General features: G+C 34.5%; 2 protein-coding genes across 2 annotated transcripts; one reads left to right on the plus strand and one right to left on the minus strand.

Annotated features, from left to right (window-relative positions):
• Window positions 1-7,524: 7,524 nt before the first annotated feature.
• Window positions 7,525-102,096, minus strand: LOC100933665. The gene is made up of 17 exons (XM_031968585.1): window positions 101,726-102,096; window positions 97,432-97,542; window positions 86,740-86,927; window positions 62,160-62,274; window positions 52,518-53,826; window positions 45,968-46,094; window positions 37,508-37,673; window positions 35,627-35,842; window positions 34,671-34,793; window positions 32,363-32,521; window positions 30,259-30,370; window positions 29,872-29,984; window positions 24,233-24,337; window positions 20,432-20,572; window positions 16,392-16,476; window positions 11,544-11,661; window positions 7,525-8,821 (listed from the first exon to the last, which is right to left on the minus strand). Exons 1-17 carry the CDS (start codon window positions 102,074-102,076, stop codon window positions 8,632-8,634), a joined length of 3,729 nt encoding a protein of 1,242 aa, XP_031824445.1. The 5' UTR covers window positions 102,077-102,096; the 3' UTR covers window positions 7,525-8,631.
• GPR31 (G protein-coupled receptor 31) lies at window positions 86,098-89,332 on the plus strand. Its single transcript, XM_023503336.2, has one exon. It carries the CDS (start codon window positions 86,307-86,309, stop codon window positions 87,237-87,239), a length of 933 nt encoding a protein of 310 aa, XP_023359104.1. The 5' UTR covers window positions 86,098-86,306; the 3' UTR covers window positions 87,240-89,332.
• Window positions 102,097-119,480: the final 17,384 nt, after the last annotated feature.

Genomic DNA, 119,480 nt, shown 5'->3' on the forward strand with positions numbered 1-119,480 from the left:
AAAAAGGACACCAAAAGATTCTCTAACCCCAATCTTATCACAGATTAAAAAAAAGACAAGTCATTTTCCATTATATTCTATTACATCTCATTTGGGAATAAATAGCATTTATATACTGAAGACTACCTGTATTGCTTAAACAGTTTGTAAGTTTTTATGCATTAATTTATTCAACTTTTAAGACCTATCATTAGTAGCCCTGTGATGGGTCTTGTTGGGGATACAAAGAGGAATAACTCATGCTTTCTCACCTTCTATAATGGACATTCTAGTATGGGATATAACACACATAGAATGGGCATTCTTTTCCAAAATGGACATTTCCATATGGGATATAATACAAATACAAAAAGCTACCAGTCATAGAAGTGGAATAAGAGAAAACTTATCATAGAATGATGGAGTTAGAGGTAGAAGATGACCTGGTCCAATCTTTTCATTTTTCATATGAAGAAATCAAAGTCCAGAGAGGAGACATGGCTTACCCAAAGTGACATAAATAAATGGAAAAGGCAGAATTTGTTCCAAAGTCGTCTGATTCCAATTCCAGGGTTTTGTTTGTTTTGTTTTTTTACCAAACTATCAACCTAATTCAAGAAAAGATAACACATCCTGACCAGGGATGCAAGGATATACTTATTAGAAATACCATTGAAGGATAAGCAAGAATTGGATAAATGAATCTATAGAACAGGAAAGGGATACAGAGAGAGGGAATGTGAGTTCATGAATCAAAATTGGGATATCATGGGGAATGCTCTGGGACAAGGATGTAGTTGAGGTGGTCACAGAATTGGGTATGGAGATGAGAGCTGGACATGTAAATCAGGGTCATATCTTAGGAAATATGTTTGCTCATTTTGTTCAATAAGAAATGATCTATTGAAAAGGATTTATGTAAAGATGATGTGATTGTAACTATTTTATAGGAAGATAAATGAAACAGCATCAGGTGAAATGGATTTCAGATGGAAGGCGATTGTAGTAATCCTAATGAGAGGTAATAGACTGAAGTGGAATGGTGGCACCTAGAATAGGAAGGATGAGATTGTTGTTTGTTCTTAAAAAGGACAAATGAATCAGGAGGGTAATTTCTCAACTGGCAAGTTAATTGGACTTAAGTGAGGCAGAGCTGTGCAAAGTCATCAACCCCATTTTCCTCCAGGGTCATTGGCATCCAATAACAAGACTCAGGTTAAAGATGACTCCAGCTGCAGTGGGAAATTTTGACATTTTTAAGCTAAGGTCTTTCCTAAGTCTTAATTTGTCTAAAGCAACATCGATTTATTAACTGAAGACTGGATAAGAACTGAGGCAAAAGAAAGCTTTTGCAAAAGAACCTATCTGGGAGGGGAATACCCCAAGTTTCTCCCCAGGTAGGTCATAACAGGGAAGGATGAGATAATTTTACTGAAGGTTCAACTGTCAGGATTGATTGAATTTAGGTGGAGTGAAAGAAAGGTCAATAAAAGCAGTTTGTTAGAAATTGGGGCTTTTTTTATTATTTAAACTTAAAGTCATGAAAAAAAATGAACAATGATTATACTTAAAAGTGTGTCTGATCAACATACATTTTGCTGGTGGTTAAACTTTTACCAGAACAGCTTAATTGGGCCTAATAAAACTCTAGTATCATTAGTGGTTAAAACTTATTGGGCTATGACTTTACTTCTACTTAGATATAGCTTCCCCTGAATATCATCATATGATTGAGGCAATTTTATACTTGACATGGGAGTATGAAGATTCACGAAATATGTTATACTTGTTTCTGGTCTAACATAAATTTTCCACCATTGTTGAGAAAATGATCCATGTCAATGAATGTTATAAAACTGAATGTCAATTGATGTTATAAAATTGATCTAAGTTTGATTTAACTTATTTATGGTTCTATCATATGAAAGGCATTATGCTAAACACCGAGGGAGAGCAAAAGTGAATAAAATGTGGTCTCTCTCTTGCAAGGACTTCTAGTCTATTAGATGAAATAGAACAGGATAGCTTTCACTAATTTATTATAATGGCTCATCTTGCTGAGGAAATGGTTTTAGGATTTTCTAATGCTTTTCCAATGGAAGACAAGCTTTCATAAATTCTATCATGTTGAAAAGTATTCAAGTATGACCCTACTGGGAATCTGTATATGCTCTTGGGAGACTGACTTAACCAACTCTTCAGAGGCATAACACCAGCCGATTAAATAGAAATACTGAAGGATTGCAATGAAATAATAAAAAATGAAATATGAGAAATTTTTTCTCTTGAAAAATACTGTTCAATTAAAATAGGACACGGTGGTAAATGACTACTTTTGTGGAGATCAAAAAGAAGGTTTCTGGGCATTTGAGAGCTTTCACAATTCTGGATCTAAGAACTAATTTTATTAAAATATGCCTTTTCTTTCTCTTGATATAGGCATATCACTAAAAACTATTTTATGTGTATTAGCCATGAATAAAAGTGATTTGGGGCTCAAAATGGAACGGGAGAGAGACAGACATACTGAGAAACACACACACACACACACACAGAGAGGGAAAGGGAAATGAAAATGGAGAGAAAGAAAAAAAGAGAGAGAAAGGAGATTGTCCTTAGTGAGAAACAATAATCTAATTATAGTCTTTCAAATTCTAAGTTGGTGAGGAAACTGCAAAGCCTTGGAAGTAAAATGAGCAGCAATGAAAACAAAAAGACTTTTAATAGGCAAACAACAAGCCCAAAAGTTGTGAAGAAACAGAAGGTAGCATCTTTTCAAATGTTAGAAAGTGACATGTTGCAGAGTGTATAAAGGAAACATTTGAAGAATATTGTATTTTGTCACAAAGCAGATCACAATCCTTCTGGTACTTAGTACATGATCTGTGACAGTTGCAGTGTTCAAAAATCAAAATGACTTTGAAGTTACACTATTGAGCGACCTCTCAAAATTTATTTGGAAGCCATAGACATGCAGTCTCTGCCTGGGCACATTTGCAAAGCATTTGCAATCTACTGTAGAATCAGCCAGACTTTGCTTTTCTCTAGCATAGCCTTCAAAACCACTGGGTTACCTCCATAATGCAATGAGCCATAAGAGTAGCACTTGAATGGTGATTTAAATTATGGCTGATATACACAGAGGAAAACTGAGAAGTGGAACTGGACCAACTGTAAAGGCAACATTTTTTTCATTCTCTAAGGAATGGTGATCTGTATTGACAGGTTCCATAGATAAGGGGGATGTGTGTGTGGGGGGGCGGGAGGGAAGGAAAGAAAGTATCATATAACAATAACAGTTAAGATTTTAAGAAAAGACTTGTGTGTCAATAAGTAGGACAGGTTTTTAAGGTTATTTTAAAAGTTTATTATCCTATAGGAATTCAAGTTTTTTTGATGCTAAATTCTTTTGAATTTGATAGTTTTGAAATTAAAGGTATATCATCAGACAGACTAGAAAGAGTGGAAAACTAGTGTCATGACTTTTTAGCTGAGAGAATTTCCCCTACTTCTGGTGAGAAAGTAGGTGTTTTTAATAGTGATACCTGGTTTATCACATTCAATGCCTAATCATCCCTATGTCTTATGAGTTTTTCTTTAAACTTTAAACTATAGGCAAAAACATCTTAAGAACAGTCCTCCCATGTGTATAGTATTCCAAGACCATCAGTCATGCACTACTCTTTTTAGGTTCACCCTGAAGAAAGTAATCATTGTTACTTGGTTACTACAATTTTCTAATATGAATATTCAACAAATATTAATAAAATGTCTATCTTATATTTCACTGAATTATTTAAATATATTTTTATGCTCTTTCGTCTAAGACTCTTTTTACATGTAAAATGATTTCTTTAAAAGCATCTACTCTCTAAATTACTGAAAAATATCTAGAGCCTACCTAAGTATTTTTGTTATGACAACTCAAAATGGCTTGCCCCTTGGAACTTACTATGTGAATTCTAATTAAAAGTATTCCTACTTTGCCACACAGAATCAAGGAGTATGATGGAAAGAGTTCTCGGAGGATATCAATTCTAGCCCCCCCTCTTTTTGCAGATGGAAAAAAAATAAGGCACAGGAATATTCAGGGAATTGCCTAGGATCACACAGCTAAAACTACACTGAATCTAGGTCTTAACTTATTCAAGAAACTTGATGAGTTTTCTTTAGGTTATAAATCTCACTATGAAAATCTTTGTAGGTACATAGAAATGTCGTGAGATTGAGACACATATCCCCTTTAGATGTCACATAGCTACTTTTAGTTAGGGGGAATACCTGACCACCTACTCATATGATTTTATGCATGCCAGGAGAACATCAATTATGTTTGATGTTTGAAAGTCCACCATCAGAACTTCTTTCAATTAAAATATTTATATCTCAAAATGTCATTAATATCAAAATCTGTTATCAGTTATTTATACCTTAACAGGAATGAAAACAATGGTAGTTTGTGATTGTGGAACATGAGTCTAGATTGCCAAGGAAGGGGAAAAGAATATTATACAAGTCAGAGAAATGGGTAGAAGCTTTGTCTGCTTCTTGCCTCAGGACAATTCTGGTTATAAATTTTCTTTGAATCTATTTATTCACTCACTCATCCACTGATTTAAAAAAAAATTTGCTGAGTCTCCTAATATAATATAGGGTGTATGGAAGGGTACAAAGATGAAAGACAAATATAGTTAATGTCTTCACAGTGCCTACAATCTAGTGGAAGAGATAAGGTTCATGCTTAAACAGCTGCAATATATTCTGGCAATGATTCGGTGACTAGCAAAGGCCAACTATTATTTTGGTTGATGAGGAGGAAATAAAGGGGGAGTAGGGTGAGAGAGAAGAATTTCATTGAGAGAGTAGCAATTAAGCTGACTCTTTAGAAGAATGGTTAGGATTGGATGAAGAAATTAAAGTCATCTATAGTTATATGAAAAAATGCTCTAAATCACTATTGATCAGAGAAATGCAAATTAAAACAATCTGAGGTACCACTCACATTTATCAGATGAATAAAGTGACAGGAAAAGATAATGATAAATGTTGGAAGGGATGTGGGAAAACTAAGACACTGATGCATTGTTGGTGGAGTTGTGAACTGATCTAGTAATTTTGAACAGTAATTTGGAATTATGTGCATGCCCTTTGATTCAGCAGTGTCTCTACGGAGTCTGTATCCCAAAGAGATCATAAAAAAGGGAAAAGGATCCATATGTGCAATAATGTTTATAGCAGCTCTTCTTATAATTGGCAAGGAATTAGAAATTGAGTAGATGCTCATCAATTAGGGAGTGGTTGAATAAATTATGGTATATGAATGTAATGGAATGTTTTTCTATAAGAAATGATAAACATGCTGATTTCAGAAGTGCCTGAAAAGACTAACTAAACTGATGTTGGATAAAGTGAGCAGAGCCAGAACAACACTCTATATAGTTATAGCAAGATTATGTGATGATTATGATAGACTTGGCTCTTGCAGTAATATAACTTTGGATGGAATTTGCCATCCTCATTCAGAGAGAGAACTATGGAGACTGAATACAGATCAAAGCATAGTGTTTTCATCATTTTTTTGTTTGCTTTTTCTTTTTTGTGGTTTTTTCCCTTTTGTTCTGATTTTTCTTTCACAGTATGACCAATATGGAAATATATTTAAAATGATTGCACGTGTGTAATCTACTGCCTTGCTGCCTTGGAGAAGGGGTAGATAAGGAAGGATGGAGAAAAAATTTGGAATGCAGAGTCTTACAAAATGAATGTTGAAAATTATTTTACATATAATAAAAATACTTGAAAAGTTTTAAAAAAAGAAAAGAAAGAAAAAGTTTAAAATTGTGACAGGTGAAAGTTGGGTATGCCAGGCAAAAGTGAAAAATTATAGGAATATTCAATATGTGGGAATATAATACTCTGCACAGTGTAAAGAATAGTAATGGAATGTAACACCAGAGGGAATAAGTTGGAACTAGTTCAGGATGAGATTGGAGATCTTCCATTTGAGGAAGGAAGAACATCTTTATCCTTCTCTGTGTTGCTGTACAGACTCTGAACTTCTATTGCAAGAAAGTGCTAACAGTGTCAATCTACCTATTCTCAAGTTGTGACATTGCTTACTCCTTTTTGTTGTGCAGACTATTCCTCATATTTGGAATTAATGTTCTTCAGTTCCACAGCTTGGAGCTGATGTTTTATTTTGTTTTGTTTTCTCAATTCAAGCCTTAGCTTAAGTACCACTTCTTACAAAATATCTTCCCTGACTCAAATTATTTTTTGCTTGCTCAAATACTTTGCATTTATTTGGTATATGTATATTTTGATTTTGTTTATCTTTAATGTGCCCTTCCTGTAGAATATCAATTCCTTGAGGACAGGGACTTCTTCAATTTTGTCTTTGCTTCCCCACAGACTAGAGCAGGCAGATTAGATAGACAGACAGACAGACAGATAGATAGACACATACATAGGTAGATAAGAGGTAGATGTTAGATAGATCACAGCTAGATAGATGAATGCATGGATGGATGAGTGGATATATATAGAGACAAACAAATAGTAATTTCTTAATAAATGTTTATGAATTGGGCTGAATTAAAACAGGTGGTAAACTTGTTTGCAATGGAAGATTTGCTTCTTGATATTGTGTGGTCCCTAATGCCCTCTTTCTAGACTGGCAAGTTTTGCTGCAGTAAGTGCCATGTCAAAAATATGGACAAGGGGAAGCTACTCGTTTTCTTTCATAGAAACTACTCATTAGGTCGACTGCAATGTTCTCATTTTTTAGGACTAAATAAAATAAATTAGATAATAAATTAGATAACCAAATCAAATGTGATTCTTCTCTTCAAAAAGTATTCACTAAGCTGCCATTCATCATCCTTCTATCCCTATGAAATAAGTGTGACCTCAATCTTTTAAAAATAGGCAAAGTGAGATATGGAGCAAGTAAGAAATTTGCCAAGGATTGTACAGCTAGCTGGGTCTGACCAAGATGAAACTCTTATCAAGGTTCCTTCTAAGTCCACTGATCCTTCCTCCTAGATTATCAATATCTATCTATTGGTGAATACATAACATTGTCTCCATATACCGGGATAATTTTTATCTATAATTAATGCAGTGGCTCTCTTTTGACAACTCAAAATCTTATGAGATACAGTTCATCAACATATATGCACAAAAGCCCATTCCAAGGTCATTTTTACATACATAAGCCAAGTGTTTAGCATGGCACTAAACAAATGGAAGATTTACAATTTTTTAAAGATTTCTAGCCACATCACATTTAAAAACAGACTTTTTCTATTAGATCCTTTTCATCTCCAAAAGAAGTTTTACACATTCAGCAGGGTTGGGAAGATTATAGTTGATGAGCGCTGTCACTCAGCCAAATCCCATGGGGCTTGAATACAGTTTTCTGTTTAAACTAACTACATTTGGATTTTCAACTCTTAACATTCCACAAAACAATTAGAAATCAATTGATTCACTAGCATCCACTATGCCTTTTTGAAGGGTAATTTGAAAAAATGAACAAATTTCTAACCAAAGTATTCTCTCAGTCCAACTTCCAAAAGTTTTTTGGAATCATTTGTACCTGATATTTCTGAAAAATTCTCAGCATCCACCTATAAGGACATGGCAATAACCCTGCATTAATAAAAACAGAATTCTATTTCTCATAACAACATGGAATGCTGATTTTTAGTTTCTTCAAACAACAATATAAGAGCATCTTAAAGAACAAAGCAGTATGTGCACAATATATACCTGGGCCAAGATAATCATCAGCACGAAAATACATTATCACATCTGGTTTCATAAAAAACATACAAGAGTGCACATTTAGCAAATCACATCTGGCCACATCCTGTCCTATGTGATAACATTTGCAAGAAGTTATTCATTTCCTACATTTTCTGGGCTCTAATTGTTTCAGAAAAAAAGTTTATTTCTGCATTCTATGAGCTGTTTAAAATGGAAATGAAGTTGTAAGGTTAGTAAAAATCATGTAATCACTTTCATACTTGGGATTATGAATGAAGTTGGTAGGAGGGTAAATGACTGCCAGATACTCAGAGAGGTGGTTGAGTCTGCTGCTCATGACAGGTGTTGCTACAAGACTATTTAAAACTCCTTCAGTTCATTCACTGTTTTTGGAACCAAGTACAAAAACCTAGCTCTGGAAAAAAGATGGGTATTGTTACTTGGGCAATCTCTGCTGAGGCAGGATTGCAAAAAGGCTAAATTCACCTGCCTTGGGATGAATGAACAGTAAAAATAAATGAAGAGTCCAACAAACACATGGCATCAGAAGGGAGCTCAGCAAGGTGTTCCAACAGCAGACACATATGGTCACCAAAGAATAAATGGTCTTGAATGGACCAGGGGCAATTACCTTGGGAACAAAAAGTTGGCTCAAGAGTGTTATTTTAACCATTTTTTCCCCTTCCAAATTGAGAACTAAGGGAATCATTTTTCTTCTAAGATTTCTACATAATTAATTGAGTTTGAACTCTCTCCTGCATCTCTCCTGATAGGTCCTTACCTATGTCTTGCTTCTGGTCAGATAACTAAAAAAGATAAAAGAAAATCTGAATGAAAAGTAATCTGAATCGCACACATAATTTTACATACAGAAGGGATGAATCACTTCTTGTCAAGGATGATCTTTCCTGCTTCATCTTTGATTCGAACCCTGCCTGAAGTATACTTTGTTTCCCGATGGCCAGTATTATACACAGTCTTGATGGTACCATCAAGAAATTCCTTCCTCTTGAACTGTGAAGTGTGGATCTCTTTCTGCCCATCACTGAATATAATGGTTTTATCTCCATTCCTAATAGGAGAGAATTAGTCTTATGAAATGCATAATTTGGTAGACAGTACTAAAGCTATACAGGACTAGGTAAAAAATATCACTGCTACCTAGGTCTGTTTTCCTCATCTAGTATTTTATCAAAAATTATCAATTCTTTCACTGTATAGTATAAAAAATCATATGTATTATGGGTATAATTATATATTTTATTATATATTATATATATTATTATATATTATAATTATATAATTTATATCAATGGGACAGCTAGGTGGTACAGTGCTTGACCTAACATCAGGAACACTAGTTCAAATCAGGTCTCACTGGGCAGGTCACTTCATACCATTTGCCTCAGTTTCTTCACCTGGCAAACCGTTCCAGTATCTTTGTCAAGAAAACCCCAAATGGGATCAGAGTCAAGCACAATCAAAAAATGAATCACAAATTTATATAATTAATCTTTTGTGATCATTTTAGCCATAATTGATCATAGATTTTCACAGATATGCTTCTGGTAAATAACTGTTTAAAATCCGGCTTTACTTTTCGTTTTAGAAACTTGCAACATCACAGTTGACAATAAAATAAATATTAAGTAATATTTATTTAACTCCCATTTTCTAAATGGACACTGAGTGATCCAGACAAGGTTCAGAACAGCACGTGAATGACAAACTAAGAGGAAGCCTCCAGAATTGCTGTTATCTTTTCTCTACCTTTGCTCTACAGCCATATAACAGGGACTGGCCAATGATAGCCTCATTTTGATCCCTTGCATAGTGAGCACTCCTGGCAAAGAAAGGTAATTGGCCACCAATAGGTCCTAGACTAAATCCCATTTGTTTGGGGGTTGTTTGGTTCCTCATTGAAAGTAAAATACCAGTCATTTCTGCTTTGGTCAGAAACCCAGAGGTCCCCCCTCTCAAATTCATTCATTCCTTTACTTATTCATTTGGATATTTTGTACTAGGTGAAAGAGAGGATTTTTTGCTTCAATTGCCACCTAGCCTTCATAAATGGGTGCAGCTCCAGTCAAACTGAGACCTGTGGAAGAGCTTAACTTAAAAAGGCCAGAGTCTGCCATTTCATCCAGAGTCATCTCTAATCATTCTGATCTGTATCTGGCCACTGGACCCAGATGACTCTGGAGGCAGGTGAACTATTCCAGCTGGCCCTCACTTAAATCCAATTTACTTGCATGTCATGGAGTCACTCCCTGATATCATGATCCATTTTGGGAATGGAAGACAATAAAATTGAAGATCACCTGAAAACCTCTCCACCTTGGCTTTTTAGTTTTCCTGGTTTTCTTCAAATCTCAGTTCAAATTCCATCTTCTATAGGAAAACTTTCCCCATTCATACTCCCATTCCAACTCCTCCTCACTCATACCCCCTCAGTCTTTCACCCCTCTATAAATATCTTTTTCTTGTTTAGTCACTCAGTCCTGTCTGACTTCATGACCCTGTCAATCAATTTGACCAGTGATTTTTCTTGGCAAGGATATTAGAATGGTTTGTTATTTCTTTCTCCAGTTTATATCTCATCCTTAGCAATCTTTAGATTGCTGTCTCCCTCTTTAGAATGTATGCTACCTCAAAGCAGGGACTATTAACCTTTTTATGTATCCCTATTCTTTAGTACAATGCCTGGCACATAGTAAGCATTTGATAATTACTTTTGAATGATTGATAATTTGAATTTTTTGCCATTACCTAAGAGAATTAAGAAAAAAAAGTAGAAGTGATGAGGTCTTCAGTGTTAGGTGTGGTTAGGAATTAATAAAAATTGATCCCTGAGGCAGGCAGGGAGAAGGGTCTGATCGAGAACAGTTTAGCTCCATGATCCCACCCTCTGGGAAGGTTCACCAGTCTGAAACCCAAGTTATGTCAAACCCCTGAGGTCTCCAGCAATCTCATCTTGCCATGACCTGTCAGAAATCCCAGTCATGTCTCTAAGGTTAAATTTTCTCTATAAAATCTACTTTGGGGCCATCCCATGGGCTGCTGTCATCCTTTGGGTCAGTCTTCCAAGTTACTCTGCCTCATGGTGTCTTTCCCCTTTCCCTTCTCCTATCCAGTAGTCCTCAAGGTGTAGTCCAAAGAATTGTTGCGGTCTCTGAAATCCTTTCAGAGGGTCTACAAATTCAAAATTATTTTTTATTTCTAATATAGTAAATAGCTATAAATATAACCCATGTGAACAAAAACTCTTTGAACGGATCCTCGATGGTTTTTTAACAACATAAAAATACTGAAAACAAAAATTTGAGAGCCACTGTTATGCCATGTGGTATCTCTCCATAGCATCCACTATGCTTCCCAATCCCACTTCTCCTCCTTGCTGCTAATTAACTCTTTTAGGGTGCTAAATTCTTTTCAGGATTTAGCCTGCCACTTAAGGACATGTTCCATGGAGTGCTCTCTTTCCACTAATTGTGAGTTCCACTGAGGAGTGTATTTTCATGTGCTCTCCCACTTTATTTCATATGTACCATTCCTGATGTCTATTGTATCACTTCCTTTTGTCTATAACCTCTAAATAAATCTACTTTTTGCCAAAGAGAATGGCCATTGTGAATTCTTTACATGACTGAATCCCAACTTTTGGTGTCTATCATTATCTGGTGTCTATATCACCCCACATCATTTTGGTGCTTAAGTTATATCATTAGGAAAACACAAAAAGAAAAACAAAAGAAACAGGATGCCTTAGATTTTCCTAAGTTCACAATGTTTACCTTTCTACTTTCACCAATGTTCCATCAGGGAATAAAGTCTCCTCATACCCAACACCGAAGTATTTCACTGTGCCATCTGGAAACACAATTTCCTTAGTGCCATTAGGATGGTGTTTTTCTACAAGAAGCAATTTTTTTAAAAGTGTAAGTATAATACATTGAGTCTATTTAGAAACAATCATTTTTTTTCCTTAAGCAATTTTATGAATTGTGCTTTTATAGGAGATTGTCAGGAACAGAGGGATTGATTTATATTTTAGTTGCCTCTAAGAGAATGTTGAAGAGCATATATCTTGAAAAGTAATTCACAATTAAATTCACATTTTTTTAAAAAAATGAATTTTTTATAGTGATGTAATCTAATTAACCGAGAAATCCTACATATGGCATGTCCTCTTGTGAAGTCCCTCCAACTTAAAAATCTCCAATCAATTCCCAAGCCTTATATATTACAATCCAAATTTTTAAATGTGGCTTCAAATTCCTCCAAAACACAGATCCAATTTGTTTGTTTGTTTTTGATCTCCACTTCCACTTCATCTGTCCTTATCTCTAAGGATTAAGTCCCACAAAATTACCGTATTTTCCCATCTAAAACATACTTCAAACTCCCCTGGATTATTAGAAACCAAAGTGAGACATCATCTATTTCAACCCCTTCATGTGACAAGTGAGAAAACTAAAATTCCAAAAAATTAAATGACTCCCCTCAAATAATACAGATAGCACAGCTAGTATTCCACTTCCAGGTCCAACATTTTTTTCATAATCCATGCCTGCTTTTTCTGCTTATATTTTATATGTATCTGAAATATCCTACCCCCTTCTCCTTAACATTCTGATTTCCTACTTCTCCTTTAAGACTCAGTTCAATTCAATTTCCTCCTTAAACCCTTCATTGCCTATCCTGGACAGTTTTTTCTCTCAACCTCTATGCTACTTACTGGCAATGAATGTGAGAAGATGGGCACTGCTCCAAAACTCAGGAGATCAGAAGTTTGAACAAGTCCTAAGCAGCCAACTTTTGCCTGCATCTTCTTGGCTTCCAACCTATGAAATTGTGATTATCCCTCAACTGAGTTTCAACTTGCCATTGGGCACAGTTACTACCCTCTCCATTTCTTGCTCTGGGAATTGTAATCAAATCAAGACTCATATTGGCTCTGGGAACACCTTGTCAATTGATTGCCATTATCCACTCTGCTATCTCCCATGTCAAACTTCACTTCGGGCAAATGATCAAATTTAGTTTTGAAGAAGACTTGAGAGAAATAAGTACAGGGAGACAGCACAGTACAGGGTTTTGGAGTTTGGCAATCTGTCTCTTACATCTTATTGACATGAAAAGAGTTGCTTAATATCTCTGAATCCCAGTATTATTATTTTTTTTTTTTTTGCAAAATGACAGGGATGAGCTAGATTTCCTCTGAGGTGTCTTCTGGTTCTAAATCCATAATCCTACGACCACTCTCAATCAGGGGAAGAAAGAAAGGTAGTGTGACATAGTAGTGGAGAACTGATCTTACAATCAGGAAGCCCTCAATTCAAGATTTTTGACACATAATGGAAGTGTTACCAAAGTCAAATAATTTAATCTATCAGTGCCTCCTAGGTGATTCTCTAAAACTTTAAGTGAAAAACAAATGATTTAGTCTAGAAATTTTCCACTTTGGAAATTCCTTTATATCTATGAAATTCCAGGTACAAGATGCTCTTCCATTTCAGCCAGTTTCTAATCTGCCTTTGGATATGTATACCATTCCCTTTACCTTTTACCCTGAGACCTATAATCAGATCAGCATTGCCTCTGCTTTTAGCAAGGGCATATCAACTGACTAACCTATTTTTCTATTCACCATCCCCCAGATTTCCCCTCCTAAAATTCACCATAGAACAATAACACTACTTACAATTCCAATGGAATAACTGGGTGTCAGTTTTACAGCTGGACAAGCTAAGACTTAGACAGTTTAAAAGGTTCAGTGACAGAAAGAAAATCCGGGTCTATAAAGTACTTTTCATTTTCAAAAGAACTGAATTAACATTAATCAATCATTCTACAAGGCAGCTGTGAGTCAGCAAATCTAATCCTTCATTTTCAGTGATTTGCTTTAAGGTCACTGAAAGTAGTCCTTTGCCTGGTTTCTGAGGGAGACGGAGACATTTCTCATGCCTTCTTCTGAGTTTGACCCACCCCATATGTGACAATCTACTAGAGTTAAAATGCTAATAAGGCACATAACCACATAGGCTAAAAGTTAAGGACAGGAAGGAGAAAAAAAAAAATGACAGGAAGGACAGAAACAAAGAAAATAGATTCATGGTTCTTGTTTTGAAGAAGACAATGAGAAGATTTTTTTATTCCTGCACTGGATTTGCCAATGTCAGAAAAAATATATAGGCAGATTATTTACAACAAGAATGAATTGAACAACTTTATATAAAGTATAACAGTTAGGAAAGATTTACCATAAAATCTGGAGCTACAGAGCTTTCTCTTGTTGCTTTTTCTAGCATTCATATGCAACAAGCAAAGCAATATACATTTGGCAGTTAGTATGGGATGGGTTTTTTTGTTGTTGTTGTTGTTTTTTCTTTTTGGGGGAATTGGGGTTTGCACAGAGAAAATAAACAACCTTCAAAAACTTAAGAAAGCAGAAGGAAGAATTAAATATGGGTTGTGAACTCTGGTGATTCAAATGCAAAGAAATATGCTTAGGCTAAGGGCCATTGAGATTTATACAATGGATGTGTCACACAAAGAAAAGGTCTTATAGTATGAGTTTATGCAAGCCATATATGTGTGTGTGTGTGTGTATGTATGCATGCATTGTGAGTGTGTATACATATAATAATGTATGTATGTTTGTGTATAGGTGTACATATGTGTACATGCATATGTATATAAGTATATTTTTGTGTGTATGTATATATGCATGTGTGTCCATATGTCTCCGTATATAGGTTTATGTATATAACATACATGTGTATATATGTATACATGTATATGTTATATTATATATTTTAATATATATTATATATGTATTTTTTTTTACTTCTAACACTTCAAGGTTCTTTAATTTTGTTGACACAGGCACTCTTCCTACCAACACAGATCATAACCCAATGATGATCCTAGCTGGGCCATCTTGACTAAAAACAAACAAAACAAAACAAAACAAAATCACTCAGAAGCCAACCTGTTCAAACTTATCTAGGCTGATCTTCACACAACAGACATGTAATTCAAGGGGGGGCCAGCGCTAAATTTTTTTCCAGTGTAGCAGAACTTGCCAGAGAGTTTGAACCCCACTAACAAAGCCTTCAAGACCCCCAGAGTCACCTCCATATCATAGGGAGGCATCAGGTTAGGATTTTCATGAAGGAGAAGAGTCTTTGTTCAAATCTAAGTTTTCCCACTTGAAGAATGGGATGACCAAAACCAATATACATCAAATGAATAAAGAATAATCAAACTGATGCATGTGGCAAGCACAAAATTCTATCTTCAATATTGTACTTGGGGAGGAAGGAGATACATTCTTGAGTAAATATAACAAATTTTACATATTTAAATAAATTGCTAACTTGGAGGTGGAAGGGACCTGAGTAATTATCCAGTCCTACTTAGTATTTATCCAGTTTTACAAGTATAGTGGACAGAGAGTTTAAAGCCTCAAATATCTAGATCACTAGCTATGTAACTAACAGTAGGCGTCATTCAAACTGTTTATATTAGTTTCCTCATCTGTAAAAAGGGAATAATCATAATATTAATCTTCTAGGGCTATTGTGAGGATAAAATGAGGTAATAGTAGACAGTTTTTAAATGTTAGCTACTATTTTGATCATGGTTATAATTTTTACTTTAAAAAATGGGAAATTCAAGAGACAGGTGGGGGTGGATGAATATTTTGTACTGATTATCCTTATTATACTACTTCAATGAATAGCCCTTTCTAAAAAGTAAATAATTTTGCCAGATATCTGATATCAAATAATAATCACAAAGAGGGAAATACATTGATCAGAATTCATGAACCTTTCTTAGAAAATCATATACCTAACCCTTGAGTGATATCCTTAGAACTCTGAAGGGAAAAATAGCAACTATGTTCCAGGGATTAGCCAGATGGCCAGTGCATATAGGGTTTGGGAGAATAAGCTCCAGGGCCTGTGCTACAGATGGCTTTGAATTTTTAAGCCATAAAGAAAGATGGCTTTAAAGGTCACTGTTGCAGAGGTACAGTAAATTACATTATTTGAGAATCCTGGCAGCATGTACCATTTCCTTAGTGAACTCTGCACATGATGCATCTAAATTGGGCCCACTGGTGAAGAGCCCATGTACTGTGCCATATGAGAGCTGATGCCAGGATGAGACCATCGCCTCCAGTACCATTTTCATTTTTCTACCTCTGTACACACAAAATAAAACAGAGGGCTGAGAAGTCATTTAGGAAATTTGAAGCCAATTAGAATAACTGAAGCCCTCAAACTTATTTTTCCCTTCAATTATCTCAGTTCATAAAGGTTAAATTTATTTGCATCATTATAATTTTGTAGACCTGGCCTAAATACCTCTAATTGCTGTTGCCCATATGCTCAGCCAGCCCTATCATAACCACATATACTATTCATATATCTTTCACCAGCTGGCTTTTTTGTTGTTGTTGTTGTTAAATGAATTTTTTCCATCACAAAAAAAAAACACATGGCAATTTTTCTCTCTTTCTGTAAACATTCTGTAAGGGATATTTTCAGGATAAACCAACAAAAAAAAAACAATCTAAGAAAAAATTATGTTGATAAAATAACTCTGACCTCAAGGATCAGTCTATCACTTACCAATTTGTTTATTAGGAAATTGTAGCACTTCCAGGCCATTGGGATAAGTGGTATGAATTGTTTGAGCATCTGCATAATAATAAAGCTGAAAATACAACACTGATGTTACAGGAAGGTTTTGAGAGGGTTTGTTTTAAATCTGGGCTTCATCCATTCAAAGGGACAAATGCTTTCCCCTGCAGGTGTCTCTCACAACCAGCATGTAGGCAATCAGGTCTACAGAAAGGAAGCAGCATCCTATAATAAACTGGAAGTCACAAGACTTGAATCATAGTCCTGGCTCCTCCAGTAACAAGCTGTGTGACCATGGACAAATTGCTGTAGCTTTCTAGACCTAAGTTTCCTCATCTATGAAATCTGAAGAAAGGACTAGATGATACCTCAACTGGTGTGATGAATAGAAAACTAGACATGAAGTTTAGAAAGTAATAAAATCGAATCCTGGTCACATATTTACAATTTATTTGGCCCTGCTCAAATGACTTAAGTTCCATCAGCTTGTTTCCTTATCTGTAAAATGAATGGGTTGGACTCAATGGCTTCCAAGGTTCCTTCCAGCTCTCTCTCCATGTTCTTAACACCCCTAAGGTTTGACAATCACTCCCTAGAAATGTGTATAATAGGATAGGAGGCTCCCATGACACTTGAATGACCAACTCAGACCTTGCCAGTCAAGTCCATGAAGCTATAGAAATTCATGAACTGTGGTTCTAATAATGAATGAAAGAGATCTCTACAGTGAATGAAAAGGAAATGTTGTCATGGGGTGTTATAAAACAAGAATAAGAAAACTTTTTCTTCTTTTTCTTTTAAATATCTCTAGGGGCACTGATTCTCAGAAAAATTCTAAAAGCAAACACCAAGAAGGAACTATGATTTCATTAGCGCAATTTTACACAGCTAGAAAATGTTAGAAGGACAGGTTTGATTGTTAGACAGAAATGTTTGATTCCCCCTTCTAACATTTGCTATAGTCAACTTAATTTAGTTTTTTGTTTGTTTTAAGAGACAGAATTGTTAACATTCCATTCGTCTTCTTTTAAAATTAAGAACAAATATGAACTCTACCAAACAAATGCATCAAATGAAAATCACTTTAATGTCAATAATCTGACCCATTGGAAGAAGCAGCATAGCAAAGAGTAAAGAAGACAGCTCCACCTCTGACACTTTCTGTATGACTGGTAAATTCAGTTAACCTTAGGGCCGTAGAGAATTTTATTAAGTTAATAAATTTCTAAGAAGGTGTTAATTTGCTTTGGGAGTGGAAATTACAAGGATTTTCCTATGACAATGAACTGATAGGTTTAGTCATTTGGACCTAATAAAAGAGAAAAGACATAAGGGGGAAAAGAGAAAGAATGAGAAAGGAAAATGGAAGAAGAGAAACATTAGGGAGAGAGAGAAAAAAAGAGAGGGAGAGAGGGGGAGAAAGAGGGAGAGGGAGAAAGAGAGTGCTCATTTCCATAATTCACCTACATGGGTAAGGATTATACTATAAATATAGGGCTAGATTTTTCTCATGGCTTGGAGACTTTCCATTAAGATAAAGATGAAACCATATCTAAGATGATAGATTGACTATGCAGAATGAAACAATATAAAATTTTGTTTTACTTGGATAATAATTAAATGCTATTGAATGGATGGATAGCGCTTTTAAAGGTTTTTTTTTTTAATTTGGAAGTGGTTAGAGAAAATAAATAATAGCGTTTGAAAAATTAAATAAAACGGGAAAAACAAACTGGATCAACAACCAAGAATGTTCAGTGTTCTCAACCATATTAGAATTATAAGAAGACAAGATATAACCTCTATTTGTAGGTAATTCTCTTAAGAATTGCTCTTGGTTTCGCCCCTAATTTCTTATCCATTATGGCAAGTGGGGGGAAGGGAAGGAAGGGATGTGAGAGAGAGAGAGAAAGAAGAAGAAGAAGAAGGAGGAGGAGGAGGAGGATGAGGAGAAGGAGAAGGAAAAGGAGAAGGAGGAGAAGGAGGAGGAGGAGGAGGAACAGGAAGAAAGGGAAAAGGAGAATACTCATTTCCATAATTCTAAGTTTCTTAAAAAAAAAAAAGTATGCATTGTCCAGAATTGCCACAGTGAGAAATCCACTCAGTTAAGGAAAAAATGGAGAGTGGGAAGGATAGAGAGAAACCAACTTGCTACTATCTTTATGTAAGTGAATTATTAAAATCTTGATCTTAAATAGTTATGTGCCACCAAGTTCTATGAACTTGGCTTTTGAGTGAGCTGACATTGAAAAGAATTTAACAAGCATTCAAAGAATAAAATAGGAATTGTCTAGGACAATAAGAATAAAGAAATACAAATGTATAACATCTTCTGATTCATAAACCAAATAAAAATTAAATACAGTTCAACTAGCCTGAAAACCCCACTTGGGTTAGGGAGAAATGGTTCTTTTTCTTATTAAGTCACTGACAACAGGATTCTAATTGCATTGTAATTAAATAACACCTGCACAGGGATTGAAATGATCATTGTAGAGATAAAAAGAGAATCTCACACATTTGAATTTCTAACTAAGGTAGTTTATGCCCATTTCCATATGATGAAAAGTGCTATAAATGTCAGAGAGAAGTTATTAGCACTAAAAAGTCTCACTGTATGTTACTCGTAGCTCCTTTTTGGTCGTTTCCATTTTTTCATTGCTAGGGCTCATGATTGACTTCAACTAATGACAAAATTCCATCTTCAAAAGATACCAAGTGAGGAAAGCAGTATGAATCGATCACATCAAAAAGGCAAAAGGCAGTTTCAAGTTCATGTGGGCAACAGATATTATTAAGCATGAAAGGAACCTTGGAGGTATTTCATAGTCCAACTTTCTCATTTTAAGATGAAACAACTTAAGTATGTAAGAGAGGAAATATCTTGATGACTTGTTCAAGATGCATAATAAACAAAGAAACTAACAAATAAATAAGAGGATAATTTTAAGTCCTCCTGAAATAAAAATAGCATTTTGGGCTTCCAGTCTCATTGATCTTTCTTCCTAACATTTCCCTTCATTCTTCTGTCTTGTGGCATGAATGCAAAACCAAATAGCAAGAGCTTAGATTTCAGAAGGCATAATTTAATGCTTCACCTTGACATGATTTACATGATTATTTCATTTGATTCTCATAATAATCTAGGGATATATGTAGTATAAGTTTTAATACCTTCTTGTACAGAATTCAAAGTAAAGTGGAACTCACAAGGGTGACCAACCCAAGACTGCAAAGGGAGCAAACAGTCAAGTCAACACTTGCAATTACCTCTTCGGATTCCAAATCTGGAGCATGTTGCCCTACAACACTGTACATCTTCCCATAATTTAGTATCAGGTACATTTTGCATTTAACCCCCCCTGCTAAAAAAGGAAGATTTCAGCCAATTAGCTGAATGATAGATCAAGTAGAAATGAAAAAATCTGAGACTGGAAAATGGGAACCTCCTACTAGAAAAAAAAAAAAAAGAAAATACATATTCAAAAAGAGAATTGGAAATCAAACAAGTTTGAGAAAAGGGCTGTTTTATCTCTCTCTCTCTCTCTCTCTCTCTCTCTCTCTCTCTCTCTCTCTATATATATATATATATATATATATATAGGCAATTGGGGTTAAGTGACTTGTCCAGGGTCACAAAGCTAGGAAGTATTAAGTGTCTAAAGCTGGATTTGAATCCAGGTCCTCCTGACTTCAGGACTGGTGCTCTATCATAGAAACTGTCTCTTGGACTATATATTTCTTGTTGTTTATTTTCAGTTATGTTTGATTCTTCATGACCCTATTTGGGGTTTTCTTAACAAAGATACTGGAGTGATTTGCCATTTCCTTCTACAATTCATTTTATAAATGAGGAAATGGAAGTAAATAGGGTCAAGTCATTTGCCCAGAGTCACACAGCTAATGTTTGAAGCTGTATTTGAACTCAAGATGAGTCTTTCTGACTTCAGATCTGGAACTCTTATTTACTGTGTTATCCCCAGGTTGTGAAAAAAAATTATTAAAAATAAAACAAAACATTTACGTACCACTCTCTGATCTGGCATGAACTTCTGCACATCTCCATTTGTAAATGTGACAATTGTTGTTTTCTTGTCAGCACTGATTTCCTTCTTAGTGCCACTGGGAAAAGTGATTGTTTTACATCCATCTGAAAACTTACATTCCACCTTTCCAGAAAAAGAAAGTTGACACATGGAAACCAATGCAGGAAGAGGCTTTTATGATTTGACTCCTACATTTATTTATTCAACAAACATTTATTAACTGGCTACCATATGCATACTACTGTCAAAACCAAGTAACTGTGATAGCAGCATGAAAATATAACACTACGGACATGTTTATTAAATTCATTAATTTAAAATATGCATCACTAAATGTGTAACTGTCAACCTCCTTTTGTCACTTCTATGGCAGTGAAAAGAGAACCCATTTGATGACATCAGAGGTTCTTGGAGTATTAAGGATGTGTACATGTACATATATATATGTACATATGGAAGTGTACATGTATATACAAGGGAGCCATCTGAATTTCTCCTGATGCCATGAGAGCAGATAAGGTTCCAAAGGCAGAGAGTAAGAGCCATCAGCATATCCATGCTTTGTGAAAAGGAGAAGGAAGATGAAATAATGATGGATCTGGAAAAAGGAATGATCGGATCATCAGGCTACCAAGTGAAAAGGGTTTACACAAAGAGTTAAGGATAGAGCTGACATGCAAAATGTTTCAGCAAAATCAAGGGAAAGAGGATTTACACTTAGTTTGCTCATCTATAAAATTAAGGAGTTGGACTGGATGACCCTTCAAGGTCCCTTCCTGTACTAAACCCTTGATCTAATGACTGAGAAAAAGCTATTAATTTGAAAATTAAGGATTGACTGATAACCTTGGAGAAAGAAGCTTCATTACACTGGAGAGTACAGGAGGCAGACAGCCAGGGATGGGGGAGGTGCTAGTTCAAAAGGCCCTAAGAGAAGTCATTGGGACTTACTGGAAAGAACACTGCACTTGGAGGCAGAAAATCTGGTTTAGTAGTAAAAAAAAAAAAAAAAAAAAAAAAAAAGGAGGAGGAGGAATCTTGAGCAATAACTCACAGGAAAGCAAGGTCAAGAGAAGGTTTCTTAAGAATATGGGAGTCGGTAATAGGTGGTGAGAAAGAAATGAAGGAAAGGGAGGGAGAGAAAAGTAGGGGGAGGAAGAGGAGGTGGAGAGAATGAAGGAATAGGAAGAGAAAGCAAGGGAGGAGGGAAAGACAGAGAGATAGACAGACAGACAGAGACAGAGACAGGGGGAGAGACAGAAAGAAAGAGACACAAAAAGAAATGGAGTGAGAAACGGGGAAAAAAGATGAATGATGGAGGGAGGTCCTGGAGGAAATTGAGGCAATAGTATCAAGGGGAGAGAATAGAATAGGCAAGAAGGGTAGGATGGGTTAAGAGAGAGCTGGTTTTGGACATATTAAAGATAAAGTGGGGAAGAAAGTACATCATAGAAAGACAAAAACCGATAGAATGATTGTGCAAGATTTAAGGCCTTCAAAAGTACACATCATCTTGGATGTCAAAGAGTGGATTTGAATTTAGAGCTTCTTGCTTCCAAGGTCAGCATTCTAGCAACTACACCAAGTCACTTTACAAGGTGATAAGATGACAATCAGAAAGGGGGATTTCAGGGTTCATGATCTTAGAACTGTGGCAGCTTCAGCTTAAGCAAATGTTTAATAAATGATCAATGATATTTGTGGGTCATTGAAGTAGAATCAAAATGGAAATCACAGGCAAGTAAAAAATTGAGAAGTCAAGTTGTTGGAAGGTCCACCACCATAGAATTCCCTGAACATCTTTTTTGTTTTCTTTTCTGTATTTTTTTGTTACTGGGTTATTTTCAATTAAGTCAATTTTTGGTCCAGAGTTGAACTAGTCACAATAAACAAATGCAAACATTACTCTGGACCTTCAATGGCAGTTAGAGTTACATTAGGAATTTACACTAGGCAATGGTCGCAGAACTTGACCCAGCAATCATGACAAATTGCCTATTGTAGGAATTTACTTAAGGATATCTTTGCATATAAAGGAGAAATTTAGACAGTTTTTTTTTAAGAATATAATCATAGAACCAATGCACAAGTCCATGTCACCTCAAATTTTAGGAGAGCAATAACTCACTTTGATATATTATTTTGAAATTCAACAAAATGTTTTCTCCACAACAGTTCAATGGGGGGTCGGTAAATAAAAGTGCTAATATTCCTATTCCACATATGAGGAAACTGAAACTCATGGAGATTAAAACCCCTGATCAATCATCATTCCCAGATTAGACCTAAAAGAAATGAGGAAATGAGAGAATAAAAATCTTGATTAAAAAACTGATTCAAACCACTGCTAATAAATGTCCTCAGGGTACTGATATTCCCTACTTTTAATGGTCTCTGGAGACCTCAGACTAGGATCCACTGAGTTAATGCCAATTTTGTATACTGGTCCAGAGTTGCCAGCTCATATATGAAATGTTTATGGTAATTGAATTACACTGTATATAATATGATGCTCTAAACTATAATTTAGCAATTTAAAAGTTAATTCTGGTACAAATTGGGAAAATGCATAGAGCATCAAAAAATTAAAAACAAAAAAACAAACAAAAACCTGGATTGCACCAAAAGTCAGCTGCCAGTTCTTGAACAAAAGTTGCCCACTTGCTCCACCTGCTGGCCAAACCAATGATCACCTTAGGACCCAAAGCAATTTTTCCTCCTTCCTCACTCCTCTCTGTTCCCACCCCTTCAACCCAAACAGATTGCCAAATACATTAAACAACATTTAGCTTAGTTCTGTTTTAAAGGAGCTGATCTTTAATTATCAGTATTCATCTACATTAAATGGGCTCAAGCATAAAGGCAAGATGCCGATGACCCATTTCTCAGATTCTCTAATACAAGTAAACTGTTCAATCCATCTTCTACCAAACGATGAAAAAGTGGGGGCAGGGTTGAGGAGTGAAGAAAAGAGATGTAGGAGACATAAGGCAGTGGGAAAGGGGGAGACCCACAGGCAGTAAGTTGTAATAGGTGAGGAAAGCAGGTAAGGTCACTCAGAGGAACTGCAGAGGGTAGATGGAAAAGGATTAGGAAGTAAGTGCAGAGGGAGTGACCTAGAGAAAATTTAAGATCCCCTTATAGTGGAAGTTCTTAACCATTTTTGTGTCCTTTTAACAATCTGATGATTTCAAAAGATCCCCTTTTCAGAATAATGTCTTTAAAGCATAAAATGAATTATATAAGATTACAATGAATTGCGGTCATCTATATATATATATATATATATATATATATATATATATATAGTGAGTGATGGGGAGAGAGAGAGAGAGAGAGAGAGAGAGAGAGAGAGAGAGAGAGAGAGAGAGAGAGTGGAGGGAGGGAAGGAGGGAGGGAGAGAGGGAGGGAGGGAGGGAGGGAGAGAGAGAGATTTCAGTGTCCAAGAGTATTAAATTAGACTTTATTTCAAGTACTAAAATCATTTTTTAAATGATCAGAGGAGAATGTGATGGCAATGAGAAGGGTGCAAAGGTAGATTAGAGTCACCTAATATAGAGCAAGGCAAGTTCAAAAAGAAAAGAAAAATGTTTTCCTGTTGAAAAAAAAAGGATTATAGATTTTTTTGGTAACTGAAAATCAGGCAAACAGTGACTCTGGAACCCTTCATTTTTTTTTTCTGCTAGAAGAAATTCTGCCTGAATTTCTGTCCTAATGACAATCCAAAGTAGATTAGAATGACAACACATACACACACATGAAATGATGAGTCCAGTTTCCTACCTTTCCATCTGAATGTTTTATTTCTTTTTGTATTTTCTTTTCTCTTTTCTTATTCTTCATAGATGTTAATAGCTTTCTGGATGTTGCTAATTTGGAAGAAAAATCCTATGAAAAAAATTACAATCATTTGCTATAGCTCGATGGGTCTTGATGACAGTCATTATATGATAATGCAGACAAACTCCCATTACATTTTAATATTTGACAAGCATTCATTTCAACAGGCACAGATAGTGGTAAAAGAAGCAAAATCCATTATAGGTCAAAACCATCATAGGTCTTTTGTTGTTTTCTCATGGATGGTAGAGGAATTGAATGGTAACTAATATTCATTTATATTTACTTTATTGTAGACCATCTCAAGTAGGGAACATCAGTATCCTGAGGATGTATATTAGCAATAGTTTGAATCAATTTTTTTTAATAAAGATTTTTATTCTCTCATTTCCTCATTTCTTTTGGTCTAATCTGGGAAGAATTCCACAACAGTATTAACACACTCCAAATATAAGAGAAATGATCATCTGCTAACTATTTAGGAATCAATGTATAATCTGAGGAACAGCTAGCTAGCACAATGAATCTGAGTTCAAGTGTGGCTTCAGATGCTAAGTAGGCATTGATTCTGAACAAGGCATTTAACCTTAAAAACTCAGCTTCTTCATCTTTAAAATGAGCTGGAGAAGGAAACGATAGACCAGTCTAGTACAAACTATTTTCTTCCAATAATTTTAATTGTCCAGTTTAGGGGACTTCCATCCCCCATAATACTGAATTAATTTTCAGGTGTGATCTCTGAGTTGTTGGTACTCTTTGAATAATGAGAAGAGAAACATACTGGAAAAAATAGAAATGAGTAGACAAATGCTGCTCCAATATTCAGAAGGCAAGGGACAGGAGGAAGTAAATTCTATAAATTATAGACAAGTGACATCCATGTTGATTTTTGTGAAATACTAGACTATATCATGAAATTGTTGGTTCCACATATTAGTCACATCCTCTTAGAACTGGAAGAGAGCTTGGAGATCACTTAGTCAAAAGCCTTCTTTTTATTAATGATAAAACTGAGACCCAAAGATGCTAAGGAACTTGTCCCAATTAATTCATCTAGGGAAAATCAGAAGCAGGAGAAAGCCTCACATTTCCTAATTCCTACCCAATCAATTAGTGAACAAGAATTCATTAAGTGCTAACTCTGTGGCTCTCCCATTTTTCATTCATTCTCCTCCCACTTTTCCAAACTTTTTTTCTTGTTTTGTCACTTTGTATAGTAATGGAGAGATATAGCTCAAGTGTTCTAAGAGGAAAATAATTCTCTGTAATAGGAAGTGGTAGATTCCCCGTGGTAGGGAATAAATAAATGAAATCTTCAGATGCCTGTTTAGAGAAACTTAAAAAGGATATTGGGTAGCAAGAGGAAGCAATCTATTCTGTTAATAAATAATGGAAAATGTTGGACTAATTTTATTTCTTTCTTAATAGGACCACTAGAAAGTTGGTGTGTCATAGTGAATAAAAGGACAACTTTGAAACCAGGAAGGTCTCTGTTTAAGTTCTGACTGACATATACTGGCTATGTGACCGGAGGCAAATCATTTAATTTCTAAATGTGCTAGGCAACTTTCCAAGACTACATGTTGCAGAGAAGATACCAACCTGCCTTGGCAGATGGACTTTCCTCACGAGGGAATTCCCTGTAATTGCAAAATCACAAATCCAAAGCCTTTCCCTATCGGATGGTGGATCAGGAAAGTGTTATTTGTCAACATAATCCTGAAAAGAAAGAACCTACCCTTGTGAACAAAACAGAGAACAGAAGAATAAGTTCTTTTGTACAGTGAAAGAAATTCATATCACCTTGAAAAACTACACAAATCAATGCCAGCACCTGGATTCTGATCAACTTAGAAAGAAGTTTCTATTAGCTCGCTGCAGGAAGCAGAACTGTCGAGCAGTTATTTTGATTTTGTTTTCTCTACTACATAAAATAATCTTTGGAATGGTAAGTGGGGAAAAAAATGATCCATAGGATCAGAGATGAAGTGTCAGGATCACTTTGCAGATGAGGAACTGAGAAAGATTAACAGCTGCCCAGCATTACATACAAAGCAAATGTCTGAGAAGCTTAATGAACTCAGGTTTTCCTGACTTCAGCCCTAGGAACTCTGACCCCTGAAATAACTAAAAATCAAGATAATGAGGACTATAGTAAGGAGAACCTTATGATCTATTATTAATCTATCAATTTATTATTATTATTAATCTATTATTAATTAATTCAAATTACCCAGTCTTGGCAAACTACATCCCAGAAAGATTACTAAAATACTGTCATTTTTAAAATGAACAAAAGAGATATTTCAAGATTGAAGATGAGGACATATTGTTCCAATTTAAAAAAATAGAGCAGGATTCTAGAAATTAGGGGCCAATGAGCTTAACTTCAATTACTGGCAAAATGCTAGAACATATTAGTAAAGGGATGATTTGGAAATAGAAGCAGTGATCACAAAGAACCTCATTAAGAATATTTAATGCTTGATTAACCTTATTTTTCTAAAAAATTTTAAAGAAATAGAAAAATTTAAAAGAAAATTTAATTTAAATTAAATTTAAATTTAAAAAAATTTAAATTAAAATTTTAAAGACTGATATATAAGAGGAAATGGCATAAGAAGAAGGATCTTATTTTAGTAAACAACTTCACATAGTTGCTGTTAGTACTTTGCTTTAGAAGATAGGAAAATGTTGGCTAAGTGATAATATCACACAGATACGTTAGGTAGGTTTGGTGCAATTGGAACAGGTTGAAGGACTAAAGCAGAAGCAGTAAGAATAAGTCAGTATTGGTTTAGAGAAAAGCTTCCAGGGGATATTTGCTCCAGGGTCCTGTTCTGATCATCATTTTTATCAGTGGCTTTTATGCAAGTACATATGGCATGATTATCAGATATGCAGATGGTACAAAATTGTCAGATGACAAAGGCAGCATTTTAAAAAAAAATTTATATGCTATGATAATGGATGGAAGCTAATAAATGAAACTTAATAGGAAAAATGTCAAGTTCTATGCTTGAGCTCAAAAAATATCTTCACAAACCCAAGTTGGGGAAACATAGATCATTAACAATTAGAATGAAGAAAGATCTGACAGTTTTATAGGATTGCAAACTCAGTTTGAATAAACATGAGATCTTGGGATGGATTAATAAGAGCATCATATCCAGAATGAGGGAGTTGATAATCCCCATGTACTCAATTCCAATCAGATAACATGTGAAAATACTATGGATGCTAGATACAACAGGAAAAACACAAACAAACTAGAGTGCATCCAGAGGAAGAACCACCAATATTTTCAAGAGGATTAGAACCTATACTATATAAGGATAACAAACTGTGAATATTTGGCCTGAGAAGAGAAGACTCATTTGAAACATTATACAATCAGTTGAGGGGTATTAGAGGTAGAAACAAGTTTGTTGGGAGTTGCAGAAATTCAAATTTTAACTATAAGGAAACATTTCTTAATGATTAGAGCTATTCAAAAATTCAAAGGGTCACCAGGTATTAGTGGATGCCCTGTCCATGGACCTCTGTAAATCATGGCCAGGTGACCTCTTCTTAGAGATGTTGTAGAAGTGATTCCTGTGTAAATATGGGTTGGACTCAGTCAATTCTGAAATTCTTTTCCCAAGACTATCCTTGATCCTGCTTTTCATAGCGTTTTTATTAATGACTTTGATAAAGGCATAGAAGGCATATTTATTAAGTTTGTAGGTGACATAAAGTTGGAGGGATAGAAGAATCCATATCCAAAAGATATCAACAGAATGGAATGATGGGTTAAATCTAGCAAGACAAAATTCCATATGAAAAGTAAAGAAAAATGAGGGGAGGAAGTAAAGGAAGTTTTCTGCCTGGATTCAAAAATTCAACAAGCACAAGAGGGGGAGAGGCTCAACTTAGAAATTGGCATGGGGGGAAAAAACCCACAGTCTGTTGTTGGAATTGTTTTTTTTTTACACTATTAACTCAATTTGATGCAACTGTGTGATATAGCTACCAAAGATGCTAATGAAGTTTCAAGATGTTTTGACAGAAGAATGAAATAATAGAAATGATAGAATCATTGTAAACTCAAACTACAGCTAGAATGTTGTCTGGTTATCAAACTTTAAAAGAACCACTTGAAAACTAGATCCAGCCACATTATGGTGATCAGAATTGTGAAGAATCTTCAAACTATATAACTGGAAAAACAACTGACAAATCTGAGAATATACCCAATTTATTTGCTCATTTCTCTATTTAGAACATTTTGGGTTGGTTTTATTTTATTTTATAATTGCATAAAAGGTTACTATAAAAATCACTGACCAAAAACTATTTTAATATGTGATTGATAGCACTGTCAGAAGTATGTTAAATATATAGGAAAATGATTTTAGTGCTATAGGGAAATCCCATACGAGGAACATCCCTCTACTGAGGTAGGCTGGTACTTTATAAGTTATCATCTTAGCAAGGCACTTAGAGTATTGAGAGGATAAATCACTTGATCAGATCACTTAGCCATATGGATCAGAAACAAGATTTGACCCCAGATCTTCCTGGCCAGTTTTCTATTCACTAAGCTAATGCTACTTCCCAAGTTAATTTATTTAAATGTAATTACTTTCTAAATAGTGACAAGTATTTGCAATAATGTTTAATGTTCTTTCTAATAAAACATATAATCAAAAAGAAAAGATCTGAAAACAGGAGTTATAACCCAGTCTTCAAATAGTTAAAAGGCTATCATGCTGAAGGACAATTAAATTTAACCTGATTATTTTCAGAGCTCAGAGCTCAGAGCTCAGAGCTAAGTCTTAGTTACATGGAGGCAGATTTTATTTCAATATACAGAAATATTTTCTAATAATTACAATCTTCCTGAAATGAGTGTGCAGCCTCATGGAGTAATGGGTTCATTCTCCTCAGAAGTATGGGAGCAAATGCCAGAACCACTTGCCAGAAATCTTGTTGACTAGTTTCTTTCACTGCTTAAGGATTTGGACTAGATTAATTCTAAAGTTCCTTCTGCCTCTCTGATTCTGTGAAAGGACTTGGAAATCCTCCTATTAGATAGATTTCATTGTTGAATCTGACCTGAAATCATAAATTGAAAACTTTACTCATAGTAACAAACTTAAGGGAAAAAATGAAAAATATCTTAGAATTTTAATATTTTTAAACATTTTAAATTTAGAAAAATTTTAATTTAATTTTTAAAAATTTAAATTTTTAAATAATGTTAATATTAAAAATGAAAATTTTAAAAACTTTTTCCTGCTTCTCAAACTATTAAGAAATGGGGAAATAATTAAATCAATCCATTTCTGTAATATTTGATTGAGCCCAATAGGTAACAGGAACATTTACCCAGTGGCCTTTAGATTAACTTGATTTTTTTTTGATTGAGGTTTTCCAAAGGACATAGAAACAATGATAATGGCCTTTCACCCCTAGAAAATTTACTGATTCTGGGAATATTTATATAGAGCTTAAATCTTAGAGGTGTTCTAGCCCAAGAGCAAACCTCTACATTGACATGATATGATTGTGATTGCTTCGAATTATGGGCTGAGGCTGACCTTAACTTTCTGAGTATCTTCATTCTGATGGATGACAGAGGACTTATGATCATTATTCCATACCGGAAGGAGGAGTGCATCTTCATAATTCCCAGAGATCAGTGGTGATTTGTCTAGAAGGAAAATAATATTGATTACAAAAGTAGAGTCATGTTATCTTGCACAATATCACAATCACAAAGTTATGACAAAGTCCTTTTAAAAAAAAAAAAAAAAAAAAACAAATGATGACTACCAGGGGAAGGAAGTATTTTTCCTAAAATGGTCATAATAAATAAGTCAAGATGACCATATACATGGGATAGATATACTCAATAAAACAAAAACTAAACAAATTTCTAGGAAGTTAATTCAAATTCAACAGAGAATCTTTCTGACAGCTCTTACCATTTTCATAAGCTGCCAAGCTGTCTTCATTATACAGGACAAGCGGAGAAATTGGCACAGGTGATTTTCTCAAACATGTTTCTTGCAGATTTTTTGGAGATCTATAGATGACCTGAAGATGCAGCAATACCCAGTGAACTGGAAACTATTACAAGGACAGCTTTAAAAGTTATACATTGAATGCATTATATCCACAGTGTAAGGTGATTATAAAGCAATGGATTTCATAGACAATGCACTTTTCTGTTCCAATCTTGTAGGTAGAAATGCTTTTTTTATTGGTATTTGTTAAGTTTAAAATAAAAATGTTTTATTTGAAAAGAACTTGATATGTTTACTGTATCAGATATAGATATGCTTCTGTCTTAAGACAACAATAAATAAGACTTCAATTTCTTTTAAAAAGTTAGTCAACTAACATTTCACAAGCACCTACTATAATTCAGATGCAATGGGAATATAAAATTATTTTTTTTAATTCATCAGAAAACTATTATTTTTTATTATAGTAATCCATATTAGTTCATGAATTACCATGATACAGGACCTATACTGTAATGAGTATTGTTATAGGCAACAAGAGGATAACATGAAAATGTGACAATAATTTAAATATAAAAATGATAACTTTTAAATATTTGTCCCAAGAGCTCAAGTAAAGACTAATCAATAAATCAATAGGCACTTATTAAATGTTTAATATGTAGTTGGCAGTGGCCTAAGTGCAGGATATCTAAAGAGAAACATGAATCGGTCACCATCCTTGGGAAGCTTATATTCCATTAAGGGGAACAACATGTATATATGTAAATGCATATAAAATGTATGTGAATTAAATACCAAGTATTTTGGAGGAGGAGGAGGAGGAACAGCTTCAGCTGGAAGAATCAAGAATGGACTCAAGGAGGAAATGGCATTTGAGCTTTGAATGGAACTATGTGATATAAGAAATGTATAGGAGAAGAGAATTTCAGACATGAGGGAAAGTCTACAAGGAATACCAAGACAATCAATTTGCTTGCAACATGTGCAACATAGGCACAGTTATTATATAATAAGACTGCATAAGGAAAATGAAGTCCGGTTGCAAAGGACTTTAAATGCTAGAGGAATTTATATTTGATCTTATGAGGTAATAGCCATCTAAGTTGATTGAGTGTGGGCAAAATTTGAACTTCAGGAAAATGTCTATTGTGGCTGTTCAGAGATGACTAGGAGTAATAATAATAAAAAAGCATTTTGAAGTTTGAAAAACTCTCATTTTATTGTGTTTATCTTAATTACCTCATTTTATCCCCCACAACAACCTTGGAAGGGAAGTTATATTATTCTTATTGCTTTATAATGTGTCTTAGGCTGAATTTGAACTTGATCTTGACTTTGGGTTCAGCACTAGAGATTGGGAGATCAATTAGTAGACAATAACAATAGTTGAGCCTGATGAGAAGTTATATGAGAGAAGAGGACCAAATACAGAGTTTTGGGGATATGTCAACATTTTTTCAGGTCAGCAAAGGAGACAGCAAAAGTGCAAGGTGGATATTTAAGTGGAAGACCAAAAGGGACTAGTCTTATAGAAACCTAAAGAAAAGAGAGGATCCAACAAGAAAGGATATTCAACAATGGTAAATGCTGTAGAGAGGTCAAGAAGAATGCGGACTAAAACAGTTACTGGACAAAGAGGTGGTCAACAGTAATCCAAGAACTAATATTTCTTAGTGTCTACTGTGAAGTCAATATTGTGCTAGGTACTGGGGTGTGGATGTAGAGGTGAATAATATGAAAATGCAGCAATAATTATTTTAAATGAATGGGAGTTGAACACAAAAGAGCAGATTAAAACAATAAATAAAAATGTTACATGTAATTAGTTACTTGTTTAGCACTCGAAAACTAGGTCAAGATTAAAATCAAACCATAGAAAGGACAGAGAAAAATGACTATTTTAAGTGAACTATGATTCTTCTCCAAAACAATAAATTGATAGTGATCTTGTTAAGACCTTTATTCAATATTAAACTTAAAATATATCATATCTGATTCTAAGTGCCTGTTTTTTGTTTTGGTTTTGGTTCTTGGGTAACTGTTTTTGTTGGTTTTTTACCATTTCTGGATCAAAGGGTGGGATTCTTCTTTCCAGGTCAGATCTCTTTCTAATAGGTGGTGGACTTCTGACACGGAGACTTCTGGAAACAGCTTTTTCTCTTTGTTCTCTTGGGGTTGATTTCTTAGATTCCATTCTTTCTATTTTATTACTTACTGGCTAAAAACAAATAATTGTGTATTATTACATTAATGATAACCATATGTTTTATTTTTTTATTTTTTTATTTAATAGCCTTTTATTTACAGGATATATGCATGGGTAACTTTACAGCATTAACAATTGCCAAACCTCTTGTTCCAATTGATAACCATATGTTTTAAAGATAATCATGTTCTTCCACCTTTCAGAATATTGATAAGTGAATTATGCTAGACAACTAAAATAATACAGATCTCTCGTTGGATCCTGACCCCAAGGTAGATCTTCTTTTCTCTAAAACGTATTTAAAAAAATAAAAATCCTGAAGTCAGGAGGACCTGAGTTCAAATCTGTCTCAGACATTTAACACTGCCTAGTTGTGTGACCCTGGGCAAGTCACTTAACTCCAATTGCCCCCAGCAAAATAAATAAATAAATAAAATTAAATAAAATCTAGTGATCATCTTTGAAATTAGGGACACTGATATCCACTTTGAAGAAAATCAATCAATTAATAAGCATTTATCAAGTCCTTATTATGTGCTAGGTACGGTTGAATTTATACTATACTGAAGACAGAGACGCTAAGATACAGAGCTAAGGAATGAGTGTATTCCAAACACTGGGGCAGCCAGTGCTATAAAAAAGATGGAATATCAGGATTGAGAAACACCAAGTTACCCCATGGAATACATGGAGAAGAATAAAATGTAAAAACATTTGAAATGCTAGAAGGGACTAGGCTGTGAATGGCTTCAAATTCCAAACAAAGCACCTGAGAAAATTCAACCTTGGGAATATTAAGAATTTATTGATTAAAAAAAGGTATTATTTTGGCATCTTGTGATGGTTTAGGACTTCAGGGAAATTATATTGTTAATTTTTGTGTTTCCAATAAACGGATGGTTTAGAAATTGTAAAAATTCCATAAGCCCAGAATCTGGGGGTTCACAGTTACAAATGAATACATAGTATATGTGTGTGTGTGTGTGTACATATATGTATATATATATATATATACATATATAAATTCATTCTACAATTTGAGAAGACTTCCCAGACTATAATAGTTCTGAGGGACCTTAGGAAGTAGTCTAGTCTTTCCATGTAACCTCAGATTATGGACTGTATCCCAACCCAGAAACACAAACAATATATACTACTGGATTAAATAATATAGTAAAGTGCTTTGCAAACTTTAAAGCCAACTGTTGGCTTAATTTAAGCAAATCTTTATGAATGGTTACAGTATTTTTCCCTATAACCCATGCCAAGAGCCATGGTATAATCATAATAACAATGAATGAATGAAAAATCATTTAATAAATGCTTACTATGTGTCAAGGGCACTGCTATTATTATAATAGCTAACTTTTACATAGCATTGTAAGGGTTGCATAGCATTTTACATTCATCATCTCCTCAAAAAAACTTGTGACATGGATGCTATTATTATCTCCATTTTATAAATGAGAAATTGGGGTGAGAGAGATTGTGATTTGCCTAGGATCAAACAATTAATAAGGGTGTGAAGCAGTATTTGATCTCAAATCTTTCAGATCCTATGACACATCTTTTATCTAGTCTACCAAAGTTTCCCTCTAGAAAAGTGGCTAAAGAGATGCACCTTAACTCAGTCTTAAATTCAAATCCTGCCTCTGGCAAAAACTAGCTATGTGATCCTGAGCATCACACTAAACCACTCAGTGAGCCAGGCAACTCTTTGAGACTACAAGGTAAACTCAGATGCCAGTCTGCAATGGTAAATAGAGTCTCCTCATTGAGAAGTCCCTAAAACTATGAAATTACAGGCCTGATCCAGGAAAAAACAACATATTCCAACAATAATCTACTTTTTAACCCATATCATTAGATTCAGTGGATCAATACTAATTAAATGTCAAAGTTTAGGGGCATTTTCTGAGATTTTTTGTTGTTGTTTGGGCTATTTGGATGGGTAAGAGTGGATATGTGTGTGTGTGTGTGTGTGTGTGTGTGTGTGTGTGTGTGTGTGTTTTAAAAGAGTATCCCTCAATAGAGAGTTAAGGAAGGATATTTAATTAACACAAGGAAGAAGGGAAAGACTAAAAAAACTATGGATAAAAATATATATGTTTACATATCTGGCACATGGATTTCCTTTTTAAGACATAAAAATAGCAATTACCTCTAGAAAAGTACATTTTTCAGATGATAACCTCTGGCCTATGAAGTTGATTGGACGAGCTTGCTTTGGTGTTCTCTCATTTTTTGACAAGCTTGAAGGTCCTCTAAAAATCAGTTCAGATGCCTAAATAATAGTTAATCAAAAACAAAATGTCAGGAGAAAGATTTCACATGAGCACAAGCACAGTAATAAATAAATAAATTCTGTTTTTCAGCTATATAGTCGTGATTAGAATTTTCCATATAAAATCCAAAGCTTTCTCTTACCATCTATACTATCCCACTCCATTACCTCTTCTTTTTCCACTATACTAAAAAGATAAATAAGAACAGATTTCCTTAGAGGTAAGCCCATCTGGAAACTGCATGAATTAACTCTTTTTGACCACAAAGGGTCACTTGTGTTTGCTATACTGACTGTAGGTGTACTGGTTATATAATTGATTTAGTAGAATAGCCAATTCTAGGAAAAATGGCTATGTTTTTCACCCTTTTTTAATATATCATTTGTATATCTCCTAACGTAAATGGAGATACATATGGTTGAAGTGTTTTAAGGGGATAGCTTTTTTAAAACCATGATTACTGTCCCACATTAAAATAACATTCTACTGCCATTGTATTTATAATAAAATTGTTCATATTTCACTTATATGTGGCCTTTCCATAGATTATGTCAAATAACAAATTAAAGAAGTGTGAGCTAGAAAAGACATTGTACTTTTTGATGAAACTACTTGAGAGGTCTTAACCTTGACTCTTTTGTGGATTTATTATTAATCCAGAAGACATGGACTTGATTTAAACAAGGTTAAGTCCTTTTGCTATGTTTGAAGTTTAGAAAACTTCTCCAATAGGATAACAGGAGATGCCCTAGGCACTACATGAAAATAAAAAGGCCTCCCCTTAATAAATGATGGTCATTTATTATGAATATAAAAATACATATTTGGGTACCAGCGATTCCGATTTCCTTCTTGCAGAATGTAAAGCCAATGATTTGTTGCTGATTTCCAGTCGCTGATGTTCCGAAGCTCGAAGTTCATCCTGGAGCTCCAGGTTCTGTTTAATTAAGATTTCTATCTGGTTCTGGAGTTTGATATGAGCTAAAGACCATCGGAATTCATTCATCTTGAATTGCTCTTGTAGCCCATTGATCTGCTGTTTTAAAATCTGTTTGTTATTCAAGAAAGAAACAACAAATTATCTTTCTGCCAAACTTGGCACTATGTGATTCAGCTGAAGGATGAGGAAGAGTGTACTAGGAACCATGAGAACCAGGTTCAATTATTAGTGTCTTCATTTGACCTTGAAAGGAGAAGAAAACCTTCTGATTCCACATTTATTTAATGATGAAACAGGAATAAAGTTGCTAATGTCCCATTTGCCTCTGATACTATGTGGTCCTTATTGCCTTGTTTTTAAGGCCCTTTTTTAAAGGAGGAAGAAAAAAGACATTGACTTTAGTATGTGATAAAAAATGAATAATGTATGTAAGCAGTACACTATATACATTAATGGAGAACTTAAATTTCTATTGTGATTTATTTCTTATAATTGCATCAAATTAAAATGGCTAATTGACACTGAGCCATTTTATGAGGAAAGTCAAAAAGCCTAATATAGGGAAAAAAAAACCTTAATTATCCTGATGTCCCAATTTGTCCATCTAGTCATAAGACATTGGTCAAAGATGGTGGGAAGATTGATTTGGGTTTGTAATCTCTAAATAACTGTCTTCATACTTTAATATAACAAAATAAAAAGTAAATCTTCAAGGAGCCAAATAAAATGCAGATCCCCAAAGTCTAAGAATTAGTAAAAGTGAATGTGTCAAAGCAAAATATAGTATATTTTAAAATGGAGGACAGTGCTGGGAATCATAGATGTAGCTTTCTCTGGAGACTTCCCTAAAATATTTCTGTCCTGATGGTGCTATGGGGTAAAGGAGGTATGAGATGTATTTACAATGATTGAAAATTTACTTCTCCACTCATTCAACTATACTTAGCCAAGATATGTGAAGGAGTCAGACATCAGAAAAAGAGCTGAGCCATCACCAATCAAATTGACATATTGGAATAGACAGTGAACAAGTAGTGAGCAGAAAGGTAGAGAGACAAGTCTCAAAAGCAGGAAGTGTAGCATGGTAGTTATGTGAGATATTGAAAGTTCAAGTTTCTTCCTTTATCTGTTGTGGGGAATGTACTATCTATGGATTGATTCATTGGAGAAGACTAGGGATGCTCAAGGACAGGAAGAATTCATCAATAAGCTATGTTTCAAAAGCAGCCCAGAGAGCATCTTATCTGACTATACTGGCTGGGTGTGATCACTCCTTTCCCTGCTCAGCTGGTATTAGAATGGTGAAAGGTAGGAAAGGCAGAAAATAATTCACTAATGATAGTGATGAGGAATGGGAGATGGGGAAATGAAAAGATAAAAAGAAAACTAAGTATTATAAGATATAACTAATACCTGTTCAAAATTTCAACAAATAAAATGATGGAAGAGGTTCATGTTTATATCAATTCAATCTGTTATAACATTCAAAGGATGCCAAATACAGGAAATTTAAACAACTCAAGAACTTATCTACCATTGCATCAAGGGAGTAAATAAATTAAATATTGAACCCAGTATTAAAGTGTCACTAAGATATTTTTCAAGATACAAATAACACAAAAAGGAAAAATGGAGTGAGACTTGATTCAGAAGAATCTTAGTAATATGCGAGACAATGTTAAGAAAAGAATAAAGAAAATAGAAATTGTACTAATATTATGCATAAGTGATAAATGAAGATTGTAAAAGAGAATATTACGGAGCTTAACTCACCAACATCTCCTTTGTATCATCAGTCTTCTTAAAGATTCTAGGTGTCTTTGTCCATTTTTCCAGGTTTGCCTTTGTAAGCTGCATTTGAGAATTTTCTTCTTTCCAGTGTTCATCTGAAAAGTTCACCTCTTTGGCCTTTTCTGCCTTGAAATTACTTATTTGTGCTCTAATCAAGGGAAAAGTTCAGGATCACACACACATAGATTTCTTTATATTTATATCTATATGAAAAATATTCTAGGATTTTGGTGGTTTTTTTAAGTTCCTGAAAGTTAAATGGCTACTACAGTTCTCATTAAATGGCTCTTGTAAATTCTCAGATAATTACAGAATCTTAGAGCTTGAAGAAATACCAAGAAATCATCTGATCTGTTTTGCAGGTGAGGAAACAGATGCCTTATAGAAACTCTGACTTGCTCAAGGTCACCTGGTTATCAGATTGCAGAAAAAAACATCAGTTCTCCTTACACTTCATCCAATGCTCTTATCCACTAAATTTTCTCTCATTGATATTTTTCACTTACTCATCCTTACTCTAGGGACAAAAACTCATTTTTCAATGCCACCCCATCTAAGAGAGAAAGTGACATTTGAGAGTGTTTGCTATTGGGCTGGATGGTGAGAAAGATGCACCTGAGCATGCTCCACATACATCATTGAACAATTTGAAAGGAATACTGAAACAACTCTGAAAATATGAATGATGCTTTGTTGGTCATGTGCAAAAGTGATCTTTAAGAATATTTTAATTTCTTCCCATCCAGACTTTTCAAGAGTCAGAAAGAAATCAGCCTTTCAGAGAAGTACCAATCTATACAATGCTAGGCACATTTCTGTCAATCTACAGAAATATGAAAACATAAAAATGCTTATGTGCTCTCACAGTTAACCTCTATTGATGAAGATAATCTCATTTCATAATTTCAAAGGGGCTGAGTGACATTTCTAAACCAAACTAAGAAAGGTATCACAAACTTCCATCCCAATACTGACACCCAGTGGTCACAATTATCAACAAGTAAAGACCAGTCAAGAAGACTCAAGCGCTAGATTCAGGGATATTTCTCATGATACAGGTTTCCTGATAGCATTTAATCAAGAACAGGATTTTTTAGTCTAATTTAAAAAAAAACTTTAAAAAATAGACCTATGATTTCATCGGTTTTAAGAAGTCCCAAGAAGGAACTTCTTCAACCCATAAAGATCTATGTCTCCTGGGGCACCTTGTTGTCTTAAGAATTACCTAGAGCACTGAGAAGTCTTGCCAAAATCTCAAAGCCAATCAATGTCAGCAAGTATACTTGACCTCAGCTTTTTCCTTATTCTGATACCAAATCTTTATCCAGTAACTATGTTGCTTATCCTCAAGAAAGCAAGTAATCAACTTTGAATGATGTATATTAAGAATTCATAAATGAGCTGGTTGACAATTAGAAGAAATCCTAAAGAGAGAATTTTTTTTAGTATGAGATAATCAAATAGACCTAAAAATATTCAAGTCCTATTTTATGACCTTTTATTCTCTTTGCTTCAGTTTTCTTCAAGTACACTTAAACCCCTCATTCCTCACAACTCTATTCACCTTTTCTCAATCCCACTTTCTAATACACTCTCTGTGTGCCCAAAATTTACTCATGTAGAGATTTTTATACACAGACTAACATTTCTGGCATTTTCTTCGCAGCCTGTCTCGCCACTGTCCCTTCACAGTTTCTTCCACCTTTCTGTCTGACCTTATTAGAGGGAGTTGGATGGATACTCTCTAAAGTTCCTTCCAATCTTAACATGTTATAATTGAGAAAATGGAGCCGAGTTCTACAGCCAAATTCTAAACCGACTCTTTGCCTTAAAGTGACACAATCCTCCTCTTTCTTTGTCTCCTTTACAAAAATTATAGAATCATGAGCTTGGTATCATTAAAGATGTTCAAAATGATGCAATTTGAGTATTTAGCAAAATCATGGTAAAGAACTTTACAGAAAAATAAAACAGAAGAAATCAATTGTGTATAGCTACCTATACTGAGAATAGAAAACAAGGAGAACATAGACCCACAAACAAGAAAAGGAATCATATTAAATTTAAAATAGTTTGTTCTTACAATATAACTCATTCCTCCTAATACCTGGATCACAGCTGGTCTTGCAGAAAAATCAATGAAGATGCTACCAGAAGTCCTTTTGGAAATTGGGCAAACTAGCCACATGGAGCATCTGAGGACCAAAGTTTACTATTGTACCCCAATTCTCAGAAAATGGGGCCTTGACCACAAATACCATTGCTACTAGGAATAAGATGGCAATCTAATTTTCCTATGGCTAGCAAATTTGCTCCTCCTCTCAGAATCTATAATTTAGAGTCAAAAGGCTACCTAGCTAAAAACTCCATTCCCTTTCAAGCACTATCTATTTCTGAGTTTTCAATCTACCTCAATTTGACTGAGGCAACTCAAACCCAAATCACCCTGGCTCTCATTGATTGGTCAACAAAAGGTCCTGAGTCAAGCAACTTGGTCTTTGTTTTGGTCCTGGGTGAAAATAAATAGTAATTGTTGCTATTTTGGCCAGAAAGACTGAGGGTCTTCCCCTTTTAGACTGATTCCTTTTCTTGTTAGATTAAAAAAGATATTTTTGCCTTTTTTCTTTCTTACCTAGCATTAATCACTGAATGGGCCACTGCCTCAGTCAAATTGAAACCTGTTTAAAGATCTTAGTTTAAAAAGGCTGAGGTCTCGAGATCACAATATCCAGGGCCATCTCCAGTCAACCTGATCTCTACATTGTCACTAGACCCAGATGGCTCCAGAGGAAAGAATGAGACTGGTGACCTTGTACAGCCATCCCTCACTCAAATGCAATTCATTTGTACATCATGGCATCCTCTCCCTGAGATCATGGTCATTTTCAAAATGAAGGACAACCATCACCAATAATAAACATCAGCATCACCTCTGATTGGGAGGAGGAGAAGGGTGAATATTATTTCCTTTTCACTATGTAACACACTCCCAGACGTTCTCCTTGTCTTCACCATTCAGCAACCTTCTCTCCTTGGACGTTCACTATTCCCAAATATATTTCCCTAGTTCCCAGAGCCACAGTTATCTACCCACTTTAAATCATTTTCCCTCCTTTGTTAAAAAGATTTGGAATCAGGTTCACGCTTTTTTCCTACCCCTAACCCCAACCAATCCTAACCCCTTGAATGAATGAAGAAAGGGGTAAAAAGCATTAAGTGCTTACTTTTGTGTGCTTATACTGTGCTAAACAGAAGATAAATAAGAAAGGAAACAATAGTCTCTGCCTTCAAAGTCACATTCTAAAGGGGAAAACTGGTCCAGAAAGGGGATGGTGAGTAGGACAATAGAGGAATGAAATGACACATTCAACTATATCCAGAAACAATAGCGGAAAAGATTTGATCATAGTTCCTGATTCCAGAACATGGAATGAATGGAAGGAAAAAATAGAATACCAAGGCAAATGGTGAGACTGTGAATTGTGGAGGAGGTGACAGGGTGAGGGAAGAGAAGCATGGCTGGATCATTTCCTGAATAGGCACCAATCAGGAGAGTGAGACCATAGGGGAGAAGTTTCTCTGGAAAGGGAGAAAAAAATCAGAGAGAGGAGGATTACTGTTTGGCTTTATCCCTCCTTAATTAACTAAACTTAGCAGAAGTGCTTGTTCTATTCTGAGACTTGGGGGAATCAATCATACAACATACAACCTTTGATTTGATTTCTATTAATGCATGGCTATTATGTCAGCAGCTGAGAGTATAGCATCTAGTATGACCAAAAATAAAACTAAAACAAAAAACACTACCTTATCTTGCTCATGACATGATATGATAATGATGAATTTCTGATATGTAAATAAGAACAAACTTGTCTGCTGATAAAGGCAACAAAAAGTGAGATTCAGGAATATGGCCAGTCTAATTCAATGGCCAGAGATTGATTATATATTCTTATTCCAAGGTAGAAATCCTGCAAATGTGAGCTGTTGATCTTAGGCAGTTAACTAAGAAATTGTGACTAGTTCTCTGTAATTTATCACTGAGCAGATACAACTTCTGTATACTATTTCAGCATCAAATTATGTTATGTGGTTCTTTCTCTGTAACCAGGACAGTGTTTCCTAATCTTTGTAAACATTAATTAAATGAATTCTGAATTTTTGTCACTTATTTGTGTATGTTAAGTAAGTTCTGGGGATTCTCTCTCTTAATTTACCCTCAGAATAGATCCTTAAAGGCTGTTCAAGATTCTAGGAGTATATGTCAATATTCTGTCTAGCATTCTGAATTCCAAGTTCACCAACTTACTCAACTTTCTTGACTTGTACCTTCATTTCACCTGAGTCACATACAGGGATGGCCTTACTCTAGATTTTAACCACCCACAAGCTATCACCCACTAATTAGAAGGCTAAAATTCTTCTATCTGACCTCAATCTCTTTACCTTGCATCTCAATCTATCAACCCATCCTACCCTATTATTTTGCCCAATGTTCCTCTAGCCATTCCACTTTTTCACTTTCCCCATCCATCATCAACTCTGTGGCTTCCCTTTGTTGGTTGTTTAGTCATTTTCAGTCATATCCAACTCTTTTTTGACTCTTTTGGGGATTTTCTTGGCAGAGATAGTGGACTGGTTTAGCATTTCTTTCCCCAGCTTTCTTCTCCTACCTTCATAATCCTAACACTGTAACTTTATCTTCTTTACCCTTTAATACCTTGTGTCCTTGTCCTTTTCATCTCACATGTTCCTGAATATGCCTTAGAAAAACTCAATACAACCCATGCTCACGGGTTCCAGCACAAATATGCTACCTAATTTCAACTTGGACTTTATTGCAACATAGTAACCCTTCTACACTTTCATGATTGACTCCTTAATGGATTCTCCACAACACCTGTTCTAAATTTTCACCTACCTCACTTTCTGTTTTATTATTTCTATTTATTTATGTTTTTTGTTTATTTGTTTTATTATCTACATTATCTATTATTATCTACAACATCTCTTCATCCATTTCTGTAAAAATATTTTATTCTTTCTTTACCAAGAAAATTGATTTCCTTTTTCTCTCAATTGTACACTTTACATCTTTACATCATCCCCTGGTATCTCTTCCATTGTCTTCATTGGAGAAAAAAATAATCCTCTGTCAAAGTCAATCTTTCTTCTCAATCATCTCCCATATTTTTGGGGAAGTTTGACCTCCACAATTTCCTATTCTTTTCCCATATATAGTTTTTTGTTTATGTATTGATTTTTTCCCTGTTATGTACTAATATGTTCCATTCTTGGCCTTTTTTTTTTTTTTTTTTTTTTTTGTTGAGATAATTGGGGTTAAGTGATTTGCCTAGGGTCACACAACTAGAAGTGTTTAGTGTCTGAGACCAGATTTGAACTAGGTCCTCCTAACTTCAGGGTTGGTACTCTAACCACTGTACCACCTAGCTGGCCCCTCTCCCATCATTAACAAAAACTGTCACCTATGTATTTTCTTTTCTTTTTTTATTAAAGGTTTTTATTTACAAAACTTATGCATGGGTAATTTTTCCAACATTGACCCTTGCAAAATCTTTTGTTCCAATTTTTCCTCTCCTTTCCCCCACCCTCTCCCCTAGCTGGCAGGTAGTCCAATACATGTTAAATGTGTTAAAATACATGATAAATCCAATAGATGTATACATATTTATATAGTTATCTTGCCGCACAAGAAAAATCAGATCAAGAAGGAAGAAAAAACTGAGAAATAAAATAAAATGCAAGCAAACAACAATAGAGAGAGTGAGAATGTTATGTTATGTTCCACACTCTGTTCCCATGGTCCTCTCTCTGGGTGTAGAAGGCTCTTTTCATCACTGAACAACTGGTTTGAATCATGCTATTGTTGAAGAGAGACAAATCCATCAGAATTGATCATTGTATAACCTTGCCGTGTTTCCCTGTTATGTTCTAATGTGCTCCATTCTCTCCCATTTGTTTATTATTTATTTATTTGCTTGTTTGCTTATTTATTTGTTTATTCATGCTGAGGCAATTGCGGTTAGGTGACTTGCCTAAGGTCACACAGTTCACAGTTTTTCTCATTTCATTTAACATCAGTTTATGTAGGTCTCTCCAAGTCCCTCTTAAATCATCCTGTTGGTTGTTTTTTACAGAACAACAATATTCCATAACATTCATATATCATAATTTATTCAGCCATTCTCCAATTGATGGGCATCCACTCAGTTTCCAGTTTCTTGCCACTACAAAGAGGGCTGCCACAAACATTATTGCACATGTAGGTCCCTTTCCCTCCTTTAAGATCTCTTTGGGATATAAGCCCAGTAAAGGGTATATACAGTTTGATAACTTTTTGAGCATAGCTCCAAACTGTTCTCCAGAATGATTGAATTCGTTCACAGGTCCACCAACAATGTATCCACCTATGTATTTTTTTTTTAAGGCAAATCTTTCCTCCCTTTTATAGACAAACTTCTGGAATGAGGTATTAATACCTAACGCTTTTCCTCCTTTTCACTCACTTCTCAATCCCATTCTTCTGTCTGACCACTTTTTATCAATCTTCTTTGGTGTCTCATCATCTATGTCCAATAAGATTCTGTCCTGGGGCTATTCTCTTCTTTCTTTACTCTTGATGATCCCATCAGCTTCTATATAGATGACTCCAAAATCTATGGCCCCAGCCTTTCTCTCTTGAGCTTCAGTCCTACATCATCCTTTGCCTTCTGGCTAATTCCATCAGAATTTTCTATGGACATCTTAAATTCAACATGCTCAAAAGAGAACTTATTATCATTTAACTTAAACTTGCTCCTTTTCTTGACTTCTTTTGTGTGCACTACCATTTTTCAGATTTGCAACAGTCATTATCGTATCTTCATGTTTTCTCATCTCCCTCCAAATCCACAATTTGCCAAATCTTATGCATTCTGCTTCCCTAATGTTTCTCATATCAGCTCTCTGTTCTCACAACCACCATCCTTATTAATACCTTCATGATCTCTTAACCTGTACTATTGCAATAGCCTCTTAAATGCCCTTTCTTCCTCAAATTTTTCTTATCTCCAAACTATTTTATCCATAGCTAACACAATGATATTCCCAAAACATATATCTACCTTTTAACTCTCTTGCTGAAGAAAGTGACTACCACTGTCTTCTGTTTGATCTTTAAAGACTATTACAACCTAGTTTTCTAGGTACTTTATTCCCTGGCATTCAGTCCACGTTTTATTTGCTGTTTCTCCAATGAAGACATTGTGTCTCCCATCTCCATGCCTTTGCACAGGCATTGTACCCCTTATCTGGAATGTCTTTCTATTTTATTTCTACTTCTTTGCCTTTTCAAAAGAAGGAAACTTTTTAGATGAAGACATGTTCCTTCTTACCATCAATTGAGAAATACCTTTATGTTAGTCATCTTCCATTATAGAGTTTTGGACAAAGTGGGTAATCAGTAGATATTTCTTGAATGAAAAAACAAGTAAAATTTGCTTTAGATAGTTTGAGCTTATTCAAATAGGAAAGTTATTTCTCATGCTTGAGCTATATCTCTATTTTCTTGGAACAGGAAGTTGGTTTTATTTTACTTTATTTTTTTTCAGTTTTTGAGGTGATCGGGGATAAGTGACTAGCCCACAATTGATCACACAGCTAGTAAATATTTGAAATCAAACTTGAACTCAGATCTTCCTGACTCCAAGTCCAGTTCTCTATGAAGCAGCACATACTTGTACAAGGAACAGGTAGTTTTTAAAAAATCTCCAGAGATTTCAATGGCAACATTATTATAACCTTGTCTTTCCTATTAAGAAAAACTTCCTCCAAAATAAATATTGTTGCTATTTAGAAACTACATACAGTGTACATGAGAAGTAATATGGCATAGTAGATAGAGGCAAAATAATGACTTGAATTTGACGTCCTCTTCTGTCATATACTAGCTGTTTGACTCTAGGCAAATCACTTAATATTTCAGTGTTTTAGTTTCAGTGTTCAGGGTTTATGTCCACCAACATATTTAACATATTCCCATCCTACAGAAAAACAAAACAAAACCCTCACCACCTCCAACATCCTTGCCCTTAGTTTCAGTGTTTAAGATGATAAATTGCAGAGAATATACTGACTTTCATTGAGAGGTGAATTTCCCTCATCTTAGAGGTCCCTACACCAATAAACTCACATGTCAATCCCTTTACTATGCCTATATAGCATAAAACTCCAATGTCCTTAAAATGTTGTCACAAGGTTTCTATCTGTCACATTAAAGAAAGCATTCAAGGGACTGTTTGTTGAAAAACTACCTCAGACACACAGCTTTTCTACTGACAGCAGTGATCAGGAGAGATAGAGATAATGAGCGAAAGATGAAATCTGAACATATGGTATCTGGACTTTCTGAGCTTTTATTGTTCAAAAGGAAAATTAATTTACCTGAGAAATTGCTTTACTTTCTCTTGCTCTGCTTTCAGCTGGGAAAGCAGAGGGTTTTCTCCATGGAGTTCATCAGTTTCTTGAAATTCAAGTTCCTGTAATTTCTCTGTGAGTCTTTTTTGAGCTTCTATTCAGAAGAAAAGTTCACATTAATTAAAAACTTAATTTTAATTATGACCAACATTAAATAACATCAAATAGTCTTAACAGGCAAACTTCCCTTTTCCATTCTTCCTTTAGGTTTTCTGGGGATCTTAACCTTTTTATGCCATGGACCCCTTCGGCATTCTAGTGAAGCCTCTATGTCCCTTATTATAGTAATATTTCTAAATAAAATACACAGAATCACAAATAAATTAAGTTATATTAAAATATTGTTATAATTTTTTAAGTTAATGGAACTCAGGTTAAGAATTCCCTTTTTAAGCTGAAATATCAATAGCCAAAATATCTTGAGTTCCTCAATTAAATCAACTAGCATTAAAGAGCATAATGCAAATGAATAAAACCAACTTATTCCTGCTCAGCTGCCTCAATTCCAAAACCAAATAAACCTGGTCTTTCCTGATAGTCTTTCAAAGCAAATTTTAAAATGAATATATACAATGTAATATAGAAAGAGAATGGTATCGCCATTGATAAGGTCTTGTTCCAAAGTAAGTAATGTGGGGTAAACTAAAAAATATCATGACTCACAAGGTGCCTATAATCATTTGCAATATAATTCACCTGTAAATGAAGAGACCAAATTTCAATATATTTGCATTTATTTAACTATGTGCAGATTGGTATGGCATGGTAAAATCTAAGTTCCTAAAGGGAAGGATTGTTTGGGATTTTGTCTTTGTATACTTGGTGCCTGGCCATATTAATCAAAGCTTATTCATTAACCTTCCAATTTCACCAGGCCATCACCCCTGCTCTAGTTACATACTCTTGCCTTTTTGATCAACTATTTTTCCTTTAGTTTTGAAAGTCTTGTTCCTTTGTCCTAACACCAATCGTATTTTGACAAACTCTACTCCTGAATTATTTTCACCATCTTTCTACTTTGCTTCATGTGCTATTTAATAAAGTAGATATAAATCTTGAAATTATAAATGATTCTACAAATTTATATTTTCTCATTTCACTTGGGACCTCAGTGCAACAAAGCAATCCTAATTTTTCCTAAACAATTATCGATCTAACTCATTATCAGTTAGTTGTTCTAAACCTTCTTTTTGATACTACTCAGCCCTTGCACCCTACCCTTCCTGTCAGCTGATGACTTTACCTCATACTTTATTTTTAAAAATGAGGCTATTTACCTCATCTTATCTCATTTCAAATTCTCTCTAATATTATTTCCCATTATCTCTGCTTTTATCAGAGTCTGGGATAAAGGCATGGACTTTATCCTTTGAAAGTTCCATCTTCTTGTCAACTACCTCCAATATGCCCTCAATCCCCCCCTCTCTCCATTACCATATTTTCTCTTCCTATCTTCCTATAAACTAGTTCCTCCCAATCCACCAACATATTTAACATATTCCCATCCTATAGAAAAACAAAACAAAACCCTCACCACCTCCAACATCCTTGCCCATTCATTATCGTTCTTCTCTGCTACTCAACCAAATTGCTGAAAAAGCTTTCTACACTTGGTGCTTTGCTTCCTCACCTGTCTGCAAACTCTGAAATCTGGTTTCTAGCCTTATTATTCAACTGAAAATGCTTGTCTACTTCTCAGTTTTCATCCTTCATGGCTTCTCTGGAGCATTTGGCACTTTTTCCTACCCTACCATCTCTGAATCTTTATTTATGTTATGTCATGCTTACTAACTGATATTTTTCAAGGCTGTGTCCTAGGTCTTCTTTTCCTTTCTCTCTACATTCACCTGTTTAGTGTTCTCATCAGTTCAACCTGTTCAATTATCATCTCTCTTTAAATGTCTCTGGGGGTAGACCTTAACCTTTTTAAGTTAAGGCCTTATTCAGTTCTCAGTTTGTCTGAGACAGAACCTATTCAGTGATTAAGAATAGATTGAAAAAAAGCTACATTTCCAGCCCTAATCTCTAGTTTGAGCTCTAGTCCTACATTAATATTGACTATTTGACATTTCAAACTGGATGTCTCATATACATATTAAATTTAATATGCACAAAACAGAGTTCTTTATCTTTTTATACAAACTTATTCCCTCTTCCAAACATCCCAATCTCTGTCTCAACTAGTTACTCAGATTTGCAAACTCAGGATCATTCTTGATTCATCACCTTCTTCTAGATATTCAATCAAATCTTGCCAAATCTCATCATCTCTATTTCTATATCTTCATTTACATTTACTCAACATATTTATGGTCAGCATCTATTGCAACAGCCTAATAATATGTTTTCCTTCCTCAACTGTCTTTCCACTCCAATCTGTCTTCCATATACAGGCACCAAAGTCACTCTCCTAAAAATCAGGTCTGACCATGTCACATCTTCTCCCCATTCTCAAAATTCAGTGATTCCCTATTTCCTCTAGAATAAAATATAAAAAATCCTCTCTTTGGCAATATGGCTCTTTATAACCTAGGCAACATTTTGCCTTCTCAGTCTTCTCTCACATTATTCTTTTCTACATACTCTACAATTCATGCCTTTGCATTGTCTGTCTATAGTACTTAGATAATAACTCTCTCTCTCTCTCTCTCTCCTCTCACCCCTCTCTCTCTCATTTCTCTCTCCTCCTCTCTCCCTCTCTCCATTTCTCTTCCTCTCTCTCCACCCCATCCTCTAACTCCAACTTTATCTCTACCTCTTAGAATCCCCAAATCCTCCTAACTACTACTACCTTCCTTCTAAAGTCATTCTTTATCTGCTCTTCATGTATTTCACATTTATATATATATACATATTATATGTATGTGTTCTATATATCTATTTATTTATTGTATATATAGTTACTTATGTACGTATTATATATCCTGATTAAAATGTAAGTTCCTTGAGGGCAGGAAATATTTTTTTTATCTTTTTCTTTGTATTCCCAACACTTAGCACAATCCTAACATCTATGAAACATTTAATAAATAATTGTTATTTATTCATTGCTGAAAAATACTTATTGAATTAAATCCAGCCTTCCAAATAGGTTCCTGCTACTCCTCTAAAAACTACATTTTCTTAGAATTTCAGATAGCATTAGAGAACATAGAAAGTACTGAATGATCAGCAGCATGACATTCTACTTTCTAACTGGCTTTAATTAGTAGAAATAATCATTCTTAACCTTTGTACTTCAGGGAACAGAAAAAAACCACCTTCTACTTTTGTGGAATAGCAAGAATATTATTTTAGAATAACTTCATAGCATCTTAGAAAGAAATTTAATACAAAATGTATTCTATACATAACAAAACTGGGAAACTGAACAGGTTGCTCAACCTTGGCATTTAAAAAGCTTTCACTGGAACTAATTTTAAGTCAAATTTCTTCTCTACTAACAGGATACAGTTCCATTAGTAACATCACTAAATTTGAGGCAGTCTGAGTTTCTTTGCTGAGCATACTTTTGAAAGGGACATTTCACCAACATCACTTCAAACAGGATTATGGAGGAAAGTAGATTCCACCAGAATTGAGATCAGTATCAGATAGAATGGGGGAGTTGTAAATTAGATGATGAGGATAAAAAGACTTATAGAAGTCAGGATTGCAAAAAATAAAGGGTGAAAAGGGATGGCTTTTCTGGAAATTTGTGCCAGGAATAAAATTATCTTGTCTAAATATAACTGATTTTAGAGAGAACATTCTAATCTTTAATAATGTCTATTTCTAACATGGATAAAGAATGGCATATTCTGATCAATCAGATGTTGTCTTTTTTTTTTCCTCAGAGTGGACCTTTATATAGGGAAGGTGATGTCATGATTTGCAGATAACTTGGATTTAAGTGTGGCAGGCCCCTGTAAAGTCATCATTTTCACTCTCTTCTTCAGAGTCATTTGGATCCATTAATAAGATATAGATAAGGATAATTAGAGATAGTCCCAAATGCAGTGGGAGACCTTGGCCTTTTTAAGTTAAGGTCTTTCCCAGTTCTCAGTTTGTCTGAGATAAAACCTATTCAGCAATTAAGATTAGATTAAAAAGAAAACAAGGCAAAAAAGGCCTCTTTTATCTAGTCAAAAAAAATCAATCTGGAAGGGGCATTACCATATGTGCCATACATAAATTGCCAATTTCCAAAGTATAAAGACCTTCCTGAGAAGCTAATTAAAGAAATTTCTCTTTAATCAGTGCAAATCCATACAGTATCTATAAGTCTTGGGAAATAGCCTGGGATGCTGAGAAATTATATAATACACAAACACAAACACACATACACACACAATATTAGCCCCAATTCAGCCTTTTCCTCCCTTGTCATTGTTGACATTGTGGAGAAAAGTCAATATCATCCCCACCTCCCATACTAAGCACTGATCAAATCTCACCAGTGACCAGGTAGGTCAAAGAGTCATAAGAATATAGCATCATTTACCCTAGACTATCAGCCCTCTCTGCAGCTTGGTCCTCTCAGGAATTGGCCATGGAAATAATCCTAAGGAATTGTGTGGCCTTGCAACTGCCTGTACAGCCCCAGATCCTGAAGATCTGGTAGGGAAAATGTCCTCACTCCCAAGGTGTTTGTCACTGTTTAATGGCTCAACACTAGAAATAGATGTGATTTTGTTTATGAAAAGTATATTTAAGAACATTCATTAACATCTACTTTGCTGCTGCACTTTAAGGATCACAGAGTGTTTCCATCTGACCTGCAGTTAAAGTCATTTAAATGTGTCTTCCCATATTAGAATGTGGGTTCCTTCAGAAAAGAGACTATCTAATTTGCCCATCACTTTTTTCTTAAATTTCTTGTCTGAATTTATCTTTCAACTGAAATCACTCTCTCCAGATTTATCATTCGTCTCTTAATCACCAAATGATATGACTTTTACTCATCCTTCTTGACCTTTGATTTATTAGCACTCTCGTTCTCTTTTCTTCTCTCAAGCATGTCACGACACTGTTCCCTCCTTATTTCCCTCTTATCTTTCTGATTGTTCCTTCTCAATTTCTTATGCTGCATCTTTATCCAGATCATAGTCATTAACCATGAGGATCCTATAGTGTTCCATCCCTGCCTCTCTTCTCTTCTCCTCCTATTCTATCTCTCTTGGTGAATTCACCAATTCCCATGGTTTAAATTATCATTTCTATGTGGATAATTCCCAGATTTTCCCAGCTCTCATCTCTCCTCATAGCTCCAGATATCTATGAGACGAGTCAAACTAGAAGTCACTTAGATGTCTTTAATTCAACAAGTCCAAAAGCAAACTCCTTTTCCTCCTGAGTATTCCCTTCTTCCTAATTCCCCCATTGCTATAAAGGGAATTAGCATCTTCCCAGTCACTCAGGCTTACAACTCCTCCCTTTTCTCTCACACCCCTTATCTAATCAGTTGTTCCATACTGTCAATTTTACCTTTTTAAAACATCTCATATACATCCCCTTCTCTCCTCTGTCATGATGTGATAACCAGATTATTGCAACAGCTTCTTAGTTTTTCTGCTTCATCTCTCTCTACTCCATTTCATCCTCCACTCATCTGTAAAACTGACTTCAATTCAATGCTTTCTGGTTTCCCTGGCTTCTTTCAAGTCTCAGCTTAAGTCTCATAATCTTAGTGCTTTCTCTCTGTTGATTACCTTCAATTTATCCTGTATATATAATATCTGAACATATTTTTTGATGTTGCTTCCTCCTTTAGATTGTCACTTCCATGAGAACAGGGATTGTCTTAGCCTTTCTTTATATTCCTGTTCCTTAGCACAGACCCTACCACATAGAAGGCATTTAATAAATATTAGTTGACTTAGCTCTTCTCAGAAATACAACAATTTAAAACAATTCCCAAACACTCATCAGGAAAAATGCTAACCATATCCAAAGAAAGAACTGATGGAATCTGAATGCAGATAGAAGTATATAGTATTTTTACTTTACTTTTTTATAGTTCTTTCCTTTTATTCTAGTATGGAAATGTGTTTTACGTGATCATACATATATAACCTATATCAGATTGCTTACCATCTTAGGGAGGAGAGAGGGGAAGGCAAGCAGGAGAAATGTGGACTTCAAAATCTTATAAAAATGAATATTAAAAATTGTGTTTACATGCAATTGGGAAAAATTCTATTAAAAATAAATGCTAGTTGACTTAATAAATATTTTAACTATATACATTTGTATATCATTTGAACTTAGAGATGAAAGAGATTTTAGAGATTTTCTAATCCAACTTTCCAATTTTAAAGATAAAACAATGAAAGTCCAGTGAATTGAAGTGCTTTGCCTAAAGTCATTCAGATAGCAAAGAGTGGAATCTAGACTTTTTTATGTAACACCTTTCTATTTTTTATGTAACACCTTTCTATTCTACTCCATTGTCTCTTTACTGAAAATTCACATAAAATTCAAGAAAACCAAAAATGTAAAGTTCACTATATATGCAATGACCACGCTGATAACTTACCTAATGTACCTTCATGGAAAGTTTTACAAGGTTCTTGTTCAGGTGAGTTTACTTTGTCCAACGGAACAGGAAATAAACTGGCTATAAGATCACAAGCTGGTGGTTGCTCATCTGGAATTTGGATGTTCCTGGTAACACTTTTAGCCTTCTGCTTTTTCTTGGGCCTTGTTGACCCAATGTGGTGGTCATGAGATGTCTGAAAAGAGGCCAGAGTCTTGCTCCTTCTTAGTTTCATAACTTCAACAGTTGATTCAGTCCTGGAGGAGTCATCTTTTGCTCCTAACAGTTCTTGAGGGTTCCTTTTCTTGACAAAGAACTTGCTAGTCCTTCTCAAGGGCAGATTCTCGGATCCACTGGGCTCATCACTAGCATAGTCAGGTTCAGAAAAAGTCAGATTTTGGACAACATGATGTACATTTGGAAGATCCTTGCTTCTTGGACACAAATGGTAACAAGTTGCAGACCTGGAAAGTGAGCTTTTCTCATCTGAAGATGGAGACTCATCATTTTCCAACCTGACTATCCTCCTGATATCTTGCTGATCAGAGAACAGCACATACTCTTTTTCTTCTTCTGTGCTCTTATTCAACTGATGGGCATTCTTCACTATTCTGTCATTGACTTTCTTAAATTTAGGATAGACTCCTGTTCTGTGCCCAGAGGTAACTGCAGAAGATACAAGATTTTCATTTGGTTGACAGGAAACAAACCACACTTTTGGTGAATTGTGGTTCTCCTTGGTCTCATTTATTTGTTTTCCCTGATTCTGTACGATCTCCTGGAGACCCAAATGACCAGGAGCTACTGGAATCTTTTTTGCTATTGAAGGTGGATTGTGTAAATCATTTTGACAATAAAAAAATTGAGGCCCATTCTTTCCATCTATCTGGGGTTTTGATTCATTTTCTTGCCCATGATGCTGTTGCATGAGATCAGGACAATTTTCTCCTAATGTAGAAGTGGTCATTACCTTTGTAAGTCTTCTTTCCTGAAGCCATTGATGCTTCTCTTCAGATTTGGAACTTTCTATGTCCTCTTTTGCTTCCTCCTGAGAAGGGCTGCCAGCTATTCCTTTCTCTTTGCTCTGGGTGACCATGTGTGTGTTAACTTGCCACTCTGGCACAGGATGGTTTTCTTGAGGTAAACAAAAACATGACTGGCAGCCCAAACTAACTGAACTGATCATTTGATTGCTGAGTTGTTTGGGTTTTTTTCTGAAAAGGTTCTTCTTATTCCATTTAAGTCTTTTAGTGCCTTCCCCACATTTTAAAAATGGCTTTCTAAGAGATGTCTTTGACTGACATGAATTCTGAAGGTAAAAATAAAGCAAATGCACAATTACTTTCATTATTATCTTTGAAAAGACAGAAAATCATATATTGTCCTGTTTAAAGCAAAGAATTATCCTTAGAATTTAGGAATTTTAAATTTTCTTTCAAGAGAATTCTTCCAAAATTATGTTTATACTTCACAAAAGAAATAGTTTCTAACTATTCTCAACTCTTTATTTTATCCATATGGATAATATGACTTGTTTGTTATCTATATTAACCATGAGTAATCTCTCCAGGTGTTAATCTGCCCTCCTTAACAATCCAACTTTGCAAAAATAAGAGGAATGATGACATTAAAAGATCCAGATAATCACAGCCTTAAGGATTTGCTCAAAGTTGCAAAGGATCATAAAAATCAGAAAGGATAGAAGAGAAATCCAGGATAACTTTTTATTTTCTAGAAATTCTATTGGTAACAAAATATAAAAAGTAAATATTTTTAATTTATCATTTAATATTATCCCCATTTACATTTAAAACAATTTTTCTACATTTATTTTCAAAATTTTTGAGTTTTAGGTTCTCTCCTTTATTTCCCCCCACAACTGAGAAGCTACATGTGAAGTTATGCAAAATATTTCCATAAAAGTTAAGTTGTGAGAAAACAGATCTCCCATTCTAATGAAATAAAAACCCTCAAGAAAAATCAAGTTTGAGAGAGAGAGAGAAAGAAAAAAAGAGAGAGAGAGAAAGAGAGAGAAAGAGAGAAAGGGAGAGAGAGAGAGAGAGAGAGAGAGAGAACAAAGAGGACTGCCATAAACATTCATGTACATACAGGTCCCTTTCCTTTCTTTAAGATCTCTTTGGGATATAAGCCCAGTAGTAACACTGCTGGATCAAAGGGTATGCACAGTTTGATAATTTTTTGAGCATAGTTCCACATCGCTCTCCAGAATGGCTGGATGTGTTCACAATTCCACCAACAATGTATTAGTGTCCCTGTTTTCCCACATCCCCTCCAATATTCCGCATTATCTTTCCCTGTCATTCTAGCCAGTCTGACAGGTGTGTAGAGGTATCTCAGAGTTGTCTTAATTTCCATTTCTCTGATTAATAATGACTTGGAGCATCTTTTCATATGGCTAGAAAGTTTCAATTTCTTCATCTGAGAATTATCTGTTCATATCCTTTGACCATTTATCAGTTGGAGAATGGCTTGATTTCTTATAAATTAGAGTCAATTCTCTATACATTTTGGAAATGAGGCCTTTATCAGAACCTTTGACTGTAAAAATATTTTCCCAGTTTATTGCTTCCCTTCTAATCTTGTCTGCATTAGTTTTGTTTGTACAAAACTTTTCAATTTGATGTAATCAAAATTTTCTGTTTTGTGATAGGTAATGATCTCTAGCTCTTCTTTGATCATAAATTCCTTCCTCTTCCACAGGTCTGAGAGGTAAACAATCCTGTGTTCCTCTAATTTATTTATACTTTCATTCTTTATTCCTAGGCCATGAACACATTTTGACCTTATCTTGGTGTACGCTTTTAAGTGTGGGTCAATGCCTAGTTTCTTAAAGTTTAAATTTTAAAATGAATAAAAGTTAGTGTTGTAAGAACCAAGGGATTCAAAGTTATAGTTGAAATGAGAAATATACTTTTTAGAATCTTGCCTATAGAGAAGCTAACATCTAAAATGTTAAATTAATAGAGAGTTTAAATTTTTTAATTTTACAGCAGTGAGAACAAAAGAGTTAGAACATGAAGCATAAAAGGCTAATCTATTTTGAGAGTGCAGATGTGATGAGGAAAACTGGAAAAACAGTTCAGCATAAAGGACACTGTATATCTTCATGGAGTCCATTAAATTTAATTACTTCCCTCTGAGGCTTTAAATCCATAGAAGCTTTTTATTGAATTCAATTATTCCCCCCTGTGATTACTAAACAAGGACATCTTCTGTGGATAGCTGCACTGCACAAGTACTACTGCCAATGGAGACACAGCATGTCTGTTTACATTATCTTGGAGGGCATCATATTAAATCACATAACTGTGTCCCCACATTAAAATTTCATGTTAGCCTTTTTTGGACAAAACTTGCAATCATGCAATGAAAAAGCCAGTATTTGTGCATCATGACTTGAAAAGATCTCTGAACATGGTAACATTAAGCATTAAAGTTAAATGTAAAATAGATATACCAATGTTTCTCAGAGATTTAGGTATCTCATGTACAGGTGAAGGAAAAAGGTAGACTAGATTCTCTCTCTCTAAAACCTCCTTCAATTAAAAAATTCTCAGTTTTATGGGGAATAATTTATAGAACAAGCCTGAGATATAACAATATGTATGTGGGCATCCTAATAGCTAGTGAGCCCATACTTCTATATAAGTAGGTATGCTTCTAAATTTGAATGAGTAAATCGATCTGAATAGTATCCTTAAATTTCTTTATTGGAAACTTTCAGATAGTATATCAAATCTGATTGTCCCATTAAATGAATCCAGTAACACTGGAGGGTTAGAAAAGCCTATTAGAGGTATTTTTCAGTGAAAATTACTTACTATCTTGCCTACCAGTATATTTGTAAGTTACAACCATTTCCTGGATTTTCATGTAGACATTTATAGCAGGGGCATAACTACAATGAAAACATTCAGGAACATTATCTTACTTGGAATGATATCTGTGCCTCACCTTGGTGATTTTTCTCCCTATTTTCCAAATTGTTTACATTTTAAGCAATCCATATATTCATTAGTATAAAATTCCTACCTACAGCCTTTCATAATAGACTCTCAATTATATGTAACCAGAGTTTTTAAAATTCATCAGTCTTTTCTATATATCTGAAATTTAGTAAAGATTGATATTCATAACAATGATCCTGAAAGGTTTCCCAGTCCTGTACCTTTGGGATCATCAAGGGAATATTAATTATATTCAACATGATTGTGGTGTTACATATATCACTGACATAATTTTTCAGGAATCAATCCATCATCTATTTGTTAGTTTATCCATCATTATATATCTATCCTGTGTTTAATACAAAGAAATATAAGACATAATCTCTGTTCTCAAGAAAGAGTAAATTTATGAATATGAAATAATCAGATAACATGCAACTATTAAGATAGGAGTCAAGAGAGTAGGTACAAAGAGAAATTTTAAAAGAGACAGATAAATATATCATGTCAATGAAAAGATCAGCCTAATTGGACCTTGAGAGTACATATGGAAGAACAATGAAAACATATAAGATGAATAGATAAAGACCAGATTAAAGTTCCCTTTATAAACCAGATAGTTCGATGTAATTTGTGTTAGAATGCTTTTGAAGGCACTTAAACATGAGGAATGAGAGGATGATAAAAGTATTTTAGAAAAATTATTTGGCATTAGTCTTCAGGTTAGGGGAATAAAGTCTAGTCAGGGTAACTATTTTAGAAGTTGCTACTTTAAAAGAGGCATAAGATGAGAAGAGCATGGACTACTGACAGAAAGGTAAATAAAGAAGTAAAGGAAGATCCAAGAGATAGTATGAAGAAAAAAATTCTAGTTCTTGGTAATTGATTGGGCATAGTTTAAGTCAAAGATGATTCCCAAGGCTTCTAGTCTGTGATCTAATAATATTCCTTCTACATCCCCAGAGTAGGAAATACTTGTTTCTCTTTTGAGAATTCCCTGTGTTGGTAGCCCTTTTTGTAATGGCAAGGAACTGGAATGTGAGTGGATGCTCATCAGTTGGAGAATGGCTGAATAAGTTATGATATATGAATTATATGGAATATTATTGTTCTATTAGAAACAATCATCAGGATGATTTCAGAGAGACCTGGAGAGACTTACATGAACTGATAAGTGAAGTGAGAAAGAACCAGGAGAACATTGTATACAGTAAAGACAAGATTATATGATGATCATTTCTGATGGATGTGGCTCTCTTCAACAATGAGATGATTCAGGCAAGTTGTGATGGAGAGGGCCATCTACACCCACAGAGAGCACTGTGGGAACTGAGGGTGGATCACAACATAGCATTTTCACTCTTTTTCACTTTTTTATGGTTTACTTGAATTTTATTTTCTTTCTAATTTTTTCCTTTTTGATATGATGTTTTTGTGCAGCAAGATAATTGTATAAATATGTATGCCTATATTGGATTTAATATATATATTTTACCATGTTTAACAATATATTGGATTACTTGCCATCTAAGGGAGGAGGAAGCAGGAAATGGGAACACAAGGTTTTTCAAAGGCCAATGTTGAAAAGTCATCCTTGCATATGTTTTGAAAATAAAAACTTCAATAAAAATAAAGTGGAAAAAGAAAAAAAAAAAGGAAAATTACTTGTGCCTTACAACCTCTTCACCAGTGGCTATTTATTCACATTTTGTTCCTTACTGTCACTTCTGACTGCTCTGAATCCCAAGGGAAAAGAGTGGGTCCTACTGAATGAGTCATAAAAAAGCCATCTCAGGCTCAAGCAAAATCTCGAGGAAGCTATACTACCATTCAGCAGCCCTTTGACCTTTCTAGACACTGAGCTGAGAAGGTTATAAGCACAGAGACCCAAAACCTTGTTCCTTCAACCAAGAAGCCATAGCTCATCTGGCAGAGACTTCTATTCAATAAACTCCAGTGGCTCCCTATTACCTTCAGGATCAAATACAAAATCCTCTTTTTGGCTTTTAAAGCCCTTCATAACTTAAACCATTTTTTCCTTTCCAGTCTTCTTATTCAAGTATTGTACAATCCAGTGACACTGGACTCCTTATTCTTCCTCATCCAAAACATTCTATCTGCTACTTCAAAGTGTTTTTGCTGGTAATTATCCCTCATGCCTGGAATGCTCCACCTCCTCATTCCCACCTCCAAGTTTCCCTGACTTCCTTCAAACCGCAGTCTCACCTTCTGCAAACTTTGCCAGTCCTCCTTAATGTCAGTCCCTTCCCTCTGATATAATCCTTATTCTGTCATATATATATATATAGTTATTTGTATGTTGTTTTCTTTGTTATACTGAGCCCCTTGAAAATAGGGGCTTTTTTCTTTTTGTCTTATTTCTTATCTTTAGTACTTAGTACAGTACATAGCACATAGTAGATGCTTAATAAATCTTAATTGACTGGCTGACTGATCCACATAAGGCATACATACCAAAACACTAAGATTCTAAATGTTATACCTATCTCTGGGGAACATTAATTCCATAAGTTCCTTTTGTTCCTTGAGTTGGGTCATATCGTTTTAATCTACTTTTTTAAATGGACCAAATCTACGTGGTTATAAAATCATCTTTTCTTTCACTTCTCTACAATAATAAGAAGAGAGTTTGTCAGATATTTCACTTAAACCTGAACAAGTCTTTTCTACAGATTTTCTCTGGTAAATCTGTCTAATAACAAGTATGAAAACAGTAAGATTTTTCTATCATGACCTGTTTTTGATGAAACCATGCTGGCTCTTTGTCTGATTTCTTCCATTCTAGAAGGTCATTAAGCATCCCTTTAATCATAAGTGCTAGAACGTTTCTAGGAATCAAAGACAATCTAATTAGCTATATTAAAGACCACAAATCCGAAAATTTCACTCTTTTGCTAAAGAAACTTCAGTGATTTGCTATTCTAGATCAAAATCATAAAAAAATTCTGAGTTTTGATTCTTCTCCAGCCTGAAAATTTTACTCTCCATAGGACTTTTTCTTCCATGCTATGGAAAAGTCCACCTATGGACCACTTCTCACATTGGAATAACATCCTTTAACTATTTCTCTGAATAATTCTATTCCTTGGAAGCCTTCCCTGATTCTCTTAATTAGTAATTACCTCTTCCTTATATTTCAAACAGAAGATTACTTAGTAATTCTCCAATGTACCAATTATCTGTGCTAAAGTCATCTATGTTCATCTTTCTCACTTATTCTTTTCTTTCTTTCTTTCTTTCTTTCTTTCTTTCTTTCTTTCTTTCTTTCTTTGCTGAGGCAATTGGGGTTAAGTGACTTGCCCAGAGTCACACAGCCAGGACGTGTTAAGTGTCTGAGATCAGATTTGAATTCAGGTATTCCTGACTTCAGGGCTGGTGCTCTATCCACTGTACCAACTAGCTGCCCCCTCTCATTTATGCTTGACAATAAATTCCTTGAAGGCAGGGGCCACATCTTATCTAAATTTTCCATCTTCTTAAATGCATAGTATAAAGCTCTCAAATAAATAGGCTGCTCATTGGCAGACAATGACACCAATTTAGGGAGAAAATAATGAGTTAGGTTGCAAGCATAATGATTTTAAGATAACAGCAACATTGAAAAATAGACTTTTCCTTTGAGTTGCTGGAGAGACTAAAATAGATTTCAAGAGAACAGGAGAGGAGATAGAAATTTGAGAATCATCAATAATGTAATAGTAAGAGTTATGAGAGTAGATTAGCTTCTTGAGGGACTAAGTATAAAGAGAGACGAGAAAATAGTTGAGGATATCATCCACAATTAAGAAGAAGGAAAAGTAACCAGCAGAAAGAAAAGAGATATAATATGGACAAATACATTTTCATTAAAATTGAAATTATAACTTTGCTCTTTTCAACAATAAGGTTTTTCAAGGAGATTTCAATAGATTTGTGATGGAAAAAGCCATCCTCATTCAAAAAAAAAAGATAATGGAGATGGAATATTTTCACCTTTGTTGTTGTTGTTTGTTTGTTTGTTTCTGCATTTTCCCCTTTTTGATCTGATTTTTCTTGTGCAGCATGATAAATGTGGCAATATGTTTAGAAGAAATGCACATGTTTAACCTATATTGGATTACTTGTTGTCTAGGGGATAAGGGAGGTGAAAAAGTTGATAAGGGAAGGAGAAAAATTTGGAATTTTACAAGGCTGAATGTCAAAAATTATCTTTGCATGTATTTTGAAAAACAGAGAGCTATTATTTAAAAAAAAAGAAGAATCTGAAAAAAAAACAAGCAAAATAAAATTGAAACTCTACCCTGCATCAATGTTAGTATTCTCTTGTCCAGAAACCAAGCTGTGAAGGACTTAAATTTTTCAAGCCTGTAACTCTTGACCTGGACTCTCATCCTTCCCATTTCCCCCCTTTTCCAAGTGATGGTTGCTTTAGTTACCTACTATATCTGCATTTGCCCCCAGTCATACTGCTCAGTTTCCCTGCCTCAGTTTCCTTTAATTGTTTTGCCTTGTTTCCTTGAATTGTTCTGTCTCAGTCTCCCTGGTGACAACCCCCCCTTCCTGGCCTAGGAATGAGATAATTAGGGCTGGTAGCCCTGCATTCCAAAGAGTCATAAAACTCCAGATGTCTTATCTCAAATACTTAGATGAGACCCTCCGAATCAAACATCCTGGCTCCTAGCTTCTTCCCAACTTACCAGAATTTATGATCCTTCCTCCTTAATTCCAAATCCATCAGAACTGAATTTATGGTCCTTTCCTGGAACTTCTCACTCACCAGTGCTCTACTCCCCCATTGCCTTTGTTTCCCTGATGGCTGGAGCCCTATAAGAGTCTCTGTAATCACTCACTCATTGTTGGATGCTTTGAGGCAAGAATGCCATTTTCCCAGCTGGCTAAGATGGCTTAGCCAGTCCAACTCTCCCTCCAATAAAATATGAAAAATCTCTAATCTCTATCTTGCCTCAGTTTCTCCAGCATTACCCTACATTTCACTCTTGAATTTCTTCTTTATCCCTTTTCACTCCACTCCTTTTTTCAGCTCAGAAACCATCATTATATCCCTTCTATCATTGCTTCTGGAAAGGCTGTGTTAATCTACTCCTCTCTGACTCCACTCAATATTCTTGGTAACTTTCCAAACAAATAAACAAAAATTCCTCCTTTGTTATCACATTCTTTATATGTATTGTAACACATTAAAATATATTAGCTCCCTAAAGGTAGAAGCTGTCTTGGCATTTGTATTTTTATTTCCAATGAATTTGGAATTTATTGTTCAGTAGTTCTGTCATGTCAGATTCTTTGTGACCTCATATGGGATTTTCTTAGCAAATATACTAGAATTGTTTACAATTTTCTTCTCCACTAAATTAGGCAGAGATTAAGTGACTTGCTCAGGTTCACACAATAGTGAGTGTCTAAGGCTGAATTTGAATTTAGGTTTTCCTAACTTCAAGTCCAGCATGCTATCCACTAAGCTACCTAGCCAAGAATTTATGGAATCTTTTTGTATTCATTCATTCATAGTTTATTTCTCCTCTAACACATTCATTTAACATTTTGAGTAAGGGCAACAAGAGCTGGTAAGAAATTTATAGTCTATTATTAAAGTGTTATCCAACTAATACACTAAAATATTCCCACATAGCAGAGTGTATATGAAATACTGTACCAATTGCTTGCAGTGCTGAAGTTGATTTTCTACTCTTTGAGAATCCATTTTAACTTGCTCCTCAACAAATTCTTCAAAAGTTTCCTGCCTTATTCCAATTTCTGACCTGATGTGCCTTGAAAAAAAATTAAAAGGGTTTTAATTTGTTAAAGCTTAATTTTAGAGAGGGCAGAGTCAAGATGACGGAGAGTAGACAGTACATTGCCTGAGTTTTTCCTGGCTTCCCTCAGAATCAACACTAGATCAAGGTTTTGAATGGATTTTTGTAATGATATAACCCATATTCAAAGTTTAACAATTTTCCAACTTAAGACATTTTGAAGGACTTAAGGAAAGGTCTGTCTCAACTAGGCAGGAGGGAACACAGCCCAGCCCATGTACAGCCCAGGGAAGTCTGGAGTGAGGAGGTAGGGTGTGCAGAATATAGGGAAGACTCTCAGTAAAATATTCTGTCTTGTTCTGAAAGCCAGATCAGCAGTGAAACCTGCAATACAACCACAGCAGGTAAATTGTGAACTCCTAAACCCAGAATAACAGGTGGGATTTGGCCACGAAGCTCAGTGTAGTGGGAAAGCCTACAGCACCAGCCTCTGGTCAGTCAGCAAGAAACCTCAGTCACCCTACACAGAAAGTTTGTAGCAATCTCCCCTGTTCCCAAAGAGCAGTTTGCTTTAATATATATATATATATATATATATATATATATATATATATATATATATATAATAATTAATTTTATATTTATATTTAAATGTTGTTCCTCAACATTTAAAAATGAGCAAAAAAGTAAAAAAGAGTTTTGACCATTGTAAAAGTAGTCATGGCTGTGCTCCCAACTCTGCATTTTCACTGACTGTCTCCCACATCTAGAACACTCTTCTTTCTCATATTTTATCTCCACATTTCCTTTCTAATTAGCTTAAATAGCAATGTTGCTAATTATATCCAATTTATCACATATATATGTATGTGTCTGTGTGATAAATACATATAAATTTACATATAAAACTTTTATATAAATTATATAGGATACAAACATATCCTATATAATTATTATGATTATTATATAATTATAATGCAATATAAAAACAATGTTTTAAAATTATTATGGTTATTTTATGTTATATGAAAATCATAATTATTTGATGTATTGATTCATCTATATATATATCCACATATATATGTGTATATACATATATATGTGTGTGTGTGTGTGTGTGTGTGTGTGTGTGTGTATGCTGATCAGAGACCCTATTTCTCTCAAAGTTGTTGTCTCTATAATGTTATTTCTATTGACAATTGTTCTCCTGGTTTTACTTTCCCCATTCTTCATCACTTTCTTTATTTCTTACAGCATTATTATATTATGTTAATATACTATAATTTCTTTAGTCTTTCTTTAAATGATAAGGCACTTCCCTTTTCCATTTTTTTCAACAGTTTCCTATCCTTTAAAAAAAAGCTGTTATAGGCATTTTTATATCTATGGACCCTTCTACTTCTTTCCTTAATATCTTTGGGATATAAACTGGAGGTTGTATTGTCACATCACAGGATATGGGAGGTCTAGTGACTTTGGGGGCATAGTTCCAATTTGATTTCCAGAATGATTAAATGAATTCATAACTCCAACTGCTCCTGTGTTTCCTCAGTTCATCAAACACTTACCCTTTTCTTTTGACATCTTTACCAATCTAATGGGCATGAGGTGAAACCTCAAAGTTGCTTTACTCTGAATTTCTCCAATTATTTGTAGCTTGAAGCAATATTTTTAATGTGGCTATTGATACCTTGGGTTTCTTTCTTTGAAAACAGTTCATATTCTTTGACCATTTTTCAATTGAGGAATGGCTATATTACTATAAATTTGAATCAATTTCTTATATGCTTTGGATTGAGATCATTATCAGACAAACTTTTTGCAAAATATTTTTTCTTTGATTTTAACTGCACTAGTTTCATTTGTACAAAACTTTTCAATTTTATGTAATCAAAAATGTCCATCTTATCTTCTGAGATCCTCCTTATTCCTTACTCAGTCATGAACTGTTCTCATATCTGTATCTAAAAAAAAATTCTTCCTTGCTTCTCCAAATTGCTTATGATATGAATTTTTATGTTTAATCATGTATTCACTTGGAACTTAACATGGCATATGGTATAAGATGTTTTTCTAAACTTATTTTTTGCTCGACTACTTTCCAATTTTCCTAGAAGTTTTTGTCAGATAGTGAATCCCTGTCTAATAAAAGGAATTAGCTTGGGAAAATCCAGTAGCAAAGGAAAGCCACAAGCAAGTCGAATCCACAAACTATTTCAAAAAAGAGAAAGCTTCCTAAATGAAGAAGAGTTCTCTTGGCTAGTCATATGGGGACTTTGTGGCACTGTTCCTTTTCCTATGAAATAGTTTCATTTCCTTCCCATAATTTTCATATTGTGCAAGCTACATTTTCCCATATGTATTTCTTTTCTATTAATATTATAACATCTTCAAAGATAGTTGTTAGGCTCCTTATGTTACCTGGGCTGAGTCTGAGAATACTCATAAAGCAAACTGGTCAAATAATCATGGTGTTAGGTCACTAGTACTTCTTCTATAACCAGTGTACAAGGTATCTACTTGTTCCCTTATGTAGTGCACTGACTAGCTTAATAATGAAACTCCTAACTAAAAAGAATGACAGAATCAATGTCAGTCATCAGTAAGCACTTATTAAATGTTTACTAGCTGCCCACAACTGTGATAAATGCTAGGATTACAAAGAAAGGCAAAAATACAATCCCTGTGCTGGAGAAACTCCCATTCTAACAGGGAATACACTGTCATCAAATTAAACCTGATTGTTTTGAGACCAACAAGAAATAAAAAATCAAAGGAACAATGAAGTCACAACTTGACTGATCAATATGGGGCCAGTTTTCAAATAAGACATATGGGGTGCTTTGAGAGGTATAATTATGAGAAAACTTGCATCAGTCTTAAAACCTGACTGGATTTCTGGTCATTATAACCTAGATCCTTAGTTTAGCGTTTTTGAGAAGCAAGGAGAGGTGGTTCCTTTTCCAGACCACACAGATCTAAGTTCAAACAATGCAATATGGTTTTTTCCCCCAATTCCCACAATTGAATAACGTTTTCTCACAAGACAGAACTAAGACTAGACCCATATTTGAATAGAAAAGGAACTGAAACAGCTCCAGAACTGAGTCACAAAATGAAGTAAGTCTGATTCACTCAATTCCCACAATTAATGACTTGCTTCTCTAATCTTCTCAATTGCCTCAATAATGTGGAGGGATCACAGCTAAAGTGTGTGATATAAAACACTCTCAATTACTTAATTTGCTTATAAATGAAGTAATGTTGTCAACATGACTGAGATTTCCTGATTCTCCATAATAGGTAAGCTGGTCAAAGGCTTTTATCTCAATGCTCCTTTCAGAAACAGAATCAAGAGCTCGTAAATTTTGAAGTATCTGAGTTGAGCTTTGAGACCATTAAACTTTTTCATTGAAAATGAAACTTGTTGCCAGTAAAACTAGATTATGTCAGAAAAGAGGAAATAATACTATGTAAAACAACTGAAATATTTGCTCTTCCTGTATGGTGACAATCAGCTTTGCTAACTCAGCAGGAGCAGGACAGTATACTGGTTGAAACAGAATTTATTGGGAAAAGAAATCATTAGGGAAGATGGCTTTTTCTATGTTACACTTGTCTTACTGGCTAAGTCTAAAAGTGAAAGATGAAGAATTAACAATTACAACAACAATCATAGCATGATTAGTGAAAAATACGAAGAAAAATAAAAAGAAAAATGTTACTTTTCTACTAAAGAGGAAATAGTAATGAGAAATCCAACTGGTTTTGGTTGTTTAAAAATATCAAAAATACTAGATACAGCAAATGGGAAAAAATGATCTTTGCTGCCTTTCCACCCTTAAATTTTGCCTCTGCCTTATACATATTCTCTATCTTGTTTTTTTTTTTTTTTCTCTCATACTATCCTCTGGGTGTCCAGAGACTCCTGCAGCACAGGCCATCCTACATGCTAGACCATTTCTACCTCTTCCTTTTCATTAACATTCCTTATGTTCTTCAGTGTTTTAAGGCAAGGCTTACATGGTCTCTGTTCTTTCTCCCTTGATCTGGGAAATAGGATGTTATGTATTGTGGGCTGTTTATATTTATTTTGTTTTGAAATGCAGAATATAAATAAATGGTTACTAGAGAAATTCAGAAGGTTACTGTTAACCCCACATAGTATTCCTTCCTTCACTGTCAATCTTTTTGGGGTTTTGTTTGTTTGTTTTTTTAGCAAGGCAATTGGGGTTAAGTGGCTTGCCCAGGGTAGGAAGCATTAAATGCCTGAGGCTGAATTTGAACTCAGGACTCCCTGACTCCAAGAATAGTCCTCTATCCATTGCACCATCTAGCTGCCCCCACTCATACTCCTTATGATTATAGGTACAGGAGATACATGGAGTTTGACAAGAAAAGAATTTCAACGCAGAACCTTGAGTTTTCCAGAGAAACTAACCAAACCCCATAGTGGGAAGCTAAGCAATTTATTTCTTAACAACACAGCTTCAATAATGCCTTAATACTAATCTGTGTGATCTATGATTTTGTCTCAATTTAAATTAGAAAGCACTCAAGAAGAATGAGAAATGGCATTCAAAGATTCCTGCCAAAATCTAAATAATCATTGTGGGGGGAGAGAGAATAAGGGGAAAAGTCATGAATAAAGGCAGCCTTTTTCCCACATAGATTAAAGATTTTACTTCACCTTGTAAATCACAGTCCTAATAGGGAATAAGGTTTAATAGTTCTGTATGGTTATTTTTTATTTCTTTTAAAAACTGAAACAGAGAAGATAATTCTTAGTAAAAAAAAAAATTCCTTGTGACTTGTCTTAAAGATTCAAGGGGGGGGGTATGGGAAAGAGGAAAGGAAGATTTTCTTCTTCAGTCACAAAGAGCAGTTTATCAACCAACCTCCAGGAAGCTACCTTTTAATTTGATTTTCAAATCTAAATTGTTTCACCTAATTCAGAATCTAATTTCTACTGAGCTAGAAACTTTACATAATACTTGGGTTGTTCAATAACAAAATAAAGAACTGTGATTATTATTGTAATATGTCACAGCACATGCTAGAGTAGCTGGCAGTACTATAATTGTGTGTAATTGCATAAATAAAGAATATCAAGCCTGGTGCCATGATGCAGAATGCTAAGCACCAAAAAAAAAAAAAAAAAAAAAAAAAAAAAGCCCATAGGATAGAATTCCTCTGCATTGCAGAAGACAACTCATTGCGTTTATCCTGAAGCAACCTTTGAACAATGCATTCTAACAAAGAAAAGGATATTGTATGGAACAATGTAACACAATTTCTAGGGACTACACTTTGTCTATTTTTTCAAAGACAAGGAAAATAAAGTTATCCTACAAAATCTCTAGTATATTTTATCAATTCAAATTATTATCTGGTGGTACCAAACATTTACCCATTTTTTTGATTAGTCAACTAATAAATGTTTTTTAATATTAAAACAGATGTGTCAACAGATACAAAACAGTATTACAATTTTACTCTGAAACAAAAGGTGTCATATCTATTTTTCTTTGATATATGAATTAAAATATGCTGTATCAATTCTATTACATGGTCCTTTGGAACATTCTTAAATTTTTAGCCTTTTGATGAGACTCCTACAATGTCCTTAGCTGTAGAATTAGTAGATGATAGAGATCATGAACACTGCCCTCAAGGAAGTTATTTACAATCTAGCTAAGGAAACAAAACAAACACCTGTGAAGCAATTAGAGAGTGATGCAAAGCAATGCAAAATTTAATTGTTACATTATGTGATAGAATATGAATTAAAGGAACTCAGAAAAAAGGAAGATTACTAGAGATGCAATGGAAAGCTTTATGGAGGTACTAGGATTGGGGCTCAATCTTGAAGGGTAGAGAAGATTTTCAGAGCTAAAGAGGAGAGGAAAGGTTACTCCAAAGAAAAGGAACAACCTGAACCAACATACAGAGATGAGAGGGGGGAAAGCAAAATGTATTTATCAGAATGGAAGTATATTTTAAAGAATATGAAAGTGATGCAGACAATTCCAATAGACATGTAATAGAAAATACCATCCATAGACAAATAGAGAACTATGGAGACTGAATGCAAATAGGAACATAGTATTTTCACTTTTTTATTGTTTTTTTTCTTTCTCATGGTTTTTCCATTTTGTTCTTATTTTTCTTTCACAATATGACTAGTACAGAAATACATTAAAATTATTGTACGTGTATAACTTATATAACATTGTTTGCTGCCCTGGGGAAAGAGGAGGAAAAGGAGATGTTGGATTAGCTCATGGGGAAGCTATAGGACCAGCCCCAGGCTCTGCTTCTTAGACAGGGAGTGAGGAGGTGGGACTAAGGAGGGTGGTGAAACAGGAGTCCATTTATTCAGAATTACACCATTGTTTATATATCTAAAATTTATGTGATCAGTTATAAATGCCTAAGTGTTCAGTCAGATTACTACTACATCTATCTGTATTCTAATAATAGTTACTACATCACACCCAAAGGTATTCAGATAACAGATTATAGGATGTCTGCAGATGTCTTCCAGGCTCATTTCTTAGGTCAGTAATCATGCCTTCCTCCAAGGCCCAGATACCAAAATTTAGCAAGGTCGGACATGTCCTCTGACTTCTCAGGAGACCTGCCACCTGCATGGAGAGATAGAGGGGCTGAGCCAGATGCGTTAGCAGAGTTCTCCAAGGACAAATGGGCTTTAAACCTTGACAGGGATTCTTCTTACTGTCTGTGGTCCTCAAAAAGGAGGAAGGGAGAAAAATTTGGAATTCAAAATCTTACAAAAATCAATGTTGATAATTATCTTTATATGTAATTGAAACAAATAAAATACTATTAAGTGAAAAAAATAAAAATAAAGAATACTGAAAAATTAAGTGGAAAAGGGTGGAGCTAAAGAATGATGCAGTAAAGCATGAGGTAATAAGGACATAGGCCAGAAAAGTAATAGAATTAAGAGAAGAGAAAAGTACGAAAAATAGTTTAAAGGAAAAATCAATGCAACCTCATACGTGATTAGATATAAAAGCAATGAGAATTCGGAGATGATTACAAAGCTTCATACATAAGTAAATGTTAATATTATTGAGTGGCAAGGAATTTAATAAGGAGTTGATTGTATAGCTAGCCTTCATTTATATAGTACTTTAAGGAGTACAAAGTATTTTTCAATATTTTGTATAATGTTTCATTTTGGATACATTGAATTTGAACTAGTAATAAGACATACAAGTGAAATATTCAATAATCGGTTTGGAAATATGGGACTGAAGTTCAAATGAGATTTAGATTTGGGAGACATCCGCATAACCTTAAAGGTAAGAGACTAATTATGTTTCCAAAAGAAAAGAATGAAAGGAGCAGTGGTTCAAGTATTGAGATTTGGGGAATTTCCACAGGTAGTGGCAAAAAGGAAAGAAAGGAATATGTGAAGAAGTAAATTAAAAGTATTAGGAAATTCAGAATTCTGTCATATCACAAAAGTCAATACATGAAAAAAGAATAGTTTCAAATGGAAGAGGAGAGATATCAGAGTGAAATAATGCAGAGAATTCACAAAAAATGAAGACAGAGTAAAGGATAATTTGTGTGGTAATAAAAATCAATGTTGCTCTTCAAAACAAGGTGGTAAGGATGTCACCCAGATTGTTAAAAAAAAAAATTGAAGGAGGGAATGAATGGCAAGACAATCAGCTAATCACAAAGAGAGTTGGATTTGGGTTCAGGATCCCTGGATTTGATTCCTAATTGTGTTATTTTAGTCAAGGACTTGCTTCCTCAGAGCTGTAATTTCTTCTTTTGAAAATATAGTGGAATGGATTAGGTTACATCTAAAATTCTAAATCTATATTGTAATGTAAATCCTTTATTTGAAAGTGAAAGGAAGAATAAAAATTGGAAAGTTGGAAAGTTCCAAACAGTTGGAAAGGGAGAGGAATTATCAAGTAAAGTTTAGGTAGTTATGAAGAGAGTAAAAATGGAAAGATTGAAGGTATGTTGCATAGCATAATTACAAATGATGTTCAAAACTTTATTCTTAGATATTGAAAAAAAATTTTAATGCCTTCTGACTGATCAAAAAAGATGAAATATTTTAGCTTAATGTTAAATGTATTTTATGTGAAAATTATTAATACACATATGTTATACATGAACCCTACATTAACTAGAATATTTGATAACTTACAACAATACAATCCATAATCATGGCCAACTAGTGTAATTCATTGTGGTTTCACTTTCCATTTGTGAATCATTATTATAACATTGATTATTAATAAGCCTCCAATAATATATTTGCTTACCTTTCTTCTATGTTTCTACTTCTTGAATGTAGCCTTACTCCAAAAGGAGAAAAAGGAATTTGGCCATCAGTTTGCTCACACTTATCTTCTTTAATGGGAGACAACATTTTCCAGTCCATTTCTTCATCTCCTGCATTATCATCATTACAAATACATAAGCTGTAAGTTTACTTAATGTATCAATAAGCATTTATTGAACACCTAGTATATACTCAGCAGTATCTGAATTAAAGTAAATTTATTCCATTGAGATCTGAGGATGAAACTTAAAGAATAATAGATTAGAAATGAAAATAATCATTGTTGTGTTTTTATTTTATAACAAATTTTTTACCTAGAGAGATAGAAGAAATCATATTTGAATTATAACATAAAGGAAATATAGTATTAAAGAAAACCTAAGTGAAAAAAGAGCATGGACTATATTGAATATATATGAACCAGATCAAGAATACATAAAGAGGTTTATGCTGGGAATGCACAAAATTTTGAGGAACCAACTCTTTCTGCATGTGCTCTTATATCTATATAATTATATTTATATTTTTTTTCAAAAATTTAAGTTCTGATCACTATTATTAAGACTTATAAAACCGAGGGGCAGAGCCAAGATGGAGAAGAAGGCACACACGACTTTCTAAGCTCCTCTCATGCCCTTGAGACCAACTATCAAATTCAAGCTCAAAAATAGTGCTTGACTGGTAAAACCCACAAAGTTAGAAGCACAACAATTTATCAGCTGAAGATAATCTAGAAGATGGCCAGGAAAGGTTTGTCCTGAGGGACCGGGAACAGACCAAGACAGGCAGGGAGAAACTAGCATCAGGAGCAGACCAGGGGCAGGGGTGACTTCTGCGTCTAGAGACTACTCTCCCATAGGCTAACTGCTCTGCCTTAATTATAAAGCAGTAAACTGGCAGAAAAATTAAAGCCAAAGGCAGAGGGTCCTCTTTAAAAAATGCCAGAACTTAACAAGATCTGGCTATAACCACCCAAAACCGGAAGTGACTCAGGCAGACTCGTAACACAGTCCTGCAGCCACATGCTACAGTATGGGGCTTGTGTGGGGGCAATTACAAATCTGCATGGCAGGGGGCCACAGCCCCCCCCCCCCCCACTACTTCCCCCGGCAGCCTCTAATCTGCACAGGGTAGGGGCTTGGCCTGGGGCAATAGAACTTTTGCAGCTGACTGTGCTTCCCTAGGCAGGGACACTTTCGGTCCCTATGGGACTATTCACTGGTCAGCTGCTCATATCCACACCCCCGTGGTGGATTTTGGCCTGGGGTAATGACACTTTCACTGCCCAGCTTCTAGTCCCAGGGCAGTCGTTAACTCACACAGCAGGGTTCTTTGCAAGGCACTTATACAGCTCCACAGTGCAGGCCTGAGTTACTTCTGGGGGGAACTCTTTCCCAGAGCACTCCTGTACCTCCCTGCTCTTTGCAGCCAGTTGGCAGGACAGCTACCCATCTATATACCTATTCTTGCTCTGCAGAGGAAGCTGGTAACCTCCTGGCCCTGAAGGCAGACCCTATAGGCTTTAACAAAATGAGTAAAAAAATCAAAAGGATGATCGATACCTTCTATACAGAAAGAGAGCAGGTTTTTAACCCCAAGGAGACTAATAGTAGGCAATCCCCAGAAAATTGTTGGTCTCCAACACAAAAGGCTCTCCTAGAAGAGACTATTAAAAACCTTAAAAGAGAACCAGAAGAAAAATGGGGAAAGGAAAGAGAAGCTATGCAAGAGAGCAACAACTTCCTGAAATGTGAATTGGAAAGGGTAAAAAACTCCCAAGAGTGCAGGGAAACAGAATTTATGAATTGGATAAGGTAAAGAATTCCCATGAAAGTAGGATTTGTGAATTGGAAAAAGAAAATAACTCACTAAAAAAAAATTTAATGAAATGGAAAAAAATACCATAGAGCAAAACACCTCATTTAAAAACTCAATTGGACATATAGAAAAAGAAGTAAAAAAAGCTAATGAAGAAAATAACTCACTAAAAATCAGAACTGAATCAATAGAAATGACTGATTCATTGAGACATCAAGAATCAGTCAAGCAAAACCAAAAAAAGAAAGATTAGAAAAAATGTCAAATATTTACTTGGAGAAACAACAGACCTAGAAAATAGATCTAGGAGAGATAACCTGAGGATCACTGGACTACCCGAAAATTATGATGAAAAAAAGAGCCTAGATATTATTCTGCAGGAAATCATCAAAGAGAACTGCCCAGCAGTAATAGAACCATTAGGTAAAATAGGCATTGAAAGAATTCATCGAACACCTTCTGAAAAAGACTTAAAATAAAAACTCCAAGGAATATTGTGGCCAAATTTCATAACTATCAGACTAAAGAAAAAATATTACAAGCAGCCACGAAAAAACAATTCAAATACCAAGGTGCCACAATAAGGGTCACTCAAGATCTGGCTGCCTCAACATTAAAGAATCAAAGGGCCTGGAATCTGATATTCCGAAAGGCAAAAGAACTTGTAATGCAGCCAAGAATAAACTACCCAGCTAAGCTGAGCATTTTTTTCCATGGAAGAAGATGGACATTTAATGAAACAAACGAATTACATTTGTTTCTAAGGAAAAAACCAGATTTAAACAAAAAATTTGATCTCCAACCATAGGACTCAAGAGAAGCAGAAAAAAATAAAAGGAACTCTTGAGAACTGTATTTCTATTGTGGATATACATAAAAACCACATGTATAATTTGATTTTACTGATATAACATAAAAAAAGAGAAGTAGAAATGGAAAGGGGATAGTGTCAGAAAAAGGGAAAAGGGGAGATAAAAAGAGGAAAACTACATCCCACAATGAGACAAAAAAAACCTCATATCTGAGGGAACTTAGAGGGGGGAGGATCTTACTCTTATCAGAATCTTAAGTGTGAATCTTACTCTTATCAGAGTTGGGTCAAAGAGAAAATAATTGCCATATTTGTTTTACAGAGAATCTTCTCTCACCTCATTAAAAAGTGGGACAGGAAAAGAGAAAAGGAAAAAGAATAATAAGAGAAGAGTACAAGAAAAGGGAAGAGATTCAAAGGGAGGAGGAAGAGAATCCTAAAGAGGGAGAGCTGCATGACACAAGTGGGGCCCATAAGTTTAATCCTAGGGAAGGGGCTAAGAGGGGGCAAGCAAAAGAAAAGCACAATCCAGGGATATTATGATGGCAGGAAATACAGAATTAGTAATTTTAACCGTAAATGTGAATGGGATGAACTCTCCCATAAAGCGGAGGTGGATAGCAGACTGGATCAAAGTCAGAACCCTACAATATGTTGTTTACAGGAAACACATTTAAAACAGGGAGATACATACAGAAAAAAGTAAAAGGCTGGAGCAGACTCTATTATGCTTCAGGTGAAGTCAAAAAAGCAGGGGTAGCCATCCTTATCTCAGATCAAGCAAAAGCAAAAATTGATCTAATTAAAAGAGATAAGGAAGGAATGTACATAGACAATGAAGCAATATCAATATTAAACATATATGCACCAAGTGGTATAGCATCTAACTTCCTAAAGGAGAAGTTAAGAGAGTTGCAAGAAGAAAAAGACAGCAAAACTATAATGGTGGGAGATCTCAATCTTGCACTCTCAGAATTAGATAAATCAAATCACAAAACAAATAAGAAAGAAATTAAAGAGGTAAATAGAATATTAGAAAAATTAGGTATGATAAATCTTTGGAGAAAACTGAATGGTGACATAAAGGAATATACCTCTCAGCAGTTCATGGAACTTACACAAAAATTAACCATATATTAGGACATAAAGACCTCAAAATTAAATGCAGGAAGGTAGAAATAGTAAATGCTTTCTTCTCAGATCACAATGCAACAAAAACTACATTCAACAAAAAGTTAGGGGTAAATAGACCAAAAAGTAATTGGAAACTAAATAATCTCATCTTAAAGAATGATTGGGTGAAACAGCAAATTATAGACATAATTAATAATTTCACTCAAGATAATGACAACAATGAGACATCATACCAAAATTTGTGGGATGCAGCCAAAGTGGTAATAAGGAGAAATTGTATATCCTTAGAGACTTACTTGAATAAAATAGAGAAAGAGAAGATCAATGAATTGGGAACTTAAAAAGCTAGAAAAAGACCAAATTTAAAAACCCCAATTACTAAACTTGAAATTGTAAAATTAAAAGGAGAAATTAATAACACTGAAAGTAAAAAAAAACTATTGAACTAATAAATAAAACTAAGAGTTGGTTTTATGAAAAAACTAATAAAATAAATAAACCTTTGGTAAATCTGATTAGAAAAAGGAGAGAGGAAAATCAAATTAGTAATCGTAAAAATTAAAAGGGAGAACTTTCCACAAATGAAGAGGAAATTAAAGAAATAATAAGGCGTTACTTTGCCCAACTTTATGCCAATAAATTTGATAACCTAAGTGAAATGGATGACTCCATCCAAAAATATAGGCTTCCCAGATTAACATAGGAGGAAGTAAATTGCTTAAATAGTCCCATTCAGAAAAAAGAAATAGAACAAGCTATTAATCAACTCCCTAAGAAAAAATCCCTAGGACTAGATGGATTTACATGTAAATTCTACCAGATATTTAAAGAACAATTAGCGCTAGTGCTATATAGACTATTTGAAAAAATAGGGAATGAAGGAATCCTACCAAAGTCCTTTTATGACACAGACATGGTACTTATACCTAAACCAGGTAGGTTGAAAACAGAGAAAGAAAATTATAGACTAATCTCCCTAATGAATATTGATGCTAAAATCTTAAATAAGATATTAGCAAAAAGACTACAGAAAATAATGCCCAGGATAACACACCATGATCAAGTAGAATTTATACCAGGAATGGAGGGCTGATTCAATGTTAGGAAAACTAGCAAAAACCATATGATCATCTCAATAGATGCAGAAAAATCATTTGATAGAATCCAAAATCCATTCCTATTAAAAACACTTGAGAGTATAGGAATAAATGGACTTTTCCTTAAAATAATCAGTAGCATTTATTTAAAAATCATCAGTAAGCATCATATGTAATGGGGACAAAATGCAACCATTCCCAACAAGATCAGGAGTGAAACAAGGTTGTCCACTATCACCATTACTATTCAAAAATGTATTAGAAATGCTAGCTTTGGCAATAAGAGCTGAGATAGAGATTAAAGGAATTTTAGTAGGCAATGAGGAAACCAAATTATCATTCTTTGCTGATGATATGATGGTATACTTAGGGAACCTCAGAGATTCTACTAAAAAGTTATCAGAAATAATCCACACCTTTAGCAAAGTTGCAGGATACAAAATAAATCCCTATAAGCCATCAGCATTCTTATATATCACTAACAAAATCCAACAGTTACAAAGAGAAATTCCATTTAAAATAACCACTGATAGTATAAAATATTTAGGAATCTATCTGCCAAGGGAAAATCAGAAACTTTATGAGCAAAACTACAAAACACTTTCCACACAAATTAAGTCTGATCTAACCAATTGGAAAAATATTAAATGCTCTTGGATAGGTCAAGAGAATATAATAAAAATGACAATACTACTTAAACAACTCTATTTATTTAGTGCTATACCAATCAGACTCCCAAAAAAATATTTTAATGACCTAGAAAAAATAACAACAAAGTTCATATGAAAAAACAAAAGTCAAGAATTTCAAGGGAATTAATGAAAAAAAAATCAAATGATGGTGGCCTAGCTGAACTAGATCTAAAATTATATTATAAAGCAGCAGTTACCAAGACCATTTGGTATTGACTAATAAATAGACTAGTTGATCAATGGAATGAGTTAGGTTCAAAGGACAAAACAGCCAATAACTTTAATAATCTAGTGTTTGACAAACCCAAAGACCCCAGTTTGGGGATAAGAACTCACTATTTGACAAAAATTGCTGGGAAAATTGGACATTAGTATGGTAGAAACTAGGCATTGACCCACACATAACACTGTACACCAAGATAAGGTCAAAATGGGTTCATGACCTAGGCATAAAGAATAGGATTATAAATAAATTGGAATAGCATAGGATAGTTTACCCCTCAGACCTTTGGAAGTGTCCCTTATTTTTTTACATCCTGAGGGTTTGGTTCTTAAGGTGTCTGAAGGGAAAGATGCCAAAGGGATTTTATTACCAAAAAGGGCAATCAATAGAATAATTACCAAGTCATATTCCAACTTTGTCACTTTTACAAAAAAAAAAATTGAGAATCTATATCCACACTGATGGTGTTGTTGATAAAAAATATGAGAACAGGAAAGTTTCACAAATGATTGCCAACATATTTACAATTAATTGAAAGACATGATAAAACAATCGTTCAGTAAATATTTATTAAGCTCTTATAATGTATCAGATATTAAACTAGACATTGAGACTATTAAGGCAAAAATGTAACAGTCCCTGTCTTAAGGAATTTATATTCTTACTAGGGAGACATGTCTCTAAATATATATATATATACAAAATAAACCCAGGTAATCTTAAGTGGAGTAGGAACACTAACAGAAGGAAATGGGGATCAGGAAATACTTAGGGTAAGATATTTCTTGATCAGAATTCTGAAAGAAAAAGATTGTATGAAATAGAAGTAAGATGGAAGTTTTTTCTAAGCATGGAGGTTATTTACTATAAGAGCATGCATTGAAGAGGAAAAATGTCTGTATAGTTGAACAGTTGCAACGAGGGATTATGATGGGGAAGGGAGGAGGGTGTAGTCAACACATAGATGATGTCTAGAAAAGAAATGGGAGGTCAGAGATTGGAAGCAATAATTGGATAAATTTCAATCTATGGAATTTATGTAAAGATGAAGAAAAGAGTTTGCAATTTCAAGGCAAAGAAGTGGAATGACAGCAGAATCTGACCAAATAAAAGAATTTCAGAGATCATGAAAATGGAAGTGGAACCCTTGTGGGTGACTTAAGGGTATGAGTATCTCTATAATTGAGGGATCAGAAAAGTAGATCTTGAGAAATGAACAAGTTGAAGAACTAAGAAGTTGATTGGGTTATCAATATACAATTGGAAGTCCTTTAGTATGAGCACAGGAAAATAGATGTAGGGATAACATCTACCTCCCAGGATTGTTGTGAGGATCAAATGAAGTTAAATTTGTAAAGACCTTGCAAACCTTAAAGTGCCATAGAAATGTTTGTTGTTGTTATTATTATTATTATTATTATTGAGAAAAATTGACATAATAATATTGTACTTTAACTTTACAAAGTGCTTTACATTTGGATCAGCTAAATTGTGTAGCTTGAAGTTGGGAAGATTCATCTTCCTGAGTTCAGTATCAGACACTAGCTGTGTTACCCTAGGCAAGTCACTTAACCTTATTTGACTCAGTTTCCTCATTGGTAAAACAAACTGGAGAAGGAAATGTCCACTTCAGAATCTTTGCCAAAAAAACACTAAATTGGGCCATGAAGGGTCAGACATGACTGAAACAACTGAACAACAACAACAAATTATATACATTATCTCATTCAAGTCCTATAACAACCCTGTGAGGTGTGTATTACAGATACTCTGATGTGGCTGTACTCCCATAAAGCTATGAACTTATATGTTTACAATTACAAGTTTTCATTAGAAAGTTTTCACTAAACAGTGGAAGTCAGAACTGACACTTCATGAATAAATGAAAATTTTATTTAAGTCTAGCTATGTGCAAAGCGTTATACTAACAGATGGGGAGACAAATTGTTGTTGTAGTTGAGTGATTTTTCAGTCTGTCCAACTCTTCTTGACCCCATTTGGGTTTTCTTGGCAAAGATCCTGGAGTGGTTTGCCATTTCCCTCTCCAGTTCATTTTACATATAAGGAAACTAAAGTAAACAGATTTAAGTGACTGGGTCAGAGTTATATAGCTAGAAAGCATCTGAGGCCAGATGTGCACACAGAAGATGAATCTTCTTGATTCCAGTGCTCCACCTACTGTATCACTTAGTTGCCAGAGAACCAAATAGAGAAGGAAAATAGACCCCACTCTTAAGAAGTTCAGGTTGTAAGAGCACTTAACTTTAAGGGGAAAAAATAGCACAGAATATATTTGTCTTATTTTAGATGAAGAAATTAAAGCCATCTCTAGTCATATGAAAAAATGCTTTAAATCAATATTGGTTAAAAATGCAAACTAAAACATCTCTGAGGTACCATTTCATGCCTATCAGATTGGCTAAGATGACAGAAAAAGATAATGATGTTAGAGATATGGAAAAATTGGGACACAAATGCATTTTTGATAGAGTTGTGAACTGATCCAGCCATTCTGAAGAGCAATTTGAAATTATGCCCAAAATTCTATAAAAGTGTAAATACCCTTTGATCTAGTATTGTCTCTACAACGTCTGTATCCCAAAAAGATCATAAAAGAGGGGAAAGGACTTACAATATTTACATAAGTCTTTTTTTGTAGTGCAAGGAACTGAAAATTGAGTGGATGTCCATTAGTTGAGGAATTACTGAAGTAAGCATAAACAAGAGAATATTATACACAATAACAGCAAGATTATGTGATGATAAGTTGTGAAGGACTTGGCCCTTTCAACAACATGTTGATTCAAGGCAGTTCTAATATATGGAAAGTTCCCTCTGCATCCAGAGAGAGAACTATGGAGACAGAATGTGGAGAAAAACATGGTATTTTCACCTTTTGTTGTTGTTGTTTGCTTGTTTTTTTTCTTTCTTGTGCTTTTTTCCTTTTTAATCTGATTTTTCTGGTGCAGCATAATAAATATGGAAATGTGTTTAGAATTGCTTTTGTTTAGCCTATATCAGGCTATCCTGGCAAGGGGATAAGGGAAAAAGAGAAAAATAAAATACTATTAAAAATAGAACTGGTGAAATGGAAAAAAGAAAACAACTCCTTAAAAATAGAATTGGCAAAATGAAAAAAAAATTCACTGAAAAAAACAATTCCTTTAAAAGTACAATTGACCAAATGCAAAAGGAGATAAAACAAAGCTAACCAAAGAAAATAATTTATTAAAAATTAGAATGGACAAATGGAAGTGAACGAGACATCAAGAATCAAACAAAATTTTTAAATGAAAAAAAAATTGAAGAAAATATACAATACTTCATTGAAAAACAACTGACCTGGAAAACAGATTCAGGAGAGAGTCTAAGTTATTGGACTACCTGAAAGCCATAATTCAAAAAAAGAACCTGGACAATATCTTTCAAGAAATCATCAAGGGAAACTGTCCTGATATTCTAGAACCAAAGAGTAAAACAGTCATTCAAAGAATACACTGATTATCTCCTGAAAGAGATCCCAAAATGAAAATTCCAACAAATGTTGTAGTTAAATTATAGAATTATCAGATTAAGGAGAAGATACTGCAAGCACCAGAAAGAATCAATTCAAATATTGAGGAGCCATAATCAGGATTACTCAAGACTTAATTTCTTCCACATTAAAATATTGGAAGGCGTGGAATATGGTATTCCAGAAGGCAACGGAGATTGCACTACAACCAGGAATCAAATACCAGCAAAAATGAGCATTACCTTTCAGAGGAAAGATAAACATTCAATGAAATAGGCGATTTATAATCATTTCTGATGAAAATTGAATGGATGCCCATCAATTAGGGATGCTTAACTTTTAGTTTTGTTTTGTGAGTTTTTTCCTCATGGTTTTTCCCTTTTCTGATTTTTCTTTCACAAAACGACTAATATGGAAATATGTTTAAAATGATTATACATGTATAATCTATATATTTGTCTTGGGGAGAGGAAGAGTGAGAGGGAAAGAGAAAAAAATGGAATTCAAAATTTTATAGAATTGAATGGTGAAAACTATCTTTACATGTAATTGGAAAAATAAAACACAATTAAAATTTTAGAAAAGAATATATTTGTCTTGGAAAATCAATATATTGCTAATATCCCATTAGTGTCAATTAAGTCTGTAGGTAGCCTTTAGGGCCCAAACTCTTAAACTGGGATTTGAGACCATCTCATAAATAAATGTGGGGGGGTCACAAAATTGTGATTTATTACATGTAAATATTTGATTTGTACACCTATTTTATATACCTATTTATTGGGGATTGTATAAAAAATTCTCGGGGAAAAAAGAGTTGTGGAGTGGAAAAAGGTTTAAACCATGCTTTTGCACCCATCTACCAAAACATGTGATTCACCTTTGCTTCTATTTTTTTTTATTCTTCTTGAATATCTTCTCTATACACTACACTTAGGGATTTTCCATCATACTGAGTCTGAAACTCTACTCCTTTATTTAAAGAAACAGCTAGTTTACCAGAAGGCTTATTACATAGTTTAATACCATTTAAAGTTTCATTTCTAACATTCACCTTTCATTTTCTTTTGTAGGCAGTTAAAAGTACTAGATTGTATAAGACAATTGAAAATTCAGTTCAAATAATCTCTAATTGATAGATTCAGTTTTATTTGTAGTAAACAGAGCTTTCTTTTAAATCTGTGCTGCAAATATAGTCAGATGCTGATGAACTGATTTTTTTCTTATCCAAACAAGGAAATTCAAGACTAAAAGCAGTATGATCATGAGATTCTAAAATCATGTGTGAGAATTACCTAGTTCCCTTTTTTAAAAACACTTTAATAATAGTATCCCATTCCTTCTTAGATTCAGCCTTTCTAAGGAGACAAGCAAAAAGCCAGCAGATAGAAATAAGAGGTTACTAGTGTTTAGACTGAGGAATCCATCAAAAGTAGCATAAATACTGCACTAAGGCAGCATAAAGGAGAAAGTGTTAGGACTTGAAATCTAGAAAACCTGGGTTTAAATCTCATCTCAGACATTAATTAATCATATGATCCAGTCAAGTCTTACTTTTTCTGATTCTTGGTTTTTTTCTTTGTTAAATGAGAAGAAATAATAGTTCCTAACTCAAAGGATTAAATGAAATAATGTATGAAAAGTACTTATAAAACCTTGAAATTTTATAGAAATGTGAGCTAGTAAAAGGAAAAGTTATAAAGTTTGATAATGGCCCAGATACAGAAGTACAGAGGAAGGGATCAAAATGAACTGTATTCTTAAGTTGGAAAACACAGACTATCTTGGAATCACTAACCACAAATGAGAGGGGGAAAGACAAAAGAATTTGAAATACAATGTTCACTCTATATACCACCAGCTCCTGGTTATAGTGAAGTACCTAAGAAAACCTAGAAAGGAAAAATTGAGAAAAGAAGAAAATGAAAAATTAGATAAATGGATCCATTTAAAATTATAGATCCCTTTTAAATGTAGGGGAAAGGATGACATGCCAAGATAAATAGCATATAAATATATGTTGAAAGAACATAAACTCTTGGGTACTGAAGTAAGAAGGTGATGATGAAAAATTTCCAGAGATGACAAGAGAGAAAGAGGAAAGATTACTCAAGGAGAAAAACTTATGTTGTTATTGGTTAAGAAAACAGGAGATGAAAAAAGAAAAAGACAAAGACATTCAAAAATGAAAATTTGACATACTAGATAAATGAAAAGATGATACAAATATATAAATTCACATCCCTTCTTCAGGGGAGAAATGGGCTAAGAAGATGAACAAATTTTCAATAGAATTATAAACTATTAAAAATTATACAGAAAAAAATATTCCAACTCACTAGTGAGGGAAATACAAAGGCTGCTCCTCACATCTACTGAGTTGGCAAGATGATAAAAGACAAAATATCAATATAGGAGAGGCTATGGGAAGTCAGGTACAGTAATAAATTGAAAAATTCCTGAAAATCAGGAATATTTATCTGTCCTCAAACACTTACCAGATGTGTGACCCTGGGCAAGCCATCTGTTTGCCTCAGTTCCCTCATATATTTAAAAAAAATGAGCAGGAAAAGAAAATGGAAAACTGTTATTTTTTCCAAGAAAACCCTAAATGAACTTCCAAAGAATCAGACATTACTGAAATGACTAAACAACAACAAGATAATCAACTGATGAATGGCTTACTAAATTGTATCATATGAGTTTATCTAAACACTGTCATACCATAAGAAAACACATATACAATAAATTCAGAGACCCAGGGGAAGAGTTATATGAAATGATGTATGAAGAACATATGACTTAGAAACTAACATACACAATGCAATAATGTGAATAAAAATAACAAAAAGGCTGCTGAATTCTGATTAAATTAAATCATCAATATTGATTACATAATATAGATAATGAAACACCTTTTTTTCCTTTTTGTAGAGAATAGAAAGTTTCTATGGACATGTGGTGGCTGAGGTATTAGCTTTTACTTGATTGTTTTTATTAGTTATAATGGAGGATTGATACTAGAAGAGTAGAGGCATTAGGGCAAAATATGAAAATAAGAGGTATTAATGAAAAAATTTTTTAAAGTACTACATTACTCATAAAAACTAATATTTGAAGATGGCAAAAACTTTGAGAAGTGGAATCATTGTAGCCTGTGACATTTGAGGTCCTAATTTAATGTATAAACAAGCTGCCTATATATTATATATCATTCTGGAATTTCAAGGGTAGGCATCCAAAGGGAGATCAAAGGAAAAATTGAGATGAGTTACATAGAATCAAATCAGATCAACCAGGTTTTATTAAATGCTTCTATATACCTTCCTTCCATATACCTGGCATTAAGCACCAGAAAACACTAAAAAACAAGTAATGGTTCCTGCCTTCAAGGAACTCACAGTCTTATAGAGGAGTCAACATGCAAATCACTATGTACAAAGATATAGATAGGATAAATTGGGGGTAATTTCAAAGAGAAACTTTAAGATGAAGGGGGATTGAATATGCCTTTGGCTGAGACATGAAGGAAGCCAGAGCAAGTAAGAAGTAGAGATGAGAAGAGTATTATGAATGATGGGAGTATCATATTCAAGGCATAGCAAGGATGCCAGTATCAGGGGATCGCAGAGTATGTGAAGGTCAGAGAGGTGTAAGAAAACTAGAAAAGTAGAGAAAAGAAGCAAAAAGGATAAAAAATGGGATAAGGAACAGGCTGGATTAGACCTAGAGAAAGGCTAAAGATCACAGGATCACACTTCACTTGCACATATTAAGTTTTATCGTTATTAAGGTCAAGAATTTCAAGGAATTAATGAAAAAAAAAATCAAATGAAGGTGGCCTAGCTGTACCAGCTCTAAAATTATATTATAAAGCAGCGGTTACTAAAACCATCTGGTATTGCCTAAGAAATAGACTAGTTGATCAATGGAATGAGTTAGGTTCAAAGGACAAAACAGCCAATAACTTTAATTATCTAGAGTTTGACAAACCCAAAGACCCCAGTTTTTGGGATAAGAATGCATTATTTGACAAAAATTGCTGGGAAAATTGAAAATTAGTATGGCAGAAACTAGGCATTGACCCACACTTAACACCGTACACCAAGATAAGGTCAAAATGGGTTCATGATCTAGGCATAAAGAATGAGATTATAAATAAATTGGAAGAGCATTTACCTCTCAGACCTGTGGAAGAGGAAGCAATTTATGACCAAAGAAGAACTAGAGATCACTATTGACTACAAAATAGAAAATTTCGATTATATCAAATTGAAAAGTTTTTGTACAAACAAAACTAATGCAGGCAAGATTAGAAGGGAAACAATAAACTGGGAAAACATTTTTACAGTCAAAGGTTCTGATAAAGGCCTCATTTCCAAAATATATAGAGAATTGACTCTAATTTATAAGAAATCAAGCCATTCTCCAATTGATAAATGGTCAAAAGATATGAACAGACAATTTTCAGATGATGAAATTGAAACTATTACCATTCATATGAAAGAGTGTTCCAAATACTATTGATCAGAAAAATGCAAATTAAGACAACTCTGAGATACCACTACACACCTGTCAGATTGGCTAGAATGACAGGGAAAGATAACGCAGAATGTTGGAGGGGATGTGGGAAAACAGGGACACTGATACATTGTTGGTGGAATTGTGAACACATCCAGCCATTCTGGAGAGCAATTTGGAACTATGCTCAAAAAGTTATCAAACTGTGCATACCCTTTGATCCAGAAGTGTTTCTACTGCGTTTATACCCCAAAGAGATACTAAAGAAGGGAAAGGGACCTGTATGTGCCAAAATGTTTGTGGCAGCCCTGTTTGTAGTGGCTAGAAGCTGGAAAATGAATGGATGCCCACCAATTGGAGAATGGTTGGGTAAATTGTGGGATATGAATGTTATGGAATATTATTGTTCTATAAGAAACGATCAGCAGGATGAATACAGAGAGGATTGGGGAGACTTACATGAACTGATGCTGAGTGAAATGAGCAGAACCAGGAGATCATTATATACCTCAACAACAATACTGTATGAGGATGTATTCTGATGGAGGTGGATTTCTTCGACAAAGAGAAGATCTAACTTAGTTTCAATTGATCAAGGATGGACAGAAGCAGCTACACCCAAAGAAAGAACAATAGGAAATGAATGTAAACTGCTTGCATTTTTGTTCTTCTTCAGGGGTTATTTATACCTTCTAAATCCAATTCTCCCTGAGCAAAAAGAGAACTGTTCAGTTCTGCACACATATATTGTATCCAAGATCTACTGTAACCTATTTAACATGTATAGGACTGCTTGCCATCTGGGGGAGGGGGTGGAGGGAGGGAGGGGAAAAATCAGAACAGAAGTGAGTGCAAGGGATAATGTTGTAAAAAATTACCCTGGCCTGGGTTCTGTCAATAAAAAGTTATTTTAAAAAAAAGTTTTATGGTTATTAATCAACTAACATATTCTTAAGCCGCATACCAGTTTTGTCATGTCAGGATCTTTCAACCAACAGTCCTTGTAATATGGACAGCAAGTTGGAAAGCACTCAAAAAGAGATAAAAATCTGATTAAAGGAGACATAATAAACTGAGAAATTATTAGGTAATGCATTTGGCATCTATGATTCTTTATCTTACAAAGCCAGGGTCTACATCTACATTATTATCTTTAGACACTAATTAGCATGTTACCACAAGACAGAAAAAGTCTTCAAAAAGCAACAGATTATTAGAGTATAAGACATGGAGTCAAAAGACATAGATTATGCTGCCCACTTACTAGTAGGGATCCTGGGGAAAGAAATCTAACTTCTACTTCAGCTTCCTATTCTGTAAAATGAAATGGTTAGATTAAATGTCCTCCAAGATCTCTTTTAATCCTAAAATTCTTTGATTCCACATGTCTTTTTTTAATTATATAGGCAATAGGGCTCACTTCTGGGACCCGTTGAATATCCCAGTACTATGGCACCATTTGTAAGACCAATAACAAGCTTCATATGCAAAAGAATTTTCCATTTTTATGAGAATACAATCTTCATGAAGCTGACATGCTTCTTCAAAAGGTACAATATTCACAAAGTTCTTATAGCCTTATTTTTTGTTTGTTTTTGTGCAGCATGATATAAAATGAAACACAATTTCCCTTTTTTTAAAAAAGAAAAAATCATTACAGCAGGCTTGGGTTCCTTATTTTCCTTTTTTTTTACACACAGATCTTACTTTTGAATTCATTCTCCTGGTCATTCAGTGCTTTTCCTTGCCTAAGAAATTCATAACTTGCCAAAGATAGAATCAGAAAGCTCTCTCTCTGTTTTTTCTCCCTTTCATACTGTGGGGATTGCTACAATCCAAAAGTTAATTTCTCTCTGGTCACTTCTGAGTTCCACCCAGCAAAAAAAAAGAAGAAAAGAAATGACACTTATGAACTGCTCCCTTCAAAACAGCTTGGTTGAGATCTCTATAGCCACTCTGATGATTCTGGAATTTGCATTGGGATTGCTGGGCAATGCAATGGCTCTATGGTCTTTTACTTCTCACTTAAAGGTATGGAAACCCTATGCAGTCTACTTGTTCAACCTGGTCATTGCGGATCTCTTGTTGTCTGTGTGCCTACCATTCCAAATCATCTTCTATCTCATGCACAAGAAATGGGAACTGGGAAGGGTAGGTTGCCGTATCCTGACCTTCCTGTTGTCCTTAAGCAGGACTGGTGGTATTGCCTTTCTTACTGCAGTAGCTTTGGATCGCTATCTCAAGGTAGTTCACCCTCGTTTCAAGATCAACAGCTTCTCAATTCAGACAGCCAAGTTCATCTCTGCTTTAGTCTGGCTTCTGGTGGTGGTACTGATTCACCCAAGCCTGGTGACTTCCAGAATTGGGAAAAATGCTACTGAGTGCCACAGTTTCTACCCCATGGAAGACATCACTTTTGGTGGCACTTGGCAGGAAGTGGTGTTCTTTCTTCAGTTTCTTCTTCCCTTCAGTCTCATCCTGTTCTGCAACATTCGCATCATTAGGATACTCCAGCAGCGGCTCCAGCAAGACAAACAGCCCAAGCTTCACAGGTCTATGGTGTTAGTCACCACAGTGGTAGTGCTCTTTGGGATTTGCTTTCTGCCTAGCTTTCTGGCTAGGATACTCATGACCATCTTCCAAAGGTCAGAAAACTGCTGGACTCTTCAGGTGATAATTCATATATGTGATGTCACTAACAGCCTCACCTATGTTAACAGTGTCCTCAACCCAATAGTATACTGTTTTTCAAATCCAGTGTTCAGATATTCATATAGGAAAGTCTTTAATACAATAAGAGGAAAAACAAAGAAACTGCAATCTGAGTTTTGATCCCAAAGATTCATGTTGTAGTGGATAGAGTACAGAACTTCGAGTTAGGAGCACCTGGGTTTGAATCCTACCTCATATATTGACTGGATGACTCTGGGTAAATCATTTAAACTTTCTGTACCTCACTTTCCTCACCTATTAAAATGGGATAAGAGTTCTACTTCATAGACTGGTTGTGAAGATACAGTTTAATAAGGTACTTGAAGCATTTTGTGAATCTTAAAGTTTTATATAAATGTGAACTATGAATATTAATGAAGATAACTGGAGAATTCTGCTGAGATATCTCTGCACAAATCAGGACAAAGACTTATTTCTGCCTCTGCTCATGTGAAGCCAAAGAGGGAATGCTTATTTAATGTGAGCAGCATTTTTCTGTACTTCAATTTTTACCAGATTTTAATCCCTGCTGCTTTACAATCCACTGGAGGATAATCAGAATTAACAAATTAAACCTTCCAGTATAGCCTAGATTAAGCTATAACAAAGTGGCTTGATTGATCTAGTTCTGAATCTGAAAGAAGCTCTTGATTCTCTACTAAATAATGGATTTTCTGTTTGACCATAGGCAAGTGATTTTGATTTTCAAGTTCTCTAGCTCTACAATGGAAAAAAAAGATAAGCAGAAGAGAGAATCCTATTTTTTAATCATAGAGAAGAGATGTAGTAAGAAGTAATATGGTAAAAATCTATATGGTTTTGAAAAGAGGTTCTAAGAATATTTTCAAGATTCAGATTTACCTAAATCTTTGAATGATTAAAAATAGGTAGAAAATGTTATAACTACTTTGTCCTATTACTATGGTAATCATATTCTTAAACTTATTTGGTTTCCTAATTTCTTCCTAAGAAGATCTTCCTTTTCAAGTACCAGAAATGTATCCTTCGAATAGAAAATTAAGTTTGTTTTAATGCCCATGAATTTTATTGGGCTTCCCCTGGCTTAATAAGAAGAGAAGCACTTTAGAACTATTGTGAGGTATAAACAAAGAAAGAACTAAATTAAGAAGAATGAACTAAATTACCAAAAATAAATGACTAAGAAGAATGAACTAAATTGGTTAATTTCTAGCTTATTTTTTCACACAATAGTTATGCAGATAGCTGAGCATGCCAGATATTCCAGGAGGTATCTATACATGTTTAGAATTTATTGTGTATGATAATATTTGTGTTTCACAGTTATTTTTTCTTCAATTCCCTTAATATCAGAGATAACTCTACTATGTTCTAATCTCATTTCCCAACATCTATTGCAATTCTATAGTGTATGTTGGTATATAAAGGGATTCAGAAACTCCTTTGCTAATTGTCTCTTCTCTCATACTCCAATCCAAATTACAGAAGTGGTTAGAGTCAGAGGAATGTTAAAATAAAGTAGAAGAGAGGCAGGAGTGTAATTTTCATACCCACCAAAGCAGATCTTTATTTCAAAAGCCCTTCCTGGGCCAGGTGCATGTGTTGCATGTACTGTGCTACCGTGAGCAGATGGCAGCATTCAAAAGAAAGGAAATGTGTGAAGCTTTATGCAAAGGAAAAAGGGGATCCCAGACCTTTAACTACATAATCAGAAAGCAATCTTCTCAAAAACTTAATTTGCAAGTTAAATATGTTGTTTTTTGCTGCTGAGATATGTCAAATGCTGCTTAATCTTGGGACCTTATGTATCCAACAGTGTCCAGGAGAAAGTGCCATCTGCCTCAACTGTATAAATATCCTTTGATCCAACCATATTACTCCTAGAAAAGTATCTATATGCACACATAGATAGAGCAACTGTTTTCAAAGTAGCAAAAAGTGGAAACAAAGGACATATTTATCAGGCAATAGAAGAACAAATTTGGCATGGGGATATAGTGCAGGAATACTGGGCAATAAGAAATAAAATAGATGGTTTCAGAGAAATGTGGAAAGACATATATTGGTACAAAGTGAATTCACTAGAATTGGATAACAATTCATGCAATAACAGCAACATTATCAAGAAAAACAGCTTTGAAAAACTTCAGAACTCATAATAATGCAATGACAAATCATAATTGGCAGAAGAATTAAGATGAAGCATGCTACCTACCTCCTGACAGAAAGGTAACTCAAAATGAAGAATCTAATATATATATATATATATATATATATATATATATTACATATATATATATATGTGTGTATATATATATATATGTAATATATAATGTATAATATATTGTTATTCAACAATATTGCCAATATTGATAATATGTATTATATTATACATTATATATTACCAAGATATAATATATAACATGATATATCAGAAATATAAATATAAATAAATATTAATTACATATATGTTCATACATTATATATATATTTGATCAATGTTACATATTTGTTATGAGGGTTTTATTTCTTCCTTTTTGTTAAATTAGGAGGAGGTTATTGTAGGAGGGAAAGAAAAATAAATTCTTGCTAATTGAAAAATTAATAAAATTACATTTGGAAAAAAATTGAAACTATACTACTCTGTAGGAGTATCCCAGAGAAAAATTGAAGGATCAAGGGCAAATGATACAAAGTGAATAACTTTTTCTCCTTTGATTACATTTTTAAACATATGAAATATAAATGAAATGAATAATAAGAGTATTCATGAGAGAACAAGGTGATGATTATTGCTGCAATTATGGAAAGATGAAGAAAGCATTCATCTTTCTTCTTTGCCTTGGTGACAATTAGAGAGAGAGAGAGAGAGAGAGAGAGAGAGAGAGAGAAGAATGGCATATTTAATGATGTCAATATACTTGCCACATATTCTGGGTATTGTTATTGACTTTCTTTCCCTTATCTAATTCTGTCCTCCTGAATCTCTGAACAGCTACAACTTCCTGATTCCCCTGGTGGGGCAGGGTGGTGTGAAGGAAGTCAGGCAGGCAAGATATACACAAATCTGTTACACCATAGAACAGTTCTGAGTTTCTTGTAAACAGTACACAATAACATATTCAGATACCAGGTTTTCTCTTTTTTCAATTTCATTTATTTCATTGGAAAAAAAAATTCTTGATTTGATTGGTACAAAAAAGCCTTTAGTGTTTATTATTTATTTATTTGTTAGCTTTTACTGAGGCAACTGAGGTTAAATGACTTGCTCAGGATTCCACAGCTAGGAAGTGGTAAGTGTCTGAGGTCTGACTTGAACTTAGGTCCTCCTGACTCCAGGGCTGATATTCTATTTACCTGTCCCCCTTTTACTACATTTAAAATTTTTTTTTTATTTCTCTCTTTTCTACTAGAGAAAATAATAAATTTCTCCATCCTTTTTTTCTGTTTCTCTTTACATAATGTCAAATTTCTATTTCTTCTCCCTTTTGCTTTGTAAATATAGGTTACTCAGTGAATAGAACACTGAAACTGGAGATAGGAAAATGAATTCAAATAAGTCCAAACATTGCCCAAGTTTCTTCATGTGTAAAATAGAGATACTAGTACCTACTTTCCAATATTGGTTTGAGGATTTAATGAGATAATAATTGTAAAGCACATTGCCGAGCACATAGTAAGCACTATATAAATGTTAACTATCATCATTATATTTTTTGAGGATTTTTTAAAAAAATCATTTCCCCCCCAGAAATATAAATTTTGTATTCAAGGATTAGTACTCACCATATGGAAGTACAACAATCATACATCTCACATTTTCTAGGACAATACTGATTTCAAGAAAATAATCTTTAAATTAGTTATTGGGAAAAAATATATTACAGCAATTTTTGCTTTATAAAATAAATTACATATATATAATATATTTGTGTGTGTATGTGTGAGAGTGTGTGTACTCTGAAAACTACTTGCTGCCAATTCATATTTCTGAAGGAAGTTATGAGGAGTAATTTATTCATATATTCATGCTTTGATTCTTCTGCTTTTCTTTCTTTCTGCCTAGTTATATTCTGACTATCCTTTAAGACACAGGTCACTTAACTCTGTTCTTTGAAGTTTTTCCTGATGTTTCCAATCTGCATTCATTCATCTCTCCCTCTGACTCCTATAATACTTTCATTTTTGTGCCACACAATTAATAATTTATTATACACAGTAATTTCTCTTTTTACTTTCACATCTTATCACCTGGAGGATTGCATCCAAGGAAAGAGTGATCACAAAGTGGCAGCTGGAAACCACATCCTCTTCTACCATATGTGGCACCCAAGGTTACCAGCTTTTCCAGTTTAACAGCCAATTAAGCAACAATCAGTGGCTGAGTCAAACCTTTCCCAAAGCTGGCTTCTAAAATCTCACAATGGTGGCTTTGCATGCTCCAGAATGAGAAAGATCCCCATTTTTATATGGAATTAGAAAAATAAAATACTATTGAATTCAAAAAAGAAAAGAATAAGTCATTTTCAATAGTCAACCTTTTCAAATAGCATAAAGGTTTCCTTGGTCCTAAAACTGAACTCTAACAATTTTTTAATGGATAAAAAATTCCTAAAATACACTCTCTTCTACCATCTAAGTATAACCAATCCAATAAAATTTAAATTTTTCAGTCTGAAAGTCAATGATCATTTATTAAGCCCTTACATGGCAGGCACTGTGCTAATAATGCCTGAAGATGTAAAGAAAGACAAAAAAGTTCCTGTGCCCAAGAAGCTTACATTCCAAAGGGGTAGACAAACATGGAAATAATGAAATATGCACAAATTTTATACAGAATAGGTAGAAGGTGATATCAGAGAAAAGGGCATTATCAGTCCAGTGAGTTGGGAAGACTGGAATTCAGCTGAGTCTTAAAAAGAAGCCAGGGAATCCAAGAGACTGAGGTGAGGAGAGAGAGGGGAGGTGTCTTTGCCAAGGGATAGAAATCAGTAGTCAGTAGTGCAGCTCTAGGAATAAGTAGAACAATGTGGATGAGTCACAGAGAGAAAAGAGTATGTGGCAGGGATTATAGTGTAAGAAAACTGGAAAGGGAGGAAGGGGCTATATTGCTGTTTAGTCATCTTTCAGTTATGTCTAATTCTTCATGACTTTATTTGTGGTTTTCTTGGCAAAGATTTATCATTTCCTTCTCCAGTTCATTTTACAGATAAGGAAACTGAGGCAAACAGTTAAATGGTTTTCCCAGAGTCACACAGCTAATAAGTGTCTGTGGCCATATTTGAACTTAGGAAAATGAGTCTTCCTAGTTCTAAGCCCAACACTTTGGCTATTGTGTTACCAAGCTACTCTTAGGAAACAATAATAATTATATATTCATTTGCATAGCACCTTAAGGTTAACAAAATTCTTTACACTTGTTATCTTAGTTTATCCCACAATAATTCTGTTGGCAATGATGAGTAATATCAGTGTCTCTATTTTGTTACTGTTGTTCATCTTTCATTCTTGAAGAGCATCAACGACATCATGAAGATAATGTCTTGACTTTGTTGTGAACTGGATTTGAGTGAGATAGAGATGTGCAAAGTTATCAGCTTCATGCTATCCTCCAAAGTCATCAGAGTCCAATGGCAAGACAAGAGTAAAGAAGACTGGCAATGGCCCAGGATGCAATAGGTTACTTTGGCCCTTCTCTTTTTTATAAGAGGAAACTGAGGCAGACAAATTAAGTGATCTGCCTAGCATCTAAGTTTTAAAGGAAGGATTTAAACTGAAATGCTCCTGAGTCCAAGGCCAGAAATCTATTTATTGTGACATGGCGTTGCCAAAAATGACTTTGGTAGCTGAGAGGATGATGAATTGTAGAAAGAAAAGGCTTGAGGTAGAGAAAATAATTGGAAGGCGATTACTACAATAATTCAGGTAATGAGAGCCAAAACCAGGGTGGTAGCTATATAAATGGAGACATGGAACATAAGAGAAAAGTTATAAAGGTGGATATAAGACTTGCCAATAATTTGGTTTTATGGAGTGAATGATAGTGAGGAATTAGGAATGATTCCAAGGTTGCAAGCTTGAGTAACAGGAAGGATGGTGATGTCTTTGATACAGAAGTTTGGAAGAGGGAAATATTTGGGGGAAAACATAATAACTTCTGTTTTGGTCACTATGTTCAAGATGTATATATCTTTACCATTCAGTTAGAGATGCACCAAAGAGAATTGATATCACACAAATGGAGTTCAGGAAGGAAATTAATATTAAATATTTATACCTAATTATATCTAAAAAATTAACAATTTTTACATGGGATTAGAAAAATAAAATACTATTCAATTCAAAAAAGGGAAGAAGTCATTTTCAATAGTCAACCTTTTCAAATGGCATAAAGATTTCCTTGGCCCAAAATTGAACTCTAACAGTTTTTTTTTAAAAGGGCAAAAAATTTCCTAAAATATACTCTCTTCTACCATCTAAGTATAACCAATCTAATAAAATGTAAATTTTTCAGTCTGAAAGTCGATGAGCATTTATTAAGCACTTATATGGCAGGCACTGTGCTAATAATGCCTGCCTTCTGGCCTTGGAGTCAGGAGCATTTCAGTTTAAATCCTTCCTTAAAAACTTAGATGCTGGGCAGGTCACCTAACTTGTCTGCCTCAGTTTCCTCTTATAAAAAAATAGAAAGGCCAAAATCACCCATTGCATGCTGGGCCATTGCCAGTCTTCTTGACTCTTGTCTTGCCATTGGACTCTGATGACCTTGAAGGATAGAATGCAAGGAGAAGGGTCATTTCTTCATCTGAGAAAGAAATGAAGAAAAAGATAGTAGATGAATATGTCTAAGAAGAATCATCTGCATAAAGATAATAACTGAACCTAGAGAAGTTGATGAAGTCACCAAGTGAGATCTTACAGAGGTAAAAGTAAGCATCTCAGGACAGAATCTTGAAGGATATCTATGATTAAAGAGCATGAAATGAATAAATATTCAGCAAAAGATGCTTAGCAATGGTTGGGTAGATAGGAGGAGAACCAGGAGAGATCCATATCGTGAAATCCTACAAAGGATAGAGTAACAAGAGAGAGAAAGAGTAATAGCATTAAATTGTATAGAGAAATTCAAAAGAAAGAGAAGTAGGAATAGGCTAATAGATTTGGCAAGTAAGAGATCAAGAAAGCATTTTCAATTGAATGATGAAAGCTGGAGCCAAATTATAGGGGATTAAGAAAAGAAGAAGAGAAAAAAATAAACTTAATGCAGACAACTTTCTTAAGAATGTTAAGCTAGAAAGGAAAGAAGATATATTAGATAAATGGTAAGATGAAGAAAAAATTCTATCAACTCAGATTGACAGTTCTATATTCTTTGAGAGTAGAAGTATTCAAAAATCAAGTGATTTGCTCAGGGTCACACAGCCCATATATATATATCAGAGACAAGCCAGGTCTTCCTAACTACAAGGATAACTTTCTACCAAGCATACCTCATTTATTGTCCTGTAGACCTATGCCCTGTCTCTGGTTCTATGTATCACTATCTAGAGCACTGACATGAGCAAGCACTGATAAAACTAAAACTTGTTGATCTCCTGAAGAAAGGCCATTTGGAAAGCACTTTAGCTAGAGAACATAGGTACGAGTAATAAATTTGCTTGATGCATTTTCCATACTGTCTCCAGTACTTTTTTGTTGCATAGGACCACCATCTTCTCAAGGCTTATATTACTTCTAATTTGTATTGACTATAGAAACAACACAAGCAAACATCCTGGAGATATTCATACATACACACATAATAAATATATATAGTAGTGAATCCCAAGTGAATCAAAATTCCATCCTTATAATTCTTAATTTCTAATATGTATATATACCCTTTCTAAGTGAGTTGTAAGCTAAATGGACAAGGTCCAATTCTGCTGCCTAGCCCACAGAACATTAACATAGTGATATGTACAAAGCAGTATAATTAAATATTTCAAATAATAATTAATTGAAGAACAGTCCAAATATCTGTATATATCTTTACAGATATTTGTAAATATCTTTTTTACATGTATAAGTATATTTATGTACTTATATATATTTATACTTATATTATTATATTATATTATATATACTTATATTATAATATATATATTATATATTTATATACTTATATCAAAAAGTATATTTACTAGTTGATATCATGTATAATATAGGTTACCTAATATAAAATTAAATCTACCTTTAATTTTGCCTAGATTAACTTTTCCTTAGACAAATAAGTAACCCCTGCTTAGATTTGGAATGTGTGATGATCCTCTGGGAAAAGATTCAGTGCCACTAAGAAATATTATGTAAGCTTCCTTCTGACTTATTTTTTACGTATTTGAGAAATGAGATAGGATCATTGCTTATCCAAAGAATGTGAAATGAATGTGAGCACATTTTTGAGAACTTCTGATATAGTTCAGCCTGTTCTAACTTTCCATACAATGCAATCGTTTTCTCCCTCTCAAGTAACATGGATAAATAGCCCTTTATTCTCCTGCAAATTATTTTCCCTGAGGAAGAAAATGTCTCATATAAAAAATACATACAGATTATGGATGCTATGTCACATAAGAGAGCTCTATCATAATGCTGGTTTTAGTTATAACCATATTTTCCCAAGGATTGGTTCTTATTCTGAACAATAAAATCTATGTAACAAAGCAGTGCATACATCTGATATCTTCCAAGTATTTTTTCCTTGATTCTGGGAGTGAATGACAATGGCAATAAACAGTCCCAAATTTTCAGTCTGATTTCTGTTTCTTTGAATCAAGTAATGTCTCCAGCCCACATTTAAAGCTATATGTACTATTATTTATCTTTCAAAACATAAAGGTCAGTTATGTTCCCTTTCCATATTCTTCCAAGCATTGAGATAAATATATTGTTTTCTAGTATTACTAATTCAGAATGCAAAGGGAAATAAAAGATTTAAAAAAAAAATTTATGTTTAAAAGCTTCTTAGCCTAGTATTTAAAGTTTTTCACATTTGGACTCCAAACTGACAACTAGATGGCACAATAGATAGAATACTAGACCTGGAGTCAGGAAGACCTGCAAACCCAGCCTTAGATACTTAGCAGCTGTGTGACCCTAGGCAAGTCACTTAATTCTGTTTGCCTCAGTTTCCTCATCTGTTAAGTGAACTGGAGAAGAAAACACCAAACCACTCTAATATCTCTGCTAAGAAAATTCCAAATGGGGGTCACGGAATTGGACATAAATGAATGACATTTTGGTTCTAAACTACTTGTCTTACAGAATCACAGAGCTAGAACTGGAAGGAATCTCAGAGATTATCTAAATTCAATCTCTTTGAATATACAGATGAAGAACCTGAAGCCCAAGGAAATAAGATGCTTTGCCCAAGATCAAACGATAGTTTGATTAAATAGCAGGATTGGGTTTTGCGTTTTATATGCCTTTTTTGTTTGTTTGTTGATTGAGGTTTTTTGTTTGTTTGTTTGTTTGTTTTACATTTTATCAATGTGCTTTGTTTTTTTCACTACCAATATCCATACATTACTCCCATTTCATGAAAGGCCTTTTATAACAAAGTATAACATTTGAGCAAAATTAACAATACAGTGACTTTATCTGACATAGTGCAAGTAACATTTCACATCTATGGAAATCTATATTGTTCACCTCATTGTGAAAAAAAAATAAAAACATATTTCTTGCAACAAATATATATAGTCAAATAAAACAAAATTCCCTTAATTGGTGTAGACAAAAATATATCTGTCTCCATCTATATCCTAAATTTGTCATGGCCCTGTAATGGACATAATAGCATTTTTCATCATAGGTTATATCTACTAGATCTATGGATAAAAGAAAACTTTATGACTAAATATGGAATACAGAAGAAAAAATAATTTTAATTATATAAAATTATCAATAAGTCATTTTCAGTCTGATCTTATTCTTTGTGACCCCATTAGGGATTTTCTTGGAAAAGATAATGGTATGTTTTACTATTTCTTTCTCCAACTCATCTTAAAGATAAGGAAACTGAGGCAAGTAGGGTTAAATTACTTGCCCAGGTTCATATAGATACTAAGTGTCTGTTGCCATATTTGAACTCAGAAAGAATAATCTTTCTGACTCCAGATCTGGAACACTATCCATTATACTACTGGCAACCCAGTGGCTACATTAGCAACACAATATGAACTCATCACCTTTAAAATGCTCGTAAAAAGCTTTAAGCCAAAATCAATAGCATTTTCTTTCAAGATAAAACACATTGGCTCTCATAAGGCAGAAGTGTCATTTTCTAATTTGCTATAAGGGTACAACCTGAGTGGTTAAGTGTGATAATTCTTTGCTGTTCTGCCACCAATCTTTGTAGCTGCTTTATTTGCTGGCACATCCTCTGTTCCTGAGATCCTGTGATCTGAAAACCAAAATGATATATACACATAATGCCAAAGATGCCATGACACTACTGCCTTTACCTGTTAGGATTCTTACAAGGTACTATGACAGTGGAATTGACAGAGACAATAATTATCTAATTTAGCATGGTTCAGTATGACTGATCTGATCCTACAAGGAGATGTTATGGGCCAGAACTTGAAACAAGATACTAAGTGGAATTGAGGAGACAGTGGCTAAATCTAGTTTAGCATTGATTTAATCCTACAACAAATAATGGTTTCCTAGTGATATAATGATTGGTGTATACTCAGTTCAGTGTACAGCATATAAGCAAGAAGCTGTCAGGGCCAGACACACAAGCCCACTAGAAGGTCTCGGAGGAGGAGACAGATTCATTCCATCTTCCGCCTTTGTGCTGGCTGGAGGCTGAAGCTGGTAGGGCAAAGGACTAGCAGCAGGAGCTCTCAGAACCAAAGAGAGAGAAAGGCCTCTAAGAAAGCTAACCGGGCCCAAGGAAGGAGACAAGACTTGGAAAAAGACAATAAAGGATTTGGACTTTAACTCCTGGTTGCATTTGAGGTGATTATTGAACTGAAAAGAAACCTGCTACCAGAGAATATTATATATTTTAGAGAAGAATATTACATTTACCCACATAACTTCGGCCATACTGCAAGCCATTCATGTATATCAATTAAAATGTGTTTTCTTTTCCTTCAGTGCAGATCTGACCATTTCATTCTCCTATGTGCAGAAATGTGAAATGTGCAAATTTAGAGGCATATCTACTCCAAATGGTCATATGGACATACTGGTTTGAACAGTCACAGTCAGACATACTGTAACTTGACCCCAACATGGTGATGTCTTTTTGGTCCTCTTCAAGGACAAAGGATAACAAGTGGCTCTACTGGCTCCCTACTGCCATGATGATGAAGACTCTAGGTCTGGCTTTTAAGGCTCTTCATAAATTAACTCCAACCTATCTTTACAGGTTCATTACTCCCCTTCTTGATCTTACCACCTGACTAAATTGTCTTTTGTTGTTCTTTAGATGGGACACTTCATATACTATCTTTGTACCTTTGCATTAGACATTGGACAAGCCAGTCAAATATTCCCTTTGCCTCCGCTCCATAGAACCCCTTTCTTCCTTCTTTGCTCGGCTCAAGCACCATCTTTTACACAATGTTTTTCTTGATCCCAACTGCTGATGCCCTCATTCTCGAGTTACTTATATATTTCCATCATGTATTTAATCTGTATTACATATACACATATGTGTATATGTACATGTACACACACATACACATATATATCTTGAATATACCTACATATGTACATTTTTCTGTCTCAATAAAATATTTACTACTTGAAAATAACAATTATTTGGGGGGATTTTACATCTGACTGGCTTAGTTTATAGCAAGCACTTAATCAATACTTGCTGATTGTTGATTAATCTTACACATTATTTAATTTGTTTGTCATTTTACAATATAGAAAACTGCCATTCAGAGAAGTTCAATGACTTACTTAAAGTCGCATGTTAGGAGATGGCAGAGCTAAGATTCTGCTTAGCCAATTGCATCAGCAAAAAAAAAAAAGTATATATAGTACTCTCTGTTTTATACTAAAAAATAGGCAGAAAGTATTGGGGCAAGTGGTAATGTTAAGTGCTTGGTTCAACAGTCTTTCTACTACTCTCTTATTCATGTTACCTTTGTCTTCTGACAACAACATTGTAAAAGGCTTCTATTGTCATATTTTTTCAACATAGAGGTGAGATGGTTAATCTAAATTAATCCATAATTTATTTGTGGCTCAACACACCATGATATATGATCATAATGGAATATTAATGCATCATGAGAAATACCAAAATAAAAAAATTCTAATGAAACTGGAAAGATTTCTATGAATTACAACGTGGACAGAAATAAGAGGAAAATTTATACGACAATAACATTTTAAAGAAAAATAACTTTGGGAAACTCTTAAACTCTGATCAATGTGATAAAAAAAAAAAACACACACATGAGTCCAGAGGATCAAAGAAGTGTGCAATTCCTATCAGAGATAAGATGGACTTAAAATGAAGAATGAGACACATATTCTTGGATATGGGCAGTGTAGGAATTTATTTTATTTTATTACTCATATATAAGAGGGTTTTTTCATTTTTATTATTCAGTAGATAGATGGAACTGGGATGGAGAGAAAATGAAAGCTTATTAATCAGAAAAAATTATGAAATTAAATTTGAAGGGAACAATTTTGGGATTTGGTAGTTTTATGAGGAAAAAAAATAAAAGAATGGGTGAAAATTGAAAAAAGTCATCTCTGCTTCTTTCTCTTTTAATTGGTTAGGGAATAGCTCTCTCTACTGTTTTGTTACAGATGCCTACCTTTTTTCACCCTCAAAATATTGGCTCTTCCTCCTTGGCTGTATTTCAAGACACCTGTATTTCTTGATTAATTAGCCTCCTCCTTCCTCTGAGTTGGCGGGCCAATTTCATTTAATTACACTCTCTCTCCAGTGAATGGGATTGAAATTCCCTAATCATTTTAGACTTTTAAAAATGCCATTTTTTTCTTTTTTTTTTTTTTTTTAAAGTTCTTGTACCAAAGGATGGCTCATGATGTAGGGTAAAAGAGGAATTTAAAGACATAGCAACAAAAATAAAAATTTTAAGAAACAGTTCTTTAGTCTCTGATACAGTATCATATATATAGTAGGTAAATGTTTGTTAAACTGAAATGAAACCAAACCCTGAATAATAGTTTAACCAAATCTGGCTCTAGAAAAAAATTAAGGAAATGTATCTTCCTTTTAGGACAGAGAGTTGGGAGACTATGGGTACAGAATAGCAAATAAACTATTAAATGTAGCCACTGAGTTGATTGCTGATGTAGTTGTTTCTCTTTATTGCAAAGGAAAGATTATTGTTGGGGACATATGTAAAACATATCCAAAACAAAAACAAAAACACCAATAAGTATTTTTATTTAAAAAAATAAGATAAATTGTCCAACTCCATCACTCCTCTTTCTGCATCATCCCACCACCTAACTATCTGCCAGTCACAACTCACCCCTTCAAAAAATAGCAATTCTTCTTCATGGTACTTAAGCTCTAGTCCCACTTTTCCAGTTTTCCTATTGGAATAACACCTTTCTCTCTTCAGGCTTTGCCTGCTGCTTCTTTGTCTTTCTCTCATCCCATCTTCATCTTTTGCCCGACATCTAGCCTAAGGAGCACTGGTCTAATGCTTCTTCTCTTCTCACACTTCAAGGAATCTCTGCTGACAGGGAAGCTATGATAGAAATGACAGTACAGATAGGAATTTTCTTCCAAGATTCCCCAGTTGAGAAGTTTTCAAAAAAACATAAGGAAAGCAGCACAAGAAAAAGTGGAAAGTTGGATATAAGAAGATATAGGAAAGCTATGATCCTATGCCAACATTTAGCCCCCTGTCAGCACTGCTTTGTTATAACAGAGCTTGCACCTTGACATAGATTCTGAAAACATCCTGCAATGAAAGCTGTTGAGAAAGCTGTCAAAGGGCCAGCCAAAGTCAGTTACCTAGAAGAGGGTCCTTAGAATCCCCGGGGGGATTCTTTGAAGTTATACACCCAGTGATTAGAGGATAAACAAAGACCAGACCTTGTATAAACAGGAAAACATAAAATAGCTCCCCAACCCACCCCAAGGCAAGAGGCCTCAACTCAACCTGAAGGACATTTTAGATAAGAAGATATTTCAAAATAGTTTTCTAAAATTATTATTATATTACATATCAATATAATATTACTTAAATTTATATATAATATATTATTATATAATTATATAATTATTATTAATTAAAATTATTAGTGACAAGAAAAAAGGGACCTGGATGGCAAAGAATTTTACCTTGAGTAATACAAATAAGAAGGGAAAAGGTAACCCAAGGCAACATGGCCTTATGAGTCATACATATATGGGATGTATGAAGCAAGAGACCAAGTAGCAATTTTCCCCTTCAACTAAGGCAATTCTGTCTGACATAGAAAAGACTAGAAAAGGGAGCTATATGGCTGCCTAGACTCAGTGAACAGTCTCTAGATTTCTATAGTTCAGCACTCTTAAATTTCTAAAGCCCTTCTTCATAATCATTTCTCTTATCTAAATATGGAGGCTGGTATTCACTACTTACCTGGGGGGCAGAGGGCAGTTTTTCTGAAGGGTCATTTAATTTTGTGTTCTGAAGGTACCCAGTTAGATTTCTGCTGGATGTCATTAATGGAGAGACTGAGAGTGAGTTGGCCAAAATGTTCAATTGCTGGGCATCATCAAAAACTTGATTTGGATTTGCCATGTTCCTCACCACCAAATTGCAGTTTGTTGAATAACATAAGGGTATCGGCTGCTTAGTGAAGGTGTCTGTCACGCTGTTATTCAAACTTGTTGAAGATGGAGTTATCACTTTTCCTAAATTCTTATCATGAAAAGGTTGTTTGCTTTTGAGGGAGGTGCCAATCAACTTGGGTACCAGGTCCTTAGACATCACTGATGCTGAAAGGGCATTCAGTTTCCACAATCAGAGCTGCATCTGCCCCATTACTGATTTAAAAAAAAAAACAGGATTACTATCTGGATAGGGTGACTCGATTATTTTTAAATTTGAGAGAAGCTTTCTGGTGGGTGGCTAGTCAGATTGACATTCAGATAAAAGGCAGAGAAAAACTGAACAGAAAAAATGTCAGAGAATAAATCTCTACAATTAAAACAACCAGTTCCTAGCACTGTCAATAGTCATTTTTTACAATTCAAATGATTTGACTCTAATCATCTATTGGAGGAAGGGGAAGAGACAGGATTATGTGTAAATGTTTAAAATATTGTTCATTGTTTGGTGTCTCAGAAGGTGTTATATCTTACTCTCTTTCAAGTCCCATTTTGAATGTTCCTTCCTGCTGTTAGAGAATTCCAGTTATTTCCTATCTGTTGCCTTTTTTTTTTTTTAGATTTACTTATTATTAGAGGAACAGTACAGCCATCTGCTGGGGTGTTGGTCAAAGAATTTTTCTGCTCACGATTTCATCAATGGTATTGTAAGAAGGAATTCTTGCATGGGGTAAAGGTAGGATACTACTGAAAGCTTAGGTCCCTTCCTGTTCTAGAATTCCTTGATTCCGTATATCATTCAGAGAGCTTACACAAGGAATTTATAAATGTCTTTAATGCCATTTATAAATGATAATAGATAGCATTTACATAATGCTTTAAAGTTTGCAAAATGCTTTATCCATGTTTTCCTAACTGATCCTCACAATAACCCTAGGAGAGAGGTGCTATTATTATCCCCATTTCATAATGAGGAAACAGATAAACAAAGATGAAATAACTTGCTCAGAATCACTCAACCAATACATCTCTGAAATAGGATTTACCCTCTGGAATTTTAATCCAGTGCTCAATGTGTCCAAGATGCTCTTATAAAACACCTACTTTTTACAGGATCTCAAAAAGGAATGGAAATTTAAGTACAGCCAATCTAAATTCAGCCAGAGAAGTTTTCCCCAGTCTTTACCTTCCTCAGAAGAAGGATTATATTAATGAACTTTTCAATATTTCATTCTCCCCTTTCTGTTCCTCTGACCTCCATATCTCATAATTTCCCTTCCCTTTGATCTTTAACTCTCTCCCACTTCCAGCCTTTTTCTATCCTTTTTTTCTTCCTCTGACTTTGTCATTCCAAATAGGAACCCTTATTCTCAAAACTTTCCTTTACCAGTTTTTTAAAGAGCCTTCATAGTTTCTAACTTTCCTAATATTTGATTTCTAATTATTCAATCAATAATTTTTTAAATTTGTTTTTGTTTTTTGCTGAGGCAATTGGAGTTAAGTGACTTGCTCAAGATCATACAGCTAGGAAGTGTTAAGTGTCTGAGACCACATTTGAATTCAGCCTTCCTAACATCAGGGCTGATGCTCTATCCACTGTGCCACCTAACTGCCCCAGTCAATAAGATTTTAAAGCAACAAGTTGTGTTCATTTTATTTCCACCATATGATAAATGAAAAGACAACAAAATTGGGCTGCAGTATTCAAAACAAGAGTGTCTTAGAAGACAGAAAAGAGAATGAAATACAGAATTTTGCATTGTCACTAACAAAGGGACAGATTCTCAATATAAAGATGGTTTTGGCAACAGGAAACAATTTTGGGATCTTTGAAAGTACAGCAGAGTTTCCGAAACATAATCCAATCCACTTTCTTATTTCTATGAAATTTCGGGTCCAGATTATTATCTATCTACATGATGAATTATGTTTTTCAATATTTTTTAAATCCTCAAGTAAGGGGTGGGGGGGAAGTTCATCTCTCTAAAACTGTCTTGAGGTTTGGAAACAGGAAGAGAACAGCAATGTTTAGAAAAATAAGTGCCTATTAGAGTAATGATTCCTTAAAGCTAAAGTTCACTTCAGAGATTTCAAATCTATGACTGGTTTGCTGTAGAGACTCCAAGAAGACCTATTCCTGGGCTGGCAAAGAGGGAGTTGAATAAGAAAACTGAGGATATCCTCAGTCTTCATATTCTTTCTCCTTCCCCCACTTTTCCTAACTAAAGCCCTAACTCAACAGACAAACAAAAAGCAAAATAGAAACTTTCAGCTCTGTTACATAATTACAAGCCCATTTTAACTAGCTCTTTAATCAAAGCTCTTTAGCACAGTGCTAGGCACATAATAAATTCTTCTGCCCTTACCCCTTTTATTCTTTCACTGATTACAAGTAAATAGAAGGGAATTAGAATTTTGATTTTGTTTCAAATAATTTTATTTTATTGATATTCGTTTTTGGTAATTATATAATTACAGGACCATGATATCTATGAAAACGCTTTGAATATTTCTTTAGAAACTACAAGGAATAGAATTGCTGAAGGCAAGGAAGGGGTATGAGTAATTAAGAGAAAGGTTATGGATACTGTCAACATTTACTGGAAAACGCAACTATGTTATCAAATTACTTCAAAATTCAATTTCCAACATAGTTTAAAAAAAAAAACTTGAAAGTAAACAAGTCCCTTATCACAAAGAAATATTAAAGGAAATCTTTGGGGTGAGGGGGAAAGGAGCAAGGAGGAAATGAGAGGAGGAAATCAGAATATCAAAATAACACAAGGGACTTTTACCAGTTCTCAGACTCAGACTGAAACTTCAGCGCCTCCTGAATCTTTACTGGGAAGTAAGTGGCAAGAAGTCCTTGGTTTCAGGACATGGTTTATTGGAGAACGTGTCAAGCGCAGTGAACATCCTTGCTGATTGCTTTTACTGAAATCCTTTGAAGCCTCCCTCTCCTGTTCCACTGCTGCCTCTGCTCTTGTAACCACAGTAACTGTAAACAGTGCACCTCGAGTGGAAAGGGTGGGGTGTTTGTCCCTATGGCCTTTTGGAAATTATTCAGTGGTTACAAAGCCTGAGAACTAACTCCTTTGCTCCAGGGGCCGAAGTACTGGGAACCGAGATGTGGAATTCGCGGATGCTACAGAATGGGACTGAATCTTCCAACTGGGAAGAACGCACAGAGACGCGAGCGCCCTTGGGGTCGTCACTGATTGTCCCAAATCTAGGAAGCCCATTCAGGCAACCCCGAATTCTGGGCAGACTCCAGCGGCCGGAATCTTGTCTCCATCCCAGCAGGTGCAAGTGCATAATTGCTTGAAATTGCAGCCTTGAAGTCACACCAACAGCAGCAGTCTGCAATTCAGGTTTTAGGCCAGCAGTGATTTGGAACTCTGAGAGCAAAAAATGAAAGAGGAACCCAGGAGTCTCAGACTCAAACTAGTTTTGATAACCACCCACAGAGTATGCTTTGAAAATCTGGTCAAATCTCTTGAGTCATTCAGTATTTCCTTTCTTTTCCTGTCTATTGGAAATGAATGTTCTCTTGCCATTGATTCTCAAAAATGTCAAGAATGATGATAATCTATTCTAAATAACTAGATAATCCCTGTAAAGGTGATTTGAGCTTCTCTGGGGAAATGAAAGATCTTCCCGCCCTTTCTTTATCCCATTTGCTTCCCAACTTGAAGTATAGTGATTAGCAGAAGAATCAGAGGACTCAAAACATACCAGCTCTTTCCTTGAAACATATCTCTTTCCTACCTGTGCCAACATGATGCTCCACATAGCATAGGCTGAGATAAAATTTTAACAATGGTGTTGGGTAAAATCTGGGTTTGAGAAAGAGAGGTTTTTGTTCAGGGGCCAGTGCATTGTCCCTTTCAGAGGTTTCCCACTAATCCATACTTTCCGTACTGTTGAATTGAGAGCTGCACCTTAAGACAGAAATTCTGAGTTTAAATCCTTGGACAAATAACTTCATTTCTTTATCTATCTACACCAAGAAATTAGCTCTTCTACAGGTTTTCCTGCAAGCTTGCCACTCACTGTGCTTAGGGCCTTTACTTTCTCTTTACTTTGCAAGAATACCTCTGGAGCACAAGGATTTATCTCTATATAAGTAGGCCAACTTTTTGTTTTTATACATTTCTTTGATGACTCTCTTTCTCTCTAAATAGATATAAATATAGCTTTGTATATATATATGAAACTTCTCCTTTATAATTCCTTACTGATAATGTAATTCACGCAGCTCATTCCTTTGTCCATCAGGTACTTCTTCATTGCCTTTTCAATAATCCTCAACTTTTTTTTTTTTCAGAGACTTCAATATGTAATGACTCACATAAAACTGGAAGAATATTGTATTAAAATTTCATGGAGAAGCTTGGTTGGATTAAAAGGTGGGTCAATTCTGGGCCAAATTCATTATCAATTTGCAGAGAGAGAGAGAGAGAGACAGACACACACACACACACACACACACACACATACACACACATACAGAAAGACAGAGAGAAAAAGAGAGAGGAAAGGAGGGAGGGAGAAAGATGAAAAGAGGGAGAGGACATGAATCTATATATGCTTAGTGGAAGAATGCTATAGAATATTCATTTATATCATGTATATCATAGTGTGAACAACAGGCACTCTTCAATCACTTAAATTTTCCTGTGTGAATTCTCAGAACAGATTCTTTTAAAGTAATTAGACCACATTTATGAGGTTCTACAATGTTTCAGGGACCTCTTGGAATCAATATAATAGCATCACAAATAGAAGTTGGGAAGTACTTCTCAATTTGGACTCTATGTTAGTTCTCCACCATGACAGTAGCAAACACTTTTGATAAGGATATGACTTGCATTTATTGTATCTTGCTTGATATTAAAGATTGGTAGGAGATCAGACAAGATTGACCTTGGTTATTGATCAATAAACATTTATTAAGCACTTATTCTGTGTGTTTGGCATTGTCCTAAATAAATGGATACAAAAAGAAAACCAATAGACAATCTCAGATTTCAAGGAGTCTACAATCTATGTACAACTATGTATAACACAAGCTATGTACCAACAAGATAGCTAGCTAGCTAGCTAGCTAGCTAGATAGATAGATGATAGATGATAGATGATAGATATTTCTTTCTGTTAAATAGATATATCTATATTTTTTATACTTTTTATATTGAGAGAGAGAAAATAAATTATAATCAACAGAGAGAAAGCATTAGAACTAAGGGGGATAAAGAAAGACTCCTTGTAGAAAGTACAGTTTTAGCTAGAATTTGAAGAAAGCCAGGAGGATGGACATGTTAATGGAGAGAATCTAGACAGAGGATAATCAATGAAAATGCTTGAGTTGAGAATTGGAGTTTCTTGTGCCAGTCCCACTGCTTCAAAAAATATGGAGAAAAAGAGAAAGGTAAGATATATGAAGTCTGAAAGGATGCTGTGGGAAAAAGAGGTAAGAGATAATGAAAGATTTTGAATACTAAATAGTATTGTAATTTTAATTTAATTCTGGAAGCAAGAGAGAGCCATTGGACTTTATAGAGTAGAGAGGATTTCTGTGGCATGGTCAGAACTATGTTTTAGGAAAATCACACGGACATGAAAATGGAATTTAGAGTTATAGAATAGGAAGATATACCGGAAGACTAAACAACAAGCTATTACAATAATATAGGGATAACCAGATGAGAGCCCATGCCAGGGTGATGATAATGTCAAAGGAGAGAAAAGGACATATATGAGAGATGCTAAGAAGATATAATTGACAATATATGACAACAGATTGGATGGGGGGATGACAGAGAGTGAGGAGCTGATGATCTCACCTAGGTGGTGAATCTGGATCAACAGTAATAGGGAAGTTAGAAATAGGGAAGGATTGAAGGAGGCAAAGATAAATTCAGTTTTAATCATGTTTATATGTCAATGCAATATCTCGTTTGTAGTATATATAATAGGCAATTGGATATGGGAGACTGGAAGTTAGGAGAAAGGTTACTGCTGGATAAAAGGATTTTAGAATCGTTGATAAAGAGATAATAATTGAATGGAAGGGGGTTAATGAGATTATCACATGAAACAGCATAGATATACTGGTATATATTTTAAGAAATCTAATATAATTTTGACATCAGCATGAGACACTTTGTTTGAAGAAAAACATTGAGGTGATACTTTATATCAAGTAAAAATTTTTCATGACAACAAAGCACAGTACTATCTTTCATTCTTTATATCTTTTAATCAACTTTATGGTTGTAAAATATATAGTACATTATAGAATATCATTTGCAAAGGCATAATTCTATTTTCTAATAGTTTCATCATTGATGTTTTCAATTCATGTGTACATTATCCCCATATATGTATATATATATTTCAATAATTTAATTAAATTAAAGTGAAGTTATTTTAATTTCACAAGACATCTTTATTCTTTTAATTTGGTGCTGATTTTTATCTTTGTTCTAATAAGTAGTCTCACTATGCACAGATGGTTGGTTCAGAAATGACTCCTATATTGGCAGCCAGTCATTTCCTGTAAAGATATCATTAACTTCATTTCTTGTGATATTTTTCAGTGGTCACCAACATCATCACCATCTGATAAAACAACATATATAAAGTACTTTGCTAACCACAAAGTCCCCATAGAAATACTGGTTGTTTATTATTATTATTATTGGTAGTACCTTCTTCTGCTAAGCTAACTGTATAAATTAATGATTAAATTTAGGTATTTATTCTGTATAAATTGTCTTCTATGAATTATTATAAGTGTTTCTCTCATTCAAATATAAGCTCCTTGAGGTCAGGAAATGTTTTTGCTTTTTTTTTTTTGGTATCTCCAGGGTATAGCAGAGTGTTGTGTTTGGCATATGTGTTAATCATTTTTTCAGTCATATCTGACTCTTTGTTACCACATTTGAATTTTCCATGGCAAAGATCTTGTAGTGATTTCCCCTTTTTTTCTCCAGCTCATTTGACAGATGAGAAAACAGAGTTAAATGACTTGTTCAGGGGCTCACAGCTACTAAAGCATATAGTAAGAACTTAATAGATACTTGTTGATTATTGGTTGATTGATGAAATATGTGTGAGATGTCTCTGTAGCCTATAATCTTTTGTTCCTTTTTGTTTCTTGATTATAAACTGAATTTTAAAAAAAATTTATTTTGCTATTTTCCCTTTTGCCCCTCCCTCTTAACTTTGATCCCACCAAATATTAAAAATAGATGAGGATTTAATTTGGATGTCCTATATTCATAGAATTTCTTTACTTTTTTATCCTCTACAAAAGATATTGGTTCATGGACTGAAATTTATCTTCATGATTATCTTTTCTTCTAATGCTCATTATAAGTACCACCAGTAAAGAACAACAAATATCCCATGAAATGATTTTTCTTACTATCTTTGGATTCATGATTAAACCAACTCTGCAGGTTCCTTTATATACATCTCAATGAGAATCAATGAGTTATCTTTCTTTCCATTTGAGGGCAACATTTCTCTCTCTTTTAACTTCATTTATAGAAAAAATGTCAAAATTGATTTCCAATCATTGGACAAATACCTCACTTAAAATACCGATTATCAAATTAACGCATTATTGACTTAAAACCTCTGTGATTCATAATACTCCTTTCTTCTTCCTCAGCATTTTTCTATCACCACTATACAAGGCGAAGGGGATCAACATGGAACTATGGGAGATTTTCTCTTCTATTTTTGTGTGTTTTATGAGTTGCCACATTCAAAGAACTCATCACCAATTAGTCAATTGTCATGTCTGGGTCTGAGAATCATTCATATCAAGAGTGTTTCTATGTCACTAACCCCCCAGTGCAGAATGTTTTCACTTGTGTCTAGGCTGGTCCTAGGACAGCAGATACAGTCTATTTTCAGGAATTTATCCAAAGATTCTCCAGTCTGGCTGAATCTAACAGAGCTTACTTTCTGCTAGACATCGAGAACCCAGGGGTTACAGCCACGACCATAAGACATTGGAATAGGATCTCTTGGAGGTGAGTTATTATTTGTAATATGAATGCTAAAGATGGGAAGGAAGCTCAATTTGAAATCTAGTAGTATTTCTTAGCAACATTTTAAACATTACTTCCATATCTTTTCTAAATTGTCATCAAGAGATTTCAGTTTAATAAGTTTAATTTCATTTTTACCATATCACTGTGGGCTTATAGAACTGAAAAGTCCTAGATGAGGAAATTGAGGCAAATGGGATTAAATGATTTTTCCCTCACAAAGCTAGTTAAGTATCTAAGGATGAGTTTGAACTCACAAAGATGAGTTCTTCTGATTCCAAGATTAGTTCTCTACCTACTGTACCACTTAAATGCCCCAATTTTATATTGCCCACTTATGTAAATATAGCTTTATTTGAGATGGATGTCTTTTGGAATTTACTTAGTGCTTCAATTTTATCCTTCTAAAAATTATCAAATGTCAACACAATTTATATTCAACAGAGAGCAGCTGTGTACCAGTCTAAGCAAGTGATGTTTTTTGCTCTCGTGTAAGAAAAATTATTATATGCTCATTAGGGAATTAAATATATGACTTTGCTCCATTTCAGCACACAGAACAGATCCAGTGGAACATACTACTTGTGAACTAGAATTTGTTCGGGTTTTTCTTTTGTAAATGCCTTAAGATTTTTCATAAATGTATATTCTCAGACTGCGTGACTGGTGAGCCCCCTGTCTCATCTGGGCATCCAAAAAGTAAACTTCTTAAAATAATGACTTCCCCTTAAAGAATGAGGGATCCTGATCCCTTTTTTTTGGATATATGAAACTTTTGGGGGGAAATGCCCTCTTTCAAGAAAAGCCGATTAGCACCTTATAGTCTTTGAGAATTGCATAAAGCACAATTACTAAGAAATTAAGTCACTTGCCCAGTTGTAGAGCACGTTTGTGTCAGAAATAGGTTTAAACTAGGTCTTCCTAATTTCCAGGACAGTTTTCTATCCGTTTACCCATTATGTCATATTGCCTCTTTTGTCAAATAAGCAAGTAATGTAATAGTTGTAGTAAAAGATTTACTACGTGGCTTTTTGTAAATAAAAGTATAAAAGCCTAAAAAGTACATGTAAATCCAGAAACATTTCACCAAGTCTTTTCTCTATGTCTAACTTTGGCAACTTGGTACGAAATGTCATCTCTTTCCAACAAATCAGAGAGACTTTCATAATCTCTGATTTATAATGATAACTTATATAACATTTTATGCAATATTTTATTTTTCCCCCAATTTCATGTAAAAACAATTTTTAAATTTTTTAAAAAAGTTTTAAGTTCCAAGTTCTATCTCCCTTCCTCTCTTCCTTTCCCCTTCCCTGAGGTGATAAAGCAATCTGATATAGTTTATATATGTGCAATGAGTATTTATATAAAATTTTAAGTTTTGTCAAGTGCTGTACTTTGTTGTTGAGTCATTTCAGTCGTGTACTGTTTGAATCTTCGTGACTCTATCTGGGGTTTTCTTAGCAGAGACACTGCATTGGTTTGTCATTTCTTCCTCTAATTCATTTTAGAGATGAGAGAACTGAAGCAACAGAGTCACAAAAGCTATGTGTCCAAGGTGGGGTTCAAATACAGGTCTTTCTTCTCACAAGGCAAGTGATTGATCCTCCACACCAGGTTCCCTCACAGGTTTTATCATCATTATAGACATCCAGTTGTCTGCCAAATTTTGTCTCTTCTTCCTATGCAATTTTCCTTATTGCCAATTCATACTATCTCCATTCTAGTATAGACTTTTGAATCTTTCACATAAAATGCTGCAACTTCCCCTGTACTACATTCTTTATCTTCTAGATTTAGCCTTTGGTTTATTTTTCTCCCTGTGCCTAACATTTTCTCTAGCCATATCCTTGCCTCTTTAAAATTCAGCAGTGGTTTACCATGTAAGAGGTATGATCCACATCTTCACCTATGCTTTCAAACTCATATATCATAGTATCTTGTGTTATTTCTTCCCTTCTCTTATGTTCTTCATTCCAGCATACCTAAGTTTCTTTACTATTTTTAGGCATATCTCTTGAAATTATCCTTCTGTGTGGTGGTCTTACCTTCATCCTATAGAATTCTCAATAGAATATAAACTCCTTGAGGGCAGGGATTGCTATGTTTGATTTTGGCTCCTCAGTGGCCAATACAGAATCTTACTCATAATAACAAGCACCTAAAAAATATTTGTTGCGTTCTTTCCAAAATAGTCCCTTTGAACCAAGAATTGCTTGCCTTCCTTTTACCAGCCTAATTACCTTTCCTAACATTTAAACAGTTTCCGTAATCTTAATTTCTCTATGCAGTTTTATGGAAAGATTATATTTGCAACCCAGTCAGAACACGGTCCTCCCACAGATATTACTTTCCTTCCTTTTACCGACCAAATTTTCTTTCTTAATATTTAAACAATTTCTATAATCTTACCTTCTCTGTGAAGTTTTATGGAACTTCAGAAATTGCAAATATTTGCAGCCCAATCAGAACATGATCTTGCCACAGATATTCTCACTTGAATATTTGAAGAAGCCAGAAGTATGATCGGTGCTAGTACTTCCCCTTACAAACACAATTCACAATCACATTCTGTCTTTATATAACTCTTAATGAGTAGCTTTCTTAAGAAAGGTATTACCCCAGAATATCTTTAGGTAAACAATCTCTCTAAATTTGGTCAGACAAGTTCTCTTCCAACAGGAACAGAAATTGTTTCCAAACTCATGTATGAAAACTTTCCACACAGACAGGAGCTTATACTCCATCTGTTTAGCCTTCAAAGACACAGAATCATCTTCACATCCCAAAGAAAAACTATAGCAGGCCTTTCCCATATCTCCCCCAATTAGTCAATTGCCTTTGATCTCAGTTCCTAAATTCATTTAGGCCTATATTTGAAGCTGTATCCAAAACTGTGCATTCAGATTGGAGGTATGGGCATACCTGTGACTTCATTTATATAGTAAAAATAAGAATCTGCCTAGAAAGTTATAATATTAGAGAGTTGTCTGATAAATTGAAAGTTTAAATAGCTCATAATCAATATGTGTCAGGACAGTACTTGAGGCCCAGATCCTGCTAAGTTGGAGGTCAGCTTCCTATCAACTATACCATGATACTTCTTCTTTTTACTCTATTTTGATGTGGAAAAAAATGAATTCTGGAAAAGTGAAAAGAGTGCTAGATTTTGGAAAGGTGTTAAATATCAATTATGTGATCTTAGACAAGTCACTCCATTTCTCCCAGCCTCATCTTTCTTATTTATGAAATAAATAGACTGGACTAGCTGCTTTCCAAGGTTTCTTTTGAATTCTGATTTCTTTGAGATATTCTCCTGAAAGGTTTTATATAGAATTAATTTCTGTACATAGGATAAAAGAGCATAATTTTTTAAAATGAAAGAGATTTAATAGGACTTGTCATTGAACCTCCTCATTTTAAGAGAAGTGCAATCAAATAACAATCTCTTTTTAGTCCCATTTAACCAGGAAGTCAACATTTTATAATAACTTTTAAACAGAAAATAATTATTTCCTGATTCAGCATCAAAAATAAGATTCAACAGAGCAAATATTGTAATAAAAATTTGTTGTTGTTATTGTTGAGTTTTTCCCATAGTGTCTGATTGACTATTCGTGACTTCATTTGGCGTTTTCTTGGCAGAAATATCAAGGGTGTTTGTCATTTCCTTCTCCAGCTCATTTTACAGATAAGGAAACTGAAGCAAACAGGATTGAGTCACTTGCCTGGGATTACACACAGCTAGTAAATGTCTGAGGTCAGATTTGAACCAGGAAAATGAGTCTTTCTGCACTACCTAACTTCCCAATAGGAATTATGCTGAAAGTCAAATATTATTTGATACTATAATATTCCAGTGAGATGCAAAAATGAGAGGAGATTCATCTACCAGATGAATGTTTGCAGGGGTCCTCAAACTAAGGCCTACAGGCCAGATGCAGCAGCTGAGGACATTTAACCCCCTCACCCAGGGTTATGAAGTTTCTTCATTTAAAGGCCCACAAAACAAAGTTTTTGTTTTTACTATAGTCTGGTCCTCCAACAGTCTGAGGGACAGTGAACTGGCCCCTATTTAAAAAGTTTGAGGACCCCTGGACTTTAAAGCTTTAAAAAGCATTCTTTCAAAGGTGCCTGGTTTGAACAATAAGTTTTTCCTATGTAGTATTTAATAATTTCTCTTAGTAGCCTTGTTCCAGATATCTTCATATTATTTATATTATTATAGCATATATCATATTTATATTCTACTATTTTTATATCTTTGTTATTTATTTTGTATTATATATACTATATGACATATTTTATTTTTTATATTATTTATAAACTGTAATGGAAATTTAACAATGTTCCTTGCCATGTAAAATAAAACTCAGCTGTTTCATTAAGATTCAAATCTCCTTTTTGATTCTTCTGCTAAACTGATCTGGGCTTCAGCTCTCACTGGCATAACAATGTGTTTTCCACTGTGTAGGAGAGAAAAGTTAGGATGGTAGAAACCATCCTAAAGATGGCCTAAAGAAAAGCACAAAGAAATCATAATTAAAGGAGCTGTATTAAGAGACCCAGTTATTACTTCAGAAGTGTAGTGTGATAGAAAGAGCATTGAATTTGGAGCTTAGAATTCTGGGCCTGTTCTTTACTACCATAAATCTTCCTGGGCTCCATTTCCTCATCTATAAAGCAAGACAATTCTACCAGAAAATCTATTGGATCCCTTGTATCTCTGAGTCTTACAAAACCAAATTGTATTACCATTGGCAATACTGTTTTAAGTATTCATACAGTAAAATTAATTTGCATAAAATAAGGTTAAACTTTTTATGCATATGTAACCTTTATGTGTTTCTTTAATGTTTGGATCTGAACCTACAATGGTATTTTCTGTCCTAATTAGTAATATCAAGTCATTGAAAAAGAAAAAATCATAATTGGATGGGAGGTTGGACTCCAAAAACACCCAGCTGTATGCATCTGTGATTCTTTGATAGAGATGGTGTGTCTGCATCTCTCACCCTAGAACAGACTGATCAATCCATGCCTTGAAGCGATAATAGAAATCATCCATAAGGATATAGGAATGAGATTTATACAGTGCTACTAGAATCATAAAAGAGAATGGCTCATATTACCACAAGGTGGTGCTAGGGGAAAGGCAAGCTGAGCTCTCAGCCATCCCTTGAGCAAGAGGATCCATTTTCTCCATCCATCCCCACCAAAACCCCTCATCCCCACCCCCACCTTCTGTGGATGGAGCTTCTCCAATAGCCACTTGTCTTCAAAGGCAAAGCTCTCCCTTTCAGGTACATCATGAATTGTCCTGGCAAAAGTGGGGAAAATGGCTGCTGTTTCATTCACTTACTCATCCCTGTGACTGTTACTCCTTGTGTGTTAGGAGGACCTAATTCTGAAGATTGTTTTGTTTATTCCTTAAATAAAAAATTATGTTTAGTTCCTTGAAATCCCAACCAGAAATACTGCACTAGTAGCACTAATTTGAATTTTTTATGGAAAAAAATTCCCATTGTTTAGAAAACCCTTCTGAATTTTCTCTTTCCATCCCTAATTTCCCATTTACACTCAGGTAATTAAAACTGACAGACAAGATACCAATATTTTTAGTGCCAATCTAAAAAACAATAATACCCTATCTTCCTAAAGCTCTATTTTAATATTAGTATTAGTTCCAAATAGTCTATGGGTAGAAGAGTATAGGGAATAAAAGGCCATAGTTACCTATCTCTGACCTTCTGGGTCAGAACTGACCCATGACATTCTGGTGTTTCCTATTAGGATTAGAATTAATGAGTCACAAGCTCTCATTTTCGAAAGACAAAGTTACTTCAATAACATGGAAATTATCTTCATTAAAGATGTAGCATTGATTGAGTCAATCACAGCTCCCTGCCTCCTCTTTTGTCAAGGAGATATACCCAGTTTGCAATATATATCAAACCTGAAGACCTTCCAAGTCCTTCTGTGCTGAGTTTTTATTTTCATCTGAAGGAAATAATCGTTTGAACCTTAGTTTCCTTGACCAATTAAATTTTTTATTACAGAAAAAGCAGCCTAGCCTGTGAAGGGTAGATATTAAATCCCACCACATTGTGTAAGGCCAGGTAAAAACAAAGAATAAATTAGGGTAGCTAGGTGAGAGGATTTATCCTGTCTCCTAGAAAGCATAACAGAAAATTTCCAATGTTTGTCTTATCAATAGGCACAAATATTCTCAGATCTAATTAGCACTATTATTTTCTGGGCTATCCAAAGCCCAGCCCAAGAGCATATCTTTTGCTCATCAGAGAAACTAATCCCAGTTGTGATTTGGTGCAATTTTTAATTCCTGGTTTATCAAAGATTTCCATTTCCTCTTTTCTTGAAATGGTGACGTGATTTCCCCACACCAGTTCTTCCTTTGTTCTTGCTTCTTGTTTTAGTCTCCAGGTCAGAGCAAAACTCTCTACAGGGTTATGGAGAGGAACATTGGGAAATCTTTACCACCGTGACCTATAGGCAATGATCTCCTGCAGAAGCTATGGTCAAAAAATTACGTCTGCATTCTAAGGTCTTGAGCTCTAAATTTTGTGTAAATGAACTAGAAGTGTAGCAGTCCCAACTCTCAAAAGAGCTTTCAAATATCACCACTACCCCTCACACACACATATATATACCTCCCTACCTACACATCACTGGAAGAATTACAATAGAAATTCCTAGATCCAGTAGAAGTCTTGTTATTTCCCTAGAGAAGTCCCAATTTCCACTGCCTGGAAAAAGAGATAGAGTCCTGTGCCTTTTTCTTGAATTACAGTGGGATGAATTAGAATACCTGCTCAGTTACTAAGGCACAAGGAGTTAGGAAAGTCTCCACAACTACTGCTTTGGTCAGGGTGGAAAGAGATGTGGGATGAATGGAATTCATAGTTTCTATCATTTGGCAAATTAAGGCAATGGCAAGAATAGGAGATGTGTTACTGGTTTCCTAGGTTTGAACTAAAAGTATTTTTTCCAAATAGAAGAGTATTGTAAATGGCAATGTGTGGGATGCCAACCCCTAACTCAAAATGACTACTCAGAGATTTCTCAAAGTGAAGAACAGAAACTTTATTAGAATCTCGGGTCTGCTCACTAAAATCTCACAGAGAGGAGGTTTCACAAAGGTCAAAAAATTAGTCAAAAACTACAGGAACTTGTGACTCCCCTTCCCCCATGTGGTTAATTTTCACTGCCTGTTTAGGTGGAAGTAGCAAAGATTTGTTAAATTATACTCAAGCCAATATAGTTGACTTATTGCAGGTGTGTTTGCCTAAGCTTATGGTAGTCGTTTGTTACAAGGTTTACAAATGCTTGCAAGTATGTTTGAGCTGGCATAAACACTCTATTGTAAAGTTTGCACAAAGAATTTAATTTTTCCCAAACCCATCAGACCTTCATAAACTAAAATTTAAGTTATAGGTATATAGGTATATAAGTAACCTTAGTTAATGATTTTATGAGAAACCACATAATCCCTCACAATAAGATTTATTTAGAGGTAAGTAATTGATTAAACCAGAGGGTTTAAAGGTTTCTAAAATAACTGAGACTTGCTTTTATCTTAGGCTCTCTCAATCAACAAATAGAGATAGCTAGTTTGGAGACTTGTTGAATATCTCCAGGCCATTAAATAATTAGTCAGGTTCTTCTCTAAGCAGTTGCAAGAAGGTCAAGCAGGTTATCTCAGATATTTCTGCTAGAAGAGCAAGTTTTTGCTCTTCTTTCCAGAGCCTTAATGAGTAACAGATCCTTGGTGCTGAGTCTTGAATTACCTGCAGTTATTATTCTGAGAAGTCCTCAGTTTCCCACTTCACTCAGCAATTAAACTGTAGAGCAAAGTTTCTTAAATTATGTATAATGAACCCATATGAGGTCACATAACTGAATGTGGAGGTCACAAAAAAGTGGCAACAGTAAGAGTATCAAATATTCCACAAAGATTTAATTTTTATGTAAAAATAAATAAGCACATCTATCTCATTAGTATGCAGATTTACTTTTGTCTATAACAAATGGTAAATTATATGTCTATCAAGGAATTGTTTTAAAAATAAATTTCTAATACAAAAATACAGCAATCTACCATTATTAGGTACATATAACTGGAAAACTAGGTCATTGGCACTTCCTAAGTTGGAGACACATAGCCAAGGAATGGGCCAATTTATAACCATTAATTTATTATTAATAATGAGCCATAACACACTTCAGGTCTACTGGTCCTTAGAAAGGAGACATGATATGTCCTAAAGATTCTGTTCAAGATTTTTTTCAGGATGGTGGAAATTACCAGAAACTTATCACTTCATTGATAAACCCTTGTAAACCCTTGGGTCATCTTCATGCCTCAATGAGTTTTCAAATTAGGAATTTCATGGAGATGGTACATAAATATACATTATTATTATTTATTCAGAAAACAAAAGTCACTTAAAAGACTAAAAAGAGATGTCACAAAGTCAGTATACTATAGCTTTTGTCAAAGGAGAGTCCCTCAGGCTTTCACTCAGGGTCTGTTTACTCTTGTGATTCATTCAACTTTAAAAATGCTTTGTTAGACTATAGAAGAATAAAACTAGCAAATTTAAAAGAGAACTTATTCAGAGGCAAGTAGCCTGAAAATAATAAGATGTGACAAATAATAGCTGATGAGGATACAGAAAAGCTATAAAAAGCAGACAATAGAATTGTAGAAACACCAAGGTCAGTTGCCACTTATAGGAACAAATAACCTTGAAGACTTTGATAGACCCTGAGGCTATCACAACAATGCAGGAAGGCATAAGACTTACAGTCTGAAAGATGACTATGTGCCACAAAGTAAATATTAAATTACATTTAGAATCTAGTTGGATTTCCATACAAAATTATTAAAATACCTCCTATTCCCTTAACAAAAAATGTTATTTCATTTATCAGGAAAATTAAGGAATATAAAATGGTCTCTCCCTTGACCATGGTCACTGATCTAGGAAGTGCCACTGACCTAGTTTTCAAATAAAGTTAACATGTTTCTATTCATAGATCACATTTATACATTTAGTCATATATTGAAGACTGTCTGAATAAACTATTTTTCTTTTTGACTGATGAGATTGGTGTAGACACCAGATAATGGGGCCAGGGTAGCAATTCCTAGTTCAAATATGAGGCTTAAGGCACAGGGCACATATGGTAAATACACAATGGCTTTCTCTTTTCCAAAAGGTCCCTTTATTTATGAGAAGAGATTATGGAAAAAATGAAGAAGTAAAATAGACATGAGGAGTGGTAAATATGAAATCGATTTGGCAAGGAATAAATAGCAAGGAAAGGGGTTTTAACAAGGAAAAGACAAGTTTCCTAATGTAACTCACAATTAATCAGGAGAAAAGGAACATGTCATGAGATGGAAGTACACCATAGATTGACAGAGTAAATCCAAAGAATAGTTTAGCATCCTAAAAGAGTCAGTTAGCTATA

This window comes from Sarcophilus harrisii, chromosome 4, assembly GCF_902635505.1.
Source record: "Sarcophilus harrisii chromosome 4, mSarHar1.11, whole genome shotgun sequence".
In the NCBI taxonomy this organism is placed as follows: domain Eukaryota; kingdom Metazoa; phylum Chordata; class Mammalia; order Dasyuromorphia; family Dasyuridae; genus Sarcophilus; species Sarcophilus harrisii.

Coding starts and splice junctions, on each gene's coding strand:
- GPR31 (XM_023503336.2), top strand. CDS start 86,307: ATGACACTTATGAACTGCTCCCTTCAAAACAGCTTGGTTGAGATCTCT.
- LOC100933665 (XM_031968585.1), bottom strand. CDS start 102,076: ATGTCTAAGGACCTGGTACCCAAGTTGATTGGCACCTCCCTCAAAAGC. Junction 53,827..62,159: donor TTCAGCACTGCAAGCAATTG/GTACAGTATTTC, acceptor TTTTACCTTCAG/AATTCATGTCAGTCAAAGAC. Junction 32,522..34,670: donor AAAAATGTACTTTTCTAGAG/GTAATTGCTATT, acceptor ATTTGTTTTTAG/CCAGTAAGTAATAAAATAGA.